At 42.9% G+C, this 131,204-nt stretch overlaps 5 protein-coding genes and 2 long non-coding RNA genes across 7 annotated transcripts in view; 5 read left to right on the forward strand and 2 right to left on the reverse strand.

Moving 5' to 3' along the window:
- Nucleotides 1–2,825, forward strand: part of LOC112540851 (uncharacterized) — a 7,497-nt gene extending 4,672 nt beyond the window's left edge. Inside the window, exon 3 of the long non-coding RNA XR_003084907.2 lies at nucleotides 2,451–2,825. This is a non-coding gene — a long non-coding RNA (uncharacterized LOC112540851). The remainder of the gene's footprint in view (nucleotides 1–2,450) is intronic.
- A 12,844-nt stretch (nucleotides 2,826–15,669) lies between these two features.
- Nucleotides 15,670–34,056, forward strand: H2AZ2 (H2A.Z variant histone 2). The gene is made up of 5 exons (XM_088151970.1): nucleotides 15,670–15,820; nucleotides 24,253–24,330; nucleotides 26,770–26,883; nucleotides 31,144–31,273; nucleotides 32,598–34,056. The coding sequence occupies exons 1-5, from the start codon at nucleotides 15,818–15,820 to the stop codon at nucleotides 32,657–32,659; spliced, it is 387 nt and encodes a 128-aa protein (XP_088008096.1). The 5' UTR covers nucleotides 15,670–15,817; the 3' UTR covers nucleotides 32,660–34,056.
- Nucleotides 34,057–34,534: 478 nt separating this feature from the next.
- LOC103051973 (heparan sulfate glucosamine 3-O-sulfotransferase 1-like) lies at nucleotides 34,535–37,682 on the reverse strand. Its single transcript, XM_007429990.4, has 2 exons — nucleotides 37,200–37,682; nucleotides 34,535–36,386 (listed from the first exon to the last, which is right to left on the reverse strand). The coding sequence occupies exon 2, from the start codon at nucleotides 36,106–36,108 to the stop codon at nucleotides 35,221–35,223; it is 888 nt and encodes a 295-aa protein (XP_007430052.2). The 5' UTR covers nucleotides 36,109–36,386; nucleotides 37,200–37,682; the 3' UTR covers nucleotides 34,535–35,220.
- On the forward strand, nucleotides 37,577–66,519 carry LOC148214403 (uncharacterized). Its single transcript, XR_015798133.1, has 3 exons — nucleotides 37,577–37,698; nucleotides 39,313–39,474; nucleotides 65,866–66,519. It is a non-coding gene; the product is annotated as an uncharacterized LOC148214403 (long non-coding RNA).
- Nucleotides 51,019–69,826, reverse strand: POLM (DNA polymerase mu). Its single transcript, XM_088151969.1, has 12 exons — nucleotides 69,615–69,826; nucleotides 68,314–68,551; nucleotides 67,258–67,444; nucleotides 65,506–65,604; nucleotides 64,704–64,874; nucleotides 63,080–63,151; nucleotides 60,585–60,705; nucleotides 59,350–59,482; nucleotides 57,448–57,550; nucleotides 55,644–55,931; nucleotides 53,158–53,241; nucleotides 51,019–52,453 (listed from the first exon to the last, which is right to left on the reverse strand). Exons 2-12 carry the CDS (start codon nucleotides 68,502–68,504, stop codon nucleotides 52,367–52,369), a joined length of 1,536 nt encoding a protein of 511 aa, XP_088008095.1. The 5' UTR covers nucleotides 68,505–68,551; nucleotides 69,615–69,826; the 3' UTR covers nucleotides 51,019–52,366.
- A 51-nt stretch (nucleotides 69,827–69,877) lies between these two features.
- Nucleotides 69,878–94,026, forward strand: LOC103051498 (N-acetylglucosamine-6-sulfatase-like). Its single transcript, XM_007429988.3, has 13 exons — nucleotides 69,878–70,352; nucleotides 78,589–78,648; nucleotides 79,317–79,520; nucleotides 79,614–79,679; nucleotides 81,138–81,236; nucleotides 82,846–83,010; nucleotides 84,779–84,861; nucleotides 85,475–85,593; nucleotides 86,337–86,440; nucleotides 87,229–87,330; nucleotides 88,321–88,431; nucleotides 91,923–92,030; nucleotides 93,648–94,026. Exons 1-13 carry the CDS (start codon nucleotides 70,155–70,157, stop codon nucleotides 93,789–93,791), a joined length of 1,563 nt encoding a protein of 520 aa, XP_007430050.2. The 5' UTR covers nucleotides 69,878–70,154; the 3' UTR covers nucleotides 93,792–94,026.
- Nucleotides 94,027–101,524: 7,498 nt separating this feature from the next.
- On the forward strand, nucleotides 101,525–119,074 carry LOC112540850 (SH2 domain-containing protein 6-like). Its single transcript, XM_088151903.1, has 12 exons — nucleotides 101,525–101,581; nucleotides 103,355–103,490; nucleotides 105,254–105,315; nucleotides 105,980–106,043; nucleotides 107,811–107,930; nucleotides 109,392–109,420; nucleotides 109,549–109,597; nucleotides 111,177–111,246; nucleotides 112,017–112,044; nucleotides 115,405–115,488; nucleotides 117,687–117,845; nucleotides 118,874–119,074. The coding sequence occupies exons 1-12, from the start codon at nucleotides 101,525–101,527 to the stop codon at nucleotides 118,988–118,990; spliced, it is 975 nt and encodes a 324-aa protein (XP_088008029.1). The 3' UTR covers nucleotides 118,991–119,074.
- Nucleotides 119,075–131,204: the final 12,130 nt, after the last annotated feature.

A 131,204-nucleotide genomic window follows, 5' to 3' on the forward strand; every position in this document is an offset into this window, starting at 1 on the left:
AGCAGATAGCGATGGAGCTGCAGCCGCGTTGAGCAAGAAACCCTGTGGCGTGCCTCCGTCAGAGGCAACTACTTCTTTTTAATTTTGGGACTCTTTCCTTCCAGGATCCATCCATCAATAAAGCAAGGGTTTACAACAGTGTTTCTCAACTTGGCCACTCTAAGATGGGTGGACTTCAACGCCCAGAATTCCCCAGCCAGCCTGGCCACTGCCGAGAATTTTAGGAATTAAAGTCCACTCATCTAGAATAGTGTTTCTCAACTTGGCCCTTTAAGATGGGTGGACTTCAACTAGTCGGAAAAGATGCTATCAAACTCCTTCTGATTTTTGGCTACTGTAGACCAGTGTTTCTCAGCCTTGGCAACTTCACGCTGTGAGGACTTCATCTCCCAGAATCCCCTGGGAGATGGGGAATTCTGGGAGTTGAAGTCCACCCATCTTAAAGTGGCCAAGTTGAGAAACACTGGTTTAAAAAATGATCCCTCTGAGTGGGGAAGAAATCAAGGAGCCAGCAAACAAGCATCAATGCACGCTTGTAGGCTTGATGGATAGTCTGCTCGGCTGGCCATGTTCTCCCCACCGGTCTTTCCAAAAATGACCTATAGCTGGGGGCTATCGTCTGGGCTTCTGGAATCCTTTTCTGGCCTTACAGGAGGTCAAAGCCTTGGGTACCCATTGCTGCTATAGCTGGCCCCCAATGATGCTCTTTCAAGGGCTCTCCCTCTCACCATTTTGCAGTCAAATATCATTTATGCAAATCCAAGAGAATGCCCATCCTGCCTTCGTCTTCAGTACCGTTTGCAAAGGCAATTCCGTCTTGTGGCTTCTATATAACAGCTGGTGCTAAATAGGTGCAAGTGTGTTCAAGCAACCAGACAACATTATTTCCCCCCATCTCCTGCTCTTCCATCAAGATCCCTCACCGTCAGCCAGGGCAGTGCACAGCTCCACGGGTGCAGAATATCCTCCTTCATTTACTTGTTTCTTGCCAGAGTTTTCCCTTCTCTTCGGCAGAGGACCTTGGCAGATCTTTTATTTCATCTTGTTGATTTGTTTATAGCAGTAAATGCCCTCCTTTTGCTAAAAGAGGCCTCCAGGCTACTTAGTGCACTTCCCACCGAAGTGCAGTCAAATTCAATAATTATAATACAAAATAGCAATAAAAAAAAATAGCCGAGAAAACAGCACTGCCAGCAGGACAGAAACCCAGATCCAATTACAGAACTGGAAAACAAGCACTTAGAAAGTTGCTAGGTAGGGCAGGGCTATCCAGATTGCAAAGAGTGCATGTCTGTTAACGTGCAAGGAATCTCTGGACACCTGAGGCAGGAGTCGAACATTGTCTCCTGTTGCACAGAAGCTTGCGGGCTTGGAAGTCTGTAGCAAGCCTGGGTGTCTGTGCAGATGGGGCAAGTGACTTAATTTGCTGGGGTGTCATGACAGAAGTGACATAATTCGTGTCATTTGCACACTGACATTGTTGTGTGTGTGACATCATTGGGGCTTGCCCTGGAGATCTATGAGAGCAGCCTTCTCCACTCATGGGGCTCTCCAGATGAGTATTTTAATTGTTAGATGTAGATCCTGCCTTTCCTTGAGGAGCTCAAAGTGACATATATGGTACTCCGTCCTACTATTTTTTTCTCCAACCCTGTGAAGTAGCTTCAGCTGAGTGACTGGCCCAGAGTCATCCAGGAAGCTCCTATGGCTCGGGAATGAGGAGATCAACCTGGATCTCCTCACTCCTAGTCTATAACACAGTGTTCCTCAACCTTGGCAACTTTAAGATGTGTGGACTTCAAATCCCAGAATTCCCCAGCCAGCCATGAGTTACCTTGTTTTCTGGTTCTCACAGACATAAACTAATCAAGCAGGTTGAGTTGGCTTGACAGAGTAAGCCATCAAAATGACCGCCCTTGTGCAACCGAATAGTGGCTGGGTGGCTGTAATTAACAGTTGGTGAGGGTGTGTGCAGAGGACACAAGAGATAATTCCTTTCGGCTCATAAAAAACTAGCAAGACAGGAAAAAGAGGTCTATTTTTCTATCTTCAAGGAGTTTTATGGAGAAGTATATCATCAGGCATCTACCTCAGCTCCAGCTTGAAGGGGTAAAGTCCTAGGAGGAATGTTACTGATAAATTCTTGGGTCTGTAGTAAGTAGATTTCTGCCCTCCTGTCTCATTTATGAATTCTTGTATGCGTATTTTTATTTATTGGGTTATTTATTAAAAATGCTATCTCTTTGCCAAGAAATAATCATGTGTATGCCCCAAAATGGTCTCCATTAACAGCTTTTACATTCTCAGACCTAAACCTTCTGACACGTATCCCTGATGCTTTAATGTCTCCTGTCTGGGCAGATACTACAGATGATATTATTATTATTATTATTATTATTATTATTATTATTATTATTATTATTATTTAGGAGACTTCTTGGTTTTTGCAGATGCTCATGTTCTTTTGAATTATGTATGATACTTGTGGCTGGGAAATGAAGACAATGGAAATGGATTACAGGCACATTTATGACTGCCAAAAAGTTGATATTACAAGATTGGATACTACACTCTCTGTCAATGATTCAACCATCTTAAGAACTTGCCTCTCTTTCTCTATCTGAACAAGCATTTTACTGCTCCAAGTCATATTTGGAAGACTATTTGAAATGGTATATATGCTAATTTATGTACATTCCTCTTCCCCTATGTAAAGTAAATTATTTACATTTACTTAATTGTTTAACATAACAACTAGTTTTGATTAGTACATTAGTTTTATGTTTTCATGGTTTGGTCACCCTCTTTCCTGATTTTCTTTGTTGTGCACACCAAATAAAATATTTTTTTTTTAAATGTACTCAACACTGTGCTAATCTGAGCAGCCCCATAGCCAACAGAAGAGAATCTCTGTAGTTCCGGGTTGAACTGTGGAGTCCTTGGGGTTCTCTGAGCTTGGTGGTTTTCTTGCAGATGTTTTGTTACCCAGCTAGGTAACATCTTCAGTGCTAGCACTGAATGTCTGCAAGAAAACAACCAAGCTCAGAGAACCCCAAGGACTCCACAGCTACATAACCATCACAACTCCGGTCTTGCTCCTCTTCTTCTTTCACCCTTTCTCTGCCAGAAACCCTTCCAAAAATGAAGATGACCGGCTGTGCCCATCAAGACCTGGTGAAGGAGAAGACTGTGGTGGAAATTGTCTTCCCTTCCCCAAACCTTGGTGGCTGTGTTTGACCAACAGTTACTGAACTGACTCATTTTATGGGTTCTCACAACACACTGAATCATAAATGAACCGAAAGGGCTGAGGTTTTATAGCATATTCAGCAAACCATGTGTGAAGCCTCCTTCAATAAGCTCCTAAACAAAGTTATAGTTGATCCAGCTTAACATAGGGGGTGAATGCATCTCTTGTGTTGACCTAGTTAAGTATGCCAAAGTCATCCTGGCTTATTTAGTTTAATCCATAAAATTGAAATTCTGGAATTAGGACACCCAAGTGAGAAGCCAGCAAAAAGTCAACATGAGGGCTTAGTCAACGAGTTGGACTGTTCATTTGTTAGACTGATCTCCTATGGTTTCCCCCAGAAACTCAAAGTGGCCTATGTAGCACTCCCATTTTTTCCCTGAGACGGAGCTTAGGCTGAGAGATCCTAACTGGGTTAGTCTACTGATGAGCTTCCACAGCTGAAAATGTGCGTGTATCGGGTTTTAGCCATAATTTCAATAGGTGATTCAGCATCGGTAGCACTTTTTCAGCCTAAGCTACCTTACGGGTGGTGATATTGTGGTGATAAACCCTGGGGAGTGCACAACTGGCCAAGGAAAGGCCACAATATTCCCTATGAAGTGTTGGGTGCCAGTGATTTGCTACTCAGACCTTCCCCTAGGCTAGGATCTTGCCTGTCTGCATCTCATTGTCTTCTGCAATCCGAGTGGCTTCCTTGAATTTCAGACTTTGCTCTTGTCCACTCACTCCCGTGAAATCACTTTAGTGCCCCAGAAGCAGATGTTTCTCCGTCTCGTATCTACTCTGGGCACCGAGTTAGGCTGACATCCGGGGAAATTTCTGCCCATCGGTTTGAAATAAGTCCTAGAAACCTATTCCACTGGCTTCTCTGGAGCTCTGGTCCTTGTTTATGGAGGAAGACTGCCATCTGGTGATGGTTCCAAGGGCTGTTGAGAAAGTGTTTTAAGCATTTGGTTTCACGTACATTGATCTGAGAATACGTAGAACTGAACACAAATTGGAATGGGATGATGGTCATTGATGGGTGTTGTCCAGAGAAGGGTTTAGAAGTTACTTAGGAGGCTGGTAGGGCATCAGGCTTTCAGCCTGGGTTCACACATCCCTGCACCCCTTCCTACAGTGAGGTTTGGATGTTGCATGCTGCCAACCAACATGGTTTATGGTTTAGCAGGATGTATAAGCCCATCTATCTGTGCTCTATTTACCAAACTAATAAAAAACACGGGTTAATGTTCTGTGTGAATCCAGCCACAGAGCTGTCCAGCTGATCCACACCTTTAGCGCCATTTCACAATATGCATTAAATCAGGAAGAATCTGGTAGCACCTTTTCACACCTTGATTAAAAGGCATAAGCTTTCATGAGCTCATTTTTATAAAAGGTATTAGTCTGAAAAAGTGCTACAAGAGTTTTTCTGGTTTTGGACTAGCAGAGACTAACACAGCTCTCCTCCACAAGTCAAAACGTGGGTCCTCTTGGCTATCCTGGTTCTTTTGGACGGAATAACCAATTGTACATCTATTCATGCTTGTCTTTTCTCTACCCAGAGGGTTATAATAAATAACCAACATTTAAAAAGTTGTAAAGCTGCTGTGGAGATCTGTGTGTCAGAGGAAGTAGTTAAGAATTATGAGCGCTATCCAATTGGCGCCTTCCTCTGTGGGTTTTTCCCTCCCTGTTTCAAATGACAGAACCAGTCCCATCACAGCCATCATCCTAAAACAGAACAAAAAGAGCATTTATTCTTAGCACAATTTGTTTTGAAATATAGTTCTACTGCCACTCTGATGCAATATCAGAGACCCTTCTGCAAGGGGCATATTTTGGCTGTTTGCATGCTACAGGCTTACCCAGGTTAAGTAGGGGGATACTGGCTAGATTTGCGTGGCATGCTCATCTTAAGAAAGAGTTAGCCTTCCTGAGTTTTTTTTCTTTTTTTTGTAATTCAGCATGTGTGAACGCAGCCCTTTGAAATGAAGGCATTCAGTAAGAAGATATATAGTGTGTTGTGCATAACCACTGCGTTATTTCCACTCTAATCCAATAAAAGCTCTCATGGAAGAGGAAGAGGATCAAATGTGGCGGGCTGAGCAACATTATCCCCAGAGGTCTTTTTTGATTTCTGCTTCTTAATCATCATCAATCCCATTTTCTGTCACTTGGAATCCAGGCACATCCATGGTAAGGGTGCATGTGCCTTATAAGTCACTGTAAAAATGGAACACATTTTGTAATTTGCGACTGTTAGGACTGAGACAAATTGCATCATTCATGTTATTTGTCCTGTGGCATAATGAGGGACATGATGTCATTGTGTCTTCTTGTAGACACTTATGGTGGAATCTATGCCCGCTTCCTGGTCTTTTCAGTTTCTTCCCAGCTAGTGATACACAAAGGTTTCTCTCAGCCTCTTTGTAAAAAGCATCCTGGAGCAAATGTGCTTCCAACAGAAGGATGAACATCTAAGAAGATGGTTGTGTTTTGTTCTCTCTTCCGCTTAGCCATGAGAAATCCAACACTCATCTTAAAGTGGCCAAGTTTGGACAGCACTGGTATAGAGGATCCCTCTCTTGCAGCTGGAGATGACTGCTTCTCCAAAAAGACAGCTTGGAGCCATTGGACCTTCCCCTAACATGGCTGGCTGGGGAATTCTGGGAGTTGAAGTCCACTCATCTTAAAGTGGCCAAGTTTGGACAACACTGCTCTATACATTCCTCACTATAGACCTCAGTTTTGGTCTTTAGGCTTCCATCTTGCTGACCAAGGCTGGTGATCAAAACAAGGAAGCTCCAGGTTAAAAGAACATGGAGAACAGAGTGCCTTAGCACCTGGATGTGCTAAGCCAGTTTTCCTCAATCTGGTGTCCTCTGGATGTGTTGCCATGGCTCCCAAAATTCCCAGCCAGGATGGTCACTGCTTGCTCAGAGTTTGGGAGTTGTGCCCTCATCCCAACTAGAGGACACCAGATTGAGAATCTTATGATAAGCCACCCCTTCCCTGAACTCCTACAGTAACTCAGAGCCCTCCAGAGTCATTTTGGAGTTGGGTAGTGTCTAAATCTAAATAAATAAATTAAACTTCTGACCACCTGTAAATACCCAGAACTTCAGGATTTTTAGTCTAGTGGTGCCAGACCACCCACCAGTGCCATGACTCCTCCTTTAGGAAGGCCACAGTGATCCTTCTGTCCCTTGTGTTTTACGTCTCAGCTTAATGCAACTTCAGAATCAGTCTTCTGGTCACTGCTTTGCTCTGTCGCAGCCCTAGATATCTCTTCCTCTTGGTGGCCTGAGAACATCTGACTCTTCTTTGTCAGGATCACATACTACAATCTACCCCCTACCATGTATTTCAACCAATCTGAAATCTTCCAGATGTGTTACAACTGACTCTATTGACAGGGGATGATGGGAGTTGTAGCTAATGCATTTGGAGGGCCTAGCTTCGGGAATATGGTTCAAAGCAGTCCATCTTTCATCTTTCTCAGCAGATTAAAGGCGTGTAGCAAACCTCCATCTCACTCCTTTTCCTTTGCCCTAGGTTTCTATCGTTCTCTTTTTGTCTGGCTTTACATGTTGGGTTAAGACAAAGTTTGCTCAATAACCTCCAGATGATCCCAGGCATACCAGAGGCAGCTATGGCACTCGGGAAGAAATGAAAGGGCTCTGAACATCCTCAAGGTGATTGGGGTAAGGAGCCCATCGGTTTAAATATTTGATGGTTGCATTCTTGCAGCCTAAACCAGTCCTTTTTCTCTACTCAGTCTCATTCAGTTTGAGGAAACACGACTGACTTACAGAATGTATTTCAAAGGAGGAAAAAATGTTGTGGAATTCTGATGGGTGAAGGTTGTGCTCTTTTAACACAAGGTGGCTGAGAGATGGACGTGAAGGTCCTGTCTTCCATTGTATCATAGCCTTTTTGGCTTCTTCCACTTCCATTCAAACTGGAGGGGAGACTTCAGGAGGGAACTCCTTTTTGGGAAGTGGAGGAGAGAGAATTTTCTAATTACTAGGGCTACTGTCACCCTCACTGCTGAGTTTTGCCATGGTGGGGCAATTACTGTATCCCAGAATTTCCCCTTTCTCGCAAATCGGGGGGAAAGGGGCATTTCTTTTTTATGCTGACAAATTTGGCGGAGAATTTTGAAAGGCTATTTGTATCCAGTTCCAGGACTTGATTGAGGCCCACAACAGGAATTAAAATCCGAGCAATTGGGCAGAGATTTTGGATCCTGGACAAAAAGAAGAAGCTGAGTCAGGCGTTTCACAGTCAAAGGGCAGCTGTCTTCCCACATGCTTTCACCACAATCTGGGATTTCCCCCCTCCCTTTTCTGTTATACCTTTCCTGCCTCCCGGACATTTTACAGCCTTCAGATGCCAGAGCAGAGAATAATGGGCAACAGGTGCCAGGATGCCTGTTGAGTGAATGTCTTGCCTGCCTGCTGCCGAATCCAGCAAGGCTGCTGCTCCTGCCAGGACTGGGCCCATCCTTGCCATGACCTTTGATGTTGGGGTGGGATGGTCACAGATGCTGGCTTTTTTCCCAGAAGGGCAGGTGCACTGTGATCCACCAAACACAGCCCGTTGTGTGAGTCCCTGGTGTGAGGTCCAGCAGGATGCGCACAAGGAACAAGGGCCAACTTACGTAGGCGAGTTTCACCAAATGGGCCCATGCCAGCTGCAAGGAAACAGTTTGGGGACAGACGGAAGTAGGCTGGGAGGGGTTGGCTTGGCCCACACATTCCCTGCCTTACTAAGTGAGCTGTTTAGGCCCTGCATTGAGGTATGCAATCAAGCTAATGATACGATGAGCCTTGGAGCACCGTGGTGATATTTTGTTTATTCTACAGCTACAGGCCTTAGAGATTCCTGGAAGAGGAAACAGCAAGGTAAACCAGTTTATATCTGAGCTATAATGGGTTGAGGCTTGGATTACTCGATACAGGCTGCAAAACGTGGGATAGCCACTAGATGGCAATAAATGGGCATCAAAGACTCTCTTTGCTTCCATCTCTGGTCATTTGAACAACTGCAGCCAGTTATAGTTGCAGTACTGAGGCTCAACCTACTTTACTTGACACACAACACATTGAGGGCTACTCAAAGATGGAGAATTCTGGGAACTATTCCGTTCCAGCGCGCCTGGGAGTATGTAGATAAGAATAACTTTATGTTGCATCTGTGAGCCCTCCCACAAATAGTGATAGTGTAGGAGGAGAGCTGTGTGAGTCTTCCTCCCCTTTTCCCCACTGATTTCATCAGTTTAGGTACTCTATACGCCTGTTGAAGTAAGCTGTACTTCATGAAAGCTTATGCCTTTTAAGAAAATGTGTGCCTGCCAACAGGGAGAAGCTTTCTTGCGACAGTTCGATATGGTTTGAGCAGAGTTGAACTAAATACTCGCAAGGGTAAATGAATTGTTGAAATTTCTAGCCCAGCATTCACATTAATTGGAATTTAATGTGAATCTTTCTGCCCTCAAATGAAAGTGTTTTAAAATTTGTGGATATTTCCTGATTTGGCAGATATTAAATTAAAAAATCTCATGAGCATTCAAATATTGTACACCGTTTATAAAATAACTTCATTGCTGGCACTTAGCATAGGACAGGAGAAACCCATAAGGCTAAGTGGGTACCTTTAGCAGTCATTAGCCATGTCATATATAATAGTAACCATGATGTTTTAACCATGGTACGTTAGGCATGCTATAATGGCTGCACTCATATATACTGCTACCCCAAAATACACTTAATTACAAATTCACCAGTCTTCCATCCATAGATATCCAAAGAGAGAGAGAGAGGGCCCACATAATGCCTGACAGGTAAAAGCAGCTCAGAGGGAAGGCTACTCTGAAGGGACACAGGCACCACAACAACCCAAGACAAAATAGCCATGGAGGGTAGTGACCATGGGCAAGGCAGGGAGAGGGCATACCCACAACAGTACAACGGCCAATAGGAGCAATGCTGTTGCCTACAGTGAAGTGAGGTGATGCAAACGGACTGCATGGCATAGCTTGTGCTGGAAGAACTTGGAAAACACTTAAGAAGCAAAACAGGAAAACATGAATGAAGTCAGCCTCCATGGTAGGTCATGGCTGATGTCATCCATTTATGAACGCTAAAGACACCTGTTAAGGCATCTCTGAGCCAACGGTTGGCATGTCATGCAAGAGACCTAAGGTTCAAGCGTTGTATGAGGGAATACAGCTGCTAGAGCTTTTCCTGACTAAGCGTGTTGGGAAAATCCAGCTACAGAATCCCTTTCGCCAGGCTGAGGATGAACTGCCTTGGCAGCATACGAGCATGTTAATTATCAAATAGCTTCCATGCTGTATCCAGTGCTGTAGGACTTAGCATCTTACTAAAATCTCCGTTTTCCCCTGGCATCTCTTTGAACGTCACCTTGACAGCTTTGGCACTGTTCTATTATTTTGGATACTGCAATAATCAAATGCCTCCCTCATTTACCTGAAGAACTGTAACTCAGTGGTGGATTCTGTTTGTGTAATGCAAAATGTTCTGATAGCTATCTGAAACAGGCATGTCCTGATATACAGATCTGAAAGACATGCCCTGATAGGTATCTGAAATCCCAGACAACTGTTACCATCCATGATAATCCTTGGATGTTTGGACCAGTGGCTTAATCAGAAATAAGACAACTGAGTTTATGTATCGTGCTAATGACACTGTACTTTTCTGACTTGGGTCTTAAATGGAAAATGTGGAATGCAGCTCTCTCTAGTGAATGATCTTGATATCTGTCTCTCCCCCCGCCACCACCTTGCCTGCTTTACATGAGGGGACTCTTAGCATTACAGTACTGAAAGTTATTACTCAGAAGATATTTGGTAATTCCTTCCTAATGTTTTGTTGCTGTATCAACATGTCCACATCTGGTTGTTCTGATTGCCACATTTGATATCACAGAGCTGGAACAAGAATAGAAGACGGCAATCAAAATGATCAAGGGGCTCAAACATCTTCCCTAGGAAAAAGGGCTAGAAAGCTTGGGGTCCTTCAGCTTGGGCAAAAAGGCATCAGGAAGGGGAGATATGTATAAATCACACAAGGCGTGGAGAAAGTGGACAGGGAGATTTTCTGCTTCTCTTCAAGCACTAAGACCAGGGGTTGAGGCTGATTGGAGGGAGATTTAAAGTAGGTAAAAGGAAATACAGGTAGTCCCCAGGTTAAGAATGAGTTCCATTCCCAAGGTCTATCCTGAAGTCAAATTTGTATGTAAGCAGGAATAGTATTATTGTATAATATTATATAAGCAGTATTGTGTAATGAAGCATTGTGTATTTTACTTGAATTGTTGTGAATTTAACTCAGATTTTGCTACAATAGGCTCCATTCTTAACTATGGGTCTGTAACTTGGGCGTTCGTAACCTGGGGACTATCTGTACTTCTTCACACAGCACATAATTAAGTTGCAGAATTTATTGTCACAAGTCTTGGTGATGGCTACTAATCTGGATGATGTGAAAAAATGGACTGGATAAATTCATTGAGGGCATTCTATCAACAGCTCTTGTCTTGAAGATTCAGTTTTACTCCAGGTCAGAGGCACATGCCTCTGAATACCAGCTGGAGGGGAACAACGGTGCGAGGGGTATAAGCCTCCATCTCCTGTACCCCAGACGGATCTGGTTGGCCACTATGAGAAACAAGACCATTGGACTAAGATGGTCCTTGGGCTGACTCAGCAGGGATGTTCATGTTTTGTTTTGGTAGTGGTGACGGTAAGAATTCTAGTTAAGAGAGGGCACTAGGTTGGGGAAGACCTCTGTATACAAATTTTTGGTACATACATACATACATGCATACATTTATTTATTTTTTAAAAATTGTATAGCCACCCATCTTTGTACAGACACCCATTTTATTTATTTAAATGATTTGTACAGCCACCCATCTTATGTAAGATAACCCTGAGCAGCTCACAACAGTAATAAAATAAAATAAATACATGAAAAGCATAAAAACTAACAAAAACAGAACATACCTAGCACCCAACACGGCGCGCGCACACACACACAGATATCACAACTGTGGAACATGCAGTGACAATATACGGTACTGAATACTGCACCTTAAAAATAAGGTACAGAAGTGAGAAAGGTGCAGAAAATACAGACTGAAATGATCAAGAGGCTGGAGCAACTTCCCTGACAGGAAAGAATACGTATTTGGGGAATTTTAGTGTTAAAGGAGAGGCAAAAAAGACCAGATGATAAGTTTATAAAGGGTAACATGGTCTGGATAAAGTGGAGGGGAATAATTTTTCCTCTCATTATACTACAATCTAGAGAAATCCAGTGAAGCTGAGTGGTGGGAAATTGAAAAAACACATGGTTATCTTTACACAATATGTTGGACTTGGCTAAAATAGGTTAATTTATGGTTCTGCACGTTACAGGACTCCAGCCATTGTCATATCACATTGTATGACACACTAATGAATACAATGGGCATGTTTTTATAAATCAGAAATTAGTGTGTATGAATACAACCATCAAGATGTATCTCTTCGCACAGGGCACAATTAAATTATGAAATCTGCTACTGCATAATTTGGAGTCTGCCCTTACTGTTGTTTACAACATTACCAGAATAGCTTAGCAACTGCAATTTTATCTCCAGCCCCATCCATCCTCAGGCTATGACTGTGCGACATATCCTGCTGTTTTGCATAGTGCGATACATTAGCCAGCCATCAGATTCAGAGAACTAAGTCAGGACAATCCATCACTATCCTGGTAGTTTTTTCTGTTGCCCTCAAAAGAGCTAAGTTTGACCAAGGATAGCTGGTATGGCAGGCTCCATCTTTGAAAAGAGATGAACAAATTAATGGGGAAAAAGGCTATTAATGGCTACTACTCATGTAATGTCATATGCTTCCCGTTAGGTACAATATATGCTTTTGGATGTAGGCTTTGAGTGCTACCAATCAAAAGGCATTGTGAATTTTCCCATTTTCATCAACCAATATTTTTGTGGTTGGATAAAATATAAGAAATTAAAAAAAATGTTACAGTGGAAGAGAAACCCTCCTCATAAAACTCCATAAATAAAGCAAACCAACTAATAAGAAAAGTCTTTGCTGCAACCATTATGGTCTTAATACTAGTTGTAAAGGACATTTCCATTTGTCCTGCATATTAGAGTCCCATTAGCATTTGATCAGCATTTAAGAGTACAGAATGCAGAAATTGCTCTTGGCCTCTTTGTTTTTGAGACTGTGAATGCACCAAAGATGTTGTGTTTTCAGTAAAACATGGCAGCGCAGTATGTGAGACACGTCTGTCCATATAGTCCAGAACTTGTATATTCCAAGGTCGGCCTTCTAATCCATTTAAATAGAGATGCCATGCGTGTGAATCTGTGCCTTTTCCTCCCCAAAGCACACACTTGTCACTAAAGCTGGATAAGCTGATGTTCTGTCTTGTAAAGCTGGCAAGATCAATGGGAAGCTGATGGTGATACTGATGGAACGAACAATGGAAATGTTTCCTTCCTAATCACCAGCACTGATAAAATATCTGAACCAACCAGGTGGTGAAAAATGTAAATGGCACCTCTCCCTTGATTCTTCCAAATAACACAGATAGAACACATTTCAGCTCTTTACTTACAAATTTTTTTCTTTATTTTATGAAAACATTCCATTCAAAATAAGCTAGTCCTGTCTGCCAGCCATTTGCAACTAGAGCTTCTCAGATATCTATTTCATTAATTCATTTTCATTTTTTTTTATTGAAATGAACATCTTCTAAGTGGCTTACAAATCTCTATTTGACATAACTGATACAATATTAGTCACTTTAGATACATATGCAATGGTATGGTATGCCCCCTCATGGCCAGGGACATTTATTGCATCTGATGGAAATTGTTCAACAAATCTGTAAATGCACAAGGAATAAAATTCAGAATTACCTTGATAGAATAAGCTAGATGATACTATGAAAACTGAATTCAGCCAAGAAAAATATAGTTTTGCATTTAAATTTAGTGAATAAACTTATGAAGTGCATGTTTAGGATGAAGGAATCCTTGGCTTGTCAAAAATATAAAAGACAAGACTGTGGTTGACCACAAGTCTTCAGTGTAAGGTAATTTTTAAAAATGCAGATGTGGCTGTATTGCTGGAACCATAGTCTCTACATAAGTAGTAATCATTTTACTAGTCTGAAGTACTCTATCCAATTTGGGGTGCTGCATTTATAGAGGATATAAGCCAATTGGAAATGATTTAAAGGTTAGCACCAAAAGAACAGAAGACAAATGTATATGCTCTTTATATACCAACAAGGTTGCCATACAGAAAGGTGCAAAGTTTTATTTTTTGCTGCCACAAGGACTAAATCTAAAGGGCTTAAGATATCAATGACAGATTTTACCTTATAATTAGTGTTAAATATGGTTTAATTATATACACAACTTCTTAGACAATCAGATTAACCTGTCTCCCCCAAGATTTCTTGTGTAATCTGAGGGCTTTATGTGGCTTCATTAAGTTGGCTATCTTGACTGCTTTATTAAGGTTCACACATCACACTAAGCCATGGTTGAAGTTAAGTAGATTTTGACGAATATACTACAATGACTGAATTCAGGAACACTCTAAGCCAAAACCTGTGGCTTAGCATTTTGTGTGAATCCAGCAAATTGTGGTTTATTCAATAAATCATAGCTAACAAAACAATGGCTTAGTGCAGTGAGTCACATCCTTGTAACTTCCAGATGTGTGGAAGTTTCTTTAAAATAGGCACATAAAATTAGACATGTAGGATTCACACATTGAGGAAAATCTTTGTATCTTAATTAAGGTTGGCAGCCCAGAATAGCTGGGTTCCTATCACATTCTAACCTATAAACCATTGTTTATGAACATTTGATTCAATTCATATGCCAAATGAAGCAAAACACATCATGGATATGTGAAGTCAGACCAAATGTGAGCTTTTTCTTTAATTTTCAATTACTGCAAACAGTTTAAAGACAATAGTCTCCTCCTCTTTCTCCAAATAGGCTAAAATATGTGGGATTTTGCCACTTTCCTGTAGCGAATCTTTGATATTTTGGAGCAAGCATTCAGGTAGTGCTTGATCAGTAGGACTGCCATATTTATAGCAGAGTGCACAGGTGTTTGTTTTTTTTTTGTCCAAAGCCCAATTTGGCTCCAATGCTCCAAAACCGGCTTCTTGCAGAACAGAAACCACTCATTTCATTGATGAAACAGAACTAATATAATTATTCCCCACGTATGTAAACCCTTTTCCCTTCTGTCACATTAACACCTGTCAGTCAGTCTAGTATGTGGTTAAGGTGCTGGCCTAGAAGCCAGAAGGCTGTGATTCTAGGCCTCCCTCAGGCATGAAACCATCCATCTGGGTGACCTTTGGCCAGTCCCTCTCTCAGCACAACCCACCTCACAGGGTTGTTGTTGTGGGGGAAAGAGGAAGCAGGAGGATTACTTGACCGAATATAAAGGCGGGATTAAAAAAAAAAAAAGTCGGCCCATCCCTTACAACCAGGGAAGCCGCCCCCGCCTCTGCAGGTCGTACGTGGTCCCGGATCCCGCCGGTGTTGCGCCTTGCCGCTTTCTCCCCTTCCAGGGAAAGAGGACACGGAACCCCGGATCTGCCCGGCGCTTCCAAGGCAGCGGGTTCAGGGAGGCGCTGGGGATGATGGGAGTTGAAGTCCAACAGCGCCGGAGGGCATCGGGGGCACGCGCGACCTCTTCAATTTTTAGGCGGGTCTCGTCCGAAGACCCCCCCCTCCCCTTCCCGGTGGACTCGGGGTGGCTTCCTTACGCGAAAAGGTCCCGAGGGGGAGGGATCGCGCGGGGCCTCCTTCCTCTCAACGTCAGATGTTTTCGCCTCAGGTTGATGGAGCCAGTTTTTGGCGGGGAAAAAGAAATGGAAGCTCCACCTCCCGAAGACGTTCGTGTCAGCGCCGGGACTGTTGTCCCCACGCGGTCATCAACTTACGGGGCGCCCCGACTGGAGCCCCCAGTGAGTCCCCTGTCCGGCGTGCGAGGGATAAAACTGTCGCCGGGCTCAGGGCTCCATTTTCTCCCCTCTTCGCGCAAACAAACAGGGGGGTAGGGAAAGTCACAATATGGGCGGGAAACTCCGCTTGCCGCCGATTGGTTCGTGGCGCCGCTATTCTGACCCTTATTGGAGCTCAGGCGTGTCACTCCAAACTTCCCTTCGGCGCGGAACAACCTCTCGTTCCGCCTCTCCCTTTCGCTCTCGCTCTGACGTGCCGTGTGCAAAGGAAAAGGGGGGGAGGTTGGTGTTGGTGGTAAAAAAACAGCCGTTAAACGGGCCGTGGGGCGGGGCTTCCGCGAGGAAGTAAGAAGCCGTAATTGGATTGGTCAAGGCGGGAGGTTCAAACTAGCATGGGCAGCCCTGATTGGCTCGGGGTGGCCGCGGCAGGCCAGGCTCCCTCCTCGCGCCCAGGCGGGTTATTGTCTCTCGACTTTCGCAGGCGGCTCTCGCGCGGAATCGGGACCGGACTTCGCAGAGGAGCGACGTAAACATGGTAAGAAGGGCGGAAAACCACGGCGCCGAGCGGGCCGGAGCGAAGCGTGAGGGGAAGCCGCCCGCTCCCGACCGGCGGGAAGCCCGTGCGGGGCTCCCAGCTCTTCCCCACGCCGGCCGTGCGGGAGGGCGCCCGGCTCCCGGGGGCCGCGAGTCGCCGGCAGCGCCGCTCTGGGGGAGCCGTCCCGGGGCCCGTTCGTTCGTTAGCCGCGGCGCCGGGACGGGACGAGCCGTCCTCTCTCGCGGGAGAGCGGGCTGCCCCGGGCGCGCGACTCGTTGGGGTGGCGAAGGGTGAAGAGGCGCCGGCGGCGGCTCCCTCTTCCGTTTGGCGAGCGGCCCGGGAAGCTCCGCCTCCCTCGTATCACGTCGCGGGGGGCCTGCCTGCCTGCCTGCCCGGCCGGCCTTCGGGCGGGGGCCAGCGCGCCCCGTGCGCCCCATCCCGGCCGGTCCCCGGAGCCGAGGGAGTCCGCGGCTTTCCTCGGGCCGCCCGTACGGGCGCCGAAGCCCCCCGCCCGGGGTGTCAGCGCCCCGCCGGAGGGCCCTGGGCACCGGTCCGGGGACGCCGCGGCCGGCGCTTCTCCGCCCTCCGCGCGTGGAGGCTCCCTAGCAACGCGGCGCCGTGGGCACGTCAAGCCTCCGCGGTTCCTTCCTCGCGCGGGGCTGAGCCGCGGGTGACGGTCCTGCCAGCGGCGGCTCTGGCTCGCGGTGACAGCCTGGCACGCTGCAGCCCCTATCTGTCGCTGCGGGAAGTGGCGCGCCGCCCGGCGCTTCCTTCCCCCCGCGCTTTGCGCAACGGGACGGCGCTGGGAGGCTGCGGAGCCTCCCCCGGCGGGCGCGGGCAGCGCCGCGGGTTTGCTCCCAAGTAATCCGGGTTAATTTGTCCGGTTTGGCTCGGTGGGATTGTCCTTTGGGTGCTTTTCGAGGACGAGGGCGGCGAGCCCATCGGCACCTGATGATGACATTGGCTGCTAGGAAAGTTTGTGCGGGGGCGGGGGGGGGGAGGCCTGTGTTCTGCTTTCTCTTCCAAGTAAGTTCCCAGGGTCGGAAAAGGCCAGGTTATCGCCGGTTTTGCAGCTGCGGTTCCACTTTCCAGCTTGAGTTTTCTCAATATGATTTTTATAAAGTACTTTCCGCTGTTCTTCAAGAAGAGGTTAGCTTTGACGGGAAGAGTCGAGATGCCCTCTCCGTTTCTGTTACTTAATGACTCGCAGCAAGGGATCATCTATGGGATCAGTGTAGATGAATATATACAATCATGCTATTCCTGTGTTATGCAAAGTGCATAAGGGGAGTGAGAAATAGTCAAATAAATTAAGGATGTGAGAAAAGATATATAGAAAAATAAATTTATACCAACATCATTAACTGTATTCTCCATAACTTTCTAAATTATCCTTGCTTCTACCACATCGCTTTATACATTGACTTTGTTCTTAAGCGAATCCATCGGCATCTGATGTTGATGACTTCTTCTCACCTCTTCCTCGCTGAGGGTCTCATCAACTCCATCCAGCCACAACTTTCTCAGTCTTATTCATTCACTCTTTATATGTTTACTTTGTAGTTTGATCCTCATACATTTGCTCTCTATGACCAAACCACCTTCATATACTTACTTTATACTGGTAGCTCATTGTTCCATATTCATTCAGCACCCATACATTCTTTTATCTCTTCTCATTTTAGCTTACACCATTTTTGTTCAACTTAACTTCCTTACAGACCCAGTTCTCAATTCCAGGTAATATGGGCACACTGTTTTTGGTTTTTGATAAATACTAATTTGTTATAGCAGGCCATGTATTACCCATTACATTTCTGCCAAGATATACACCTCTTAAACTTTCTCAAGATACCACTACCGTTGTCTTTGATACATAATTTTGAGATCACGTTCGTTGCTGCATCATATAGTCTGTCATTCATTGCGAATAATTTAGATTCTCAGTTAACAACATGCCATCATGTGCATAGAAAAGTACATGTATGTTTGTGTATGCAACCAAAACATCTCTGCTATCACCATAAGGATACCTCATACATTTATATATAAATACATTAGCCAAGGGGACATCACACATCTTCATCTTGTGCTTAATCTTTCATTAAGCATTCCATTTATTTTCACATTTGTTTTACTTCCATCATATACTGTTCTTATCGCATTCAGCAATTAGTCTTCAATTCTATTCCCATACGCAAACCTATTCACTTTATTATATGTTTTTTTCGAAAATCAACAAACATGGAGTATAGTTTCTTTCTCACATTCATACATTTCTTGAAAACCTGCTAAAGAGCAAACATTTAGCCTGCACACCCTATGCCTGGCATAAAGTTGCATTGCACTTCCCAAATTTTGTTCATTATCACCTCTTGCAATCTTGTAATTAGAATTCTAACAATTTTTTTTTCCAGGACATTTTCAAACTAATCCCCCTATAATGTTTTTATCTTTTCCTTTGTATAGAAGAACAATAACAGCATTCTTCCAGTTATCAGGCACAGATATAGTCTTCACATGTTAAAAAAGTTGCATGGGCGCTCCATAAATAAACCACTTCCACATTTAAAGATTTTTCCAATTATACCATCAACAGCTGCAGTCTTACCATTTTTCAACATTCTTACAGCATTTATGACTTTCTTTTCAACCATTTTTTCTTTGACAGTAACGTTTACAGCTTTTGGTTCAATTCCACGCTTTGACATATCACTAGCACTCCCATAAAATACAGCATTCCCCTCAGTTATCTCATTACCCACTTTCAAAATATATATTTTAATTTTTTTAGTGCAGTTACTCTGCATTTTCTGCCTCCCGTATGAGAAAATAATTCCTTTCTCTAACTACATTATTTGCAGCAATCTTTTTTCTCACTACAATATACGCTTTATACAATATCATCCTCATTTTTTTGCAACAGTCATTCTCTTTCTTGCATTTTTTTTCATCTGTAGTCCAGTTTGCTTCATTATTCCACCAAGCATCCTTTTTCATATTTCTCATTAGTATAACTCCACATACTTCTGTGGCAATTTGTAATATAATTATTTCCACTCTATTAGAAGCAGCTTCTGCATCCTCTTTCCTTATATTCACTTTCTATATATTCAGTTGTGAGATTAATCTGTATTTTTTATACAGGACACATACTTTCTTTTCATGTGGTCATTCTACTTTTTTCCAGGTCTTCTTTTTCTTCCATATCCATTTTTTCCCCAAGATCCACTCTTAACACAATGTCTCACATTCATAACTTCTCATCAACATTGTATCCTTCACTATTTTTTCAGTCTTTCATTATGAACAATCAGTGGTGCTTCTAGATTTATATTCATTTCTTTCTGCATGTACTTATGAATACACTTCTCAAACCATATACAGTATTTGAAACAAACATTTTTTTCTAATCAGATACTCACCAAAATAGTAATTATTTTAATTCATCCTTGGATTTCCAGATGGTCCAATCTGAACTCTCTTGACTTGTTCCCAACCATCCATATATGTCATTAAAACATTTTTTTTTCTCCATGAGCACACTTATTCAGAATGTTGTACACTTTTTCCAAAACTCATATTTGGTTCTTCCATTATCACCATTCACTGGAGTGCTGTGTGCAGTTATTACCAACCAGTGAACACCTATTTTCATACGCATCCACAATTTAGATGCCACTTATTTGTACTTACTGATCCATTTTAGCACTTTCATTCATAATTAATCCTATATTTTTACTTCCCATGCATTTATCAGTACCACTCTACAATATCAGGCTACCCTCATTCAAATCTATTACATCCCTCTCCTTTCTCTTAGTTTCACAGGCATACAACATATCTGTTTTTTTCTTTCATTCTTTTCATTTGTTGATTCATGCTGTTTATCATTTACTCCACTTACTTTCCAAGTCTCAATCTTCCATATGCCATGGTTGTTACTAGATAGGCCCATAGGTATTGACCTCTGCCAACTAGCATGGCTTTGGTCAATCAAGGTTTTTACCTTATGCCTTTTAGGAATATAAAGAAATAGACTAGGTTACCAGCCTAAGTTGTACCTGTACTACATGGAGCATTTTCTGCTAACAGTAAGGACAGTACTGGTCCCTTGTTGTGTATTTTAGCCAGTATGACACAAATGTGGAACAAATGCCTGTTTTATGCCAAGCATGTTCATGCTATTTTTTGGAAGCTAGGATCTTGAATCTAGAGACTATCTTGCAAAACCAATATACTGTTGCCTGCATCCCACCAAAGAGTATGCAGTGTATTGACACATGTTCATGATGTAGCTAATTTATCCAGTAATTTAAGAATATGCATGTACTTAATAGTAGAATACTCATTAGAAAGTTTGTGAGTATTTTCACAACAAACTTTCAGTCATAACTATCCCAGTAAGATGGTACTGAAATATTGACTTTTTGTACAGTTTCCCTTTATTTTCAAATAATACTGTATGTGTAATAAATTAATATATTTAAATCTTGTTTCACAAGTCAGTTTGAAGTCTTGTCATCTGCCTTGTATCTGTGCTTGAAATTACCAAAACTAGAGCGAGTTCAATAATAGTGTCACAAAAATAAACGACTTGGTAATTGCCTGTTTATATTTAGAATTAGCATTGCATATTAGAGTAATTGGGTTTAGGAGTGTATTTAGAGAGTCTGGTCTGGAATTGTAACTTATAGAATATAAGAGTATAGAGTATAGAATGCAGCAACAGTCAGTTTCATAATTGCAGTGTTAGAGCACTATTGCAAATTAATAAATTCTAACAATTACTGATATTAATAACTGATAACAATTAAGGATATTGTAGTTCAGTACTTAACTTGGGACACATTTTTACCTGCACATGAATTAAATCTTTTACCCATTAAAGCTTTTACCCATTAAAGCTTATCTGGAAGAATCAATGCAGGGAAGGCTGATTAGAGAGAACGAAAGTTGACCGACCACCTGGGTTATTTTTGAACAGTAGGATTTTTGATATAGATGTCCTCATCCAATTTAAGGAAGGATCAATCTAGATTATTGTTTAACTGAAAGAGCTGATATTTTGAGATCCATAGTCTGTCAGTTTTATTTACTTATAAACTTTTTTCCCCATCTGATGCAAAATTGTGCAGCCATAAAAAAGGGGTACTTGTAGCCTTTGGCAAATGTGAGTAATATTTGAGCATGTAACAACTGTGGGAAGTGAAAAGGGGCAATATATGAAAAAGAGTTAGGTGATGCAAGAACAACTTCAGAGAAAGTTGCAAGGTTACAGTTCCAAGCATACATGCTAGGAAATGACACCCACCCTCCAGTGAACTCTGAATTTTTTTTCCAATTAAATTGGAATGGGATTGCAAGTACTTTCTTATGAGCAGGATATTCTTATATACTGGCCTTTGGTAATGTTGGTTTGGGTGTCATTTTACTCATGTTCCAATATCTGCTAGCAGAGAGTCTTACTGTTTCAAATTTCAAAGTGAAAACCTTACAACACTGCCAGTTTTTTTCATCTGGCAGAAAGGTTTCAGATCCAAAAGAAAATGACAGTGCTGACCAAAGCCTTGCTGGCATGGGGGAGTAGGGCAAATGACAAAAACAGTACTGCAGCAGTGCAAGGCAAGCTCCCCCATTTTTATATATTTATTATGGTGTTGCATGAATAAAAAAGGTGGAATTTATGGCATGATACTCTTTTTGTCATTTTGATAATGTTGCAAATGTCTCTGATGCTGACTGCTATTCAAGCGATTCCAGTAGCCTGGGAAGAGGCAGCATATCTAGTTGATGTCTGATGTGTGAGATTATTCATTATCTTTTGATAAAATAACTATACTTGTTATTATCTAACATTAGTTTCAATCACACCTCTTTTGCATTAAGGCCATTGAAGAATAAATAGTTCCCAGTACCAAAGAAATTGTGGATAGGTATCAGAGTCCTTACTATTGTACCATGCACACTTACAGTTGTTTTTATGTTGAACACTGTATCTTTTAAAGGTTTTGTGATCTGAACCTTCTTAAAATGTATTTTACATGAGGTGTTTATGAATAATACCCAGCTAATGCATTTATATCTTATTCTTTCTCTAAAATATTCAGGATAGCATTTGGAGGACAACACTTTTACATCAATATATTCATATCCTATTTTTACATTCATGCTTCAGGATGGACTTTGTAGTTTAGCAAATTATCTTGGTTTTTTAGCATTAGAATCAAATAAAAATATGTATAATTATATCCCCTTGCTGCTGTCCATTAATTCTTAGCATTGAAATGTACAGTGGTTAATTTTCCTTAGAGAGGTATACTTTAAAGTTGACTTCAGAGAAGTAGAGATATGATCCATATCCATCATGGGTGAATCCAGTGATTAAAAATAGGACTTTGCACAATTTTAATTGTCTTTATAAATGAAACCTCTGAATGCTGTTTATCTTGTAAAAGAAACCACATTCCTGAAAGGGTGGGGGGATTTGTTTCCCTAGAAAATTAACTATGTATTCAGATTTTCTGTGTTAACATTTAACTCTTCTACCTTCACTATGAATTGTAGATCAATAACTATTATTTAATTTGGGCTTGGCGGGATGAGTAGCAATGTAGAAAAAGCAGTCAGTTTTAACTAAGCTAAAAGTGGAGGCTTTATTGTTTGTTTTTGTTAACAATGAAATAATTAGGTTTTTATCCAATAATTGTAGTAGAAGATGCTTCACTTAGCAGATCTTGGGGAGAAATCTTGGGAAAAGTATATGTGAGAGATGAAAAAAGGAAAACTTAACTGCAGGATTTTCCTGCTTGAGGAGAAGACTTGCAAAAAATATTCTGGATGTGATTAATTCCAACGTATTCTTGCACAATGCATATGTATACCATGAACTTGTCAAGGCCTGGAATGAGGATTATTATATTTGGGAGTAAAATATTTTGAAGAAAGTATATGCAGAGAATTTTAAGTGTGGGAAGATGGGTAAATATGTTTTAAATTTCCCCAAATCCAAGGCAAAGGGCATATTAGATGTTCTGCACTTGGTTGGAAGATTGGGATGCAATCCTCCATAATGCAGTACTAGACATGTATTAAATAAAAAGCCAGCATGGGCTGTTTCACTTATATGGAATAGACCAGTTGATCTGTTTATAATTCTCCTCATGAATTTATCTCTCTGCAGATATAGCCAACAGCTATCATGACCCACTGCAGGTTGTAGTGGGTCATCTATGCTTGTATGTCCACAGTAAGTAAGCAACTGGAATATAATAGTTCAACAATTTCCAATAATTATTTGCTTTTAAATACACATGTTTTTGAAAGGCATAATATCTTTGGGCCTCAAATGATGAAAACTGAACAATTTTCATTGAGGATTGGCTTTAACTCCTCTCCTATATGCATTTTATAACAGTATTATATCTAGCAGATACATTTAGAAAAAATGAGCAAAAGCTTAGTAAGAGTACGTACTTATATTAATTCAGAGGAAAAATAAGAGTAAAAATAGTAAAACTAAAACTGTAGTTTTAAGGCTTTGATATGATGTACTTGATATTTTGGTATGTATAAGATTTTGTTATAAAACAGCTGGTATTGCCCTGCTAGTTGGCAACTTCCTGAGATTTTGGCTGATCTCAGGAAGTCCAACAGGGTCAGACCTGGTTAATGTTTGCTTGGATGTAAGGAAATTTCTGGGCTGTAGGCTAGACCCGGATGAAAAACCCTCCCAGAATGATACAACAACAACAAAACAGTTTTGAATTTTGCCAAGGGGGGAAAAATGCTAGATTTGTAAGAGCTCAAGGCAATATATGCAATGCTTCCTCCTCCCATTTTTTCCACAATGACAGTCCTGTCAGGTTATGATTTATGTGATGTGAAGAGAAATCAGAGTTAACTTTATAAGGTTTCTTCCTTTTATATGTGTATGTACTATATATAGTTACTTATGCATGTATTAATGATGTGCTGTATTTTTAAATTCTGTGACTTGGTCTTGGACAATAAATAAACAAACCTGCAAGGTGGGTTGGCTGAGAGAGAGTCAACCACTCCTTGTAAGTATAAGTGTAGACCAATGTTGCAGTCCTAAAACACTTTCTTTAATTAATTGTCCCAAAATACACATGCTTACAAATATGTTCACTAAATTGGATATATGCCTAGCTTTACTTGTGGCCAATGTTTGATCTTTCTTTGTTTTTTCAAAATACTTTTGTCCTCATGTTCTCATTGTAACAGGAAAAGTCTGAAGAACGCACTTCCTTTTGAAATATTCCATCAATATTGTAAACTTGAGTTGGTAGCAGGAGAAAGGCCACGACTACATTTGAACATGCAGCATGTATTTTAAAAGTAGGAACACAGTGGGCATTCTGGGAGACATGTTAGGGTTGACCAAACTCCTGTTGTGCTTTCTGGTTTAGGCTGGAGGCAAGGCTGGCAAAGACAGTGGAAAGGCCAAGGCCAAGGCAGTATCTCGCTCACAGAGAGCTGGACTTCAGGTAAGTTTTCAGGCAACCTTTCACAGACATGTTTTATTTGTATGTGCTCATGGTCCCTGTTAAATTTGGGAACTCCAGCATTCTCTGTTTGGAGTATGGAAGCATTTATTATTTAATATTGTAATAGTTTGTCTTAACTGCTTTTTCAGTTGGAGGAACAGAATCCTGAGCATGCCTAAAAGTCTCTTGGCCTGGACAAAAGGAGGCCGGAACACCCTTGGCTAATTCATTTCCTTTCTTTCAAGAGGTTGATTGACATATAAAATTGAGCCCTATTGTGGCTTGTCTGGCTTATATTGTCTTAGCAACTTGTATTTTTAAAAATCCTGCTTGGTTTTATGTCTGAACTGAATCAGGTCTTAGAGAATACTTTTTCCAGGTGATTGGAGTGTGACTTTGCTGAACATGACAGTTCTTGCCCTTTCTTTTTAATCTGCTGTTTTTCTTATGCTCTCTGGCTATATTCTGCCAACAAGAAGTTGCCTTCGTTTGGCTATCAAATCTGGGCTGAAAAAATTCAGATGATGGTAGCATCTAGTGCAGTGTTTCTCAACCTTAGCAACTTTAAGATGAGTGGACTTCACCTCCCCATAGCTGGCTGGGGAATTCTGGGAGCTGAAGTCCACTCATCTTAAAGTTGCTAAGGTTGAGAAACACTGATCTAGTGGTGGCCCAGAATTTTGAGGGCCTGATCCTAGTCTTTGTGTATTTTTTGAGTTGACCACTAATTAAAGAGAAGATGTGCAAAGACCTTTCAGTCTTCTGACAGAGGTGGACAGCTTTAGGCCCCAGGGTTATATTTGGCTCATGGAAGCTTTAAGCGCAGTCCTCCCCCCACCCCAAGACCAGATTATAATTTTTAATACAGAAGAGAAAAAATATGCAGACTGGATCCTTCAGCATGCCATTCAAAGGCTCAGTTTGATCTTCAGCTGTGTAAAGGTTATGTGTCTCTGCCTTAAGATGCTGAGGGATGCTGAATAAAGCAAGCAGTGCTTTTCCTCTCCACCAAACAAACTTAAAGCTAGCTATTTTATGTACTGGAATGCTTGAACTAAAACACTGACCCAAAGTCATCAAAAACGGGTGATTTTCTTTAGAGAGGGGATTCCACATTCACTTATCCATGCGCTAGTGACCCAGGAGAATGAAAAATACTCCATCTCTTAAGTCTCCTCTAGAAGGATCAGATGCCAGAGGAGGAAGCCCAGATCAGACTCCTTACAACAAGGATGGGGTACTTAAAAGCAGGCCGGACTGTACTTCTTTCTGGGGGCTAAAAGCCACGGCACCTGAGGGAGAAATCTGGCTTCACTGAATTGGACGTTTAGAAGAGCTTCTCACAAGGATACTTTTTCTCTGGCAGTTGCTGCCAAGTGTAAGAAGAAGCTGCTGGGAGTGCAACTCATCATCTGTGGCTGTACTCCGTGGACTTCAGTCAGAGCCATTGCTTCTGCAGATCTTAGAAGTTCAGGATGCTGTTTTGGTCCTGACTAAAATGTAGCTGTCTCATTGGGTTCTATATACATCTTTTAACATCTCTTACCCTTATACTTGTCCTCATTCAGGAGCTCTGGGATCCTAAATTAAGTTTACCTATCGAAAATGTTACATTAATTTGCAGGAGAATCTCCCTAATTCCATATTTTAGTCTCCTTTTTTCAGAAGCTACTGTCCATTACAACATGTTTCCCTTCTCTTGCACCACTTGTTTGCTATTTATAGTTAAAGCCACAAATTTGTGAACTTCAAATAGGTTTTTGCTCTTCTAGTGACTCATAACAAAGTAGCCTTAAGGAGGAAGCTCTTCTTTCCATAAACACAGACTGGCTTCTTCTTTATAGGAATTTGGAAATTAGAGGCTGTTAATAAAAAATTACGTGTGTTTTCTGAATCATGTTCTTTCCTATAGTAAAAGCAATCTGGTTGTGTTATAAAGTAGTAGTTTTTTATACCTCATATCAGTTTTCTTAGGGATAATTTTCAGTAGTCTAGAATAGACTACTTTAGTCCAGTTAAAGTTTTTGAGCTTCATTGGAAATATCCTACAGGATCTGCTGCACTGCCTTAAGTTTGTAGGGCACAAATTAATATTTTTAAAGCTGAATTCCCATTTGACCTCATAAAAGCCAGTGCTAGTTTGCCAACATTATCAATAAATCTTATACCAGGGAACTCCAGATTTTTATACCTACCTTGAACTCTGCCAAATAAATTGTGTCACTTCCTTAATTCCACTTCCAGTCGTAGTGTATTTGTGTGCTTTGGCATTTGGTTGGCCAGTGTATAAAACAGCCACTTGCATCCTGACTATGTGTTACTCTAGGATACGCCTGGATTAAGTGCATTCTGCCTCTCTGGAAATAGGTCATAGATGTGGACTGTCAGTTAAAGCCTTTTGAAAGTGCATGGATGCTAAAAAGGTCCTTCCACTTCTAGTTCCCAGTGGGCCGTATCCACAGACACTTGAAGACTCGCACCACAAGCCACGGAAGGGTTGGTGCCACAGCTGCCGTGTACAGTGCTGCAATTCTTGAATACCTCACTGCTGAGGTAGGTGGCTGAAATACATGATTAGAACATCATCTCGGACCTCAATCGTTAATCTTCCTATGCTCTGTGCTGTAGCCTAGAGGTTTATTTCTTTTAAAGTTATGTATTAATTGGCTGGCTCAATAATGTTACCAGTACTTTAATAGCTAATATATTGTTCAGATACTGTTTTCTACCAAGTCACATTTGTGCTCAAAATAATGGCTGTTTTATTGCCCTAAGCTTATGTCAGTCTACCTTAACCCATCCTATCTATCCATAGGCAATTATTTTTTAAAATGTCACATTTTTTCTTAAGAAGTGACGATATGGGGCAACGTTCAGAATGTAATTTGTTTTAAAATGATATATTCAGAGTACTGTAAAACCTCATTCCTGAATTCTTCTGAATTAAAACTCAAGTGATAGCATTGAGCTTTTTGGTGGCTAACAGTTATAGAGAAGGACAGATATTTTCTTCTACTTTTAAATTATTACATGCAAAAAAGAAGAAATGAGTTCCAGGGGAAGATGGTGGACTGAAATCAGCTCTGTGGACAAGCGGAGCTGATGTTTGCAGCATTTTACAAGGGAGCCGAAGCAGATCGGCTTCTATGATCCTCTCTGGATCAAAGAGAGAGACACAAGATTGCCCAAGCTGTTCCTCCTTATGGATATTCCTCTTCCTCATGAAGAAATCGCAAGACAGAGATCTCCAGTGGAGGGGGGGAAACCAGGAGACAAGGGAGTTTGCCATATTGGCTCCAGTTGCAAAAGGAGCCTTTCAAAGGACACTAAGTTTGTGCACTTTCCTTGCTAACTATTTTCGGAAATTGCCTATTAACTGTTTCAAAGAAGTTAGGCATCTGCAGAGTGACAAGGCTGGAAATACCAGGTGAGTACTTTCAACTCTCAATATAAGAATATGAAGATCTATTTATATAATCTTTCAGAACTTAAACAGCAAAAAGTAAGACAAGGTTTTGGTTACAGAAAGTTTTAAGAGCTCAGAAAACATTGGAGTTTTGGACTTTGAATATTAAGACTTTAATTTTTTTTTTTTAAATAAATATGTCTGTGAGAAAGAAAAATTGTTTTTGAGATTGGAGTTACAAGACAAGCAACTTATAATGGCGTTTAGAAATATCTTTGAAGAACTGCGTCAGGAATTTGTTTCAATCATGTCAGCTATGTTGCATCTTCTTGAGAACAGTTTGTTCCCAGACGAAGATGTTACAGAATGAAATATGCAGCAAAATTTACTTGAGGAAAATATGAACAAGATTCTGAATAAGAATCTGTCACCAGATATAGAGAGAAATCTGGATGAGGTTTTAAAAATCAAGAAGGAAATAAAAATGATAATCCCAAAGAACAATTGGAATAATTTCCTTTTGTTGGATTTACAAAGGAGACAGTTTAAAGTGCTAAAGAAATTTGCAACGAGGATCAACAATAATTTGAATGAATTACATAGAAAGACTGCCCTGTATAAAAGAAAACAGGACTACAAAGTTGGTTTATTCAACCAGGGATAAAATTGGATATGTTGTTATTCCAGGTGGTTCTCTCTGGATTTATTTATATCTTAATTAGAAAATTGTGGTGTGTACTGCATTTGCTTACATTTAATATGATGTAAAAGTCTTTTCCCCTATAACTACTTTATGTAACCCTAATTTTATAGTACTTAAACTGGCTTTGCATTTAACTGTTTCTCTTTATTCAAAGTAAGGAAGTTTGGAGAATTTGTCCTTTTAAAGGAGAAATTATTTGTTATATTAAATTCTAGTCTTTTATCTGTATTAGGATACTGGGATTACTTTATGTTCGTGAAATGTGGATGTGCTTATAGTTTAGAGTAGAGATATGTAAATGTGTATTTGAATGGGATAAGTTGCTATTTGGAATGTTGTAAAGGAGAAATGGTCTCTTTTTGTCATGTTAAACTTGGATTTTTTAAAATTTTGTTTAGATTAGGATATAAGGACCATTTTGTGCCTTTTAAATGGGATTTTGTTATAGTTAAGAGTTGAGATGTGGAATGTTGAGTTTTATATACATTAATGTTAAAATCTTAAAGCTTTGTTTGGATCTTTTGCTGCTAATTAGTTTGAAGAAGACGTTACTTATTTGAATTGCCTATTGTTAAGAAATGGGTTGTGGGATGAAATGTTTTATGTTTGTTAGCTAAGAGGAGGTGAAGAGATCAGGGAATTGTTTATACTTGCCATGATGAGGGTGGGAAGTTGCTTTCTTAAGGGGAGGATGGGGTTCTTTTTTATATGTTCTTTTCTTTTTTCTTGCATTTCTTTTCTTTCTCTTTTTTTCTTCTAGTTTGTATTATCTTGTATTGTTTTATTCAAAACTTTTAATAAAATTGCTTAGCAAAAAAGGAGAAAAAGAAAAATGTCCATATAAATACAAAAGCACACAATTGTTATATAAGAAACAAAAGAAATAGTCCTACATACATAATCTTGTAATATTATACAGTTTAAATATTGGCAATTAAGCCAGGTCAGTAAGGAAAAAAGGAAGTTAAATATATAAACTAACAGAGGTGATCAGTTTATAAACAATTCTCAAAACTGGTGTCCTTCCAGCTTTGTAATATCAAACCTTTTGTGACCATAAGTCACAAAATGTGACCATAAAATAACCATTTTGCTGTCCTCCTGTTAGTGTCTAAATCATTGCTGTACAATTCAAAATAATACAAGTCTCTACAAACAAGTGAGTTTTCCAGAAGAAAATGTGACATAACTTCTAAGGGAACTACTAAAGCATGTGACTCTATCAAATCGATCAGTCTTGAATGTTGAGCACTGCATCAACAGTTAGCTGGACCCACCAACTTCTTCCCAGAAAAACATACTATATGCAAAATAAATGTTTTTGCTGGATTAAAATTTTAAATCTATATTCACATAGGTTTAAATTTTAAGGTAATATATATATTGGTAGATGGCTTGAGGATGTTCTCTCCATCTTTTAACTTTGTATATTTTTGTAAAGGCTTCTGTCATTTTTTTTATTGTGTTTTACTTGTAAGCCGCCTAGAGTCACTTATACAGTGAGATGAGCAGTGTATAAATTTGATTAATAAAATAAATAAAATAAAATGAATATATTACTTTGCACATTGATGTAGAAGTAATATTCCATTAATGTTTGTGTATTGGACATTTCAATTCTTTATACCATGTTTCTTCCTTTTCCTGAACATTTAATTTGATCTATTCTAACAGTTGTTTGTACATAACTCATACAAATTTTTTTGTGAAAACTATTTTATTGTACTCCTCTATTGTATATACTAAACCACAAATGTCATCATACAAACACCAGAACCTTTAGAAAACAAAATATTGAAGTAGAAAACCCTGTTGTATACTCTTTCCAATTAGAAGGGACTGAATAAATTCCTATTAGTGCTCCCTTATGTTTTTTGTGAAATGTTAAAAATTGTAATTCATTTAAAATATTTCTGAGGAAAAGAACATATTTAATAATAATAATAATAATAATAAAAAATAATAATAAAGTAAAGGTATTGCCGATCAGTGTCTATATTCTTCTGAACTGAACTTCAGGAAGTAAGTTTTTAATTGTCTGCAGAAGGAAATTAATATTTTCCCTATTAAAAAAGATGACCCAGATATAGATATATTTAGATTTGACACTGGCCTATATCTGCTAATATATCAATTCATGTTTTACTGCAATTATTCCAAAGATACTAGACCAATTATATACATATATCAGACTATCAGGTATTTGCTTTCAAAATCCATAAAAGGCTACCAAATCTTTACAGGTTTTTTTTCCCCAGTTTAATTAGCTTGTGGCCTTTAGACATTTGAGTTACGTGCCAAATTTTAGAAACCCATTCTCTTATCAAAACAGTTAGCTTTTCTGTAATAATCTTAACTGTGGTTGACTATTTTCCCCCTTTGAATCAGGAGTTTGTTCTGTGTAAGAACTTTGTGCAATGCCTTATTAATATTGTGGGCCTTAATGATAGATAACTGTCATATTCATATTATCAACCTTTTAGATCAGAATTATCATAAGAAAAGGGCTACCACTTGTGCAAATTTGCAACAATCATATTATACCTGTAACACAAATAGTTGTTTCTTTAAGAGGTATTAGTTCTATGCATCATTACTCTGAACTATAAAATGTATATTTTATATTTGCAAAAATTAAACTATGAAAATTAAACTCTTCAAAAAACTAGGAAACTAAAATATGCAGCTGTGTTTATTCCAACAGGTTTTGGAGTTGGCAGGCAACGCCTCCAAGGATCTTAAGGTAAAACGTATCACTCCTCGTCATTTGCAGCTTGCTATTCGTGGTGATGAGGAGTTGGATTCCCTTATTAAAGCAACCATTGCTGGTGGAGGTATGTATTGTCATAGCTTCTGGAATGATGAATTTTAACTATTTATCAAAGGGAATTCAGTAATGCCTGTGTCAGACGTTCCCAACCTTTTTGGGCCAGTGGGCATCGTTGAAATGTTGAGAATATATGACGGGTGCCTTTACTAAATGGTTGCCATGAAGGGCAAGGCACCTTTCACTCACTCACTCGTCAGAAGGCAAACTAGATTAGGGTGCTGCTCCACCAAGAGGCCTTTCATTGCATCCTTTCCCTCTCCCTCTCCCTCTCCCTCCTCTATTTCTCAGCAAGTGGGTATATTTTCAGAGACAGGATTTTTATTTTCCAAGAAAGTCTTGTTGGGCCACTGAAGTCTTAGACATAAAGCTGCTGTTAATGGCTGCTGCTTTACTTTATGGCTTGCCAGCCATCTTTTGATTTAAAAAAATTAAGCTGGGGCAAGGAGCCTGAAGCACTGAGAGAGATGTCTGAAGGCACCATGTTGGGGATTCAGGCCTCAGTTAAGCACTTCATGAACTGCTTGTCTATAATACCTTCTAAGCTGATGAATAATTTCTTCCATTCCCCTCCTTGATTTTTGATAAAGTGATAAACAATGTGATAAAAACTGTTTTTGCTGCCTGGCAGCCCAGTTTTTCCCAAAAATTTCCCATGCAAATGAATGTGATTCTAATTAGCATATTCATCTCCATATCCCTACACAGGCATTTGGGCTACATTCTTTGATGTGAAAAAAAATGAAATCTAGCCTATTTCAGGTGGAGAAAAAGAATATTTGAATGTTGGAAACAATGTTGGGCAACAATCAGTGAAATGAAACTTTTAACTTCTCAGTGTTTCAGGACAATTGCTTGAAAAGTAAACATTGTACATCTTTGAAACTGCCTGACATTACTGAAGTGAAAAATGTTGATATTAGAACATTTTCCAGCCCATCTTTTTTGTACAGGGTATTACACAATTACTTTATATACACAGCATCAGCTCTGTATTTTTCTCATTACTGATTTAATCTTGTCTTTCCCTCTTGAAATAAACTAATTTATTTAGCAGCTCTATGTTCCCAATGTTAATTTTAATAGAAGTGCAGAGCAAACATTGTGAGGTTTTTCTTGGAGAACATTTCATCTTCCATGAAAACCCTTTTAAACTGAATTATTTATTGAAGTGTGTGATAAAAAGAGTAGTGGCTGCTAGAGAACTTTAAGTTGGAATAGGCTGGGAGGAGGAAGGGAAGATGGCGACGTGTTTGTGTAAGTATTGATCAGTGTGTTAAATCTTGATATTATCATGTATATTTCTCTTAATTCTTTTATTCTCTCTGCAGGTGTAATTCCTCACATCCACAAGTCTCTGATTGGAAAGAAGGGACAGCAGAAAACTGCATAAAGAGGCGTTTTAAACAGCCCTCTTCCTCTCTGTCATTGTACTGTAATTGGGACAGAAGAAATATGGGGATATGTGGAATTTTTTTAAAAAAATAGTTAAATGGAAGAGCATAGACAATTGACTGTAGACTTAAAACATTTGTATGTTCTTTAGATTTAAAGTTTGACAAAAAGTACCTTGTTACGTGGCAGCAATTTGTGTGTTGATTGGCTAGGTTTCTCCCATGTGTTTTATACAAAAATGGAACTGATAAAACCATTTTTTACAAAACCTATTCTTGTGTGTCATTCCGGTATAAAAGGGATAAATGCAGTAAAATCCTATTGAAATGTTTAAAATAAACAGTCACACATTTTAAACTTGGGTATAGCCACATTCATGGTTAACTTTGTTTACTCTTGCTTATTAACATAGAGATCAAAGTCCAGATTTTAATGTCACTTAAAATAACTTTTATGAATTTTAACAATGCAACTTTTCTTACAATTGTTTTTGCCTACTAAAACTTTTTCTCTAAATTCCTACACTGCACAAACATGGAGATATGCAGTGTTATTATATTAGCAAAGATGCCCACCCCTGTATTTTGCTGCTCACGGCTGATAACCTTTTTGAAGTCGGTGGCTTTGCATTGAATACTGCTGTATTCTTGAACCAACCTACTTGCTTTTGTTTCAGCTATTATTTTGTTGTGTTCTGACAAATACATCATCTGTAACAAAATTCTAAACCAGCAATGCTACCGTGATTATAACTGGCAGTGTTACCACTATGATACCCTTTAAGCAAGAACTAATATTTCTTTCCACTATTAATTTTCAGAACTGCTTTACACAATACAATTGTAGGCATATTGCTGATTAAACATAATGGCAGAATGGTCTCAAATCTCCAAGTTTTTGGCTTACCTATAGCTGTTCTCAAATTAATTTGTATAAACTTTCCCTCAATTATAATTTCACTGTGGGGCAAAATTCCAGGGTTAATTAAAATTTTGATCTAAAAATTACAAGGAGTTACAGTCTTTAAAGTAGAATATTGTAAGAATTTTGGACTGAATGAGATCAAGTAGGGTTTCAGTTGTTTCCCCATTCCTATTAGTGTGGATGGCTGTTTGTTTTTTTAAGTTTATTCACTATATTCCTGTGCATTGTAATTTTAAACATTGTCCTTATTAAAATAGCTTTCAAAATGCTATATATGGTAAAAGTGAGATGAAATGATTTAGGTAAGTTAGATACAACAACCAATTTGGATATGAATTGGGACTTCAGGTTACATTTGATGATTCCATGGTAACTGATAATCTAATAAAATACTGTCCTAACAAAGGCAATATTTATATAACAAAATAGACCTTTGAATTTGGCATAGTTTGCTCATCTTTTTTTTTTTTTCAGATGTCCCTTCAGTTAACAGTGCTGTAGCAGATTAGCATTACAACAGTGGTAGTAAGAAAATTAGCATGCTCACTTTGGGCCTTTAAAAACTATAGTAGGAGTAGGTGGTGTTTCTTTTCTTAGGAATATTAATCAACATCACTCCTGTGTAACTGACAACATGGACTGATAGCTACAGAACAGACAAGGCTTCTGTTATCTAGAGGCTCAGCATTCTAGGGATTGGAACTTCCGCACCGAAGATGCTGCAACTTCCTTCTTTTGCTGATGGATTAACAGAATGTCAACAATGCTTTGCTAATGAAAGAGGCTGTTTTCTAAGAGATAATCAAATAAAAGAGAAAGGATTGATTGGAGTGAAAGGTTATTCTTGTCAGGAGGTGAAAACAACTAATTTCCAGACTGCTTTGTTCAATGCATTAACCACAGTGCAGAAAATTAATATGCTTGCTTCCAAGTTCTAAAAATATTATTTGGCCGGATTTTAGGCAGATAACAGAAATGGATGTGAATATAATGGACTACCTATAGGTTCCAGGCCTTTAGTATTTCTTTCGGGGTGCCAGTGTCTCTTGGACAGAAAGGCCACTGAGAAGAAAGGCCTGATTTCAAATTCTAATTAAATTATTTTTAGTGCCAAAAGTCTTTTACCTGGTACTCCGGAGGCCCTGCCAGTAAGAGCTGTTTGGGCTAAATAGGCAACTTAATAGCTTAGCTTAGCTTACAGCGTTGAGTGAGGAGGTAGAAAAGAGAAGCTGAATACAACTCTTGCAAGTTGTTTGTGTGTGGGAATATAGGGACATATAATTATGTCGACAACATGTTTATTTTTGCCATGGCTCATAAGATTTTCAGGAAGAAGGATCTATGTCCTATAGCCTAGACTTAGTTTTTCTTGGGTACATAACAGTAAAGAGCATAACTTCACCTGCTGTGAGATCTAGAAAAGTTAACAGTTTTGTCAAAAAGTTGCCTTGGCTCAGGTGGTTCCCCAAGGACTTCAAAACCTCCAGGGTATAAGCAACTTCGTGCTTGGCTGTTTCACTGTAAACTGATTTACCATACAGTGGTAGAGTTCAATTTCCAGCTCATTTGAGGGAAAAATAGGAAGCTTTACTGTAGAAAGTCCTCTGAATGTCCAAGTTAGCCTCAACACAAGGCTCAGCACCAGTTGAAAGTCCGTCCCACCATGGCAAAAAAGTTCTCATTGTGCTGACTGAAGTAAGTGCAGAGTTGCTCCAGTAGTAATTCGTCAATGGGGGGGTGAGGTCGCCCTTTAGATTGGTCAAGACAGTGTTGCTGCCCTTCAGCCTGGAGGCAATAGAAGCCTTTTGTTTGGTTGAAATAAAAGTTGCCTGGGCCTAAGTAAGGCTCCAGTCCCAAAAACTGCTCCACGTGTCGCATTTCTGAGAGTGGCTGCCGTATTAGGACACCTCCATCTACCACGTGAATCTGGGTTCTGGGAAAGAGCTCCAACCACCGGGCCAAGTGTAGGGCGTAAAGGCTGCGTTGCACGGCCTTGTACTTGGTGTTCAGCTCTTGGCCCCTCTTCAGGATTTGCTCCAGGGACTGGTACGGTTTCTGCCGTGCTTTGCGATTGTGGAGGATCTGGGTGTAATCGGACACCAACCTTTCCACAGGATCCCGCACAATCAAGAGGAGCTTCATGGAACTGTCCATGGCATGGATCCTCTCTGGGGCCTCTAGGGAAAAAAAATAGCCCGGTGTCTTTTCCACAGTGATTTGAGTGTGGTGGGAAATTGGCATTTGTTGGCAGTACCAATCCAATCCCTTTTGGTAATTCTCTTCCACGTTGAAGAAATGTATCTCGGAGTGAGCGGCTACAACCTGGGGATGTAAACCCAGCATCTCCAGCAAGGCCCGGGTACCCCCTTTCCTCACGCCAATAATGATGCTTTTGGGTAGCCGTTGCTTCCAATCGTCATTCGTGGCAGAGTCATTCCTTTTCCACCAGGTCTCCCAGCTTCCCTCCTCTGTATGGACTCCCCACATCTTCAGACACAGCAGCAGGAGGCAAACTCTGGCCATTTCTTAACCTCCTTTGAGTTGGGAGGCGAGTGGTAAACCGACGTGACAGAGGATTGCTCTGTAATTCTCAGTCCTTCATATCCAGCTTGCTGACAGTTCAATCCGCCCCACTTACCAGTCTTTAGCTATGAAGGGATCCTTCTGCAGAAAACTACGTTCCGTATTCACAATGGCTGCTGCCTGTTGGTATTTCACATTCTGCTCCCCAGACTCCCAGCACTGCAAATTGCCCAAAACACTTCAGCAGAAAGGCATTTGCTTGAGGAAGTTGTTGCCCCCTGAAAAAAATGGGAATAGAGAGCGGTAGTGAGGTTGGAAGGCGACTCCCATCGTTCCTCAACCCTGGCTAGAGGAAACAAGAACCAGAATTTAACAGCATTGTCGAGAATGGCCATGTTGCCTAGTTCACTAGCAAGTAGACTGAGATGACTACAGGCTCAGATTAAGAACCACCTACGTACAGGTGGATTTTGCATGCATAGGAAAGGTTAAAACGTGGATGCTAGTTAGTTGCAAAACCAGCCCGTGCAGTTAGCTTTTGGTTGAATGAGTTGGGTGAACCTCAGGAAGGCTCTGGGTAGCCAGTAAGTCAGTGTTTTTCAAACTTGGCCGCTTTAAGATGTGTGGACTTCAACTCCCAGAATTCCCCAGCCAGCATAGCTGGCTGGGGAATTCTGGGAGTTGAAGTCCACACATCTTAAAGTTGGTAAGGTTGAGAAACACTGACCTAGATGGTTACAGACAGTTAGCATTTTTCTGTCTTTGCAAAATCCTGGTGGTTATCTGGATTTTTGCAGCCCAGACATGGCATGCCTTAATTCAATAAAGTATGGATTAAGCTTGTTGTGTAAACCCAGATGCATTGTTGTTGTTGTTCAGTCGTTAAGTCGTGTCCGACTCTTTGTGACCCCATGAACCATATTGCGCCAGGCCTTCCTGTCCTAACCCAGATGCACACTTATCCCCAAACTCTGGTTCCTCTTACAGTCCATCAAATGGAGTCTCTGACAGAGAAACGGACGCCTAGAAACCTCACACTAAAAACAAAGAAACCTCACTTGTCATTGTTAAAGAGAAATTGGAAAAGATACCTGCTCTTTTCTTCCTCAGATGGCCCTTTGCTCCCTCCTGGCCCGAACACTGTTCCTCTCTTGCTGCTTTCAAGTTGTCACGTTTTCTTTTTACGCTCCAAGGCCTTCCAACATAGTTGGCTGTACTTTTTGTCCTTCAAACAAAGACAAACGGATCTCCACTTGAATGCCGCGGCTTGCCAAACTCAGGGCCAAGTCGAATTCTTTGGTCCGCGTGAATTGAGCAGAATTGCACAACTCCTCACTGCATTGCATAACGAAGCAAAACCTCAGGAAAATGCTTCATTTCACTCCTTGGGGTGGAACCTAAACCTTGCCTTCTAGCTCTCAAGTGTCTGTCCGCGTAAGCTCGGAATGATCTTCACGACAATAAAATCTAGAAAACTGATGAAGGATTCAGTTCAAACAAGCCCGTCTTGGAGCTACTTTCACGTGAAGCTGAACTACCAAGGCTGCAATCTTTACCGGAAAATGGGTAGGAGATGAGAAGGAGTTGCAGGTATCTAGTTTTTGCTTAAAAAAAAAAAAAATCCTCCTATTTTCATTGGTGGAAGACCCAAATGCCTAAGACTGTGCTCAGGAAAGGCTAGGACTGGGGAGTTACAAATTATGAATTAGCCAGAAGTTTAATATATGGTAGACTTATTATATTAAACTTCTAGCTAATATAATATATATAAAATATTCTTTTTTAGTTTGCTTTTATTTTTTTCTCTTTTTTCCCTTTGGTTTCTATTATCTTTCTTTAAATTGAAAGACTGCTTTGTTTAATTGTGTTTTTAGTGTGTTTAGCTGTTTTATCAATATTTTGTATTTAGAAAAATAAAAATAAATTAACCAGAAGGATTGATACATTGATTTTCATTTGCATAGAAAATCTCAAACCAGCCCACAATTAAAACAAAAACATAAGAAGATACAATAACTTCAATAAGTAGAAAGTTCACATGGCAACGTATTGATATCCCCACAAACGCTAAGGATGGTTGACAATACTAACGATTCAGAAGGGGGTGAAAAACACTGGAGAGAACTAAGAATTCTCTGCGATCCTCCTGTGTTTCCTTCTATAAACTATAGCCAGTTTTATTTTAAATCAGGGTTTACAAAGATAAATTTATTTTATCCTTGTAAATCAGCAGGATGCTAGATTTTGGCACTTTGCCAACGTTTATTTATTTACGGAAACAAAAAAGCAGCAGCAACTTCAAGAAAAGAGAGGGCGAGAGAGAGAGAAGTCTTGGAATTAGGGATCCGGTGCTACCTGTGGTGGTCCCTGTGCTTGCTGGCACTAGGTAACCTACCTGTGTGCTAATCACACCACCGTTTTTGCCCCAACCTCTGTGCTGATTAGTCCAGCTCTGTGCATTTCACACAAACCGAAGAATTGTACGGCGCTCCTATGGGTGCTAACCGACCTGCTTCCCCACCTGTCCCCCACACCTTTCATGGAAGCCTCACCTCCACTTCCTGTTAAATGAGACCCCAGGGGGCGGGCCAGGATTCTACTTGCGTGGATCTGCCCGCTGAAATCCCTCCCCGGGGCTCAGCCTGGCGTCACTCAGTGCCTCTGGATGCATTAAACAGTGCGGTGAACTTGGCTGCGAGCCCCCGAGGCCCCTGCCAGTTTCGCAAGCGTGCATCCACTGAGGTCCAACCACTTTCACGCCACCGCTGCTAAAAAGCTGATCGGAGGGGCTTTTGCTAAGCCAAGGGGGGGACATTGCCAAGCCCCCCATTCCCCAGTTAACCTGCCTTGCAATTCTTTCAATTTATTTAGTTTGTCTTGGGGCTCTTTTCTGATGGAGATACGAGTCCAGGTTTGGCCTTCAGCGCTACCGCAGATGGACTGAGATGGCCAAGCCCACTTTAGGTACTAGATGGGGTGGCCAAAAATCAGGAGTCTGGTAGCATCTTTTCAGATGAATAAATTTTAGTGAAAGACTGAAAAGGTGCTACCAGACTCCTCCTGATTTTTGGCTACCATTGATTAGTATGGCTCTCCTGCAATGTCTAGATGGGGTTGATGTAATTTTCTACCGCTTTCTTTCATTTGGATGGAAGTGAAAAAGCAAGCATGTCTCCCAACTTCCTCACTTCTCTCCCCATGCAGGGCCCAAGTTTTTCTCTCCTTCTCTGCCACCTTTAACATGCTCAGAACTTTTGTCTAAAGCGACAGCGTCACCTTGATCCCAGGAAGGGCCAGGGTTCAATAAGAGGAGATGAATGTTTGGCACAGAGAAAGCGGCTGGGTTCGCACAACACGGTCAGCCAGGTCAGTTAAAAACCTAGCAGCTGCATTTTCACATCATGAAAAGCTTGGTTAGTTTTAAATTTGATTTGTTTGTTTTTTTGCAGCCTGGCATTTATTTGAACCCATTTGCTTGCTTTGGGGTTCAGTGTTTTGTGTTCAGAAAAATGGGTTAATTCAGTAGCCAGGTTAAATATGTTGTGTAAACATTGCAACTAACGTGGTTCGCTTGACCTTGGTTGGATGTGCTTGGACTCAAGTACTGTGGCCTGTAAATCACGGCTTAGCCTGTCATGAAAACCTAGTTAATTGTGGCTTATGCAACAATGGTTAAGCAAATCATATTTTAGGATCTCATGTGAAAATAGCTATGCCTGGTTCAGTTCTAGGCATCACCATTCTAAAGGATCTCTAGAAAAGGAGCAGGAAACGACACTGCCTACCAGTCAAAACTGATTACAAACCAAGATTACAAGTCAGTAATGTAGGAAGCAATTGTATATAATGTCGCAATTGTATATAGTCTAGCCGGCTCACATAATTCAAAGCTGGTTCTGTTTACAGCTGCAACCCTAAATTTCTGGCAGGTATTTGTATCCTATCTTTCCACAAGACACTATTTGATAATAACACTAATATGGAAAAACATTAAAATAAGAAAATCAAATTAAAATCATTAGCAGTCATTGCAAGTGCCAAATCAGAGATCAGTTTCAACTACTTTTTGAAAGGTCGAACCTGGAAGTCAAGAAGACCATCTTACATTCTACCTTTTGGGACCAACACACTCATCAAGGCCTTTCATGGCATCAGCTCTTACTCTAATCCTGATCTGCATGGTTTGCAACCAAGGAACACCACATTTTCTGCAAGAATCCAGTTCTTTCCAGATTGTCCCTACTGACTCCATTTTGCCAGGGCTCTTGCTATCATGGCTGTAGGAACAGGATGACGATTAGTAACAGATCTTAGGGAAAAGCAGGGATCTGGGTTCACGGATGCTAATGGAACCATGGGAGAAGGCAATGACATGAAGGAGGTTGAGTTAAACCATTCATCCATCTGGCTTTTTTAGCCCTGCCTGAAGATGCAGGGATTGAATTGGGACTGGCTGTGTGTTGACACCAAGGGCTTCCCTTTCTAAGTCACGAACTGTCCTGACCATGGAACTGAAAAGCAATAGAGGCGGGGTGGCCCTTTTGCTCTGACCCCTCCTTGGAAGTTGTTTTCAAGCTTGCTTTGATCTAATGAGAAAGATCCTCCTGTGGGGAAAGTTTTCTGCTTCCTAACATTGGCTAATGACAGGGTATGGCATGTTTGGGGTCCCAGGAGCAGAGCTTGGAGGTGTGTAGACTGTTACCAGGGTAACTGGAGCAGAGATATTGCAAGGGAGGCACACGAGATATTCCTGTGTTTTCCAGGAAGGCAGGAGAAGAGATGAAAGGAGGAGGCACTTGGGAAAGGCTCAAGCAGGGCTCCCAGATTTGGGCTGCAAAAATCAGATGACCAGTAGATGGCAATAAAAGGTCATAAGAAACCAACTCCAGTGGTTGTCTCCATTTTTCCAGCCCAGATGTGGTAGGCTTAGTTTTAGAGGAAGAAAGGAATTTTCAAAGAGGGACTTGAGAGGACAAGAGGGGAGATGGAGGACCAGATATCAAGCAGGACATAAGAAGTTAAAAATGATCCAGATCCTGGTGTCTTGGGTTGGGTTGAACTGCAGGATCTCTAGGAGGCCCCATCCTCTGGATAACCACCCTGGTAACTGCGGCTAGCTGAGAAATGCTGAAAAGCAGCTGAGGACGATGAACTGTGGCTGCATTCCCATCCCCCAGAATGCCTTGGAATAATGCTGCTTCAAGATATTTGGGAAATTAATACAATGCTGGACTTAGCAATCAAGCCTGAGAACAGACACTGAGCAGTGACCTCTCCTAGGTACCCAGCAGCTGTTCAAAGATGCCAGTAGGAACTAATGTCTTCAGGCACCAGGTTGGGATGCCTGGACTAAACTTATGAAACGTTCATCTTCATGCCTCATGGTCCTTGGTCTCCCTCCCTTTCCAGCCCTGTTAGTTCCAAGGCCGTTCCAAATGCAGCTTTAAGGCTGAAGAATCTGGGGAGGTGGTGATGGAGAACAGCTAATTGCAAATTAACATTCATACTGTACACCTTTTACACCTCAATTTACCAGCTCCTAGACTATTCAAAAGGAGACTATTAAAAATAATATATACACAACCAAGTTTCATTCAGAATTTGGTTCCCATTCAGTTCTCCAAAGCAATCTTTTTGCTTTCTTTTCATTAGTAGCCAAGACATAGATTTGCCTTTTGATTCAAATTGCTGATACTATTTTGAAGCACCAGAAATCTGTAAGCAACATAGCCATCAGTGACATTATTAAAAAAAAGAAAAGAAAAATATAGGTTGGTCTCCAGCCAAGCTGAGGATTTCCAACCCCCGTTGATATAAATAACTGAGATTTACTCTTCCTCAAGAAAACTTCTTGTGAATTCTCTCAGGGACCAACAAAGCTTCCCTTATTTTTAATATTCCCACTGACTGTGCTCTGATTAATTTGCATAAAGGGGGTATCGTTAGCATTGGTCATTTAGAGTTTGCCTTTTGGGGTCACCCTACTGTCTTCAATAGCAGCTTGGTCTGTGCTTGTTGGCATGATAAGAATTCATCTCTGTTTCTGTGGCTAAAAAAGTTTAATCAGTTTAGGTCAGCATCAAGACAGAAGTACAGCTAGATCGCTGGCTGTCTTTGAAGTATCAAAATGCCTTGGGTAGCCTTGAGAGTATCTTGGACCAGAAGAAAAATAAATCCTTCAGGGTTAGAAAAACAAAACAAAACCAGTCTGCTCACTAGAAGCAAGTTCAGATATTTCAGTTACATAACGTGAAGGCAAGTGTCACTGGAGAAGCTGATGCTTGAAAAAAATGGAAGGCAATTCAAACGGAGGCCAGCAGAAAACAAGGTGGCTAGAAAGAAATGTTACCACTAATGATGCAGGTAGGAGCTTCCAAGAATTCCAAGAAGCAGCTAATGGAAGGCAATTCTAGCAACAGCATGTCCACTAGGTCATTTCAAGTTGGAAGCAACTGAACAACACCACTAAAGTCATGAGATATTGTCCGGATTCTCTGCACTGGAAGTATCTCCTAGGTTTCCTTCTTCCAGCTGTTTTCAAGAATTAAACTCAGCATCTTAATTGGCTTAATCAATCAAGGATAGGAAACTACTCTGATTACTAGGAAAACTAGAATATAGTCTTTAAAATTCTTCAACAGCACCTAAAAAACTCAGGAAGGAAGGAGACTTCTCTGTACAAAACTGGTCAATCTTCCTTTCAAATTCTTTGGATGGCTGTTGGAAACCTCAGTGAACCTTCTACTGTATTTAACAGTTTGAAGCCAAGAATAATAGAACAAGCAGGATATAAATCTTACACACCCATGTATATATTAATAATTGACATCAAGTTATTATTTATAGATCACCAGTAAGTAACCAGATGCCACTCATCAAACAAAATGAAACCTCTTATCCCTCCTGAAAGATCCTGATCTAAGCCAGCCTTTTGCAAACTGGTGCTCTCAGAAAGAATTGGACAAAGGTTCTCTTTGTTCCCAAACACAGCCAATGACCTACTGCCTAACAAGATTGGGGAGTGTTATAGACCAATATGCCAGCTCAGGAAACACTATTGTAAGAAATTAAATGGGTCACAAAAAGGATTCAAGGTAGAAGCATCAAGTCACAGAACTGGACATGGTCAGAGGACCATCTGCATCTATTGCAGCATTTAGGGATCATGGAAGATTTGATCCCTTTCTCAATGAACAGCAAAGATAATTGCTTTCCCCTCATTAGATTGCTAGAATCTCTGGTCTAAACTTAGATATGAGATTATGCAAATGTTTGACTTGTAGGGCAGAGCAGGTAATGGCCTTGATTCTCTCAGATAAGGTCTTGCATACTTCCCACCCCCAGTTCGCATCTGGCTACAGTTCTAGTCCCACCTAGGAACAAAGCCAGCTGGGTGACCTTGGGCCAGTCACTTTCTCTTAGCCCTAGGAAGGAGGCAATGGCAAACCACTTCTGAAAAACCTTGCCAAGAAAACTGCATGGATTTGTCCAGGCAGTCTCCGAGAATCAGACATGACTGAATGGATTAAAAAAAAGAAAACAGTGGGTAGATTTCCAAAACAGGTCCTGCAAAGCCTTGCCCATGTCTGAGCAAAGGGAACCATGGAGAGGAGAAGAAGACTGTATGTGGGTGGTTTCTAAAGAAGCATTTAAACCACCCAAAGGAAAGAACATGATGGATGGTAGAAACCCAGAATGAAGAGCAGCGAAAGAGGACCAGTAAAGTCCTGCTGGAAGGTGTAATTTGGGATGTACGGAGAAAGCATTTCCAGAGATACAAAGAGAAGGGAAAAAGTGCCTCCTAGAAGCAGCTAGATCTGTGCAAGAAAGAGAACAAGGGCACTGGAAAGTCAGTTATAATTTAAGAACACACGCAAAAAGAAATATTACGGACCATTATGTTTACCCAGTTTCTCACAAGAGAGTTTCCATTCCATGCCCTTCTCCCAAAAGAAAAAGTAGGGAAGATCTAGTGGGAAAAGACTGGTTCGAAATAAAAGAGTATCTCTGGAGTTCATCACATTCCATGGAGCAGGCAACGCATTTTTGCAATAAATCATCTAGAAGCAACTCCAACTTGAAAGCTCTTTCAAATTTTCATCTGAGAGGGTTTTGGACTCAAGCTGTTATGAACCCCACAATATCAGGGGCAGTGGGAGTTGTAGCCCAGCAACATCTCTAAGGTCACAAACTCCCTTTCCTTCATTTAGGAACCAAAGGGGAAATGGTTTCTGGATATATCATTATCCTCAATCAACCATATTAATTTAGACCAAAAAAAAAAAAAAATCAAACTCAAGATCAATAGTCTTGCCTTTTTTTAAAAGTGAAAACCCTCTTTCTCCCAACTTTCAATTTTTTGAGACTACTATTTACTCTGTTCCATCTCCAGTCTGGCTTGGAACTGGCAGGTCTTTTGCAAAGCAGATTTAAAAAAAAAAAGAGAAGCAAATGGTACAGTTTGCGTTAGCAATACTGAACGTTAACACTTTTGTAGTGCGTTAAAGAAGTACAGGGGCTTAATCTGCTAGCAACAAGGGGAGAAACTGAAAATCCCAGTGAACCACATTTCCTCCACAGGTCAAACAATTTCCTTATTCCCCGTCATACCCCCAGTTTATCCAAAATTCTTACCTGTCAAGTTTCTAGCAAAGAGCACCAACTAAACCACAGCTACAGGACCCACTTTGCTCTCTGTCCAGGTGTCTGTGTCTTTGTACAGTCTCTGGCCCGCCCACAAACACAAGGCAGTCTCCCAGCACTAATATTGTCCTGCCCTCTTTCCTCGGGGAAGAGAGAAATTACTGCAGTCTTCAGGGGACAGTGCGATTGAGAACAACAAACCAAACCGTGGTTTGAACAGCAAAGCAGCAGCAGGGGAAGGCAGGAGTAGAGCTATTCAGATTTGGAGCAAATCATCCACCAGGAAAAACACCCCCTATCCACAGCTGAGCTAGGATCCACTAGGATGGAGAGATGTGCAAGACTTCAAGTTCTCTAGGACGTTTTATCAGGAGAGGGGTTGCCAAAAACAAGGGATGGGGAGGAAGCCAGGATATCCACAGATGGGAGCAGGTGTCTTAGCTATGGGGTTGGCAGCAATTCCAGTTGCAGAAAGGGGTTGCCCGCTGAATGCATTTGTAAGTGGGAAGTATTATCAGAGACAGTTCATCTAACATTCAGGGGCAGCACAAGGACCATTTATCTCCGATTTTGAAAACACTTAGGACCACCGGTCTCCAATCTTCTTGCTTTGGTAATGTAGATGGGCTCCTGGTCCAGAAGAAAATGGAAATAAAGAAACTTTACTATCTTACTGGGGTGGGGTGGGGTGGGGAGGGTGTTGCGAGCATATAATGACCAAAGACTCCCCATAAACTCCTTAAACTCCTTGCTTTAAACTCCTAAAACTTTTCCAACCAGGATGCTCTCCAGATGTGTTACTTTCAGTTCCCAGAAATCTCAGCATTGGCCATGCTCAGCTGGGCGGTTCTGGGAGTCTTCCCCCCCTCTGCCCCGGAAGATGTCCATTGCTATGGTAGAGGAAAAGCAGGATATGAAGATAAATAAATAAAAGGCATAGACATAGTGACTGTGGCCACTGAATAGACAATCTAGGAACCATGGCTAATGGAATACAGAGGAAAGCTATTTCATTCAGTGTTGCTGAAAGATGTGTGTCACACACATACACTCTCCAAACCAGGCAGAAAACTGTGCTGATTTTTAAAAAAGAAATATATACAACTGAATTTGGGAGGGACGTGGTTTTTATTACAGGGCTCTAGACCTCTGCCCTTCCCTAAAAACAGCACTGACTTCATTGACTCAGCACCCAAAGTGAGGTAATTACCACATATTAATCCGTCCCTTTCTCCAAAGCTCTCCTGGTGGAACTACACACTTCTATACACCCATCTGCAAGTTAGCCCTAACTAGCAACCTTGGCCAGGAGGACTGGCTGGGAAAAACTTACTTGCCTGTCGTCATGTTGAACAAACCGAGGAATTAAGTTGACTCTGAAAGTGGGGTCACTCTCTTGGGTGGGAACCACCAGGAAATGTCCAGGCTGTAGACCAGATTGTAGTTGAAACACCAGCCCTAAAGAAGACCAGGCAAAACCACTTCTGTATTCATCTTGAAGACAACATGGAGATGTTCCCGGAGTTAGCAGGAGTCAGTTCAGTTCAGAGCTTTCACCTTCACCATCTTCTGTTGGTCGAGCACTCCACGCTCTCCTGCTGGTTCCACAAGCAGCAACAAGACTGTAGGAAGGTTTACTAAGATAACACAAAGAACATCTTTTCATGTCCTCTTCCAGTTGTATCGGAGGCAATGCCTATTGTCCCCAGCTGGTGCTTGTACCTGGTTTTTTCCCAGGATAGTTATTGAGAAAAAAAGAATGCTGTTTGAGATGTGCGTGGAATTTGGAATATATGACTGGGCATACCAGACGCATCAGATCAGAGACCCCCAAATCTTTTTATTTTTATTTGTTTATTTGTGGTCCAAGACCAAGTCACAGAATTTAAAAATGCAGCACGCCATTAATCCATGCACAAGTAACAGTACATACGTATATAGAAGGAAGAAACCCTATAAAGCTAACAATTCATTGAAGGCATCAAATGGTTTCTATAAGCTAAGGCTACCAATAAAAATGTTGCTACTGCCTTCGAAACACCTGGGTATGGATTGTTTAGTAAAAATACCTCCATCTCCTCCTGATGAGTGGAGTTGATCAGACGCATTCGTTCTGATCCCTAGCGCAAGTACAGTGGGCACTTCCAAAGCATGTGTGACACAGATTCAACCTCTAGGTTTGAGCAACTACTCAATCTTCATATGGAAGGCTGGCATATCAAACAGCTGTCCCCCTCGTAGGGAGAGCATCTATACAGGCTAGGGAGAAGATCTTTCTAAGACCTTTCTAGACCCCCAAATCATCCTTGGGGAATCTGGGTGGACAACAGAAGAAAGTTCAACCACCGTTCATAATCCCCCGACCTCAAACTCATCTTCCCAGTGGGAACCAGAAAACCCTGAATAATTAAAACACTTTGCAAATTAGTAGTACAGTGACGTAATCTGGGAACTCCCAGGAATCATTTACACTATCCACTCTTGGGGCTTTCAGATGGTTCCCAGCAGGATCCAGGCCACCTCTTTTCAAACATGCTTTGCACATCATTTGAAGGGCTCACTAATTCCCGAAAAGGCATTTAAGACATCACAGCCCAACAGAGCCACAAAGCAAAAATGTCATTTTCCTCATCATTTGTTGCTGGAGTGGAAAACTGATACTTCACAACAGAATGGAAAATGTCTTGGGTAGTAAAACAATCCTCCAGGAATTTGTCTAATTGAACGTTGTGCTGAAATCGCCTTACTGTTTCTCAATATGGAGATGCAGGCTTCTGTTTTTCTGTTGTGTTCTCAGGGCGACTGAGAACTTCTGTCAACATTTTGCCCCTTCTTAGCTTTTTCAAATCAATGGAAGGTGGCTAGATACTTGGATGGGAGGCCAGCTAATAACTTCCAGGGCTGTAGGCTAGATATAAAAGTTAAAAAAAAAAAGCAAAACAAAACAAAACTGGGGAAAAACGCTGTGGTCAATCACTTCTATTTTGGTGCAAGAAAATTATGTGGAAAGCTGATCTTGAGGAATCTCTACCTGCCCTTTGTTTGGCCCAGATAGGGGGCACCTAGGCCCTCTTGGCTGACCTCCAGGTTGGGCATGGTTAGCATTGATTAATGGATTGATTGATTGATTACATGCCATCAAGCCATTTTTGACTCTTAGCAACCACATAGATAGATTTTCTCCAGGATGATCTGTCCCCAACCTGGTCCTTCAGGTCTTCCAACAGCGTGCCCATCACTACTGTAACTGAGTCCCTCCATCTTGCTGCTGGTCGTCCTCTTCTTCTTTTTCCTTCCACCTTTCCCAGCATTAGAGCCTTTTCCAGAGGGCTGGGTCTTCGCATAGTGTGTTCAAAATAGGATAATTTGAGCCTGGTCATTTGTGCCTCGAGTGAGAACTCTGGGTTGATGTGTTTGATGATCCATCGGCTTGTCTTCTTGGCTGTCCACGGTATTCTCAGGAGTCTTCTCCAGCACCAAAGTTCAAAAGCATCAATACCCTTCCTATCCTGTTTCTTCAAAGTCCAACTTTCACTTCCATAGTGAAATCACAGGGAATCCCATGGCTTGCACGATTCTGATCTTTGTAGGCATAGACACAACATGGCATCTGAATATCTTTTCCAAGGCCTTCATGGCTGTTCTACCAAGTGCTAGTTTGTGGCGTGTTTCTTGACTGCTTCTTCCTTTACTGTTGATGGCTGATCTTAAACGTTGGATGAGACCCCACCAGGAAACCCATGATTGACTATACAGAACAAGCAACCAACAGGAAGTGAAGGAGATCCTGGTGCTTGGTATCACATACTGTTAGAAGCACCTGCGCTGGTGTTGGTTTATTTTGCAACGTTGTTCTGACCTGTTCCTCAGGGCAAAGCTTTCAGAGCCAAATGAAGAACTGGGTATTCAGTGATGCGCTCTTCGGCTGAAGCTTACCTAAGTGTATCTCCTGCCTCGCTGAACAAAACATCAGGAAGTTAATTCATGCCAAGAGAGGATTGCAGATCAATCTTACCAGCCTGGGCTAGGTGGTAAAATGACCCTCTAGAGCCATTGGCATCTCACGTTATTGAATAGGTCAGGAATGTTTTCCAGTATCATGGGACATGCTGGCTGTCAATTATTATTTTAGGGGGGAGTATAAAACTTCCTCAAACTGAGCTTAAATCCTGGTTCAGGGCAGCAAAACAGAAGTGAGTTGCTCCTATTTTCTTGCAGGATGCTTTTATTGATTGATTTATATTGATTTATATGGCTGCCCGTTTCACCAATGAGCCTCTGGGCGGCTAACAAGAATTAAGATATAATATAAATACAATATATATTAAGGAAAAAAAGCATTCCCATCCAATTAAGACAAAGTGGCTCCCAAACCCCCCATTCACCGATAGTGTGGGCTCCATTACTCTCCTGGCCCCCACACCTGGGAAAGCAGGCAGGTCTTCAAGGCTTTTCCAGAAAGTGAACCGAGTTGGATCTTGCTAGATGACAGTCCCTGATTGACGGGACCTGGAGCTTGTTCCTCCAGCCCAAGCTAATGGGATGGATAGAAACAATGGGAGTAAGGCAATCCCTCAAATACCCTACCTTACATCTACTCAGTCTAGCCAGCAGCTCTGAGATTTTTCTGGTGGTCTCTCATCCAAAAGCTAATCAGACTCCACCTTGCTCATCTGTTCTGATCAGCCAAGATCAGGGAGGGGGCTGGGGGCTTCTTAGTCTGTAGGACACCCAATTGGGAGACATGGAGAACATGTTTCGGTTAGAATGGCAATGTATGTTAACCATAGGCTTCTCCCTGTAGATTCAGCACGCAAAGCTGAAGGAACATCAGATATCTTGGAGAGCTCTGGGTTCAATCTGTCAACCCCCCAGGGAAGAGAACCAGCCTTGCATCATGCCCTTTATCCTCTCTGGTAGCGATAGGACAGTTGCATAAGACACAAGAGGAGGAAATAAGCAGAACTTCTTGGAGAAAAGAGAAGATCTCAAGGTCAAAAGATCTTACTGGCAATCATTCCATTTCTCAACCACTTCTTGCTTTCTTGCTCATGCCAGATTTCCTCTTTGAAACAAGGGCAGGGCAGGATCCATCTGGCCCAGTTGGAGGCTAACGTGTGAGTGCATTCCGTCTTGCATATGCATTCCAATGTTCAAAAATGATTTTAGAGAACAGTCTCATTTCTTTTAAGCCTGGTGACACCTTCTGCTCTGCTGGGTTCCAAATTAACAAAATATTATAGGTGGAGGGCCACGACTGCAACTCCTGCCACACAGGAAAAAATCAGAAGGAGCTGGGGAGCACCATTTCCAACTAACAAATTTTATTAAAAGGCATAAGCTTTTGGGAGCTGATCAGAAAAGGTGCTACCCAGCTCCTCCTGATGTTTTGCTACCATCGACTAACACGGCTCTCCTCCTGCCTTGTCCCCTAGGTTCATCCCGAGAGAGAGCAGCCAGTGCCAAATTTTACACGGCAGATGATCAAAGAGCTCTACTAGACCTTTTCTACAGATTCTTCCTCCTGGTGACTTTCATGTGCTTTCTTCCAATTCTTAAGTCAGCAGAAAAGGACACCAGCTGAGTTAGCAACAAGGCTTGCAAGTGACCCTGTCTCCTTCAGCTTTACTGTGGGACAATTTAAGGGCACGGAGTGGTGGATTTCTCTGGCTTCCCTTCCCACCCAGTATCACCAGCCCATGGAAAAAACCACCACCAGTTGCTATCCTTAATATATAGTGGAGCAAACTGGGGCAAGCGTGTGGGATGGAAGCATGAGACATTTTTCAAGTTGCCCGAGTGACAGGTCGCTCCCTCGGCATCAGCAACCTGCCATTTAGGCAATTTCCAAACATGGGTCTACCGGTCTTCTGGAAAGCCATACCTTCTCAAAAAATACTTAGCTGATGGGTTGGTGGGGCAGAGGTGGGGGGAAGCAGGTGGGAGATTGCACTGTGCACCAAGACAGCTCTCTCCTACTGTGTCCTCCATCCCATTAACTGGCCAACTTTGGGATGCAAGTTTACCAGTCTTTCAGAAAACTGGCAGATTCACGTTTGGAAATTGCCCAAGTGACAGGTGGCCAGCACTGGAAAGGTGTTGCAGGAAGCACTGAAGGCACTCCCTTTCCCATCACCCTACACCAGTGTTTCTCAACCTTGGCAACTTTGAGATGTGTGGACTTGAACTCCCAGAATTCTCCAGCCAGCAAGCTGGCTGGGGAATTCTGGGAGTTGAAGTCCACACATCTCAAAGTTGCCACAGTCGAGAAACACTGCCCTACACCTTTTGGCTGTGCCTGTGGAGGGGAAATGGGCAGAACTCTTGTTAATTTCTCCCCAGCTCCTAAAGATTTCCAGTGGTTAAGCGCTGCAAGAAAACTGGTACCAACAACCAAGAGGCTGTTTGTGGCAGGGCCCAAAAGCATTCCATGGAATATGCAAAATGACATTGGAGCAGGCAAGATTGCACCCCATCTCTAACAAATACAAACGATAAAAGCACAGCTCTCCAAAACCACCCGAGAAATAAAAACAATAGAAAATACATTCTACCCCTACCCCCGTTAGTAGAAACAACAGGAACAACACTTGGGACAAACCAGCAATGCACAGCTGGCAGAATCCATCTCCCTTTCACCATTCTATAAAAAGAAGAGTCTTTCTTTCTTAAATACAGGTTAACTGCTCTTTCAAGACTAATAAACAGGTCTAACACTCTACCGGAAGAATGATAGAGTCCTGCCCATAAGGATCTCTGAACAATGCTTGAATGATGCTCGGTCGGGCATTAGCAGGCCAATCTCTCTGCAGAAACCAGGTGTTTTTGCAGATGTCTTGCCTTGGCTAAGACTTCTCTTCCGTATCATGAGAAGCTATACCTACGAAATATGTGCCTATCGCGTAGCTATTAAAGAAGGGGCGAGCAATACAGCAGCGTTAGGCAACAGGACATCTGTGACCGCCTTAGACGGCATTATGCACCTCAGAATTATAATATTTTAAGTGAAGAATGTCAAAGATCTTGCAGGTTCATTAACCTGTGAGTCGAGTCTCAGATTTTGGTAATTCTACAGGATAGGTGACAATATATTTTTATTGCGTGCATGTGTGTGAGCTCCAACTCTGTTAGCCTTTTGCAAGACCTGGCTGTTCCCCCAGGCATTTGGGTTGCGGGGGGTGATATGAATGTTGCTACTACTGATAGTTAATAGTTAACAGCTTATCTTTGGGCATGGGGGGGTTTGTTTGGGGAGGTTTGTTTGTTTTTAATCTTGTAAACTGTCTAGAGTCACTTGTGTGAGATGGGTAGCTATATAAATGATATAAACTAAATAAAATGTCAGGAAAATAGCCATTTTTCAAAAAGCATGTGATAGTCAATGTCTACACCATGTTAAGGGAAAAATCGAAACAGAAACCAACAGAGTATGAAAAAAGTGATGTATTTCCTAACGTTCCATTCACATAGTTCAGAAGCAAATTATATATTATATCATACACAGGCACACACCCACATGAATGAAGGTTATATGAAATGTAACCTGGGTGTTCTCATTCATTTGAGCCCGTTGTGAATTCCGTAGGATGAAAAAAGTGCTTCGTGCAACAAGGGCTCAAGCATTTCTCTCTTCAGGCAGTATGTACTCCAATCCTAAATGCTGGAAAATCTCTTCCTCAGAGGCAGCGGGCAGGAAAATTTTCTGAAGAACATACATGAATGAATGAATGAATGAATGAATGAATGAATGAATGAATGAGCAAGCAAACTCCTTTTTCCTACATCCTACCCAGTGCTCAACATATTCCCTGTAGTTAAACCCACAGGAGCACCCATACATGTACAGCTGGACACACACAAGGACTTGATTCACACATTGTGCTAAACCATGGTTTGCTTAATTGTATTGGCTGGGGAACATGCTGCCATAACTCATGAGCTACAAACTGAAATGGCTGGATTTCAGAGCATGTCGAGCTAAATCTGGACTCTGCTTTCCAAGTAATCTCGCAGCTCCAAAGGGCCCAGAACTTGCCTTATGAGCTTGTGATTCCTATCTGTTACACATAGATGACACAACTACAGATACTCACTTAACAGAGAGGAATGACAAGTTCAGAGTTTTCCAAAGGAGAATCAAATATCCATATGGAAGACTGGAGGACTTATAGAGGCAGATCAGGATTAAGAACCAGGACATCTAAATGCAAAATTTCCTTGGTACTTTGGCACGAATCTGTTTAGGCAGGTCTCACAAACCTGGATCAACACCAAGAACTCTCTCAAGCTCCTTTGTGTCTTCTAATGACACCATCTGCTCTGAACTTTTGCAGAGAAAAGTGTCTATCCAAGGGTGCTAGATTCAAAGTCATTCCTCCTGAGATTCTCACCCCAGCAGCCTCTTACCTGCTCCAGGTGATAGAGCCCATGGCTGTTGAGGGTCATCTTCTTCTCATGCTTAGAGAAACGCCGGAGGTCTCGTTCAAAGTTCTGGGAAGCAGAGAGGACGATAATTAAGGAGTTATTAAGGCAAGTCATTCCCAAGTGAAGCACCAGGAAGATTCCATTTGCTAAAAGGCTCCTCTGAATGTGAAATACATATGAATGGAAGAGTTTGCCTGAAGTATCTCTGAACGATTACCTGCTCCATCCCAATCTTCTCTGAATTAATTTGGAAAGGCTGGGGGTGAGCCTGCCACTTCTCTGCATGAGAGACTACTGAACATCCCAAACTGGATGTCAACTCTGCATTGCAGAAATGCTGCTGGTGAGCAGAAATAAAGCCTCAAACAGGTCCTTCAAATATCCAGCTAGGAAAGCTTTCAAAACTAACAAGATGCTAATCAGATAATGATAGAATCAGAAGAACCCTTTTGCCTTCCTGTAACTGAAATCCATTATTCCATACACTCTGGAACAAATGAGAACAGGCCTTTTTTTACAGTTATCTGTATTCAATTTCCTTGTTTTATTGTCAGCCCAGTTCTTTAACCTATCCAGTTCACTCTGGATTTGGTTTCAATCTTCTGGAGTATCAAAGAATGAAAATGCCTAAGATTTCTTTTTCTTTATTCTTTTTCCTTCCGTAAGAGATTGTGCTGAAGCTGAGAAAAGAAGGGAAATATCTCAAAACACAAACAAGCAAAAGGTGGGAAATTCTATTACAGGCTAATCGAATAAAAGGACTCTTAATCCCTCATACAAACATTCCATGAAAAAGAGAGTCAAAATTTTCAAAGAGATCCCCGCCAGGAACTCGCTAATAAGGGAGGCCTGGAGGGTTCCTATTTCAGTTCCCAAGATTCTGCACTTTAAGCTCTAGTTCTTGGCATTAAAACTCATTCAAGAAAGTCTGTGTGAATCTTTCTTCCTGGATTGTGCTCTGCACTGGAGGGGCTTGACCCTTCCTCACAAGGGATGCAGAAGGAGCGCAGCTTCAGCTTAAAGCAAATGCTTTGCATGCAAGAGCACCTAGCATCTCCAGGTAAACTCAGAAAACACCTGTTGGAAATCCTGGATGGCATGGATGGATGGATGGACGGACGGACGGACAGACAGATAGATAATCTCCTATGTCCCTCCCAAACCATTGTCTCCTCTTTCCATGGTTTCATCAGCATCCTCAGAATGCTTTCCTCTAACCAACCTATAATTTTGCTTCAGATACAATATTCCTATATTTTTGCAGAAAATGTGGAGACTTTTTTTCCCCACTAGATTTGCAAATAGAGCTGAAGAGAAGGCAGGAGGAGGCTCCAGCGCATCACTCCCATGTTATATAATGTTCTGTCTGACAAGTTACAGGTAGACATCGACTTACAACCACAATAGGGACCAGAAAATTCGTCATTAAGCAATATGGTCATTAAGCGAGGCATCATGTGACCGCACCCAATTTTACAACATTTTTTGCTGCAGTCATTAAGTGAATCATGTGGTCATTAAGCAAATCACACAGTCATTAAGTGAATCATGCATTTCCCCATTGATTTTGCTTGCCAGAAGCTGGGTGGGAAGGTTGCAAATGGCAATCACGTGACCCTGGCATGCTGCAACAATCATAAGTGTGAGGACTGATGGTAAGTCAGCGCTGTTGTAATTTTGAACAGTTGCTAAATGAATGATCGTAAGTTGAGGACTACCTGTAATGTTGGCCATCCACTCAGGGTTTTTCCAAAAGGTGTTAAAACTCTGATTTGGCCTTTTCAACTATCAGTAACGATTCTAACAGGGTTTGTAGTTTCAAATGATTTCAAGTACTATTGTTTTTTTTATGATGAGGCACCATCTTGATAACTACCATGGAAAGACAGTATATAACTACTGTTAATACATGGAAGGTACTGTAAATACATTCCTACAGTAAGGAATAGATCCTAAAGCCTTCAGATGTTGCTATACTTTATACAAACCCAGTCAGCTGGGAGTTGTAATTCTGCAACATCTACAGGGTCCACGTTCCTCATCCCTCACCTTCTTGAGATAAGGGGAAATTGTCAGCTGCCATTTCATGAGAATACTGAGGGCTCTTGACCAGCAATGGGTGCCCTACACAAATGGTGCAATCATTACGCCCAACCCCAAGGGCAGATCTAGCTTGAGGGGTTTTTTCTGGGAAACCAGGAAAGATTTTCCTCCTATTTTCTAATTAAGAAACATCATTTACTTGACCTGTATTTTTTCATTTCTATTTGTTTTCATTTCATTTCCTCCCCACCCCAAAACTTTGGAGTCCTACTTAATCTGACATCCCGGATACCTGCATGGTTTACCTACACAGAGAACATGAAAAGCTCATTGGGGACCCTTTAACACCAGGTTTTTCCCAAGGTCACATTCGAATGAAAACAAAACCAAACTAAGTTCAAACACAGGATATCAGCCCACATTACCCTTGAGCCGGTCCAGCCAAGCAAAGCAAATGGAAACTGGCTGTAGGGGGTCTCAACCAAGTCCACCCGCACAGCTTTCCAGAGACTGGATGCTCCAGACCCCGTTGAGGCGCCCAGCTTCTGAGCCCCAGCACCGCCTTGATTGCTCCCAGCGAGGTCTCCCAGATGGAAGATGGAGAGGCAGCGTTCGAAATGGTCCATGGTGCTTGAATGGTCACTAACCCACAGCTCTTCGTCTTCGAGGGAGGGCAAACTGTTTCGGTGGGTGCTGTGATACAGCAAGAAGCCCTGCGAAAAGAGAGACCCAAAGGTCCTACGTATTGGGAGCCACACCCAAGGCTTATATGGTACTCATTCATGCACAAACCCCAGCTAAGAAAGGTTTGGGTAGGATTAAGAGTTGCCTGCTGTTCAGGAGCCCATTGGCAACCTACAATAGTGATTCTTCCCTTGAAGCCGTACCGTACATACCATTATGCTATTCCAGTGTTTCTCAACCTTGGGAACTTGAAGATGCCTGGACTTCAACTCCCCAAATTCCCCAGCCAGCATACTAGAGTGTAATACACAACTGTCACCAACCTAAAGATCCTACTTTCAGATGCATGCACAACAATCAAGGCAACATCCATTCATACTTACTGATGTAGTTTAGCATTCATAATTAAACCTATAGGTCCACTTCCCTGCTTGCATTCATCAACTCCACTCCACAGTACCAGATTATCTTCATTAGATCTATGACCTCCTTCTCTTCACAAGCACACAACATACCTATTTTGCTTCCATTCTTTTCCTTTGCTACTTCATGTTGTTGACTATTTACTCTTCCTACATTCCAAGTCTCAACCTTCATATGCCGTGGTTGTTACCAGACAGGCCCATAGGCTATCATGGCTTTGGTCAATCATAGCTTTTACCTTACAATTTTTAGACAGGTTACCAGCTTCAGTCATATTTGGGCCAAATACAGCATTTCCTGCTACGGGTTAATTGTAATTGCCCATTTTGGCTTCTGTTAGCCACTGTGCTACAAGTATAAGCAAACCCAGGCTCAGGCTATTTGCAAGTTGGGAATTTTAATCTAGAGCAGTGTTTCTCAATTTTGGTAGCCTGAAGATGCATGGACTTCAACTCCCAGAATTCCCCAGCCAGCATGCTGGCTAGGGAATTCTGGGAGTTGAAGTCCACATATCTTAAACTTGCTAAGGTTGAGAAACACTGCTATGGACGTTCAGTCAGCTGTGTGGAGAACATCATAAGCACCATGGTCTCAGGCAGAAAAATGTCTTGAGTCATCCTGGTTGGAGGATACACATGAGTCCAGCTTTGTGTGAATGAACAGATGAAGAGATGTGTCTGATCCAGCCAGGAAAATAACCACGTTCTCCATTCTTTCTCTTTCTAGAGCTTTTGCCTGCATTCTGCCAACTGTTCCTCAAAATCAATTCCAAAGAGCCCAAAACATTATTTTGCTGTCTGGGCTCTCTGCCTCTTCATTCAGAGGAAAGCAGGCAAGGATGATCTAACAGGATGCTCTGAACTTCTGCTGTGGAACTTGCAAGAATGGAGAGGTCAGAACAACACTTGGTAGTGGGCAATCCTTCTAAATAGCGGGCACTCAGGATTCATGGTTTAATTCTTTGTTTCTTTGAATACTTCTGTTTGCCCATTCCTGCACTGCAGATCTATGGCTTCAATGCAATTTTTTTTTAAAATTTACCTTCACTGCTTCCACCCACATTCGGATCTGCCTCTTTTCCCAGCTCCTCCCCTACCACCTTGCATTCCAGCCTTCACCTACCTGGCTATCCAGGATACTGATGACTCTGCACAAGAGTCCCATTTCTTGACCTTCAGAAGGGTGTGTGATGAGCAGGTCCACATCATGGCCACATGGCTTCCCTCTATTGGGGGAGGCACAACAGCAGATTTATGGCTAAGTGCCAGCATTGTTGCATAAGCCACCATTGGCTGGATTCACACAACACGTTACAATCATATTATAACATAGCACAATCTGGGAATCCAATCACTGAAAGGGCTCAAACCATGTGCAAAACTAAAATGTGGGTTTAGTGGGTAATGGAATCCAGACACCATGGTTTTTCAATCTATCGTCCTTCTACAGTGTTTCCTAGCATTGGCAAGTTCCAGATACATGGACTTCAGCGCCCAGAATTGCCCAGCTAGCACAACTATTGCTGAAATTTCAGGGAAATAAGTCCACCATTCTGGAAATTTATTTATGTATTTATGTATTTATTTATTTGTCATATTTATATGTTCACTCATCTCACAGAACGTGTCTCTGGGCGGCATACAATAAAACCATATGATAACAGTATTAAAACACACTACCATTAAAAACATTAATGTTATTATTAAAAGAGATTAAGTGAGAGCACTGGATATTAGGAACGGTGGAGCCACCTCAGCAGATCGCTGTTCCCTTGAGACCCGCAGGCCTGTTGACACGGCCAAGTTTTGAGGGATTTCTGGAAGGATGGCAGAGAAGGGGCCAATCTCACCTCGGGGGGGATGATGTTCCATTAGGTGGGTGCCACAGCAGAAAAAGCCTATCTCCTGCGTTCTACTAGATGTAACTTCTTAGTAGACGGGACTCACAACGTACCTCTTCTGCCAGATCTGATGGGACGGGCAGATGGAATCGGGAAGAGGCGGTCCCTCAAATAACCCGGCCCCGTAAAGGGCTTTAAAGGTCAGAACCAGCACATTGAATTGGACACGGAAGCAAACTGGCAACCAGTGCAGCTTGCGGAGCAGAGGTGTAACGTGTGCCATTCTGGTATAGTCCCAGGACTGGCAGGCCTAAAACCCAGAACCCCTCACTCTTGCCAGGGAACAGCTGAACCCTTGTGCTCCCCATCCAGACCCCCACAGCCTCCAGGCACCAGGATAAGACATCAACAGCATTGCTTAATTCACCAGGGGCAGAGATGTATCATTGGGTATCATCAGCATGCCCAGGTTGGAAAAGTCTGGCTTAAAACAATATATTAATCAGATCAAAGGAAAGGGAAGAAGTAAGATCTCAACACTCACTGTATATGGGCCACACAAAACAGCAACACAATGTGCTTGTCCAATCTTTATAAGCTTAAATTATGGGAGAACACCGACTCCAGAGGGTGATTTCTTAATGGATGGGTTCACAGAAAGCACTCAAGTATAGTTCATTTTAACTGTGATTTGTTACAGACAAGAATGGTTCAGGCACATCATTAAGCCATAGTCTACTTTCACTGGGTTTCACTTTGCAGGATTTGTGAACCCAGCAAATTATACCTTAGTCAACCAACCATGTTTCAGAAAGCTTGTGGTGAGTGCAGTATTTAAACTCTACCACAAGTCTAAGCTACAAATACAAGCCACTTAGGAAAACTGGTTCCAACTGAGAATTATAATTTCTGGAGGGTATTAAAATATCTTTAGATTTCTGCCACTTTCACAAAACATCCCCTGAGGTTCTTAATACCTTGATGGTCAAACCATGTTTTTGTCCGCTAGTGGTTGACATTTGTGGTCTCAGGATCTCTAGCGAAGATGTTTCCCAAGGGGAAAGCCCTTTGAAAGGGCCTATTCAGGCTCTGAACTGCACCAGGAAATCCAGAACTACCCACTTTGATTTAACTAGCCTCCATTTCACTAGGCTGTCCAGAGGTCACCATCCAAATCAATTCACCTCCGAAATCCTCCAGTCAGAGTGACCGTTGCTCCTGGTGAGATCTGCTCAACTGCCTTGCGCACCACCTGGCTGATAGCCTCAGCTTCCCAGAGCTCCACGGGGGTATTGAGGTCCTCGTAATGAAGGAGCCCTGTGGGGAAGATCAGCCCAAGTCATCAAGAGAAATCAGCGATCAAGTGATCACCAGCCCAAGTGATCAAGAAGATCAGCCCAAGCCATCAAAACCAGGGATCATCTGGATCAAGCTGTTCTACACCAAACGGACAGAAATGTAGTTTAAGGGCCAGATTCAAATCCTGACTTCTCCAAAAACACTTCTGTAAAAAGCCTGTAGAATGTAACCGATCTCCTCCAGATTTAGGTAAATTGCAGGTCCCAGAATTCCCAGCTGGCAAGACTGTTGGCTGGGAGTTGTGATACCAACTTTTTTGCATTTCCTTTCCTTCAAGCTGCAAAAACAACTGGACCCATTCTTTTCTCAGCACAATAAATTATATAAAAGCTTTTTAAGTTAAGTCTTTCAGAGCTGTTTATTAGGAAGACCTATCAGTCACAACCAAGCAAGATTTTAGAGGTGGGCATTTGACTGGCATGTCTGTGTGTGTGTGTGTGTGTGTGTGTGTGAGAGAGAGAGAGAGAGAGAGAGAGAGGCCTGCCTTGCTAAATTTGGTAGATTATTAAAGTATTAAATTTATTAGAACTATTTAAAACGCCACTTTGATCAACTGCTTCGATGCTTATGTTATTTGGAAAAAATGGTTGCTCTGTGAATCACAGGCTTTTTATGCATTAGGATGTTTTAAGCAGCCACATGAGGTCAGAGTCTTTCTAATACTTAGCTCAGTTAATCTTTCTCCTCTCTCCTATTATAAAGCGCAAGATTCAGTCTACACATATTTATGGAAAATCAAAATGGAAAGAAAGCAATTTTATATCAACTGCTAAAAATCATAGCGTTATTTTTTTAAAGGCAGTTGTGCCAGAGAAGTGAACCTTCTCAGAGCTTAATGAAATACTGAATAACTCACTACTCTTCCCCCGCTAAAAACTTTGTGGTCTGGATGTTCTCCACCCTGAGCTGAAGCAAAATCATAATCATCATATTTCCAGGATAGTTTTACCTATCAGTCCAAACCTCCAGTCTCCCATTCCGTTGCTTTAATATGGTGCCACCAAAGGGGCCTTCAAATAAAATAAATAAAAATTACTTCCCTTTTGCACAAATTACTCACCAGCTTGCTGTTCTAAGTTCAGTTTTATCTGATGCAGTTGCAAGTCAGCCAGGGTTCTGAGCCCTCTCTGGTACCACTGGCTGGCTATCTTTACCCCAACTCCGAAGATCTTCGTGAAAAGCTACGGAGCAAAACACATCCATTAAAACATCACCCTCACCTGGTCAAGCCAAAGGTCCATAATTCAACCACGTAACAGGCCAGGAACGGAGGAAGAAATTCATACTGGCTGGGCATTTTGAAAAACAAAACAAAACCATTGTTTGTTACTAGTATTTTCCTGGACTTCTCTGGTCCAGTTTCTTTATTAAAGAAAGCTAGGTTAATTATAAGACTAAAAAACAGGTTAAGATCCATTTTCAGCCCTGGATATTCACTGGGTAACTTTGGGCCAACACACCTCCCAGGGTTGTTGTGGGGCTAAAATTGGGAGAGTGAATGCTAAGCCCAGCGCCTTTCCTGCCTGGAGAAAAGCTGGGATGTCTCTCTCATGAATAAATACACGTATCTGTTAAAACATGTTAAAGAAAGCGGTATGGGAAGAACATGCAGATTAGGGAGAATTACACACAGCAGCAGAATAGATGTAGACATACACAAATGTGTACAAATTATTAAGCAGCCTTTGAGTGAAAACGATACTGAAATGGGAAGGAACTGAAAGAAGGAAAAAATGAAGTAAAATGCAATTGTGCAGATTTGCCCACCTCTAGAACAGAATGAAATTTCTTGATTGTGCTCTTTGCCAGCACCCTAGAACAGATGATTGGAACTGCAAACTTTTCATCTCTCCAGGTCTGCTAGTGTGGCACAATCTTTGATTTAGCCTCCGCAATGGGATAACTATACACTGAAGCTGTAGGTCTCAGCTCAGACATCCTAGTCTAATACCTGAAAGGCATATCTGAATGGGGTTCCGCAAGCTAACTGTAGCTAACTAAACAAGCCATAGTTTGGTGCACCTTAAATGGCACCCAGAAACCTGTGGGTTACCTGGCATTTCATATCGGTTTAGTCAATTTCATTTGTTCCTTCTGCCATAGTATTTCAGCTAGTAAAATGAGAGATGGCCAGGAACAATGCCAGTGAAACTGACTAGATTACCTGTCTGAGTGTCTGGTTCGGTCAATTCCATGCTGACCTATAGCCTATTGATGAATATTTTCTTCCTGTACTAAAACCGTTTTCAAACACGCAATCTACAGAAGTAGAGAACTGTGAACGGCTCATCAAAATGGGATTTTCTCCAAGCTGATCACGCCCCCCCCCCAACACAAACGGGCAGATTCTCTTTGACCTTGGTGGAACACTTGTGAAAAATGAAAATTATAAAAACAAAATTTGCTGTAAAGGGAACCATCAGAGAGCATTTGCTACAGTCCCCCTCAACATGCATTCAACATTTTCCTTTGAGAAGGTTGTGCCCAAGGCTTCCAAGCCAGGAAATCCAAGATATTTTGGACTTATACATTTCTATTTCTTAGATTTATATCCCAGCCTCTACAGGAACTCATGGCAGCATACACTGCATTCTCTACTTTCTCCTCCAGTAACCCTAACAGGTAGGCAAGGCCGAGCGAAAGCAACTGGCCCAGTCACCCAGTAAGCTTCCAGTGTGGAAGGTGACCTTGAATTTAGGTCTCCCTTGTTGTAGACCAACACTTTAACCCAGTGTTTCTCAACCTTGGCAGCTTTCAGACGTATGGACTTCAATCCCAGAATTCCCCAGCCAGCATGGCTGGCTGGGGAATTCTGGGAGTTGAAGTCCACACGTCTGAAAGCTGCCAAGGTTGAGAAACACTGCTTTAACTGCTAGATTTCAATTATTATTTACTGTGCTGTCTGGGGGTTATGGAAGTTGAAGATTTTAATTAAGATTTGCATGGCCACCCATCTCATCCTTGCAACTCTAGGTGGCTAACAACAAATAAAACCCCGTAAAAAACATCAAAACACATGAAAAGCCAATCACAATAACTTGAAACCACAACTCCACAGGTTCCAACTAAGATCTCTAGGTTGGGCAAGTGGATTATAGCAGCACGCTGAATCAGAAGAGAAGTGCTTAAAAACCCATAAATAATTTTCACAAAAATAAAATTCAGGGCCAGGGCCCTCTAAAGTTTTCCACCATGAAGGCCTCAACCTGTTAGGCAGATAGGTGAAGATTTGTTCTCACGGGGCATCATTTTTCTGGATTTTGCTAGATGTGGAAGACGTTCCATGAGTTATTTACGGCATCAACTATTCAGTGGCAATTGTTGTTTACTCAGTGGTTGAGATTTCAACACATATCTTGACCCTAGTACACTGAGGACTAGAAACTTACATAAGCACTCCCAAATTTAAGAAGTTAATATTCTCATGAAACCAGTTGTGCACCCAGGATTTATGCAGTACTCTGTTACAATAGTGATGCATGAAAAGCCACACCCCAAATTCAATGCTGCGTTCAACACCCAACAGTAGCCATTGGTCAAAGAGAATCATTGCACCTTCATTGTCCTGTATCTCTCAGACTGTCTGACTTGCTCCACCTCTGCAGACATGCCATCTTCCAGCATTTCCTGTTTGGAAGACACAAACAATACAGAAGTTTCCAAAGAAAGAACTGTGTTTTACCTTAGAGACAAATACATTTATGAGATGTTGTAAATCTCAGTCCACTTTTTCAGATGAACGAGATAGAATCCCAAGAAAAGTGTTTAGTGCTTTAAAAAATATACAGGTAGCCCTTGGCTTTTGACCATTTGTTTAACAACTGTTCAAAGTCACGACGGCGCTAAAAAGTGACTTATGACTGGTCCTCACACTTACAACCATCACAGTGTCCCCACGGTCATGTGACCAAAATTTAGGCACTTGGCAACTGCCATGTATTTACGATGGTTGCAGTGGCCTGGGGAGATGTGATCGCCATTTGCGACCTTCCCAGGGGGCTTCCAACAAGCAAAGTCAATGGGGGAAGCCGGATTTGCGGCAAAAAAGGTCGTAAAATTGGGCACAATTCACTTAACAACCGCATCATTTAGCAACAGAAGTTCTGGTCCCAATTGTGGTTGTAAGTTGAGGACTACCTGTATTCACAGTCTTTTTTGAGGATGGAAAGCAAAGAGGGGAGAATTTATTTATCTATCTATCCATGAAACTGGGCGGCAAACAAAATAAAAACAGAATTTCATTCAAGCCAAGTAAAGCTTCATCAAGGATCAATAAAAACACGAAACCACTACATCCATGCCAGAGTTCCCATGCCAGCATCCAGACCCCAGTGCCTGAGGGAAGGACCAAGTCTTCATGTCCTTGCCAAAGGCCAATAGAACAGGGGCTGTCTGAATTTCAGCAAATCCATCATTGCTCAAGATTTATGGTCCTGAGAAAAGAACATGCTTAAACAGTCAGCGTGTCAAGTCCACGATGTCCAACTCTCAGTTCTGAAGCATTCTCATGCAACCAGTCTTGGTTCAGACAAATACTTCTTTATTAAGAGGTACATGTAGCTTGTAAACAGAACATTGCTAAAACTAATGCCTTGGGTAAACCTCCCTCTATTTATCCCCCCTCCCCTTATTGCCTGGCATGGTGACTCCTCTTCACTGTTGTTGACCTCTCTCCTTCCTCCCCGAGCTTCTTCTGGGCTCTTTGGGCCCCAGCTGCCTGGCCGGCAATCAAGCCAGTCTAAATTGCCCATATATGGTTAAGCTGCTTCCCAACTCCCCTTACAACCATTAACAGCCACCCCCCCTCCTTAGTTACAAGTGGCAGAAACAAATCAATCCAACTCCCAACGAATCCAATACAATGGAAAACAACAACAGTTGGGTGATGCAGGTTCTGACACAGCGGGTGTCAAAGAAGAAACATTTTAAAGGAAAAGTGAAATGCAAGGCAAGAATGTTATTACGCACAAGGAGAGTTGGAACGGAAAATGATGCTAGAAGGGGTAAGACAACCTGGGGATCAGAGAATCCTCGGGTTGGAAGGGACCTTGGAGGTCTTCCAGTCCAACCCCCTGCCGGAGTCCTCATCCCATCTCGGACCAATAATTGTCCAATCTTTTCTTGAAAACCTCCAGTGACGGAGCACCCACAACTCCGGCAGGCAAGAAGATTACATTACCTGGATAATTCTCCGCGAATGCTCTCCAACGCAGGGCACGGTGTGGAGTTGCTGAATTCTCTTGACCCTCCAGGGTAGGGACTTCAGCACTGAAGCGGCTCTGGAAAAGGCCAGGCTGCGGACGTCGCTGCCACAGAACCTGGCCTCTTCTGCCATGGTTTCTAGCGCGTCCTAGCAAAAGGCCAGCAGCCACATTAACCCCTGGAGGAACCCTTGCCAAAACCAAGTCCAAACCCTCAAAAGAGGGTTCAAACCCTTAGACCTCCCAACGATCCAGCTACTCCCTGCAGCTGAAGCCCCCCCCCATTAACAATTAAAAAGGATGATGCCTGAAAACAAAATAAGGCACTTAAAAAAGACTGAAATGGAAGTATGAACAAAAAGAATCACAAAAAAAAGAGCAAGTATATTAAGTCCAAGGCCTCTTTTGAACTTAACCTGGCCTGGAATATCTGACAAACCTCTCCTATCTGAACGTACCTTACCTTAAAAAGCTAGTTCAGTCCTTCCAGTTGCATAGCAGTGAGGGCTGTACCATGTGTCCCATCAAAGGTGGAATGCGCAAGGATTCAGGAATGGGGGGGCATCAAAATACCTTGAACCCAACCAAGTCACTGTCACCAACATGTTTTACCACATTGGCATCATTGTGGTTAGGAATGGGGATCCCGTGGCTTGGTCTACGCCAGTGTTTCTCAACCTCAGCAACTTGCTGAGCTGGGGAATTCTGGGGGTTGAAGTCCACCCGTCTTCAAGTTGCTGAAGTTGAGAAACAGGGTCTACCCCAAGTGAGTCAAATTACCGTGAGTGCGGTGTTGTGGTGCAGCAGAGGAGTCCGTCTCTGGCAGATGTAGGGAGCCACCTGGCCTTTCTCTTCTAGCGGCTCTGCAGGGGCAGTCACCTGAGCCAAAGGGGACAGAGAAGATGCGTTCAGAATTTCCAAATCACCCTTCAACGAAGGCGCAATAAGAGTGTTATAAACCTCAATTTTGTGTCTCGGTTCACATTCTAGCAAAGTCTCAAAGAAATGGGGAAGGGTGCTTAGTCAACCACATGAGTGAAACAAACACGAGTTCCAAGCAGTGCCGTTAATGGAGAAAATGGCCAGATGACCAACTGTTTGTAGAAAAGAGTTCTTAATTCTTTTTCTTTTTTCTTTCAGTTTATTCCCATCACGGAAGCAGCAGTCCGCAACAAAGGAAAATATTCATCCTTTGCTTTGGAGAAGATACAGATGATGAATTCTAATTAAAAAAAGCCAGCCAGTCTATCTTTATTGAGGATATGAACCGGCACAAATAAAAGCAAAGACATTTTTAAAAAAAACACGTGGCCCATAACAGCGTCCCTTTGAGGGAGCTGGAATATAATATTTATTAGTGCCATTAAAGCACTCAGAACCAGCACCAGACGTTTATGCCTCCTAATAAAGTTTAGCACACCTTAGGTCTCTTAAAGAATGCCCCACCCCTAACAAAAAGCAGGAAACCTGGCCTTGCCCATTTCCAACCCCATTCTGTGACCATCCCCACACTCTGTCATTCTTGGATGCCAGAAATAATACTGCATTTACCCAAAAAAGAAAGGGCGGATTTTTGCCTTCCAATAATTCATTGTAAAAAAGGGGGGTTGTTTTAGATTTGTCATGAATACAGTAGGAGGACAAATGAGCTTTTCTCGTCGTCTCATCATTTCTTTTGTTGGGTGGAGGGATCGTCTTGAATTCAGGGATTCTTCCTTTTGGGTAAATATGAAAGAAGACATGCCCCATCACTGGAGGACTCAAGTTAAATTAGTGTTTCTCAACCTTGGCAGGTTGAAGATGTGTGGACTTCAACTCCCAGAATTCCCCAGCCAGCCATGCTGGCTGGGGAATTCTGGGAGTTGAAGTCCACACATCTTCAACCTGCCAAGGTTGAGAAACACTGATTTAACTGCTAGATTTCAATTATTATTTACTGTGCTGTCTGGGGGTTATGGAAGTTGAAGATTTTAATTAAGATTTGCATGGCCACCCATCTCATCCTTGCAACCCTAGCCTAGGTGGCTAACAACGAATAAAACCCTGTAAAAAAAAATACCATAACACATGAAAAGCCAATCACAATAACTTGAAACCACAACTCCACAGGTTCCAACTAAGATCCCTAGGGTGGGCAAGTGGCTTATAGCAGCACGCTGAATCAGAACAGAAGTGCTTAAAAACCCTTAAATAATTTTCACAAAAATAAAATTCAGGGCCAGGGCCCTCTAAAGTTTTCCACTATGAAGGTCTCAACCTGTTTAAGTTAGGCAGATAGGTGAAGATTTGCTCTCACTTGGCATAAAGTGTAGACCAACACTTTAACCCAGTGTTTCTCAACCTTGGCAGGTTGAAGATGTGTGGACTTCAACTCCCAGAATTCCCCAGCCAGCCATGGGAGTTGAAGTCCACACATCTTCAACCTGCCAAGGTTGAGAAACACTGGGTTAGATAAAAGACACATCGATGAAAAGCTACAGTCTTGGTCTCAAAGACAAGTTCTGAGTGCCACCTGCAGGAACCCTTTCATACCCTCAGACGGTGCCTGGGTTCAATCTCGACGGGCCGTCCAGCAGCCATGCTTTCAGTGAACCAGCTGAGGTCTAGCAGAGCTGGGCCATCTCCTACAGCTTTGGCAGGTGGCCTCCCATTCTTCTTCAGCCACTCAACCACCTCATCTCCGGAATTGCCTTCAGACACAACGTGGGTCACTTTGGCACTAGGAAAAGCGCAACGATTTAAGGAGTTGAGCGATGCAGGTTAAGGCTTAGATGAGGTTAGCGCTAAGCACCCCCTTTGCTTCAAGATGGAGGACGTCAGGAGCCCAAGGATGGCTTGGCAGATCGAGCCAGCTGGCTACCATTCTGCAGCTGTTAGGGGTGCCAGAAACTCACCACTGCAGACAACTCCCATTAAGCAGAGCCCCTGTTTAAATGTGATATCACTGAGAGGTGTACACCTTCAGAAGACATGGACTGCACACAGGGTTTTGGACTTCCACAGAAGTACCCATTTAGCTGTTAAATGAATGCATTAACTTCAGCCTTCTCCGACCGAGGCACACCCGTCCACATACCTCAGCAGCCCCGAGAGCATCTCTTGCAGTGTTCCCAATCAGCAGGGCCAAAAGGATCCAGGCTGGCAACATCCAACTCAACTTGCACAAGCGGTTGGGGCAGCCAGAACCATCTAAGTTCTTAAGAGATCCGAAGATAAATTTGCGGAGGGTGTGCAAGCAGCATGTTTTTACCCGAATAGCTAAAGGAAGAACCCCATGCTCTGAAGCACCCATCTCTGAATACCAGGTAAATATTTTTAATGGCCCCTTTTGGAGGCTTTCTGGAAACACCTGACCGGCCCCTGTTGAAAGCAGAAAGCCACCCCAGTTGGATCTTGTGAGCCCTACCTCCTTTTTGAGGAATCGAAACCCACATTTCAGCACAGCCAAGCATCTGAACTGCTGTTCGGCCTACAAGGCTTCCAAGATCGGCCAGCCGAAGCCCCACAAATCTCCACTTCAACCGATGGGGATTCCTCCTGATTTACATTTTCCCTAGCCCTTCAGCCCACTCCCATTGGAACGCCTACCTGCAGGGATCATCCACACGAAAGCCTCGGCTGCAAGCCAAGGAGGTGAGGAACGTTTTGCGGCTGGCGCCCATCCTCTTCTCAACCAGACCGAGCACCACTTCGGGGAAACGGACCAGGCACTCTGAGTGAGCGGGCCCAGCAGGCTCAGCCCGACGAGGACGCCGTTTTTTCACCGGCAGTTGGGCCATGATCAGCCCCCTGATGGACCCACTCTGCCCTCTTCAGTGAAGCCCAGCTACAGACAGGAAGGAAGGAAGGAAGGAAGGAAGGAAGGAAGGAAGGAAGGAAGGAAGGAAGGAAGGAAGGAAGGAAGGAAGGAAGGAAATAAAGAGAGAAAGAGAAAGAGAAAGAGAGAAAGAAAGAAAGAAAGAGAGAGAGAGAGAGAGAGGGAGGGAGGGAGGGAGGGAGCGAAAGAAAGAGAGAGAGAAAGAGAGAGAAAGAAAGAAAGAAAGAGAGAGAGAGAGAGAGAGAGAGAGAGAAAGAAAGAAAGAAAGAAAGAAAGAAAGAAAGAAAGAAAGAAAGAAAGAAAGAAAGAAAGAAAGAAAGAAAGAAAAAGATAGATTACTTGGTTTGCTTCATGGGAAGAATTTTCAGCTCTTTAACCCAGTGTTTCTCAACCTTGACAGCTTGAAGATAGATGTGTGGACTTGAACTCCCAGAATTCCCCAGGCAACATAGGGAATTCTGGGAGTTGAAGTCCACACATCTTTCAGCTGCCGAGCTGAGAAACGCTGCTTTTACCGCATAATTAGGCCCACATAAACCCTTCGGATAGTTATGCCCAGCACGCAAGCAAAGCGTGAGAAACAGGACACGTCAAACTAACCGCTGCAATCTTCGGCCTGGTCGTTTGTAAACACAGAAGCAACTTTCTCCCGCAAATAATCAACAGGCGGCGAGGAAAGGGATTGGGAGTCAGCCTCGCCCGCGCTGAGCCATAGCAAGCCACATTCCCAACCTTATTTTTTAAAAAAGGAGAAGAAAAGGGCCTGCCCGCCCCCACCGCCGGGCCAGGTCGATGCCCAGCCAGTTTGGGGGCAGCCTCCGTTGCCTTAACTATCCCCCGAGGTCAGTTTGGGAGGAGGAGGAGGAGGATGCTCCGGGGGGTGGGGTGGCATGCAGAACTGCAAAGCCTCCCGCTTCGGGGAGAATGCAAGGAAGGCTTCCCGGGCGGAGAAGGGGGCTCTCAGCAAGCCTCGCGCCTTCAGCAGTGAACGGTTCAGAAATGGGTCGGTGGGTGGGCGGATGGGTGGGTGGGCGGATAAACAAACAAACGAACGAACGAACGAACATCAAACCTTCTTCTGCGGTTCGCCCCCGGAAAGGAAGAGCGCGCGCCTCCCTCCCCCGAGCCGCCGAGCCAGCTTCGCGAGCGGCGCCTGCGAGAGGCTGCGCCGCCCAGCCGGGCGCGGGAGCTGGGCCAGGAGACCCCTCCAGCTGCAGCAGCTGTTCCCGCCGCGGCCCGGGGGAGGCAGCCCCGCCCCGCCCCGCCCCGCCCCTTATGCCAATACGCGCCCGGGGCGGTCCCGGGGCGCGCCCGCCTCCCCGCGTGGGTCCCTGCCCCGGGTCCATGGGCCGAAGCGGTGCGCTCGGCGTCTGCCCCGGGGCCGGGGCGCGGGGGGCTTCGGCGCGGGAGCCGGGGGTGGGCAGCCAGCGGCTCTGCGGCCCGGCCCGGCTGGGGAGGCGGCCGAAGCGCCGCGGGGGAGCCCGGAGCGGCGCTTGCCAACCTTTGTCCTCTGACGCGGAGCACAAGGGCACGGGCACTTCCTGAAAGTTGCTCTGCCCCGCTCCGCTCGGGCAGCGCTCGCAAGTTGCCTCCTCGCCGCCGCGGAGGGAGGATGGCGCCCACCCGGCCCGGGAGGGGCTTGGGGAGGCGGGGGGGGCTCCGCGGGGAGGGCGCTCTGCCCGGGCGGCTGCTGCTGCTGCTGCTGCTGCTGCTGGTTGCAGGGGGCGGAGAAGCCGGCGGGGGCGAGCGGAGACGGGCCAACATCGTCCTCCTCCTCACCGATGACCAGGACCTGGTGCTGGGGGGAATGGTAAGACTCCGGCGTGTGTCTCCAACCGGGCGCCCTCTGGAAGGGTCTCGCGCTAAGCGCCAGCCAAGGCTGCCTGCTGGCTCTGCGGGGAGTGGTCTCCGAAGGGCCAGTGGGCACAGAGGGTGAACGGCTGCTGAGGAACATGGGGCTGCGATTCTCGGGTTGCTACCAGGCGTATTTTGCCGAAGAAGGAACGCTTCCCGCTTAGCCCTGTATGGGAGGAAGGGGTGAGAAAGAGACTCAAGGTGGCCCCGCCTTGATTCTCTTGGGCAGTGTTTCTCAACTTGGCAGCTTTCAGAGGGGGGGGACTTCAACTCCCAGAATTCCCCAGCCAGGCTGGGGAATTCTGGGAGTTGAAGTCCCCCCCCCTCTGAAAGCTGCCAAGTTGAGAAACACTGCTCTGAAGTATAAGAGGGGGAGAAGGAAAATCCATCAGGCTTTTGAGATTCTGACATCCCACCCTACGACGATAAAGTTCTAGTAGTCCTTGTGGAGTCTGTTTCCTGACCTGGCCTACCTCGAAGGGGTGACCCTCCGCAATGATCATTGTTCGGGTTCTTAGCACAGCAGACCTTAGAAACCTTTCCCACCCCCTCCACAGAATGGAAACGGAGGGTAGGAACAGGTGGTCTGATAGCAGCACAAATGAATAATATTAATCAGCAGCTCGCCTGTTAATGTGATTTAAAAGTAATAAATGGTTAATGTGAGTTATTCATATTATTCGTCTAATGGCAAGGGGCGATGAAAGGGGAACTTGCTCACTGCTCAGTATGTAGAGGAGGTGCTCCAAAACATATGCATGTAAATAAAGATAAATAATGACTGTTCATGTGAATAACGAATGTTAATAAATATAGGAAGGACGTGAGCACAGCAATGTAAAGATTAGGAGAGGTGATGCAGAAGGCTGCTTGGCTTGGAAAGAATGAATAAAGGAAGGAAGGAAGGAATTCTGCAAATTAACATTTTTTTCTCACAGAAGACTGACCAATTGCTTCTTGAAAGGCTGCTGCTGAACCCCGTCGATAAACCTATTTATGATGTGGGTCCCTTTATTTCTCTGGGGGCATGTTTGTCTCATATGAACATAAAACCAAACTTGATTTCTGGTAATTAAAAGGGCAAAGCTATGTTGTTTTCTTGGCAACAATTCAGACGTGGCGTTTTAGTCCCTTCTTCCCGAATTTAAAAAAAAATTTAAATTTAAAAATTTAAAAAGCAAAAACAAACTCATTGGGGTCTGTAGCTTTGGTGGTCACCCATCTATATGTTTACCAAGTCTGACCCTGCTTAGCTTTGTAACAATCCAGCAAGTTTGGTTTGCCACTACCTGGAAGGTCAGTCTGTTCTTTTAACACTACTTTAGGACTCACAGCATACTTTTGTGTCTGTCCTGCAAAATGGCAGGAAATTAGGCCACCTCTTTTCAGCACTAACTATGCAGGTGTTCACCCCAGTTTGAGGGAAAGGAAAACAGTTCTGATCAAAAGGTCCTCTCAGGTTTTTGCTGAGAGAAGAAGCTGCAGTGTTGCTAGCAGGTTTCTGAATTACTGTATGGGGAGTTGGCACATTTGTGTCAGCTCGTGTGCTGTTGCTGGCCTGAAGAGAGAATTGTAACCACAAGGAGGAACATCTGAGAAGCCAAATCTTTTTTTTTTAATGTAGTAATTTTATTAAAAATTACGATTGCAACAATACAAACTAATACAAGCTAAAAAAAAAGGAATAAAAATAAAAAATAGAAGGTGCAGAAAAGAAAAAAATATAGAAAGAAAAAATAGAAAAGAAATAAAAAATAAGAATATAGTAAGAAAAAGAAAAGAAATGACTTCTCCCTTCATCACAACAAGTATAAATGATTTTAGTAACTTACCACCTTCAACAAATGATCTCTTCTTCTGGAATCTTCTCTCTTATCTATAAACCCTTAAAGCCTCATGATTTCAGTCCTGATGTCAGCAAAAGTCCATTAGGGATTACCAGAGATAATAACATATCTATTTTAACCTTGATCAAATAAACCAACTTTAGATTCCTTCTAACAATCTTGATCTTTAGTCCCTTCAAAAAATGTCCTAGAACTTGATTTCTTTTCATTTTTTCTTTGTCCCTTCTCACAAAATTCCTCAAAGCTTTAACAAGCGTCTTTTGTAAATCAAATGTAGGAAAATTATCCAGGTCATCCTCTTGGTTATTTGCATATCCCTTTTAATTATTAAGACCTCAGTCAGTTTCTTTTGTATGTCCAGTGTAGCATCTTTTTCCATGTCAGTCTTGTAGCCTGTCATTTTTAAATCCACTCTCAGATCAGTCTCAATCTTGTCAGTTAAAACTTGTTCCTCTTTCATAACATCTTTTAAACACAGTCTGTCTACAGAGGCAGACACTCTTAAAATTAACTTCTGAGTCCGTTGTTCAAAACTATTCTTCAGTATGTCCAATGTTAAAATATTTTGCTTCATTCTGTATTTGTAAATCAAATTTAAATGTTCTCCTTTAATTGTAATGTTTAGTTCCTTATAGTTCCCTCTAGTGTCCAATTTTTAAAGTCTTTTTTTTTTTTAAAGAATTCAAAACAAAAGCATTTTCCCATGGGAAGCGTTCTTTATAATTAATTCCAAAATCTTATCTCAAATTTATCTGGACTTTTAGTCTGTTTGTAACTTTCTCAGATCAAAGTTTTAATTACCCTTTTGCTGTTTATTCCAGAAAATTTTTTTTTTAAATCCTTAACTTGTATTTAAAACTTCTTTCACTTCCTTTCATTGAAGGAAACTCATCTGGTGTTTTCAGACTTGTTGATCCAAAGGTTCCTAAGCTGAAAAGCAGTTAATAAGCAATTTCCGAAAGTGATTAGAAAAGGAAGTATGCAAACCCAGTGTCCTTTTATAGGCACCAACTGCAGTTTGAGCAAGATGAGTATTCCTTCATCTCCCAGAACTATAAACCTGCCGGAGACCTCTCTCTTGTGGTCTCCTTGTGAGGAGCAACTGTCTGGAGTACTTGTGGGCAATCTCAAGTCCTCTCCTTGTCCAGAGAGGAATTACAAAGAGCCAGTCTCCTCACCGGCTCTTCATTCTGCCGCAATTGTCAGCTCTGCTTTTGGGGAGCCTTCTTCACTCCACCAGAAATCCATGAGAAACACTCTCTGTGTGAAAGTCCTCCAGATTTTTAGCACCAAGGGAATGTTTGGTTGAACAGCATGTGAACTGCTCTATTCACTGCTGCTTGTAGACTTTGGAAGATGATGCTTTGTAAGTCCAACAGATGAAAGAAGGAAATGTTAGTGTGGACCATGTGGGTTAGCAGAAACCACAAACAAGTGCTGTGTAGGAAGTTTCAGTTCTCTGCTGGTTTTCTCCAGTCATAAAGGATGTTTCATCTCCATGTGAAAGCACAGACCAATTTCCTGTTCTGATGAATGACCCTACCAGGCATGATAGTGAGTTGGCTTGATGGCCTCCTAGCCCACTCAAAAAATGCTGCAAATTTTCTTTTTCAGAAGAGACAGAAGAAATTGATTGAGCCTGAGGTCCATACCTTTTCCTTGCTCAGGATGTTCTTAGACTTGGAAGGGTGTGGGCCACCTCTCCAATCCATCCCCAATCATTATCCAGTTCCAGCAGATCTTTAAAGTTGCAGAAGCATGACTTTCTCTGCCAGACCATGGCCTGGCAGATACAAATGCTTGCAGGTTTAGTTTAGTTTATTATTATTGATTAGCCACTAGGCCATATCAGGATACACAATATAAAACATATATAACATAAGACATATATTAAAAATAGGATAAGAGAAACAAATTAAAATTAATATCAAAAAAGAAAGAAAAAAGATGCAAATCATATTTCTGTATCACCCCTACAATTTACTCCGATCAGATCCACATATGCAGATCTCAACTGTACTGTTTTGTTCAAATAAAGGGCTGTATTATATGTAATTTTTGAATTCTGACCGGACATTAAATATGTTGTTTTAATCTAAGGATCCCAATAGATCATTCATCTAATGTGCGGTCCAAGATACTGATCCTTCTCTTCTTTATATAGTTGACATTCAAATAATATATGTGCTATGTCTTCTATCTCTGGAGCTCTACAAATACAAGTGCGTTCATTGTAAGGGACTTGGTTAAATCTTCCATATTTAACCATTGTGTCCAACTGCTCAAATCTTGATCAAGTAAATGCTGCCCTAAGATATATGGGCATTTCTGTGTTTAAATACTTGGCAATTTGGAAGGTGCATTTATAATGGCTCATCCATTTCAGTGAGCCAACCTTACTAAGGGTGGCTGTATCTTTTTATGCTTCTATATCCAAGATTCTTTGTGTGGGAATCTTTTTCGCTTGTTCTCTGGAAACAATTGGACATGAGACAGGGAGACCACAGCTCCTAATGTCATTTGTCAGTTGTACTATCCAAGAAGTCTGTAACTGAGATTTTGTCTGTTCTAACAAACACAATTTTGGGAGTCTGTCAGTTTCCATAGCATTGATTTTGCACCCATAATTATAATTATGGTTAAAATTATAATCATAATTTTAGACAAAGAACAAATTGTGTGGGTTCCCAATTAGAGTGTACCCTACACTGAAGATGTTGAGAAAGGGAGTTTAATATTACTCATCTCTTATGCCACCTGCCTTTGCATATCAGCAACTTGAAGCAAGATCCTGTGTCTCTGCAAGATTAGTTTCTCCCCAATATCTTCTTTAACTGGAAATGTGTGTACAGACTGTACTCTCTGTGGGTTAGTTTCGGAATGTATGACTTGCTATTTGTTTCCTTAACTGATTTGGGGATATGCTTTTCTATTAAAGTCTTTAATTCATCTATTTTTTTGTGAGCATCCAGAAGCTGATGGAATATAGCAGTGACTGTTTGAGCTGTTAAGAGGCAATTTTAGCAACCAGATCCAGGTCTCCATCTAAATTCTTCCTGATATAAACACCATCCTCCCCTCTTTCTCTGAGCAGAGCCACATTTTCAGAGTAAGGGCAATCATCCACTTCCCAATCCAAAGAGGAGTAAGAATTGTTAATGGAGAAAGGAGAAGGAAAAGGAGACTGACACACTGTGTCCTTAAGCTGGTGTAGGTCCTTTATCTCTGGTGGCCTAAAAGTCATTGCAGCCTTGTCTCGTTGGGGGTTTCCTCTCGGCTGGATCTCCGGTCCGTGCCTCCTTTTAATCTTTCTTTTCAAATTCTCTTTTGTTCCTGCTTTATAATTTCGCATCCTTGATTACTGTTTGAAGTTAGGATAGCAAACTAATTACTAAAACTACTTGAATAAAACTAAATAAAAGCACTGAGATGAGAAAAGTTTCAAGAGCCCTTTACGGAGCTGTCACTCTATCACCATCTTGGATCCACCTGCTAGTTGAAATGTATCAGTACAATTTTTTGATATAACTGAAAAAGCAAACGGTTGCTGGTATCTTGCCAGTGTGAATGCCGTTTTCATCCTAGAGTATACAAAGGGGTGAGGGGGGGAGCTTCTCTGAAGACATCACAGTCGGTTTGGTAGGCTGGATTAGGCCTACCGGACATCTGGCCAGATGTTTTTCCATCCCTTTGTCTTGAAGATGCTTATTCTGGCATTTCCTTTGTTCTTGTAATATTTATATAAGAATAGATTACAGAATAATTGACTAAAAAGAAGAAGAAGGAGAAGGAGAAGAAGAAGAAGATGATGATAAAGGGACCTATAAGAATCAATGCAAAAGGGAAAGGGAGGAAATGTCTTTTTTCAAAAAAAGCCAGATCTCTTCTCAAAGTGCTCTGTGTTGGCAACTGGAGGAAGCAGAAGTCACCTGAGCTAGGAGCATAGGAGCAGTTCATGGTTGTGGCTGTGGCCTTTCTCTCTTCTGAAAGAGAAATTGTTCAAGCATGATCAAATTCATGTGACAGCCTTTGGGTATGATGCAATACCCCCAATGTAAATGAGGGCAGGATATAAAATCTGCATTTTTCGAACCACAAGAAGCCAAAACTTTTCTGGATGGTCTGCTTTCTTCTGAAAAGCATATTATGATATGCCGAGCAGCAGGCTGAGGACATCTCAGTGGGTATCCTAGTCACCCTTAAGCACTTACTCTGAGAAGGGTTAACCAGAGGAATGCGATTACTAACTTCCACAGTGTTAGTTTGCGCTGAGGGTAAATCATTTGGGGAAGAAAATCTATCTGCTTGGAAGCGCTTTCTTGTAGGGGAGAATGGTCAGTGAGAGGGGGACCCTGTAGCCCTCTGAACTTTTTGAACTGGTGTAGTTCCCACCATGCCTGGCCATTGACTAGGCTGACGGGCACTGCTAGGAATTCTAATTTAGTAACATCTGGAGGGGCACCGATTCCCCAACCTTGGAAGAGAATGAACTAAGGAGGCTAGTTTTGAGAACCTGTCTGTTCTCTAATCTGGCCTGCAGCTGCCCTATTGCCTTTGTATAGCTACACCATCCTGAGATGTTCTGAACTAACCAGGTTCAACCTTGTTTAGCTGTTCAGAAGGTCACCAGACGCTGAAGGGAGGCCAAAATAGTGATTATACAACGTTGGAAGGATGAATCAGCAGTTCATTTTGCAGCTGAAATATGCTAACACATGGTTTTGGTCAACTTCTGAATCTCTTAGAAGATTTTCAAACAACCTGATTAAATTTTTCTAGAATTATTTTGCTGTGATTCAAATGGCCAGCCCTTTTCTGTTTCTTTTCTCTTCCTCTTTTCAACTTTCATTCTTAGACTACACATTTAAGCTGCGTGTCACTATTTGTAAAACACTAACAGATGATTTTGAATTTTCTTTGCATCACTATTATGTTATCATTATTTGTTGGGTTAGCTCAGTGAAACTCCAGAAAGCCTGTATGTTTCAGAAGAATATCTGGTTATTTTGCCAAAGTTCTGTTCCCCATTTTAGAGTCAGCTAAATTTGCATGAAGAACAGTGAGAAAGGACAGACTCTTTCCTTTCTTCTCTCAAGATCCAGAACAGAAATGATTACAGCCATCCATCAAATAGCTGTACTGTAAGGCAGGGTTCCTCAGTCTTGGTGACTTGAAGATGTGTGGACTACAACTCCCAGAATTCCCCATCCAGCTAGGGAATTCTGGGAGTTGAAGTCCACACATCTTCAAGTCGCCAAGGTTGAGGAACCCTGCTGTAGGGAGTCATTAGGTCACCATTGGCAAAAGGGGCCACTTTTTGACAGAAGATCAAAGATTTCAGGAAATAAAGTTGTAATTAATACTTGCAGCAGGTTCAAAGATTGGCCTTCAAATGCAGAGGGCAATCAATATATGTGGCTTGAGATGATGGAATCAGTGTATGGGAAGATATCTATCTATCTATCTATCTATCTATCTATCTATCTATCTATCTATCTATCTATCTATCTATCTATCTATCTATCACATTTGTCACTGTCCATCTCGTTAAAAAGCAACTCTGGGTGGTTTACAGAGAAGATAAACATACAATGTAAAAGTAGTCCTAAATAAATAAGAAATACATTCCAAGAATTGATGGTAATTGGCGAGTATTAGGCTCAGGGAGCATCATCAGGGCACCAGCCACCCCCAGGATTGGGTAAGATTCTTGTCACCCCATGCTAGCTGGCACAGCCAGGTCTTTAGTCCTTTCTGGAAAGCCAGGAGGGTAGGGGCCCGCCACATCTCTGGGGGGGAGAATATTCCAAACGGTGGGGGCAATGGCAGAAAAGACTCTCCTCCTGGCCTCACCACCCAACATTCTCTTTGCTGATGGGATCCTCAACATGCTCTCTCTGCCCGACCAGGTGGGACGGGTTGATGTGACAGAGGTAAGACGGTCCCTCGGGTAGCCTGGACCCATGCCATGTAGGGCTTTAAAGGTAATAACCAACACCTTGAATTGGACCTTTATGCTCTGAAGATGCTCTGAACCTGGAGGTACAGATTACATTTCATGTCCCATGCCCTAAATGTGCCTTCCATCAGTCGATGCCTTCCAGATGAATTGGGGATTTGAGAGCGCAACTCCTTAAAAATTGGCCAAGGCCATGTCAGCTGGTGGTTCTGGGAGTGCAGTTCCAACTCATCTGTAGGGTGGCAGCGTGGAATGAAACTATGCTAGGTAGTGCCTCTTGCAAACATCTGTCCCAAGGATATAAGAGTAGAAGTTGTTCTATGGAAGGGGCTGTTTAGTAATCTTGTTTTGAAGGCTTCAACCTGACTTTTTACTTCAATTTTCAGACCCCCATGAAGAAGACCCAAATGCTGATTGGTCAGTTTGGGGCTTCCTTTGCTAATGCCGTAAGTATCCCAAAAATGTGGTTTCAGGTTTGCTATGGATAAGTGTCACCTGTGGGGGGAAGGTCACTCTCATTCAGAGCAAACCCAACTTTCTTATCTTCATGCCTACAGAAGTCTTGGAACTCTAGTCTTTCCCAAAGTAGGGTCTTCCAAATGTGTAGGCCACAGCATCCTCCCCCTATCCTGGGGAGGATAGGAATTGTAGTCTGACACCTGGGGGGGGCATGGAGCAGGGAAGGCTGATTTACAGAATAGGGTTTATTTTGCAACAGGATTGAAAAGTCCAACCAGCATCCATTCCCCAAGAGTTATTACTGTTTTTAAGACATAAGCACTTTTTTTTCCAATCAAACCTGGGAATCTAGGTCAGGTTTTTGGAACCATGGTGCAAAGCTGTTGACAAAAACATCTTTTACTTCTTTTAAGCATGCATTTAATTAACATTAAATAGAGGCATTTAGGTTTCTCTCCATTCTTCAGTTTAATAGCTTCTGCCATCTCTCACCTTGGAAATAAACTTGGTTAACCTTTAGAGGATTCTAGGTGCCTTCAAGGTGCCCAGGTTGTATCTAGGAAGAGAAGCTTGGAAAAGTTCTTGAGTTGTGCTACTTTGGAGTAGATGGTGAGTAAAAGCGATACCCCTTCCCAACTGATTTGGCTGTTTTTAGTTTGCAGTGACCCCCCTGTGCTGTCCCAGCCGCAGCAGCATCCTGACAGGCTTGTATCCCCACAACCACTTGGTGAGGAACAATTCCTTGGAGGGGAATTGCAGCAGCCCTGCCTGGCAGAAATATCAGGAACCCTTAACCTTCCCGGTTTACCTGCAGAAGCAAGGTTATCAGACCTTCTACGCTGGCAAATATCTCAATCAGGTAGAGCAAAGTGTTTCCCTCCAAACACTCTTCCTTTAGTGATTGTACAAGTCTACCTGCTGCACTTCCACCAACACTTCTCCTTTCTTACAGTATGGGATCCCCAAAGCAGGTGGTGTTCAGCACGTCCCCATGGGATGGACCTATTGGCTAGGTCTGGTGAGTAGAACAGCACATTGTTTCTTCTAAGTTTCCCCTGGAACGGAATGCTTGAGGGAAGTCCACAGGACAGATCCACCAGGGTGGATGGCTGCACCCCACAGGTGGTGTTGGACTCCAGTTCCCATCAGCCACAGCTGGCTTGGCTGATTTTTGGATTAATGAGAGCTGGAGTTCCACCACAGCTGGGAGAGCAAGTTTGCCCCCCCTCCCCCATGGAATGCTGAGCTGTGGAAAGCTAGATTTAAGTCTCTGTTCTCAAATATAAAAGTTGCTAGAAGAACCACCCATGGGCTTGAAAAGGAAGTTAGATGTGTCTTAATACTGGGATACTTTGAGGTTGGGTAGAAACATGCTGAAAATTAGATTTAGTAGCTAGCATATAAATACAGGAAGATTCCTTCTAGGTTCAAAATGGATCTATCCAGTCCAGCATTTCTGAAATCCACAACGAGATTTTTCCCATCAATTAGACTGTAATCCCATTAAGTAAAAGCTGGAGACCAGACTTGGAATTTCTACAAGCCAAGTATGTCTCCGTGGCTAAGATGTGGCTATCACATCTCCACAGTGGTTGAAGATGGAACAAGAAAGCAAAAGTAGCTGGATTAACACATTGCACTAAGCCATAGTTTCTTAACCATGCTTTGCTGACTAAGCCACAGTTGACTCAACTCACAGAGCATGTTCAGCCATAAGCCAAGGTTCACCATCTAGGAGGACTAACTTCACAAAACAGGGGAAGCCAGATCTGTATAAATTATATCACTGCCTCCCCCCATCCACCCCCAACCTTGTCCAAAGGTGGCTTGCTCTTCCCACTGGGAACGGGTGAGATCTTGGTATATATGGTTGTCCTGTCCAATGGTTTGGGGAGCCAAGCTTTTTTTTGCGGGAGGGGGGACTTTTTGGACTTCTTCAGTGGCAATCCCAGGCTGTCAGCCCTGTCCCCTTTCCAGCTCGGCTTCCCCTCCCCAGGCCTTCTATCTCCTCTAAGGGGTCCCATCTCCGAAAGATTTTGAGGACTCTGGAGGAAAACCCAAGGCAACTTTCGCCTTTCAGGGCAAGCTGCAGCCACCCCGTAATGGGGAGGGGGCCGAGCACACCCCACCCAGCCACCCCCGTATGCAAACTTCATCAGAGGAGGAGGAGGCATTCTTTCCACTCTGCCTGGATGAGCCAACCCAGTCTGAGGGCTCACCCTTTGGCACACCCTCCCCATGTTTTGCCACGACCCACAGCTTCAGAAGCCCCACTCAATTGCTTATTTATCCTGTCTATGTTATCTAATGTTTTAACATTGGCTTTATATCCATTTGTTTTAACTTGCCATTTAATCATTTTGAGTGTAATGTAAACTGCTGTGAAGTTTTTTTTAAGAGCAAGCGATGTAAAAATACTTTAAATAAAGAGATAACCCCCCCGATGTCTAACAGGCCCATGTGCCTCCTCCCACAGGTGGGCAATTCCAAGTACTACAACTACACCCTTTCAATAAATGGGCACGAGGAGAAACACGGGGACCACTATGAAGAGGACTATCTCACAGACCTCCTCGTGAGTCATACACTTCCTCCTGGGCTTCACCTCCACGGTGGTGCTGCGTACAGGTGTCTGCAGGGTCTGCTCAAAAAAGTCAAGATGGAGCCACAACGCATAAAAAATGTCATGTGCATTGCCCATAAAAAACAGGCAGAGCTTCGGTCACATCGTGGCTGCCATCTTGACTTTTTCTTAACCGTTCCCGGCAGATATCCCTGATGCCAGATCTTCAGCTGCCCTCCTAAAGAGTTAGGCTGTTCGGGTACTGGGAGGTAAACCCTTTGCTTAGGCTCAGAGTGTTCCTGTTCTGTGTCATCAGCCAATACCAGCAAGGCCCCTTTGCCCTGGGGCCACTTCCCTCCATCCGTGAAGGAGCTAGAGTGGAGAACAAATTGCTTCCAAGTCTTTGGCATTGGCATTCCACTGGCATTGGCATTTCATTGGCATAGTTCATATTGCCTAGGTCTGGAAAAAGCCATGGAAACCACCCTATTGCTCCAGATTAAAGCATCTTCAGGAGACAATCCAATGAAGAAGAGTCTACTTCCTCTCTGGATAAATGGGTTTACTATCAAAATATTCTTATTAGGAAGTGTCTCCTAACTTTTAAGCCAGGTTTGCCATTGGGTATCTTATGACCCCTCTGTGCTCCATATTCTGGGAGGACAGAAGCTAGGTTGGAGTCTTCAGTGTCCTTGAAAGTGCTATCATTTCTCCTTTAGTGATCTTTTGGCACGGCTGAGCATACATAAGGCTTTGTCATTTGTTGTGTTTCTTTGAACTGGTTGCAGTTTCTCTGAATTTTTCGTAAAAGGTAGTGTTCAGATTTGAGGTAAGGACCAGAAGAGAGTGGAAGAATTGTATCACTTTCTCTGATTTGGACACTACAATCTCTTAATGGAACCTGAAATTCTATTCACTTTTTTTAGCAGACGCTGCTGCACTGCTGGTGACTTTCAGTTAGTGATAAGCTACGACCCTGAGATCCTGTTCACATATCCTAGCACCAGGCCAGAAATACTCAGGCTGGGGACTTATTTTACCATCGCTCTTGTTTTTTGCAATTTTGCAGTTTGTTTTCAGAATAAGAGGGTGTCAGCCTTGCAAGGTTGTCCAGATAAGAAGCACACCCAGAAGTACTAGTTCTAACTTTATTGTAAGGTTACGTGAACAGAATCTTGCAAGTCTGAAAGTACCTCTCTTCCCCCTCGCCTTTACAATCCAAGAAACTAGGGAGGGCCCCTTCTGAGACCTTTGCCATGCATAAACCCTGGTCTAGGGTGACAAAAACTCAGAAGGAATCTGGTAGCATCTTTTCAGACGAACACATTTTATCGAAAAGCAGAAGCTTTCTTTTAATCAAATGTGCTCATCTGAAAAGGTGCTCTCGGATTCCTTCTTAACATTGTTCCAGTTCATGCTACTCTTAATATTCCTGCGGTGTTCACCTAGTTCATGATCCTACGATGAAGTGAGCTGCAGCTCATGAAAGCGTATGCCTTTTTAAAAAGGTGTTGGTCTGAAAAAGTACAAGCAGATTCCTTCTGATGTCCTCTGGTGGTGGTCTCTCCGCTTACGCCCTTTCCCATCTTCCGCGACCCTCCCCAATCTTTCTGTGTGGCAGACCAACCGGAGCCTGGAGTTCCTACAGAAGCTTTCGCGCCCTCCCTTTCTCATGGTATTAGCCCCGCCTGCTGCACGCTCACCCTGGACAGTGGCTCCTCTCTACAAGTCAGCCTACGGTACCCTCAAGGCACCTCGCGATGGCAGTTTCAATGTGCATGGGAAGGTGAGCACCAAAGCATTCAAGGTGGTTCATGATCTCAGTGGCAACAAAGCAGATTAAAGCAGGACTGGAGAAGACCTTTTAAAGCAGTTTTCCAGACTGGAAACTGATTCTGTGGGTGCTCCAGATTAAGGTTTAGCAGCACAACCCTTTTTTTTTGCATTTTAAGATGGAAACTGCTTACGCTTCAGGACATCTATAGCACATTTTGCTGGTCTCTTAACAGATTTTACTCTTCTACCAATTATCTTTAAACAGGATCTTTGCAGTATCATATGAGCGTGTTCTTCTGTGTTTGTGTTTAAAATTAGTTATTTATTTTAAAAGGCATGCATGCCTTATGCCATATAAATCATGATTTGTGACCTTTTTTATGATGGCCATTAAGTGAGCCACTGTGGTCGTTAAGTGAATCATGTGTTTGTTAAGCAAATCATGTGGTCATTAAATGAATTCCAGCAAAAATGTCCATTGGGGAAGCTGGATTCACTTAATGACCACATGATTTGCTTAACAATCACAGTGATTTGCTTAACGACCATAAAATGGTCATAAAATCAGGTCTGGTCATGTGACTCACTTAATGACCGCCCTGTTTAATGACCAATTTTCTGGTTCCTATTGTGGTTATTCAGCGAGGACTACCTGTATAATTGCTTGCTTTCCCCAGTCAGTTTCGGCTATGATGGGAACTTGTCCATTTCTCCCATAGTGAACTCCCTTTTCTCCAAACGATAGAGACACTTTGGAGAGACTGTTTCCACATTTTTGTTCTCCCAAGTTCTCTTTCCCAAAGGAAGGAGTTATTTGAAGTAAACTAGTTGAGGAATCATTTCCACTCCTCTGCCTTCTTTACATTAAAAAAAAAGATAACTTTTGTGCTCTTTTGGAGTGTCCCATTCAAGTGTAGGGAAACGTTGTTCTTAAAAATGAAATAAAAACAAAAGTTCTGTAAGTGGGTTGCAGCTATACAGCCATGACTGACTTGGAAGTAGTGTTGCTATCTTCATTTCTTGTAGGGGTTTGAACACAAACTAGCTTTGAAAGTAAGGACTTGTTCTGTAGGACAGAAATGTTCCAGTAGCCAGGAATGTGTAGCAAGTCATCAAAAAAAGAGGGATCCCTAACCTATTATCCAGAGAAAATTCTTCCCAGGTTGTACATTTTCCTGTCTGTTGGCAAATTGTACCATTCTGTTACCATGACCAGCTTCTTCTGCAATTAGGTGGGGGGAAGACCTTAGCAAGTGTGGCTAGATTCTAAAAGGAAGGTGGCATCGTTCAAGCTCTTTGTAAACATTTCACAAATGACAGCCTCATTTGGAATCCCTTGGTTGCTTTTTCCAAATACAAGACCAAGTCCTAATTCATGCCAAGGTTAGCAGCCTTTAAAGTGCTCACTGCCCAATCAGCCTACAAGTAAAAATGGTTAAAATACATCTCTGGGAGCTCATGAGATGTTGGCATTCTTGCCCAAAATGTCATGAGAGTCACTTGGTGAGTGGGTGGCCATCTCAATGGAATAAATAAGTAAGGCACACACTGTATGAGAGTCAACAATCTCACAAAGATTTTACCCATTTTTTAAAAAAAATATTTTTATTTACTGATGGAGTTCTAGCATGCTATTGGAAGGTATCCCTCAGGCCCCATGTTTGCGCACCCCACTTAGATTACTATATGGGGGGTCCTTTTAGAGATCCTCCCTATCTAATATTCATCCTGGAGTCATTTGGTATCTCTGGAACTTCGGGGTCTTTCTCCTTTTATAGGACAAGCATTGGCTGATAAAACAAGCGAAGACACCAATGTCAAACAGCTCCATTGAGTTCTTGGACAACGTTTATAAAGCCCGGTAAGAAAATGTTAGTTCACCATTGCCAAAAGTGTGGGAAGGGGAGCGAGGAAGGACCCTCTGAAGCCAATTCTCTTGGACTGACTTGATGAAAGGAGCACCATCCACCCATTTCTGCAAGCCACCGTTGCTTGTTACCTGTGGTTTGTTGAATTGTCCATAATTTATTGGATTCACACGTTGTCGTAAGTCATAAACTATGGCTTACAATACCGAATGGCTTTTTATATATCCCAAGAAGCCATAAAGTGCAGTTCACAAAGCCACAGTAGTTGGGTTCCCACAAGATACAAAGCCACAAAGGAACAAACCACAGGATGGCTTAGTGCGACATGTAAACCCAATCATTAGGCAGAAAATGGTTACAGTTATTTTAGCAGAACCCATTGAGTTTTTTGACCCACCATGATGACATTCCAGTTAGCTGGCGATCAGTGTACCCGACAAGGCACATGGCCACAGAAATAATGCAGGTCATTTTTATTAATAGACTGATCAACAGGAACCATGAGGTTAAGCTCTTATCATAGAAACTCGAGGGGGCTATCAGGAAAAATGAGCACGAGGCCCACCAGTGCACACAGATGTATGATGGTTTCTCCTTTATCTGCAGGTGGCAAACTCTGTTGTCAGTAGATGATATGGTAGAGAAAGTGCTGGATCAGCTGAAGTCTCTTAATTTGCTGGACAGCACATACGTATTCTATACCTCAGATCATGGTTACCACACAGGTAAGTTGAAGCAGATGTTTTCAAGAAACCTTGTGAAGGGAGAAACAGAGAGGGAGCCGTTAAAAAAATGTCCTCAGAGAATATTGGGAGTGTGTATCCTTTCTACCAGATATCTGTGCTCTGACCATTAATATTCAAAATTAGCTTTAATAATAGACCATAACTACCACAGTTAACTATCATAACAATTAAAGCAGAAAAGCAACAGAAAATATGAAGAAGCCCTACCATCAAATCAGATGCCTCAGCAAACATTCATAGTATTTTGATTCTCTCTTCAGTTAAACGAGCCACCCAGAGGGGCTTCCAGAAGTCAGTAATAGGAGGGTCCCTGTTGGGTGGCTAATTATCATAAAAAAACAAGATTCAGAAGGAAAGGAAAGAGGCATGACAGGGAGGAGAAATAAATGTAGGCACATGTTTGGGAAGGTAATAATGTATGGCTATTAAGAGGATGGAAAAGGAGGCATAGATTGATTCCATTCCAGCTTCTGAATTGATCTGGAAAAAAATAGGTTTCTCTCCATCCCTACGTGAGTTGTTTGAACCAATTTGACAATTTGATGTCTCAGTTTGATCTGGAAATTCGCTTTGGAGATTGGATTGAATTGCCTTTGAATCAAATCTCCAAACCGAATATTTGCACCTGCTGAAGAATGTTTCTTTTTTGTAGCTGCAAATCATCCATATTGAATGATATCCCCTTTCTGTCTGTTCTTCTATCTTTGGGGGGTTTTCTCCAGGTCAATTTTCACTGCCCATTGACAAGCGGCAACTTTACGAGTTTGATATCCGGGTGCCCTTGCTGGTGCGAGGCCCAGGTATTAAAGGAAATCAAACATACCTGGTAGGTTTACTTGTTCCAGGGTAAGGGTCTCAGTTGGAGGAGCTATAATGCCACAGTGTAGCACAGGCTTTGTGGAGGGCATCTTCATTTAAAATGGGGAGATGATGAGTTATGAGTTAGATGAACATAATTTATCCCTATTGAGTTGGACAAGGGAAGGACTATTGGTGGCCTCAAAGATACTTGGAGATCAGATTGTCATCTTATGGGACGTATTTTTTTTCTTTTAATCTTTGGGTCATCTAAATCTGTAGATACAGGTAGTCCCCAGTTTAAGAACGAGTTCTGTTCTCAAGGTCTGTCCTTAAGTCAAATTTGTATATACGTAAGTCAGAACAGTATTATTGTATAATACTATATAGGTTGTATTGTGTAATGAACTTGAACCATTGTGTAATTAACTTGAATTTTACTACAATAGGCTCTGTTCTTAACTATGGGTCGTCTGTAACCCAGGCGTTCTTAACCTGGGGACTCCCTGTATTACAGCTCATTGGTAGTAGGGTTGTTGTAGATACAGCTTTTATTTCTACGCTATCTGGATTTTTTTGTATGCAAAACTTAAGTCAGGTTTTGACATTCCAAAACAGAGGCTGAAAAAGGTGCTTACTGTAAATCCAAGGAGTTAGAAAGGGAACATGTCAGGGTGGAAACTATGTTTGTATCCTTCTCCCTGATGTATTAGCTTCCTACAGATGGAAGTATTTTGTTATGCATGAAGACGAGACTTGTAGGTAGGGAACCATTGCCCTGAATTGCTTTCTGAACATCTCTTCTCTTCCTCTCAGGAACCCATCCTCAATATAGATCTGGGACCTACCTTCCTGGACATTGCAGGAATCAATGCCTCTCAGACCAGCATGGACGGTGCCTCCTTTTTGCCCCTCTTGGTAATAACCTGCCTTCAACTTTGGAATAAAGCCCAATGGAAGAATCCCATTAGAAAGCTTTTCTGAGGAACAGATCAGGTTTTTTTCAGTTTGCGGTGTCTACAAAGGAGCGCTTTGCTTGGAACCTGCATGTGGCCCTTTTATGTATTGCTGAATCACATTGCAGAATGTGAACTTGAGACTCATAGGGTGTAAGCAGACCTCTAATAAATTCATGGGGCTTAAGCAGATCTCTAATAAATTCAAATAAATGAATATATCTCTGAGGGTTCTGCATGGGGAGAGACCGCTGTGCCATTCCCATACCTTTAAATATTCTTCTGTGGCTCTGTGTTTTAAACATACAATGACTGAAAACAGTTTGGAAGAGAATAGATGTACGCATGTGCACACTCACAAACACAAACTTTCATACATGCATATAGAGATACGTACAAAAAGCAGAAACTAAACAAAAACAAAAAGAAACCTATAACTTTAGAAGATGCATTCATTACTCAAAGGAGAGATCAAACCTTTCAACCTTCATATTCTAACAGACATGGAAAGGTCTTGAGTTGGAAGAGGCCATTGAGAACTTCAAGTCCAACTCTCTGATCAATGCAGGAATTCAAATGAAAACTTTTTCCCCAGATGGGTCTCCAACATCCACTTGGAATAGATGTAGAGAAGGAGGACACCTCACCTCTCCAGGGCATCTCTCAGAGCTGTGCTCAGTTCTTCTAGATGTTGGGCTTGAGCCCAAAGACTTAAAATCTAGGGTTGGACTACCTTGTGGTGCTCTAGGGGAAGGCAATGGCAGTTTCCTACTTTATTTATTTATTAAAGAATCTTTTAATCTTTCTCTCTCTCTCTTTTAGGTCGGGTGGGCAAGGAAGCCTCACAGGGCACCAAGGAAGGTGTCTGAAACATATTTAGAAGCCATGATGGAAAAAGAGAGAGGGTTTTCTATTCAGGCGTGCTTCTTGAAATGTATCTCCTTTCATGCAGGTGAACCAGACACAGAGGGCTGGGTGGCGGTCAGACTTCCTGGTGCAATACACTGGAGAAGGCTATGCAACCAAGGACCCTGACTGTCCGATCTTGGGACCAGGAGTGTCAGTAAGTATCCGTGTCTGCCTGTTTTTCCCATATTAGTCCATATTTCATTACAAAATGTTGATTCTGCTATCTGTATCCATGATGGAAGGTCAGAAGATATCTCCTTCATTTGCAGATATTTATTTTAGTTCTGAAAGCCACTCGCTGCTGCTTAATTTCGTCTGGGTAATTTTAGTTTGCTCAATTTTAATTTGTTTTGCATGTGAAGAAAACCCTTCTAGGGGAAAAAAAGAGGTAAGGTATAGTTCTGGATTAATAGGTAGCTGCAGTAGACCCCAACAAAGATGGGTAGGCAGTTCTCCAGTAAGCTAGGAGTTCCCCTACCCATCTAGCCAGCATGGCCGATGGCAAGGGATTATGGGACTTGTGATGCAAAGCTTCTGGGCAGTAGAAGCTAGACATTCTTAAAAAAAGACATTCCCTCTTTACAAGAGAAAAAATGCATCTTAGAAAAATCCTGCTGTGTCTGATCGAACCCCTGTCTGCTTTGTTGCTCTGTTCCCACAATGGCCAACCATGACTTAGGTGTACAGCAGTAGCTAATTCCCGTTCAGGTTCTCCAGCATCAGTTAGAGACATGTTGAAGACTTCCTTATTTTACATAGCTCAGGCCAGCTTTGTTAGCTGTGCGGAATCGTTGGAGGTATGCAAATCCTGAAGCTTTGCCTTCCCCCAGGTTGCTCATGCAAAAATGCCAATTTCTAAAGACCTTGCCAGATGTTGACTTTGCACAGAGACTAACGCTATTATTGCTGCCACAAAGCTGTCTAACATGGCTTTTATGGAACGGTTCATACATATTCAGGTTGATGTCTAGGGAGTGCAGGCAGAAATTCTGGTCCAAGAGAGAAAAAGCAATATGAAGCTGAACCCCCACATCTTCTGTGTGTGTGTGTGTGTGTGTACACAAACTTACATCCATTCAAATATTTGTGTATATACAAGACCTGTCCAGATTACTTGGGTCAGTTTTAATTTTTGGTGCCTGTAACGTCACAATGGATAAAGGTACCAAGCTAAAAAACAGGAGACTATGAGGTCTAGTCTTGCCTTAGACACAAAGCCAGCTGGGTGACTTTGGGCCAGTCCCTCTTTCTCAGCCCTAAGAAGGAGTAAATGGCAAACCAATTCTGAAAATCTTGCCAAGAAAACTGCAGGGACTAGTCCAGATACTCACCAGGAATCAACACTGACTCGAAGGCATCAAAAACCAAACCACCATCACATGAAATCACAGAATGGACCCAGTTCTTGCAAAAGGCCGCTGTCTTTTTGCAAGATTCATGTTCAACCCCCACTCAGTAGCATTTTTAAAAATTGATTTCATTCTGCTAAATGTATCAACAGAATGAAAAGTATAGATGCATGCAACAGTAATAATATACTTCAAAATTAATCATAGTAAAGGGAAAAAGGAAATTGTATATGCATCTTTAACGCGTAATGAACATTCTAGAGTCTTATTAATAATCTTGTTGACATCTATCCAAACTATGACAACAATAGGACAAGACAAAATGATATGAGTTCATTTCTAATTCCTGAGTTGCACCTTCAACCAAAAGATGACTGTCACCAACCTCTATTAAACATATTCTGAGCTATCCAAAGTAGACAAAATAATACATTTTATTGAATGACCTTGGCTTAGTCCAGTGTTGCTCAACCTCTGCAACTTGAATCCATGCAGACTTCAACTCCCAGAATTACCCCAGTCAGCATGCTGGCTGGGGGAATTCTGGGAGTTGAAATCCGCATTGCTTAAAGTTGCAGAGGTTGAGAAACACTGCCTTCGTCAACCTATTTTAGCTGAGGATTGTCATGAGAATATAATTGAGAAGAGAATCATGGAGGAAAGATGGAATAAAACTCTAATAAATGAACACTGTCTCTGTATTGTCGAAGGCTTTCATGGCCGGCATACGATGGCTGGTGTGGGTCTTCTGGGCTGTGTGGCTGTGTTCTTGAAGTTTTGTTTCCTAACGTTTCGCCAGCACCTGTGACCGGCATCTTCAGAGTGCAGGAGCACAGACAGGAGCAGTTCTCTCTGTGCCCAGGGTGATGTGACCCTTTTTGTGGGTATTTATAGAGATCTGGGGGGAAAGGGAGGGGGAGATTGGGTGTGTGTGGGTGGGGTTGGGTTACTGAGTGGCTGCTTGCTTTGGTGTCAGCATCTGTGTGTATCTTCCTGGGGATTAGGCAGGGTTTTTTCTTCTATTGAATCGTTAACAATTCAATAGAAGAAAAAACCCTGCCTAATCCCCAGGAAGATACACACAGATGCTGACACCAAAGCAAGCAGCCACTCAGTAACCCAACCCCACCCACACACCCCCAATCTCCCCCTCCCTTCCCCCCAGATCTCTATAAATACCCACAAAAAGGGTCACATCACCCTGGGCACAGAGAGAACTGCTCCTGTCTGTGCTCCTGCACTCTGAAGATGCCAGTCACAGGTGCTGGCGAAACGTTAGGAAACAAAACTTCAAGACCACGGCCACACAGCCCGGAAGACCCACACCAGCCATCGAACACTGTCTCATTTGACTTCTGAGAAACAGTGATGCTCTTTCACCCTCCCGAAGGGAGCGCCCATCGCCGATCACCTTTCGGTTCCTGACCACGCTGGTGCATTTGTCTATGCAAAGCAGATGTTCGTTTGGCCCTTCCCATCATTTTCCTACAGTCCAACTCAAGCCCTGACTAGCATCCGAGAAAGCTGTTGTAAGCTGCTTTCTGGCATTGTCACATTTCTGGGTTGACATGGTCTCCCACCCCTGGGCACCTTGCTCACCATTGCTTCATGGGAGGGCAGGAGTGTTGCACGTTGCTTGTGACAGAGGACAATGAAATGGATGTGCTGCAAAGGGAGGCGGAGGGGGTGAAATTTCTCCTTTCCCTCCTGCTGATTTGGGGTCTAGGAGAAAAACCAAGGGGGATCCCAGACATGGGAGTTTGGAGGTGAATTGGGCCCATGAGATGGTGGTGCTTTTGTTGATAATTGACGTGGTTCTTGGTTGCCATTATGACTATTTACTATTGTTTAACTATATCGGTGGCTTTAATCCTATGTAAGCCAATAAGAGTTGCTGTTGTGAAGTGGGGGGCCATATCAATTGATTAGATTGGTGTTTCTCAACCTTGGCAACTTTAAGAGGTTGGCTGGGGAATTCTGGGAGTTGAAGTCCACACCTCTTAAAGTTGCCAAGGCTGAGAAATACTGGATAAGATCAATAAATAAGAAATAAATCTGCTCCGGCCAGCCAGCTAGCTATGCCCTCTTTACCAACGAAGAAGCTTTGGCCCCATGTGGTTGCCAAACGGGGCGGCAGCATTCTCCTTCTCCTCCCCTTCATGTTCATTGACTCTGTTTTGATGCTGATCGGTCGACCCTCGCTAGCCTCACTTGCTCTTGGCAGAAGAATGCAAGTTCTTGCATAGATGTTCAGTTCACAAAAAGTCTCTCCCTTTCCCAACTCTGCTTTGTACAGCAATGCTTCCCTGACTGTGTGTGCGAAGATGCCTACAACAACACATACGCTTGCGTGCGCACTATGAGTGCTGTGAACATGCAGTACTGTGAGTTTGCTGATAAAGAGGTAAGCAGACATGGTTTGTCTTGCCCTCTCTAGAAATTCAAGCTGGCTGAAGAAGTTCTGGGCTAGGTCCCAAAGAGCTGGGAATTAGGCCACCAAGAATGATCATGTAGCGCTCAGAGCTTCCTGCACCAAGAGAATTCCTTTCCATGTTGATTGTGTTTGCTAGCAAACACAGCCTGGCAAGTGCTCTGGGGCATATTTTAGGGCAGGCTTCTCCAAATTTCTGAAAGTTACAGTCCCAGCAGATCTGGAAGAGGCCAGGATGGGAAAGTGGACATGGGCTGAGAGTGGTGGCAACTCTCCAGAATTTCTGAAAATATTTGCTTCCCAGCCAAGGCCTCCAATGTGTAAGAGCTCTCATCTTTTGGCCCAGAAGGCAGGGTATAGAATCATGGCCTTAAATTACAGGAAGGAGATTCCATTTTAATTTGGATTTCCATATTGATTAGGGGGTGGAACTTGATAGCTAAACGGGCCCTTCTACCTTTAGGGTTTTATTTTTGAGTACAACATGGTGACTTCTAAATATATTGGGGCTGGTGATCACTCCCCTTCCACAAGCCTCCATCCTGGAGGCAATTTGGGGGCATTTATTGGTTAGGAGTTGGAATGATAAAACCTTTAGAGTTGGAAGGGACCTCAAGGTCATCTAGTCCAACCACATCCTTAGGGTGAGATCCACCAGAGGATCTCTGACATGATCATCAAGCCTCTGTTTGAAGACCTCTGGCAAAGGAGAATTCAGTTTAATTCCCAACTCCCTTGTCCCCCCCCCCGCCCTTTATTTATATTTTAATGTTTTATTTGCAGTATTTGTAGGCTGTCCCAATTATATGGTTGTGGGCTGTACTTAAAAGCTACTTTAAAAGCCAAGATGCCTCCAGCATAGTTTTTCCCTCTAGCATTTTCTAGCAATAAGAATGAGAGGCTGCCACCGAGGGCTTTCTTTGGCATGTTACTACTTGTCTAGAAAAAAGAGAGAGTTAAGCTAAGTGTTGGTGGTGAGGACCATCCTGGAGAGCAGAAAGGTGTGTGGTGGGCTGCAATGTTCCCAGTTTATCTTCTGGAAAATGGGTGGGTTTGGCTAGATACAACAAGGAAGCTATTTTTATGGATGGGCAAACCTTCCCCTTAGCACAAAGCACCGAAAAATATGCTCTCAAAATTCCTATTCTATTTACAAGTCCACAAATTAGTATATCATTTTTGTATCCTGCTTGCCCATTAGCCAGAAAGGTTCCCCAAAGGATTTATAGATCAATAAAAAGAGACCAACCTTGCCCTCAAGCTAACAGTGCCCAAAGACCCAACTAGGAAGGTGAATAGGAGTGAGGGGCTGTAATTTTAGCTTGAAAGAAATGAGTCTTGTTTTTATGGTGACTTCAAGAAGTTCTAAGAGATGATTCTCCCAAGTTGTTTCTCCCAAGCTGATGGAGTCTTTTTCCAGGTATGAAGGGTGACCTTGTGAGGGGAAGACAATTTTGATGGTGTTGGCTTCTCAGAAAGCTGTGAGTGGCCTGGGTTTTAGTTCCTCCCCTCTGAGGCAGGATTTTGTCTTCTGTTCTTCAGGAGAGCCTGACTCCTGACCTTCGTTGCACATCCTCTTTTCTCTTGCAGAATTTTGTGGAAGTCTACAATCTGACTGCAGATCCACACCAGCTCTTTAATGTGGCCAAGAGTGTGGACCCTTCAGTGCTGGAGCAGATGAACCAAAGGCTGATAAAACTGCAAGCTTGTTCAGGCATCAGCTGCCGTTCCTGAGGATTTGAGCACTTTGACCATGACAAAGAGTCCAAGATGCCTCTCCCTTTCCTCCCGATTTAGTGGCCTGGCTTCTTCCTGTCTTTAAACTGAAGCCAATCTGGTGTTGCCTTTTAGTTCAGGATTGCTCGATCTTAAGCCCCAAGTTTGGAATTTCCTGTGCTGGAATAGGATTGGGGTAGAGCAGAAGGGAAAATATGGGTGAAGATCAGAGGCTATAACCCTTCCAAAAGACGGCCTATGAAATTCTAGTGCCTTGTCTCTCTTTTCATTGCTTATCCTGTCTCTTTGGCCAGGAAGTTGGCAATGCAGTCTCATTTCACAGTGAAGAACATAACTGACCCAATCAGTGCTGACCCTGTCCTCAATTTGGAGCTTTCCAAATGTTCTTGGACTACAACTTCCTGTAGCAACTGCTATCTTTGAGGCTACATACCCCATCTTGCTCTGCCCACCAGGTTAGGTGGGAGGTGGGGAAGATTCTCTCTGTTTAGTCATTGATTAACATGGGCTGGTTTCCCTCCATGTTCATCTCCTTCCTTTCTTGCACTGGCTGAGATCTGGAGGTTCTACAGATACCTGCAGTGATCATTGTGATTTTTTTTTTTTTAAATCCTGCCTATTTAGACACTTTGATTGGGTCCTCTCATGTAGTCCATGGGAGTTATGGGCAATTGCTTTCTACCTTCATACTGTGAAAAGAAATGGAATAAAGGGTTTGTTTATTAGAAAAGCTGGTCTTGCATTTTTGTGTCATCCATGCCATGGAGAACCAGACTCCCTGCATTACAACCACACGAAGTTGGGCTTGTACATCTCATTGAACAATAATTTGGTTACCTTGATTTAATTTGTTAAGTGAACTATCGCTTAGCACAATGTATGAATGCAGCCAAAAACTCCTTTGGTTTAGAAGTGCTGTTTTTTTATTGATTATGTGCCATCAAGTCATTGTTGACTCTTACCAACCACATAGATAGATTTTCTCCATGATGATCTGTCCCCAACCTGGTCCTTCAGGTCCTCCAATGGTGCACCCATCACCACTGTAACTGAGTCCATCCCCCTTGCTGGTGGTAGTCCTCTTCTTTTCTTTCCTTCCACCTTTCCCAGCATCACAGCCTCCTCCAGAGAGCTGGGTCTTTGCATCATGTGTCCAAAGTAGGACAATTTGAGCCTGGTCATTTTCTGGGAAAAGGGGTTCTGCAATATTTATTTTAAGCCAGAGCTAATTCTTGCTTCACTGGAGAGAGATCAGTTCCTTTGTATCCTGATTTGTCTGACACCAGTCGACACCCATATCAGAGGTCCATTTGCATGGTGTACAACTAGCAAACCTGTTACTAGGGAAGCACATGAAGGGGTAGGTTTAAGAGGCCTGAAAGGATAAAAATGGAAAATGGGGGTAACCAACTCTGAGTACAGAATTCAGGCCAACTGAAACCATCTCCAAGGGTTAAGGGCAACAGAACTTGATTTATTTGTCCAATGGCTTCCTTTCTAAGTTAGATTTCATGCACATTTCCTACATCTGGTTGCTTCAGAAATGCAAATATTATCACCTTACTAGATCACAGTTTCTTGACCCGTGCTCCATCACTTGGTCCAAAGGTCCAAGAAAAACTGCCTTCTTTTTGTAGGATTTGAATCCATTTCATTTCAGTAGCCAAACAAGTCCCTAAATGAAAAGGAGATGTTGGCCCGTTGTCCTCACACATCACATTCAGACAGTTGGCATACTGGTTCCTGGGTGGAGATTAGGATGGAAATTCAATCTAATTTAACTTATTCAATTTAGGTGCCACCCAACTCCAAACCGACTCCAGGTGATGTACAATAAAACCAACAGAATAAAAATGGAATGCATAATTATGAAAGGGAGGGAGGGAGGGAGGGAGGGAGGGAAAGAAAAAGAAAGAAAAGAAAGAAAGAAAAAGAAAGAAAGAAAGAAAGAAAGAAAAAGAAAGAAAAAAAGAGAGAAAGAAAGAAAGAAAGAAAAAGAGAAAGGGGAAGGAGGGAGGGAGGGAGGGACGAAGGAAGGAAGGAAGGAAGGAAGGAGAAAGAAAAGGGAGGGAGAGAGGAAGGAAGGAAGGGAGGGAGGGAGGGAGGGAGGAGAGAAAGAAAGAAGGAGGGAGGGAGGAAGGAAGAAAGGAAGGAAGGAGAAAGAGAAAGAAAGAAAAAGAAAGAAAAAGAAAAACTGGTGGCAGATCTGGCTAAATTCAGCCACACACAATCTGGCAGAAGCTCCAGCTGTTGTGGGGAGTTGTAGGAGGAAATACTCAAAACAACATTGGCTGGGTACACACAACATGCTAAACCTAAATCTAAGTTAAAGCAATCCCATTGCTGCATTCTCATAACAAGCTTTGTCCAAATAAAGAAATCATTTGTAAAACTCTTCAGAGAATAGCTGAACCAGAAACAACCCAACCCTAATATGCCTCTTAGCTGAAGACACCTCCCTTTCCCACCTTCCCTTTCGGTGCCCACAGAATGCCCATGCAAATGGGCAGACAAAGTCCCCGTCTCTGCAGTGCAGGAGATCCAGCTGGGCACAGAGGACCTGCTTTCCTTCAGCATGGTAAGAGATCACAATGTTATTTTCCCTCTTGATTTTCTGAGGGCGGTGGGGGGGAGGCTGATGGATAGGAAATACTCCTCAGGAAAGGGGGAAGATTTGTGGGATAACACAAGGTCTTTCTGCTGGGAAGATCCCCCAAATTAAGTCCAGCTCACCTGCTGCCTGTTGATGTGAGAATGGATCCTGGTCTGTGATGTGCTGGGGTTTAAGTGGCTGTCATGCTGAGAACAAGTCCCCATGGTTAGGTTCACACAATTCACTAAACCAGTGTTTTTCAAACTTGGCCACTTTAAGATGCGTGGACTTCAACTCCCAGAATTCCCCAGCCAGCATGCTGGCTGGGGAATTCTGGGAGTTCAAGTCCACAGATCTTAAAGTGGCCAAGTTTGAAAAACACTGCCCTAAACCAACTTCAGTAAGCTCTAGCAGTAAGCTGTAATACATTTGCATAACATACCAATCATTGTCATCTTCTTCTTCTTCTTCTTCTTCTTCTTCTTCTTCTTCTTCTTCTTCTTCTTCTTCTTCTTCTTCTTCTTCTTCTTCTTCATCATCATCATCATCATCATCATCATCATCATCATCATCATCTACATTGTATGGTTGTCCCCCCAAAAGACTTGTGTTGTGTGAACTCAGTCCCTTTAGTTAATTTCAAGTTGTTTATATGTTTCCAGCATAGGAAATCAGTTATTCAGTAATCAGGAGAAGCATCTTGTAGGACCACAATCCATATGCTTCTGGTGATATGCACTTATTGGAAAGTTTTCCTCGTTTCCTTATGCAGTGCTTCAGAGTGGGCAAAATTTTTAGCAATTTCTTAGAGAGCTGCAAAGCAAAAATGGGGGAAGCCACGTACCATAGGTGGGTTGGATTGAATCTGGGGGCTTATATTAGAGTCTTCTTGCTTTCCAACTCAAAATGGCAAGATAGACGTCCCAATAGAAGAGAAAGACAGAAGTTCTCAACTTCATGACCTGAGGGGGGCTCCCAGGATTGTAAATGACACAAATTACAATTGCAAGGTCAATTCCAGCCAAGGAAAATAGCTGGTATTATTTATGGGATTTAATATCGAGGATCTATCTGAGCTGTTCACCAAGACTACCAGATCTGGACTGCAGAACTCCTCATGACCACTAGGTAGCAGCCAAGAAGCACAGAACATTCCCATTCCTGCCATCCTGTGGCCATCTGGATTTTTGCAGCCCTGATTTGGAAGATGTATTGGTCAACCAAGTCCATCACCAACTCAGCTCTTCTAGAAACTTTCATTTTCCTGGTCATTTCAGTTTGGCTTGTACAGAAGAGGTTTCCAGTGATCAAATTCACACTGCTCTAAGACGGTTTCTTTAGTTTTAATTTGCCATGTTGTACAAACCCAGCCATTCAGATATATAAACTATAGTTTATGTCTTAGTAAGCCAAGGCATTTGTAATTTATTCTACAATTAACTTAGCACTACTTATAAATTCAACCAATAGGTTTTTTCCCCCACTCCCCTTATGGAAGGGTGCCAGATCTCCGTTGCATTTAATCATGGCTATTTTCTCCAGATGTCCTGGGCTGCCCAGGAGAACAGAAGTGATGCAGCATTAGTATATATGATAATGGGTCACAAAGGACAGATCAAAATGGTATCTAACCATCATTATAACCTACTGGTTGGAGAAGTAATCTTGTTAGAGATAAAATCATACGACACTCTACTACTCCATTCTTGGGAAATGTGTCACCTCTGATCTGACTTGTGTCATGTCTGTTATAATTCAGAACTACTGTAGGACCCTGTCTTCTATAATAGTTGGAGGGCTTATATTAGAGTCTTCTTGCTTTCCAACTCAAACTGGCAAGATAGATGTCCCAATAGAAGAGAAAGACAGAAGTTCTCAACTCAAGATTTGAATTGAATTGAAGTCCAATATATCGGGAAGACCTCAGACTGGGGACAGCTATCATGAAGCCATTTCTCTGAACTTTTCAATGGAAATCTAATGCTTTTTGTGCAATCGATTTTTGTGAAGGCTGATCATCCATGGTTGTTTTCCAAAGGTTTTTGGACTGCAACTGCCACAATCCTTTGCCATCTTGACTTAGGCTGGTTGCCTAATCCTGATATAAGTTGATCAAAACTTGACTGACAGGGACAAGGAAGACGCAATTCAACATTTTTCTAGCCAAGCTGAACAAGAAAGCAATTCTATAACCAAGAAGTCTATGCGATTGCTTTCTTTAGTGAGAGTCCCCAGATACATCTCCAGCTTTGCTAACATAAAAAGTGTTGAGTTTATTGATACTTATTCTCTGTTAGCAAGGCTGGAGACAACACCAAGTAATAAGTGGACTATGTATTTTAAAAAATATCTTTTCAACAACCACTACACCTTTACCCCAGCTGTCCTACTATAACGTGAAACTTGCATGACGTCTAATTAAGTTGGCCATTTTTACATACATGTGTGTTTTCCCGATCACTTTACAGTATCATATACTTCTGCATATTTGGGAACACCTGGGTGTGCCAAAGAGCATTAGGTAATTTTTTTGAATTAGCTCCACTTTCCCCCAAACTGTCAATGCTACTAAAGTCTGATACACGCTCCAGTGTTGATTGAGAGATCTAGGGTGCTTAAAAGTAGAGGGAGATGTTGATGTCATTTTCATTCTGATTTCTCTTTACAGAATATATTTGGGAAGAATAAGGCTCTGTGAGTAGCAGCTTCTGTGGAATTTTATGGCATAAAGTCAGACCAGGAAATAAACTGGAATAAGCTGTGGGTGTTAGAAGTGGAGTCTGGAGAAGGAGAAAGGAGAGAGAAGACAAAGACCAGAGTATCTTAGAATGCCTTTTTCAAAATCAGCTACAAGGCCACGTTCATTGATTTCACCTTCTGAGGCCAGATGTGCCTTAATTCCAATTTTAATTCTATTATAAGAAGGTTATTGGTTTCGTAGCCATATTTTGGGCTTTCAATGACCATCAGGCTACTGTGAAAGAAGATGCTGGTTCCCATCTAGTGTCCTTCATATTCTATCTGTGCATAGACTTTTAGAAATGTGCTAAAACTTTATGGAAACCAGATGAGCACAACGTCAGGTTAGAGAGCAATAGGACAGGAGAGGAGGGTGTGCTGTGCATGCCCCCCTGAGCTCTTGCAGAAAAAGCAGGATATAAATTGACCCAATAAAATAAATGTCAGGGTAATTTCTTTGCTCTTGCAAGAGAATGAGGTGGTAGCAAGGCTGCAAACTATTCTTTGTGATGGAAATAGGATTTCAGGAAGGCTCTGAATTCACTGAATTCATTCTCTGTGGTCTTTAAAGGTCTGAACTTCCACCGGCACCTCCAAAGAGACCTGGTAAGTTGTAGATTCCATCATATTGGAATGATCCTGTGATTTTTAATATTGAAGATTCAGCTTACTCATCAAATATTTGGCATCCTCCTCAGCCTACAGAAAAAAACATCTTTTTCATTAACCACCTAAGAAACCTAAAAACAAGCTTGAATCCCAGTCAACTCAACCACAGTATTTCCATAAGTGACATCACCAGGCTAGGGGGACTGTATGGGGCAAAGAACGTTGTAGCCCAGGATTTGGGGGAGTGGTGGACAGAGGAGTCTGCCAATAGAAGAGAATCTCTGTAGCTCAGGGTTGAACTGTGGAGTCCTTGGGGTTCTCTGAGCTTGGTGGTTTTCTTGCAGACATTTTGTTACCCAACTAGGTAGGGTAACTTACCTGTGCTGTAGCCCATGAGGCACTGCAGCATGGAAGATGTTACCTAGACGGGTAATGAAACGTCTGTAAGAAAACAACCAAGCTCAGAGAGTCTCAAGGACTCCAAAGGTGTCTGCAACACACATAAAAAGCAGGTGGAGCACCGTCATAGCTGCCATCTTGACTTTTTTTTTACTCTGCCCTATGGACACCAGAGGAGCGGGGAGAAGATTCCAGGAGGTTCCTCCTTCATTTCTTTGTGCAAGGGATGAGATAAAGCCAGCAATCTGAGTGGGACCCTTCCAAGCCCCCTGAAAAAGGAAGATGATCCTACTCACCAAACCCACAGGGGTTGTGGCATCTTTGTCCAGGAAGTGACAAGGGAATCTTTGACACTGCTGAGGGCTCGAATGAGTTAATTGCCTATATAAGATCAGGCCTGGAGCCTTGAGGTAGGATGCTCCACTGGAGACAGTGGCAAAGGGTCTCTTAGGGACCCTTCCTTTGGATAGTCATATTTAATCAGCTCCATGGCTTTTTCACACACACACACCCTTAACCAGGATCAGCTGGAGATGTAGCAGATGCATTCATGCCACGTTTAAGCCTGATTAGTTCAAACTTTGGGTAAGTTATTCGGAGGCTCAGCCATGTTGTGGAAACCTAAACGATTTGGTTAGTTCAGCGTTTCTCAACCTTGGCAATTTTAAGACAGGTGGACTTCAACTCCCAGAATTCCCCAGCCAGCAAAGTTGGTGCATAATAGAGGAGAGATCACATAGTGTCCTCCTTTCCATCTCTTTTCTGCTGCTTTCTTTGTAGATATAAACAAGGTTAAAACTAGAATAAGTAAAGGCTGCTCCCTTTGGGACTATCCAGGCTAATTAATTCAGGACTGTTTCCAGTAAAGCACTTTTATCTTTTTCTTTCCTTCTTTTTGTAATTAATAAAAAAATTAATAATAATAATAATAATAATAATAATAATAAATAACTGCTTCCAGTGGCTCTGGAAAGTTCTGTGCCTTTTGATATAGAGATACAGAGATAATGCAAATTGTTCCCTTTGTTTGTGATTTTCTCTTTCCCTGTTTTTGTCTGCCTTTTGTTCCGTTTTTAAGTTAACTTTTTTCCCCTGTTTCCTGATGTTTAACATGTAAACGTCCAAGGTATATTTTTTGCTAGCTGAACAGTGGCATGTGTACTTGTTCTGATCTGGATGTAGCAAATCAATCATTATTACACTCATAAACCAGCATAACAGGGTGGGGCACAGTCATTATCCAGTGAGTAAAGTAGAAAAGAGACGTAGAAAGTATAAAAGCTATCAAAATGAGAATCTGAAAGGAATTGTACATAAAAAGGAAAAAGCTAAAAGGGACGGAAAAGGTATAAAAGATATATAAGCTAAAAGATATATAAAAGCTATCAAAATGAGAATCTACAAGGAATTGTACATAAAAAGGAAAAAGCTAAAAGAGACGGAAAAGGTATAAAAGATATATAAGCTAAAAGATATATAAAAGATATCAAAATGAGAATCTACAAGGAATTGTATATAAAAAGGAAAAAGCTAAAAGAGATGTAAAAGGCATAAAAGATATATAAGCTAATATATATAAATGAGAATCTACAAGGAATTGTAAATAAATAGTAAGAAGCTAAAAGGGATGTAAAAGGTATAAAAAATATAAAGAAAAAATATAAAAGGGAGAGTCTGAAAAAAGGGGTGGGACCACTAGGTGGATATAGGGGAACATAAAAAGTTAGTATGTGCATGAAGTTACAAAGCTCCCAAATAGGACACACTGAATCTAGATCAGTGTTTCTCAACCTCAGCAACTTTAAGAGGTGTGGACTTGAACTCCCAGAATTCCCCAGCTAGCTGGCTGGGGAATTCTGGGAGTTGAAGTCCACACCTCTTAAAGTTGCTGAGGTTGAGAAACACTGATCTAGTTTGTAACGTTACGCCCGAAGCATGAGATTCAGGTCATCATGTGACAAATTTTGAACGCTGCTGCACAGAATCTAGCAATGCTGTATACTGAGGCAGGAGTTACTACCTGAAAGTAAGAGGGAGGTGTAAAATTGCCCTGTTTCCTGGATTAGGATGGAGTAGATGACACTAGCGGGAACGTCTGTAGTGTGAGCACTGGAGAAACACATGCTGTGTTGTTTCTGTGTGTCCAGAGTCGCAAGGCCAGGGCCGCTCCGCGTATCGACCTTCCAGGATGGCTGAGCAGAGGGCATGGCATTGTGCCAACATAAGGCCCTTTTGTGCCCAGGGACTTTCGAGGATCGTTAGATATGCCACGGGGGAGACGGAGTACCGGGCAGATTCATTGGCCAGCACACACTAAAGTGGAAATTACCCACAGTCATTTTCCAAGATTTTTAAGCTGCTTAATACAAAGGGAACTTCCCTGCGCTGCTGGGTTCCCGGTGCAAAGCTCCGTGTCTTCTTTCAGTTTGGCTTCGTAGCTGGTCATCACACAATTCCTCCCTGCCAGGACTGGCTTAAAACGTTTTGCTGCCCCAGTGAGAACAACTCATGCCATTAACCCCCGCTCTTTTTGTGTGTTTCAGAGATCCAGGGGGAGGCGGTAAGTAAACTGATTTCCCAAAACGCCCTCCAGCATTAAAAGAGACTCGCTTGAGTTGAGCTTGGCTCCTGGACACGTCTTCGCAGCTTTCTTGGCAACAGTACGAATGTTCTTTGCCACTGCCTCCTTCCAATATTTTTTTCCCCCTCTTAGCTTTCCAGTCTAGCAAGAGCTAGATTGATCTTCTCAATCTAACAAGCCTGAGATTTCCTAGTGGTCTCCCATCCAAGCGCTAAAAAGGTCTAGCCCTGCTTAAGTTTTGGGGAGGTAAACCAAAATCACGTTGGGGTTGCCATGCAGCCGGGCCGAGGAGCATTACTTTCTGTTCCCCACTTTAACTCCTAACACTTCCTCCTTCATTCGTGATACGTTGCTCTTTCTACATCGCAGCTTCCTGTATTTCCCCAAGGTGTAGCAAAAGAACAGGCACACCTCGCCGCTATTCCCTTCTATGCTGTGGCTGGAACATCTGCTACCAAACCGCAGCTATGCTTTTTTAAGACTCCTTAATTTCTTTCTTTCTTTTGGATCCTCTGGACAACTCTCACTTCTCCTCCCAGAGAAAAGCTGGGGGGGGGTGCTTTAATAAAGTGCAGAGTTTCCTCAGGATGGTGCTACCAGATTATTGAGCAAGGCAATCTTCTTGGGATGTTCCTTTAGGTTCACACCACCACTGCTGAAGAGGAGGAGGAAGAAGAAGAGGCTCAGTATACATATGAAGCTCCCCCAAGAGAAGAACCAATTAGGAAAATGTCTGTAGCCAAACAGCAGGAGGCTGCAGAGGGCATATACCTTGGTAAGGTGCAAAGACTAGATAAGCTTGTAAGGTCTATCATAATCATGGGAGAATCTCTTAGTTGCTGGATTTTGGTAGTCCAAATCATGATGCTAGACAAAGGATATATTTTGGGCCATGCTGGATTTTGGAAACCATTCAGGCTGTGTTTATATGTGTGTGTATACGTGTGTGTGTGTGTGTGTGTGTGTGAGAGAGAGAGAGAGAGAGAGAGAGAGAGAGAGAGAGAGAGAGTGAGAGAGAGACCTGAGCCATTGATCTAATCCTTGAGAAGCCACTTGGAATAAAGAGGCATGCAAGAAATTCTTAGTATTTTGCAATTCCCATTTGCCTTTCAGTTGCTGATCTCAAAAAGCTAAGCAGGGTTGGACCTGGTTAGGACTTGGAAGGGAGACCACTAGAAAATAACAGAGTTGGATTAGGAGAAGGCAATAGCAAAGTAATTTGGTATTGTTGCAAAAACAAAAACAAAAAACCACACAACCCTAGGTAGATACATCCATGAGGTCAGCAGGAGTCCAGCAGACTTGATGGTTTGGGGCCCTTCTCTGCCTGGTTCCTTCCCAACTCTGTTGTCCAGAACCCACACCCCCTAAGAGAACAAGCCTCCAAGGAAAGAGGTGGGTTGATGTCAGAGTCAGGCAAGGATTCTGGTACATGGGATTCTGAAAATCTGCCAGCCCAGCTCCTTCCAGGGGAGGGGGTGTTGGGATGAACCTCTTTTTGGGAATCTGCCATGTGGTCCATGAATACAGGACTTTTTAGGAGGGCAGTTGCTCTAAACTGCACTACTGGCATTCATCTGCTAAATAGCTGAGTTTCAGCAGCATGATTTGAGGCTGGTTTGGGGGAGTTTAAAGGTAGAAATCAGATGGCTAGAAATTAGAAGTCTTCCAGAGGCTGCCTGCTCCCAGTGCCATCCTTATTTTGGGGCAAAAAAAGCAAGCTTTTGAAAACTGACATTATCTCAGTGAGCTGAGGCTAATTATAATAATTTAAATAAAACAAAACTCATATTAGAAGGAACTCTTTGTCTATACTGCGGTTGTTCAGCCTGTTTCTAAGTACTACTTGTGGATCAGCAATTGCTTCAAATCCCCTGCTCTCTTTCCACATTATTTTAAAAATTAAACTGGACTGGCATTGAGTAACTCTTCAAAAATGACCAAGAGATTGATCTCTCTCTCTCTCTCTCTCTCTCTCTCTCTCTCTTTCTTTCTTTCTTTCTTTCTTTCTTTCTGCCAAGGATCACAAGTGTCAGGGCAGTGACCCAGTCACATCCCTGCAGGAGATGAACTATAAATGTTGACACTTTTTTTGCACATTTTGGAGAAGTTCTTTTCTTTAAAAAAGATTAATGTGTTAAGTAAAACAACTCTTTTCCTTGTGTTCTTACTGAAAACTGGTGGACAATCACGCCACTGGTATTTGACAGGGTAAACGTGGGAGCTTCTAGGATTGCAAAAAGGGAGGAGGGGGAATCAAGTTGGCTTGATGTCGGCTACAGCTGTTGGATGGCCCACAGATGACGAGAAAGATGCCTTCAGAAAAAGGGCAGTCTCTAATTTCAGACCCATGAATAATTTATGCACCAAGGTTGGGCTAAATAATGCATGGAGGACCTCTCCGTATCAGAGAAAGAGGTTCATGGATGGAGAAGATGGGATATGAGGAGGAGGAGGAGGAGAAGGGACAGCAGGGAAAATGATTAGTGAGGGAAAGCGGATGTCCAATACTTTCTCAGATTATTTCTCTGCCCTTAGATTGTCCAGGCCTAAGACGCTTCTCTGAGCCGAACAGCAGTTTGCATTCAAAGCCCTGCATGGTAAGAGACTCAGAGTTTGTGAAAGTGTCGATTACCATCAGTCACTCAACTACCCTCTTTTTCAGCTCTTTGGAAACCAAAGAGCTGAATCCTCTAACCTTGCATGGAATAATTTCACACAGTCCTCCCCGACTCTGCTTTTATTTTTTGCATTGTACCAGTGGAGGTTTCCTCTTTCTCCTAATACTGGAGCCATGAACTTTTTCATCTAAAGGAGGGGAAAACCAACCTGATCATGCTAAATGGATGACCTTAGTCTCCCATCTGCAGTTCCAGGACCTCAGGATCTGTCATTGTCTTGAGGGAAGGTTACAAGCAGAGCAGAGAGATTTGGGGGTGAACCCAGACATGGTTAGTGAAGTTCTAGTGCATGAATATGAGGCATAAATATTTTTGGTTGAGATTCTGCTTATTCAAGCCAAAGATCAGAAGGCAGAAAGAGACTGTGAAGGCCTTTGTGTCTTCTTTTCAAAAGCAGCTGATCACTTGCAATCTGCTGCCTGCTTTTGCTTCTATTCACATAATTTAAACTGTTAAACGGAGGTCTCTGCAGACCACAAAGGCCTTGCGCCACACCAACTGATACCACCACATCTGGAAGAGCTTCCCCAGAGTTCTCTTTCTGCACCTCGCCCTACCAAATTTCCCCTCTTATGCCTTGCAGTTGCTGACAAAGCCTGGAGCTGAAGACGGTGAGGGGACAATCAACTTCCAAGCCATTGAGGAAGGTCAGGGGAAGGGGCTGTGAGCAGTGCTACTGGAGGAATGGGCTTCTGGAGGATGGAAGATTGTGATGGAAGGACTTGCATCTTTTATGGCGGGCTACTCTAAATTTCTAACCATCGTTTCTCTTTTGGCCAGGGAAGGACACTGTTAGGTTCAGCCCAAAGAACTCCACAAGACAGTACAGATACAGTTCTGTTGCGTTTATTAGCTTCCACCTCAAGACAGAATCTAACTTCCCAAGCCAGCAAGCCACAACACTGTGAATTCCTTAGGGTGGTGCCAGTCTCATCTTCTTAAACTTCCCACGCTCCTGTTGAGGGCTAAGGAAACGCTTATCTCCCTGAGCCTGGCCTTCATAACACCATTCCATCACAGACACATTGGGGTGGGCAGGAAGATGGTTGGGCACCAAGAGAGATAATGTAGGTCTATTGGAACCTATCATGTTGACAATCTCTAAGGCATGATATCAGGCACAGTCCTTGTAGGGCATTAGATTTATTTTCAGAGAAGCCAGTGGTACTCACTCAATGTGCATACCCTTGGTTAACATAACCATGATTTATCCAATTCTCCCAATGTGGAGGTCCTAGACCAGTGTTTCTCAACCTCGGCGACTTTAAGATGCATGGACTTCAACTCCCAGAATTCCCCAGCCAGCATGGCTGGCTGGAGAATTCTGGGAGTTGAAGTCCATGCATCTTAAAGTCGCCGAGGTTGAGAAACACTGTCCTAGACTAACCCTAAGCTGTGTTCACCCAACATGCTGGGCTCTGGCAGGATTGTTGCTGGGTTTGGAATCCTATGTGCTGCCACTTTTCATGAGAGAAGAAACTGGGACACATCTGTAGGAAAGTCCAGGGCTTCTGTTTCTATACCATTCACAGGCAGCCTGTTGAGAATCCAGGACGACATGGCCAGCCTTTGGCAGCCGAACTGGTTTGGGACTCAGGCCTAAGCAGTGAATCTTGGCCTCCTTTTCTGCACAACCCATTTTCTTAGTGGTTCAGGAGTGGACAAAGCCCAGCAAACTCAAAGGGCAAAGTCATGCCATGCCACCCTCGAGTCCAGATGGGGAAATCCCATATTTGCATCCTCTGCCCATTCTAAAAAGCCAGCCTCCTCCCTGCTCCCAGGCCACACATGCTAGCTTACTTCAACAGCTTGTTTTCCTTCAATGCTAGGAATTTGTAAGCCATGCTCAGCAATCTGAAAGTGGCACCATCCAGAAAGAGACGCCTCCATTACAGAATGGCTGCCAGTTCATCTGCTGAGAAATGAGCCTCCAGGGTTGCCATCTCATTAGGATTTGTCCAGTGCAGAGAAGTGGGGACTACAATTCCCAGAAGCCTGCACTCTTCCCTTCTCCAGCTAGCAGACCAAAGTTATCTACAGGAGATCTCCTAGTTTGATAGCACGTTGATTCTCTTGGTGTTCTAATGCAGCTTTCCATTCATCTGGATAAATAGCCACTTGACTTCTCCAAGTTCTTGACCAATTGATGTCCACGAGAAATGCCCAATTTTGTTTGAGAAATACCAAAACAGAGAAGCAAAACTCCAGATCCCAGGGTGGAACCTCTTTTTAATGGATTAATAACCTCTGGGGGAAAGGAAATGGAATGGACTAATGTGGGAGAAGGACAGGACAGGATGCTAGGTTTCAGTATTTCAATATAGTGCAAATTCCACTTTTTTTCTGCTTCTGCTGAGCAGCAGCAGATTCCCCGCCACCATCCAAGTTAGGTAGCTATTTTTTTTTCTTTGCAGCGCTGAAAAAGAGAATGATGAAACCTGCCCAGCCACATTCTCTTCCTCTCGCAGCTCGCCGGGTGTCCTTGCCTGTCTTGGCCTCCTCCGGACATCAAGCAAAGGTGGCCATAAACAGTGGTATGTACGTAGAATTGCAACAAGACTGAGGTTTACTAATTGATGTTTGGCAGCCTTGCAAATTCCCAGTATTTGGAGCATATTAGACTTTTTTTTTTGGTCTCAGCAATGAAAGAGTTTTACTGAAATAAATGCTGACAATTTACAAGAAATTTGGAATAGAAAATTAGAGTCTGCTATATTAACATTACTACCGCATGTTTTTTTTAAATGTTATGCATCTTTCTTGTAACTTTAAGATGAGATTAATTCACCAAAAATTCTATTTGGGGTCTACTGGAGCCCTTGATGGACATTCCTAGGTTTGAAGATGGAACAAAGGTACTTTAAAAGGTACTTTAGCATCCATGATTCAGTTGTGTGGTCTACAATAGCTGTTCCATATTGTTTGAATATTGAATAGAACCAGGTTCGAAGAAGGGAGTTAAGATTTTGAAACCATCTTTCAAAAAATTGGAATGTATCTACAGGAAGGACACTGAATCTCTCATGTTAGGGGTGTTGCAAAGGAGGTCACTATGCGCTCTTAGGAAGACACATCAAAGGTTGGTTTTGTGAAATGTGTGTACTCTCACCCTTTGAACTAGCTCTTCATGGACACAATCAAAAACCTGGGCAATATGATTCTATGTCAAGTTCTAAACTGTTTCAAAACAGAGGCACTAAAGGCAGTTTTCCAGTTTAGGGATGCCAAGTTGTGTTGGACTGGAACACCTGTCAACCACACCTAGCATTTGTCTTGTTTTGCAATAATTGACTGGGGTTTACTAGTTGTGCCAAACAGCTGGGATAAAACCCTTCTCTCAACAGCACATACTGCATTATATCAATAAAAACTAAGAAACGTATTGTTGTTTTTTAAAGGAGTTGAGATCTCCCAGAAAGTGAAGTCTGAATCTAAATATACCACTGTACAATGAGTCCCATGTTTCTTTGGAAGCCCAAGGAGTCAAAAGTCAACCTTTGGTGCTATATCTGGAAGTACACATGCATATTCCTTGTTTTATTTATTTATTTATTATTTATTATTTAAATGTATTATAGCCGCCCAACTCCCGTGGACTCTAGGTGACATACAAAACAAAACAAAAAAATCCATAAAAACAAATAAAACCTAAAACCATAAAGACAGTCCAGACTAAAATGATATAAAAATGACACAAATGAAACAAAATAAAACAGCCCCCCAAAAAACAATACATTAACCCCAGGCCTGGGACCAAGGCCAGGTTTTAAGAGCTTTCTGGAACCTCAGGAGAGAGGGTGCTGTCCTTATTTCTGGGGAGATTCTGTTCTAGAGGATGGGGGCCATGACAGAGAAGGCACGCTTCTTCAGTCCCACAAGATGACTACATTTAATAGAGGGGACCTGGAGTGTACCCACTTTGCCAGAACATACTGGGTGGGTAGAAAGTTCTGCTTCTGAGGTGTTCATCCTTGTTCTTTGAACCTTTTTTGCAGATCCTTTCCTGGCCCCAAAAGATGAGAAGGTAACTAAGTTTGCATCAAATCACAAATTCATTCAAGCATCTGGAGCATTCTTTGCTCGTACTCTTGCAGTAACACAACCAGGTGCACCAGTTACTACCAGCCTCAAAATTTTCTCTCCCTCTTGCAGGATGAGCCTAAAGATGAACCTATCTATGTGGAATGTGAAGCCACCACAGGTGAAGCCCTTTCTTTTGATCCCTTATCTTCTATAAGGTAGCACTTCTGGGGAGCTCAATGGGAGCTCACATGCTTTGGCTACAGAAAGTTGCCAACTCATTATTCAGTGGCATATCCAATTAGAAGGAGATGAAGAGAAGAATTCTTCTCTGCTTCAGGTGATGGAAACCCGCTCTTAACTAGAGTAAATCAAAATGCTACCAGGCTAGGCTGATGAATGACCTCACCTGGTGCACAATAGCTTCCTCAACTGACCAACAGAACTTGGCTTTATTCCCTAAGATGTTGCCTTGGGACTGCAACCTTCAGTAATTCCAACCAGCATGGCCAGGACTCCTAGGAAGTGCACCCAAAATAGGAAGGGCAACAACTTTGGCAAGTCTATGGCATGGCCTTTCACTGCATGTTTTGTTTTGAATGATTCATGGAGATGGTCATCATTGGTGGGTTTCTAGGATGAGTTCTACATGGAATGAGTCACTTTACTGGTGACTTGAAGTGTGTTCCTGACAGTCCTGGATTCCAACTAAATCATAACAGCATTTTTTGCCCAACTGGTCCAGGGTGATATAGTGTTTTAGCCTTGTATCTTCCATTCTTGCTTGTTGAACTTCATTTCCACTCTTTGGGTCTGCCGTCACCTCTGAATTTGCAGACTGTGATTGTGTTTGCATTATGCACTGAACTGTGTTGTGCACATCCAGTCTGTGAGATTGGTTAGTGGTAGGTTTGGCGTGCTGTACAAACCCAGAAAATTGTGTTGAATTAATGCAGCTAAATTTACAGTGGACAAGCATGCTGAGTGAACACACCCCGTGGCTTGTACCTTCCCTTCAAATTGTACCTTCCCTTCCAAGCTAAACTTGGTTAAATTGATGATAGACATGTATGTTGAGTGATTACAGTCTACGGCTTGTACTTTCCCTTCAAACTAGGATTTGCACAATCACATTTGAAAAACTACTCTGGTTTTTATTTGTTTGTTTGTTTGCTTAATTTGTTCAATTTAGATAGCAGCCCGTCTCACCTAGGTGACTTTGGGTGGCTCACTAAGCTGAAACACAAAAAAATAGTGCCAAAAAAATAACCCAAATCATACCACAAAAACCATTAAAACACATTAAAAAGAATAGAAACTGCTTTATAAAAAACATAATCTGCGAGAGTGTAATCCAATTTGCTAACAATATAGCAATTTAGCAGGCCTCACATCACCACTACAGATCCCCAGGCAAGATGGCAAAGCCAAGTCTTCAGGCCCTTCTGGAAGGCCAAGGAAGTTGGGGCCAATCTGACCTCAGGGGGCGATGTTCAAAAGGGCAGGTGCCGCGGCAGAAAAGGCTGTCTTCCTGGGTCCTGTCAGATGACATTCTTTAGTGGATGGGACCTGTAACATGCCATTTTTTGCTGGACCTGATGGGACAGGTAGATCTAATCGGGAAGAGGCAGTTCCTTAAATAACCTGGCCCTTTTCAACCTTGACCGGGGACAAGTTGCTCCAAACTTTCCAAGAGAGGTCCTGAGCTTCCTGTAAGCCACGTTTCTCCTAGACCTGATTTCTTTTTCATTTCTTGCCAGCCGTGGTGCCCTGCAAAGGGCTTACTTCTCAAGTCCTGGAACCTCTAACCTGCCTCTTGAAGCAAGCCAAGTGAGTATGATATATCCCGAGAAAGTGGGTAGGAAAGATGGATACCCATGTTTTCCCATAAATATTCCAGACCTGAAATTACAGGCTCCATGGTTCCAAATCTGGAGACTAGATCTACCTCCTGGATGCACCTAGTCTCCAGGGCACACAAAGACTGAAGGATTGGGTTTATTCTGATGCAGAAAGTTGAGAATTATCCTAATCTGGATGTTGCATGCAGAAGCTTGGAAGCAAAGACTACTGCTTGTGGGTCATTTCTATTCATGATGGACGCAAGAGCAATTCTGGTCTAGAAATGCAGGAGTCTGTTGGGTGGACAATGGCTTGGCGAAAATATTAAGGATAATCATGCAGGTGGGGCAAGAGTTCAGACAGGGAATCAGGACCACGGAGAGCTCCAAGCAATGCTGGATTGGTGTCAGGTTGGATCCAAACATCTAAGGACAGAAAACTAAGGTCTTGCTTCAGGAAAGGCCTGCAGCAACTTGTGGGTTTAAACCAGTGTTTTTCAAACTTGGCAACTTTAATCTGTGGACTTCAACTCCTAGAATTCCCCAGCTAGCATGGTCAATTGTTTTGTGAAAAGGTGGCTGATACACACACACATATACCCTACATGGCAGCCATTTTGTAAGAGCACCCATAGCATGCTCTCAAAATTCTAAATGCGCCACTTGTCTGTGATACAACGCACCATGTAAGATCTATCTCTTACACATTATAGTATGGATTCCATGTAGTACAATCCTCTCTATTTTTCTCTCTATTAGGTCCAAAATTTCTCCACTTGGACAGCAGGTGAGTGGTAAAACATGACATAAGGAGCAGAAATCCAGCATTTGTGGGAAAAGAGGCAACTCTAGAAATGCCTGTATAATTTTTTAAGGAACTCTTCATTCATTTGTATATTTATGAGCATGGTTGAGTTGCAGAATTTGTGGTGTACCAAAGCAAGCTCAAGATAAGGCCTCGCACCCCATCATTCTGCAGATAACAAGTTGGGGAGGAAAGCTTTGCACAGGACCATCAGCTTCTTGGAAGGACCAGATAAAAGCACAATAAATAAATGAAATAAATTGGGTCCTGTAGGTGCTTAGCAACTCTTTCCAGGACCCCATTTTAAAAATATTTGCAGAAAAAGTAGGTTTGAATCAAAGCCCTGAACATCATATATACCTATATGCCTTCCTTGGCTTCATGGATCAAAGGTCATGCAGCTTTGTGCTGTGAAAAACATATCTGGGCCAGAGCTGGCTCTATCCTTGAGCAACACCCTTTCAGTGTCATCAAATAGCAAAAACACACTATTTATTTGCCTTGGTATTATTGTAACTTTACTTCTAGGGGCAGGGAGAAATTCCTATGAGGCCTTGTGAACAAAAGTAATGTGGCTGGTTTGGGTTACTATGGTCCAGTGTTTCTCAACCTTGGCAACTTTAAGATGTGTGGACTTCAACTCCCAGAATTCCCCAGCCAGCATAGCTGGCTGGCTGGGGAATTCTGGGAGTTGAAGTCCACATATCTTAAACTTGCTAAGGTTGAGAAACACTGCTATGGACGTTCAGTCAGCTGTGTGGAGAACATCATAAGCACCATGGTCTCAGGCAGAAAAATGTCTTGAGTCATCCTGGTTGGAGGATACACATGAGTCCAGCTTTGTGTGAATTAACAGATGAAGAGATGTGTCTGATCCAGCCAGGAAAATAACCATGTTCTCCATTCTTTCTCATTCCAGAGCTTTCCAGAAAACAACCCTGAGGGTAACAACCTAACAGCCTATGGCCTTGCATGGGTGGGTGGGGACAATCGGATGGTGGAGGAGAAAGATCAAAGCAAAAATCATTTTTGTAACTGCAAGAGTTGCCTTATCTGAGCAGCCCCTTCCACCACTTCTGCAGGTTTGCAGAAATATCACTGCCCAGATACATCTCCCAGATTATTCCTATTGCCCTCTTGACACAACTCATTTGTTCTGCAAATCCATGCCTTCCAGTCTGCCTGTAATGGTCTGGGGGAATGACCTAGGGAGACAGGAGGAAGAGCAGGCTAGGCCACAGTCAGATAAGAGGCAGCTGAGCCCCCAGAAGCAATGGAGGCATGGAAAACATCTCAAAAGGGACCCTCCCTAGTTTCTTGGGCTGTGAAGGTGAGCGGGGAGAGATGTCCTTTCAGACTTGCAAGATTCTGTGAATGTAACCTTACAATAAAGATATAGGACTACTTTGCAAAGTTGGCACTGTCATTGTTGAGAAAATATAAATCTATAGGTGGGGAGATGTGCAGGGAAAAGTTGTGGCCAGAAAGAAATACTTGAACCCTGAAGTGGACTGCTGAGTCCAACCCACCACTTTTTTACAAAAAAAAAAAAATCCCTATTCTACATTTCTCTCTGTTCCAGAAATGAATTGTGGTAGAACTCTCCAGGAGAAATTTCTTTACAGTACTTGCCTTTTTGAATGGACATTCAGTGACTGCTTGAAATTATTTACCATTTTTAGAAAATGCAAACAAACACCCTCATCTCCCCCTCAAATTGATAAAAATATACAATGATTTTACAAAGAAACTCAAGTGCGTAGTGATGATACAAGGAAACTCAAGGGCATAGCACTGATTATAAAAAGCTCTTGGAATCATTCCAAACAGTCACAACTTGTTGGTCCATGAAAGAAAATACAGTAAAATGCACAGCTGGGTGAAACCTTTATTAGGAACAATCAAAATGACAGAACATCATGCAAGCTTTCAAACCATTCAGAAGTCATTGGCAGTGGGTCCAGGACATGCTAGCAGGTGCATTCACCCAACAAACTGAGCTTGGTTCAGATTTCTGTGACTTAGTATACTATATAAACCTGGCCTGCTCTGTGTTAATTTATGATTCCATGCATTATATGTACCCAGAAGATGGATTTGTTGAGGAAGCATCTTAAGTATGTTGTGTAAACACAACTACTGTGTTTTGGCCATAATGCAATGAGTTTAATTATCGATTGGACAGAGGCACAATTCATGCTGTGATGCAACTCTGCGGACCCATGATATGCTGTTTTTTGTTTTTTTTTTCAGGTAGGTGCCTCAAAACGGATATCCTTCCAGAGGTGAGCATAAAGATGCTTGGCTGGGTTACTGTTCCCTTGAACGTAGAGAAAGTTAGAAAGTTGAACTTCCCTACTCCCTGGATGGTCAAACATACAGAAGGAAGGGAGATAGTGTGAAGAGCTACCACTGCAGAATAGGGATGGGCAGGCTTCAGATTTGCTGGATCTGGGTTTTTATTTTATGTTCTTACTACCATCCTAAAATCCAGCAAATGTCACACACTTTGTGCAGTCCAGGACAACCAGCTTCTACTCTGCAACCCCTTGTTCTACAACTATGGACATCTCTAGCCAAGGATCCAGTTGAGAGAGGCTAATTGACTATATTTAAAGGGACAGGAGGATAGCACTGAATTCATTTTTTATTGATTGATTAGATTTATACCCCATTTCTCCCTCCAAGCAGCAAATGTAGTCCTCCTTCCTCCAGTTCCACCCCCCAAATAACAGCCCTGTGAGATAGGGGGATTTGAGAGAAAGAGAGAGTCATCCAAAGCTAAGGATGACTTTGAACTTGGGTCTTTCTGATTTTAAGCCAGCAACATAACCACAGCTCTACACTGGCTCTTATACTGCTGTCAGTCTTGAAGAGTCAGAAATCCTGGTGGATCTGTTGCAAAGCACCCAAATCTCTATCAGTCCATTCAAACTGACCTCTTGCCTTGGGTTGTTAAAACAGCAAAAAGTTCTGCAGCTCCTAAAAGATGATGATACTTATAATGGCTTGTTAAGATTGGAAAGACCCAAGTGGGCTTTATTCAATGCATTTCACAAACGCAGGGAGAGATCTTTTAATTTCCACTTGCACTGGGTCCCCCTCCAAGAAGCAAAGAGTGGAATATACGGGGTTGCTGGGGATCTCCACCTACAACGTTGCCAGGTAGCTTCTTCTCTTGTCCTCACTCCTGCACCAAAATCTGAAACGCACGGGTTGGGATTGTGGTAGAGGTGGAAGACGATGGGGCAGAGCAGAAGAGTCAGGATGGTTTGTTCGGAAAAGGGGAGCACCCCTCATCCTGCATTTATCTGCTTCATGAGCACTGTTATGTTTCTGCAGCATCCCAATATGAAAAATGCAGCGTGGTATGCAGGTAGTTGTGACCGACGTACGGCTGAAGCGGCTCTCCTCCAATTTAATAAGGTAGTGTGGCCCTGTTTTATGGACAGGAAACAGAGCTTGTGGCCAACTTACTTTGTGGTCTGGCTGTTGCAGAATAGAGATTTCCCACCCGTTCCTCAGACCTCCATTCTGAGCATCGGGATGGGACCCAGTGAATCCAAGGACAGACTCTCTCAGAGTTCTATCGGTAATATTTATTCGAAGAATCAATCATTCGTGATTAAAAAAGGGATGGGTAACATGTATTAGAAGGAAAGGTAACATTACAAGAATTCCAGCAAGCGCTTTGCTTTCAAATGAGGCACCTTCACATAGGCGATCGAGGGCAGCGAAACCCTTGCCTGTTTTCTCATGCTCTGATGATGGAGGGGGCGAACGCTTGGCACTTATCTATATTTTTTTTACTCAGCTTTTTTGTTGAAGAATGTATCCACAGAATAAAAACAGTACAAATGTAAAGAAGAAAAAAGAAAAGTCTCCACTTTTCTTTTTTCTTCTTTACATTTGTACTGTTTTTATTCTGTGGATACATTCTTCAACGGTGATAAGTAAATAAGGAAGAAATTTTAAAAAGACAGAAAAGAAGGAAAAGTCGCTTTGTGTGAGGTGGGCGGCTATATAAATGTGGCAAATTAATAAATAAATAAAAGGAAAACGAAACAAAAGATATAAAGAAGCGGTTTCCGGTCTTCTTTACAGCAGTTATAAATGCATTTATATTTTATCCTCTCTCTCTAAAGTTATATCATGGCTCCCTTCTTTCCATATTCTACCCTTTCTAGTCATCAAACTCATAAATCACAAGTTCGTTTTTTTCCCGTTTTCAGCAAAAAGTCCATAAAAGGTTTCCAGTCGCTGACAAACATGATTGTTGTCTTGAAGCTCTCCGCTTATCTACAGGCAGTGCAGTCTGCAACTCTGTTCTTTTGGCATCTGCTGCTAAATTTTGTGGCATCTCTTACCCTCGCAGCAGCTTATCCTCAGATCAGTCAAAGAGGCCCTTCTCTACAACAGAGGCTGAAGTGGTTACCTCTTGGCAGTCTTCCTTCAATGGATTAGGGCCTTCCTACATTATCTCTTGCATCAACTCTATCTTATCAAGCAACTACTTTTTGCTTGCTTCTGTGTTTCCTTTTAAACGATTGCACTGGTCTTGACTGTTTGTCAGCCATCCGGAGTGGGGCAGAGGTAAGGGCTGAACCTGGTAAAGTGGGAAGCAGCAGATCCCAAGCCTGGAGAATGATTTCATCCACCTCCCTCCCAGCAAGAGGCCAGCCAATTATCTATTAACTCAGAGCGGAGGGAGGAAAAAGCCTGCTGTTTAAACTCTGGAGCCCAGCTATACAGTACTGTGCAGAGGTTTTAGGCAGGTGTGAAAAAATGCTGTAAAGTAAAAGCACTAGAATGGAGGGGTATATGGTTTTAGGCAAATAAAAGACATTTTTCAAATCTTGCTAAGTGACTGTTGTGTGATCAGGAGAGGTGAGGGATGTACAGCAGCCAAACCCTACAGCAGTGTTTTTCAACCTTGGCAACTTTTAGGTGTGTGGACTTCAACTCCCAGAATTCCCCAGCCAGCATGGCTGGCTGGGGAATTCTGGGAGTTGAAGTCCACACATCCAAAAGCTGCCAAGGTCAAAAAATACTGCCCTAGATGCTGCGCTTCAAGAAAGAGTATCAAAGCAAGAAATGGATGGATTCATTGCAGCATTGAAAGCACTTCCTAATTATGCTTCGTGGTTTAATTAGCAGGGAGGGACATTCCAGACTATCTATTGAATCCTCAAGTGGGGGGGGGCTTGCCCACCCTCTAAACTAGTCTTCCCCTACCTAATATGTTGGAATTCCACCTTCCAGTTTGCACAGTCAAAGCACAGGGGTTATGTTTTGTCCACCTTGGCTGGGAAATTCTGGGAGTTGTAATCCCAACACATTCCTATCCTGTCTTCAACTCCATCTGTAATTCCAACCTCTTCTCCAGCCTGGAGAAGTCCTCTTTTGAACAAAGAAAGATCTCAATGGACTGGCCTCGGAGGTTTCTCCATGGAGCCAGAAATGGCTCTTTCTTGGCCTCCCAACTCAAGCTTTCTCTGAGTCCATGAGGCAGAGAAGAAAATTCATTTGGGTTCAAAGCGCTTGAATAGACTTTCAAGCGTTTCAGTGGATTTGGAAGGCCTCCTTGACACTTTGCTCTCCTCCTCTTCGTTCCTTTCATGCAGAACAGCGCCTTCATGGTGCGGCAGAGTTCCCACCACTCTCCGAGCCAGCCCTTCACCTTGGTGGTTCTTTACAAGAATCATGTCTACAACGTTCCCATCCAGTACCGGGAGAGCAGCGGTCAGTTTGCACTTGGCAAGGACGGCAAAAGCCATGAGGAGGTGAGTGGAGGGGAGGGTTGGACCTCTAGGAGATCCAGTCCTACGTCCCATACGCAAGCTTCTGCCTCCTGACGTGGCCATCTTTGTGGCCACAAAGCAGAGTTAGCTCTGCTTAGCGTCTGGATAGGAAGCTGCTTGGTGTGGACATCCAAGGGAGAGGACCGGGGGTCAAAGGATATCACATGCACAGTGATATCATCATGCAAATGGCATGAATGATGTCATTTATGTAAGTTGCCCCCACCATTTGTCAGTGAGGTCACAATGCTTGTGACATCATCTTGGCTTGGCAGGCACATAGGCTACCTGGCAAAATCATGTAGATCATGGTTAATTTTAGTGATGGAGGAAAAGTGGGGGCTTAACACTTTTCATTGCCAGATCATGGCCTGGATCACACATTGCGGTAAGCCATGTTTTGTTTAACCAGGATTGGTTGAATAAGTCACAGTTGGCAGGCTCCACACAACATGCTAAACCCTAAACCATTTTCAAGCCAGAATGGTTCAGCCAACCCCCCCCCCCGCCCCTGCTCAAGTATGTGTAGCAGTTTGGGTGTGGGGCTGGCCCTGGGGAGGCCCATAGAAGCTCAGGGGTGCCTTGGAGCCAGGCACTCTCTCTCGGCCCAACCTGCTCCCCAGGATTCTTGTGGTGGGAATAAATCGGAGGAGGGGTACATTTTGAAGGAAAGGCAAAATCTAACAACGGCAAAAACAATGAAATAATATTCTTAGTGGTGCTACAGGTGGGATTTTGGGGGGAAACATCCAGGGTCCCACTCAGGAAGTGGCCCCAAAACACAACAGGGTAGACTCCTTGAATTTGAAGTAACCAAACTAATCTTCATAATCTCCCCCAAGATTGAAAGGGAAAATGATTAAGTGCCCCCCAAGCCAGCATTCAGCATCTGCAACAGCCCCCACTCACCTTTGCCCCACAGCTTTCCCCGATTTGAGGAAACCCAGATTCAAAAGCAGGGAAAGGGGCGAGCTGGGGACACCGATGTGGACTTATCTTTCCCTCGCCAGCTGTTCGACAGCGTTTCCAGCATCGTCCAGAAGTACTCAGAGCGCCCCCTGGTGCTGGTTGACGGCAGCACTTCTGCCAAGGAGCAAACTCGCCTGTTGTTTCCCGTGTCGCCCTGAAGGGGGCGCCTGGAGATCGGCTGTCCGGCCGCGCTGCGCGGATCCCCGGTCTCAGCTCGGCGCCCTGAGCAAAAGGTCAAGAATTCGGCGTGGGATCCTGGATTCTTTCATTCACACCCTGCTTTTCCGCACCTTTCCAGAGGCAGAAGAAAGTTGGTGTGCAAAATTCTGGCCGTGATCTCATGAACAAAATAAAAGAAAGAACTTCAGGAGTGGAAGAAGATTGGGCTTTAAGAAGGATTTCTGCTTCAAGCATCTCTTTTGCACCTTGTACAGTAATAATTATAATTCTCTTGTTGTTTTTTATAACCGTGGAAGGATGTGTGCAATTAATCATGTATGCTGCCTATGACATCTGTCTCAAACCAACTGATATGCCATTTTGGAAATGAAGGAAACCCCCTTCCAGAATTCAGTGAGGGTACTAACCCTCCAAACTCAGCCCGAAAAAAATAATGAAGAAATTAAATGGTCAGGGTTGAAACTGCCCCAAAGATGACCCAGGGGGGTGATTAGATGCAGAATAAACATTGCAAAGAGGGAGGCTGGTGGCAGAAGGTTTCAGCTGAACTCACACATCGTGGTTTGCTTAAACATGGTTTACTGAAAAATCACAATGACCAGGGTTCGCACAACTCAGTATGCCGTAGACTTTAGCCTACGTTCATCCCAAATGCTCAAGTGAAACTAAGGAAACTAGGACTGTGCAGCCAAATTCTCCTGCAGCTTTTGCAATTAGTCTTCATTCAGTCTGAGAAGAACATTTGCGGTCCGCGGTCCTTCCGAAGGAAACGAGAATGTAGGTGAAATGTTTCTTTGGTTTTTGTTTCAGATTTTGTATCCCGCCTTTCTTATTTTTATAAATACTGTAACTCAAGGAGGCGAACACACCTAATACTCCTTCCTCCTCCTATTTCCCCACAACAACAACCACCTTGTGACGTGAGTTGGCTGAGAGGGAGTGACGGGCTCAAAGTCACCCAGCTGCCTTCACGCCTAAGGCGGGACTAGAACTCGCCATCTCCTGGTTTCTAGCCTGCTGTTCCCGGGTGGAGTGTGGTCCTCTTGCACTGATTTATTGTCAAGGGGACCCAGGAGTGGGGTTACTTTCCTCTCTTCCACAGGACCATCCTCTCTCCAGGTCTGGAGATTTGGAGGTACAGAGTCTTGCACTAATCTGCACTAAACATGGTTTGCTTGACATGATTTAGTAATCTACAGTTGAATGGATTCACGTAATTTGCTTTCCGAAATGCAGGGACCAGGTTTACTCATACGATTTACAAATCACAGCTGGCTGATTTCAGGGCCAAAGGTAAGCAAAACCGAATCAATCTCATGATGGTTTATTGCAATATGTGAATCCAGTCACTGTGTAAGAAGGAACAACAATGTTTTTTTTACTCATGAGAGTAAGAAAAATAGAACTCTGATGTATTACAAAAGAAAACATCTATAAATTCCAACCATTAGAGAGGGAGATGTCTGAAACCTTAGTGGCTCTTTGCTCATGGAGGCAATTAACACCTTCAATATCTCTTGGACTTTATCTGGAACCAAGACCTCCACCAGCACCCCTGGAGATGTTCTTCTGCTGTCTCCTATTTCCAGCAAAGCCAGGACTGAATGTACCCAGGTAAACCTCTTTCTATACCAATGGCCTTGCTGCAGAGAGTTATCCAATCACGATGGTATCAGCCAAGCAATAAAGTAAAGTCAGCAGAAGGAGATAGCTGTGCAGGAAACGGTGAGTTAGCAGAAGTTCAGCCATCCGTCCTCTCACAAGAATGAATCTACCGGCACCATCAGTTGCTTCCTCCCCTACTATCTTTGCCCTTCACAGAAGGTTGGGAACAGGGCACGGATGTCCTCAGGGGGTGGTTAAAAAGAAGTCAAGATGGCGGCCACAGTGATGCACTCAAAACTCCAGCTTCCATGTGCGACATGCATACAAAATGGCAAAGCTTTGAGTGCACCGGCATGGCCACCATCTTGACTTCTTGGACCACAGCATGCAGACACCCCTGGAACAAGGGGAGCTGAACATCAGTCCCACGGGAAAGCACAGTTTGGGGAAGGCTGGATTCTGCCCTTTGCTCTGGGGAACCTAGGGCATAATGCCTCCCAACTAGCCTATCCAAGGAATGGGGTATTGGGAATACCAGCAACATCTGAAGGGTCACAGATTACCTTTAGAACGGGCAGATGGACCTACACATGTTATTTCTCAGCACCAACTCATTGGTTTAGTGAATTTCTATTCTCTTTCTACAGGGACAAATTTCACAATTTCTGTCTGTTGAGGAGCTCTCAAAGACATCTGGAATATTTTCAGATTCTCCTTTCCAATCAACGTGGTTAGGCTATGGTTCAGGGTGTTAATCCAAAAACCTCGGTTCAGAGTTTTGAATTCATCAGGCTCCTTCTGATAAGTTAAAAGGTTGTTCATTTGTTTGCGGCTTAAGGGGTGGATTGTCCTGAGAGGAACACGAAAGGCTCCAAGTTCTTGATCCAGATCTTGATCCAGGATACATTTGGCGAGCACCATAAAAAACAGAAAGAGAAAAGAGGGTAGCTAAGAGAGGAGGCCAACGGTCACCCTGACAATTTTTTCTGCTTCTTGCCAACTCAAATAAAGCTTTGCGTACCCATGACTTGGGCTGACAGGCCAGCTCAACCCAAACCGTCCTGTTGCGTTGGCAACTTCGAGAAACAAATGGGAGACGAAAAGTAGGTCAACAAGACCCAGAGAAACAAGAGCATATTTGACTGAGAAGAGACAGATTAAATTTTAATAGAAGCGTCTTTCCCCTTCCTCCTGCTGCCTCGGCCTTTGCTATTTCTTCCCAGGTTCACAAAACATTACGATGGCCCAGCATTTTAGTGCCATTTTGAATTTTGCAAAGGTCAGGAGCGCTGCCACAACGTGGCTGCAGGGAAGAGGGGAGCCTTCACTAGTGTGGCGGCCAGAGCGCCTCGCACCCAGCTGCATCATGCCGATTTCACAGAAAAGGGCGCTGGTGGTGTCAAAGGATGCCTCAAGGATGAAGGCAGGAATCATCTTTAAAATGCCTTACATCTGGGAGTTGAAGTCCACGCATCTTCAAGTTGCCAAGGTAGAGAAACACTGCTCTAGTCTATAACAATTATTTTCATGTGAGTTGTACTGGCTCTTTGTCAATGTTATACTCAACTTTGGATGAAGAAGCTAAATAATGTTATGCTTCTAATATTGCCATCCTAAATTGTAATTAACATTAATAGAATATTTTTTTCCCCTTTCTCTTTCCTATTCTCCAGTATTCTAAGCCATTTAAGTAATAGAACGTTAATGATTTTAAACATATCATACTGATATCAAGGTATGGAAACAACACAATGTACTAAGGTTTGTAACAATATAATGAAATGGGGAGGGGGGGAGAAAAAAATGAAAAAGCAAAATACTTAAAAAAAAAAAGAAAAAAGAAAAGATTACGAGAAGACAAATAAATGGTGGGGTGCTGGTGGGGTGCTACGGGGTGCTGGTGGGGTGGCCCCTCACGTCTCTTCCATACGGATGTGGGAATCCCTGATGGGTCAAGGAGGAAATGACAAAATGCTCGTTGTGATGTCATGACGCAAACTCCACCCTTTTGTACTTGTGTCATGGCATTGCACGCAAGTACGTAAGGAGCTGAGCTTCTCCCATGACATCATGATGGTGGCTTTGTCATTTTGAGGAAGCCTCCAGTTTTTGCAGACGATTCTGCCCAGGAAACTCCCTCCCAACTTTCTTCTGGCGACACGAGTGCGATTCTACCCCTTACTGTTTTTATTTTCTAATTATGCCCCTGGCTGTACGTGGAGCTCAGAAAGGTTCTTCGAAATCAAACTTCACGTTGTGCTTTGCTCTGCACCGTGTTAGCTGCTCATTTAATCGTTTTGAAGTAAAAGGATCGTAAAACGCAGTGATGCGAGGGGAGAGCTGGTGGGCACCATGGCACGCATAAGGTTGAAGATCCGGTGCCCCTCTTCCCGCCACATGCTGAACCAGGCGGCCACTGCCCCAGTCAAATCTTGCCAGTCCTTCCAGCAACGCGTAGCACACAAGCTGGGTTACAAGCCACCATATCCCCATTTGGGGAATTAAGTGCTCCTTCGGTTTCTTCCCAAATCCCTAGCAAAGGCAGGGCTTCCTGACTTCTTGTTCCCAACTGGCAAATAGGAGGCAGCTCTTCTAAACCAGTTTTTGGTGAAATTTAACCCTCTGGGGCTACTGGATGGGTCAATCGACCCCTTTTGTGTCCCCGCATCAAATAAACCCTCCCATTGTCCCAGTTTAAACGTTCCCACCTTTGTGGGATCAGAACCACATTTCTTCCCAGATGTTTGGCTCTGCCACTCTTACAGTGCACCGACCAACGGCTGGCTTGTTCGTTTTTTTTATAAACACGGAGTTGCGTCAACGGTTGGCTCCCAACTCTCTTCAACCATTTACAGGAAAGAGGTCAGCGGTGCAAAGAGACAACCTGTAGTGGGGGAGAATGGGAAGACAAAGGTCACTTGGTCAGCTACATGACCTGGCCTGTCACCTTTCCGTGACTGCTCAAACATCATGATTTCATTCCAGGAAGAGACACCACCCTTTACCTGGTAACCTTACATTGCTAAACCTCGATCCTTAGGACAGTGTTTCGCAACCTTGGCCACTTTAAGAGGTCTGGACCAACTCCCAGAATTCCCCAGCCAGCCATGCTGGCTGGGGAATTCTGGGAGTTGAAGTCCAGACCTCTTAAAGTGGCTAAGGTTGAGAAACACTGCCCTAGGAGATACGCAAGGGGTATTTTCAAGAAAATACAACCGGTGAATCAAGGGTGTCTGCAGAGGAGATAAAAAAAGTCAAGATGGTGGCTACAAGCCTGTCATTGAAGCCCCATTCCTTTTTCGTGTGTGTCCCAGGGCTTCGATCCCATGGCTCCAGCTGCCACCTTGACTTTTTTGACCCCATCCTGCCGGTCTCCCTGCAAATTTCCTTCTTACTATTTCCTCCGACACCTTTTCCCTTAGCTATTTCTAGCCAGTGTATGTAGCCAGTGGGGAGGGGAGGGGAGGATTAGCTGAATGTTTGCTCCGGGAGTCTCGGCCATCAAATCATTACTCTTATCCATCTGGCCTGCAAATTGACTTTGTTCCGTGCCACGGTGTGCAAAGAAAACCATGAAGCGGGGAATTATGATTCCTGGCCACTAGAGGATACGAAGAATTAGTCTTCCATCTCTCTTTGGTGCCCTCTAATGGCATTTCTGGTTTCTGCAGCCCACATAGTAGTCCTGGATCAGGAAAATGAGAAGAACTGTTTCTCCATCACCAACTCCATCCCAGCTGAATTTTGATGTGTCTGTTTAATCAGGAAACATCTGCGTCCCCCTGCCACAGGGGATCCGTGGCCCTGGAGCTTTTGGGCTCTATCCTGAACTTTATCCGATGCATTTAGTGGAATATGAAGCAGGACCACCCGACTGAACATGACTGGTGCGGAGGCAAGCCTGCTGCGTGTTACAACCCATTAGCAATTTGCTAAACAATCTAATTAGTCTGTTATTTTGCAGGCTGACAAAATAAGCAGGCTGCCAGCCTGGCATCCATCAGCAAGCTCCTTGCGATCTGGTTCAGGATGGTGAAGTTGTAGTTCTAACTGCCTCGGAGGGCAGCAAGTAAGAACAGGGGTGCTGCCAAAATATATGGCTGGGTTTGGTTTTCCGACTTAGGCGTAGATTCTTGCAGAGAAGGAAATATAGAGCAGCTAAGAGTCCCGATTGAAATAACAGGGACTGCACGGAGATGCGTTTCACTGCCTCCTTGCTGAGACTTGAATCTGCTTAGTGGGGTATTTTTCAAACTTGGCCACTTGAAGATGTGTGGCCTGGGGAATTCTGGGAGTTGAAGTCCACACATCTTCAAGCGGCCAAGGTTGAGAAGCACTGCAGTAGAGGTCCTTTCCTTGTGCACCAGTTCGTCACCAGATGCCTTCAACAGGAACGGAGCCAAGAGGACAAATGGCCCTACCCAACCAGATAGGCACAACAGGGAGGTTCTGCCGACAGGCCAGATTCCTCCTTGCAACAGGAAGACCACAATGCACCCTCCAGCACTCCACCCTCAATACGTCCTGCATCTTTGCTGTGAAATTATGACTCAGCAGAAAATAAGGCATGTCAGAGTAGACAGGAGGGGGCAGAGCAGGGAGGAGGTTGTACGGATTATGACTCAAGGCCAGATGTCATTGTTCACCGCAGTTTATGCTTCCAACTTATTCCTCTTCACTGCAGAACAGCCAACATTTCCTGCCCTTTTACTTCTGAGGATAGAGAGACGCCCCCCTTCAGGGACCAGTTCTCCTGGGGTGGGGGGTCAGAAGCCAGTTTGATGGTGAGCAGAACCTCAACCTGTCCTTCTTAAGCTGTCTTTCCTTTTTTTTAAAATATAATTTATTGAAGATTCTTTACATGAGTAAAAGATAAACTTGAAAACATATATAAAGGAAACTTAAGAAGAAAGATAAAAGAAAAACGTGAGAAACAATACAGATGAAGGAAGAAGAAAAGAAGAAGAAAATTAAAGAAGCGAATTCCAATCTTCTTTACAGCAGTTGCAAACAAGCTTATTATCCCTCCTCCCTTTCTAAGATTACATCAGCGTTTCTCAGCCTTGACAACTTGAAGATGTGTGGACTTCAGTTCCCAGAATTCCCCAGCCCAACAACTCTGAGTAATTTATGAAAGATTATATCCTTTCCTTCTTATCTTCATTTTGGGAGAACAGCAAGATTACTACAGATATACACACAGATGTTACTGTTATATCACGAGGATAAACTGATTTCTTGGGGCAAAAACGTTCTGCTTTTCCAGATGTGCTTCAACAGGTTAAACAGGTGCTTCTCTGTAACTTGTCAGCAGGTAAGTGCAGGGAGATCATTCTGACACCAGTGAAAGCTCTTTGTATCAATCCTATCTTTTCCTCCTGAAATGATTTTAAGGCAATCCAACGGTGGAAAACTGGGGTTAACAAAACAATATTGCAATAAATTTCTCCAGCCCTCGAGATGCCTCCCTCTTGTTTTGTTCTCAGTCGTGATCTGCTCAACCTGATCCTGTTTTTTGCACAACTAGGAGACAAGGCCCAGGCCTTTTCCCCACAGCAGCATTGAACTGTTTTCCTTGAATCAAAAGAAAGCTGAACTGGTGTCAGTTTGATTGTCCTCCCTGCCAGTCCATATTCTGCCTTCTACTCGTTCCCTTTGTCTGTTAGAAACCTCTTTGGAACAGCCAACCCCACCAAATTTTGTCCCTACATCACGGAGGCCTCACACACTCTTCCCCAAAGCCATTTCTTTTTAGCTCTGGCTTCTATGCCACTCCATATCATCCTTCGTCTTCGTACCCCCGTCACAACCCTCCTATTTTAGGATGGAGGACTGAATGGGAAGTCCCACTCCCACAACAGCACAGCTGCAAAGTTCAGCCATAGGGCACGAGTGCCAAGGCGGAGCACTCCCTTTATGGTGGTCTTTCATTTGGAAAGCCTCCCTATCACATTATGCTGAACAGGCAAATGAGATGGTTTCAGGAGCCCAGGCGTTAATCAGGACGAGCAGAAAGCCATCTCTGGAATTGAAAGAGCCCCCCTTGTTCCTCGCAAGAGAGGAGGGCAAGGGTCCAAACCATCTAGCTTCTACCCTGCAGCTGATCAGAAGCCCAGTTTAAGTCGCCCTTGTTATTCTCATCTGGGTAATTCTGATTGGCGGAACTCCCCAAGATAAGAGCTGCAGGCTACCTATGCAAATATATGCATATTGGCTATCTAGACAGCTATGTGAGGTGATGAGGTTATCTGGCAGTGTTCCTCAACCTTGGCAACTTCCAGGTACATGGACTTCAACTCCCCAAGTTTTCATCGATGGCCATGCTGGCCGTGGAATTCTGGGATTTGAAGTCTACGCACACACCTGGAAATGGTCAAGGTTGGGAAACAGAGCAGAGTCATGCAGTTGGAAGGGACATAAGATATCTTCTAGTCCAATTGCTTGTTCAGTGTGGAATCCACTACGGCATTCCTAATAGATGAACATCCAGCCTCTGCCTTTTCCGGGACTCTTCTCAAACTTCACTGGCTCCAAATTAAGTCTCACTTTCCCCTTTCCAGCAGCCAGAGAAGTTATCTTCAGGTACTCTGGTGAGCACTGCCTCAGGGCTGTAGAAAGTCTCTTTCTTATCAGATAATTTAATTGGTCTTTTGTTGCTGTTGTGATCATTTGGGTGCCCAAACAGACACATTTACTGTGAACAAGAGGATAAAAACACCTAACATTGTTTTAGGCTGTATTCATTGATTGGTTTCTTTTGTAACTTGGTACTTGGTATAAAGGTGATGATTGCCAAACGCTATTCATTTCCCTGCCCTTGAGAACAGACTGATGTGTTCCAGCAGTCAGTCTGCAGAACTGTACTTCTCCTATATGAAGAAGTATATTCCCACTTCAAAACAAAAGAGATTTTTATTCTATCGGAGATCCTAAGAGCTGGGAACACAAGCCGTCTCTAGAGCTATTCAGATATCACAAAATCCTGCAAAGACAATGACAGCATTCAGATCAGCATTTCCTAAGGCCCATAGTCATTTCTCTTCCTCTGAACGTTCAAGAAAAATTGTAACTGATTCTCTCTATTATTGAAGATATTTTGCTTTTTCTTATGTTTATCCGGCTACTTTCTTTCTTGGATTGAATGCTTTAGATGGGGAAGTTCACCTTCCCTGAAGAGCCATGGGGCACAGGGACCAATATCACTCTATTGATTAACTTTGTTAATTAGTCTTCTGATAAGCTTTAACCCACCCTTCGGGCTATTGTTAACAAGCCAAAACAAAACTATGAGCTCGCTTGTTAAGAGTTCTGTGACTGCAGGAAGAATCAATCATTCATTCCTGAACCTGAAAAAAGGTGATTCAGATCCTTTAATGGAGGATGGTCTAGAAAAAACTGCTATCCTTGGTGATATTGAGGGGGGGAAGGAGGAGGAGGAGGAGGAGGAGGAGGAGGAGGAGGAGGAGGAGGAGGAAGATGTCTAGATCAGATCAAAGGGATCAGGACCATCTTTGGAAGAGGTGCAAGCCTTTATTAGAGGCAGGTTGAGATGGTGAATGTTTGTCCATAAAGTAATCCGAGTGGAGACTAACCTGATAGCACAACTATCAAGCTATTAGCAAAATACCATTTTAATACATATGCTCTACTGCTGTTAACCCTATGACTTTTTAAAATACTGTTTAGAAGTCACCATTACTAACCATGCTACTAAAATGGTGTGCCTGTTTAATTAAAATCATTTTTTAAAAGTGCTATTATAGTCATGCTATTCCAGTTAAGTTTTTGCTAACAGCGAAGCAATTTTTTTTAAAACACAGAGATTAGTCTTCCCTCATTAGCTGCCCTCCAGATAACAAAATCCCGTCATTCAGGTGCTATTGAGAAAAGGTTGATTTACCTCAAAAAGCATTATTTAAAAGATTAAAAATAAAATCCTCCCCCCTGCCCCCAAATAATGATAAAAATGTTCTGTTTGGAGATTAGTAAAGAGGCAAAAGATTTATGCGATCTGAAGAGAAACCCCATTTGATCTCCAGCTTTTCACCTTTCTCATGAAGGAACATTTTCAAGTGTGAATTCAGCCAAGGTGATCCCTATACAGATTGGCATCTTTATTTCTTTTTCAAAACGAATATCCCTGTGTCTATATGCCAACATAATCTGCAGAGGGAAAAGAAGTGAAGCTTCAAAATTTACAGAAAGTTACATTTCTTTTATAATCAGTCTTGTCTTGTCCCCTCTTCTCATCACAGCGAATTGTTTTATTTTTTATTTGGAGTGAGAGGAATTCAGCAATTGTTGCTCATTCAGAACCATGGCTCTTGGAAAGCACAAAGTAGCTGTTGGATACTCTAGAGCAGGGTTCCTCAACCTTGGCGACTTGAAGATGTGTGGACTACAACTCCCAGAATCCCCCAGCCAGGCTGGCTGGGGGATTCTGGGAGTTGAAGTCCACACATCTTCAAGTTGCCACGGTTGAGGAACCCTGCTCTAGAAGCAATAAAGGGAGCCCTGATTGGTGGCTATCCTCTGCCAGCTTTTGACTTGCAAAAATATAAACATGCCCACTAGTATATTGCTGTGCAAATCGGCCTAGATCTAAAAAAGGAAAGGAAATGATTTGGTTGATTGGGTTTTAAGGTCCAATGTAAAGGTTTAGGGAATAGAAGGATTAGTAGCCTGGGAAGTCCCCCAGAATCCTCCAGCTGGAAGTAGCTACCTAGGCCATCAAAACCACCATGAATCATCTAAATGAAACACACTCCAACCGATGACTGTCCAGCCTCTACTTCTTCTCAACCTCAGCTGTCTGGGGAGTTCTCGGAGCTGGAGTCCACACGTCTTAAAGTCGCTGAGGTTGAGAAGAAGTAGAGGCTGGACAGTCATCGGTTGGAGCGTGTTTCATTTAGATGATTCGTGGTGGTTTTGATGGCTGGGGAATTCTGGGAGCTGGAGTCCACACGTCTTAAGGTTGCTGAGGTTGAGAAACTCTGCTCTGCTTGAACACGTCCAGTGCCACCCACCACCAGTCAAGATCATTAATTCTACAACCTATTCTTGCCATTACATTCAACCGGAATCTACCGACCTGTAAATGGATCGTTATTCTGGATCCTCTCTCGGATGAGAGTCTTCCCCCTCCTTCGTGAATTCAAATATTTCAGGTGCTATTGTATCCCATCGTTCTCACGCTATCTCAACCTGCAGGATTGACTCTCCTGGGTTTTTTTGTTTGTGTTTTCTGCCCCCCATGAAATCAGTTCCATCACGTCTGGCTTTTTCTCAAAATGTGGTCTCAGAATGAGGAGCCTTGCTTGAAGTGAGATCTGACCAGTGTAGAATAAAACAAAACTATGATTTTTTGCCTGTGTGTTTTTGAAGCCACATCTCACTGCTGAAATCAACGTCAGCCTGGGATGGACAATTCCAAAAGTTCCCCATCCAACTCCTGTTCATTTGATTTCCAACTTGGTATATTTTTGTAAAGACGTTGATCGTTTTTTATTGCTTTTTTACTTGTAAGCCACCTGCAGCCACTTACACAGTGATGGGCAGCAAATCAATTTGATTAATAAAATAAATAAACTTTGCCTTGGTTACTGCTGATGAAGATTCTCAGTCATCCAGGTGGAGTTATGTGGAGGTTGTAACCTGGGTTACTGCTGCATTTCATTCTGTTATTTTCATCCCATATCTATGAATGATCCTAATTATTTTGAAAGCTGTTTCGGTGTCCTAGGATATTAGCTATCCCACCCAATGTTCAAATACGATAAGCATGCCCTACAACGTATTGCTTGAATTATTAAAATACTGAAGTTCCTTATCTTGCAAATTAGTAAGTAAAGAAACCAATTATGGAAAGACAATGACTTAGTGGGAAAGATATTATGCTTTGCCTCTATGTAAAAGAAGCCTTGCAATCCCATTTAAAAAGGCACGAGGTTGGTTCAGGATAGGAACTTACTTACTTAGTTACTTAGTTACTTAGTTACTTATTTATTTATTAAATTTGTCCCCCCCCCATTTCCCCCCAATGGGGCACTCTGGGCGGCTTGTTCTTTTTTCTCTAGAAGTAATTGTTAGAACAATCATGGTCATTGCAAAACGTGAGAATCTCCTGGAAGGGCCCTGGAAGACAACAGGCCAAGGCTTCCTACATTCTTGAGGCTTGGTTTTGTCTAGGTTGCAAAGAAAATCGTGCCGTGAATGAGGATTTTTGCCCATCTTCCTAATGTCATTTATTTTGCAATTTCTAATAGGATTAAGTCAAGGCCATCTGCAGGAGATTTTGAAAATGACTCAACGCCCTCCGTAACGCAATCATAGAGTGGGCAGGGACTGACCGCTGGCCTCCTTTCCAGGGTCACTTCGCTGAGCATCCTTCAAGAGGGTGAGCAAAATCACCCATCACCAAGGCAACTTGCTCAGCCCTGCCGGACTTCTGGTTTTTGCAGCCGGAACAGGTGGCAACAAGGAAAGCACATTAGAGGCGGCCACCGAGGGAGGGGAGCGGATCTTAGCCGCAGATGAATCGCAGGAAGAAGAAACCGGGTATCCGAGAAGCAGATGCATTTTGAAAAC

The sequence above is a fragment of the Python bivittatus genome, unplaced genomic scaffold, assembly GCF_059951505.1.
Source record: "Python bivittatus isolate LINGU-HERP-01145 unplaced genomic scaffold, Pbiv_v1 ctg000680_np1212, whole genome shotgun sequence".
Taxonomy (NCBI): Eukaryota; Metazoa; Chordata; class Lepidosauria; order Squamata; family Pythonidae; genus Python; species Python bivittatus.

Coding starts and splice junctions, on each gene's coding strand:
- H2AZ2 (XM_088151970.1), top strand. Junction 24,331..26,769: donor CACAGAGAGCTGGACTTCAG/GTAAGTTTTCAG, acceptor TTCCACTTCTAG/TTCCCAGTGGGCCGTATCCA. Junction 26,884..31,143: donor TTGAATACCTCACTGCTGAG/GTAGGTGGCTGA, acceptor TTATTCCAACAG/GTTTTGGAGTTGGCAGGCAA.
- LOC103051973 (XM_007429990.4), bottom strand. CDS start 36,108: ATGGCCAGAGTTTGCCTCCTGCTGCTGTGTCTGAAGATGTGGGGAGTC.
- LOC112540850 (XM_088151903.1), top strand. CDS start 101,525: ATGAGAATCTACAAGGAATTGTACATAAAAAGGAAAAAGCTAAAAGAG. Junction 106,044..107,810: donor CTTCCAAGCCATTGAGGAAG/GTCAGGGGAAGG, acceptor TTTTCTTTGCAG/CGCTGAAAAAGAGAATGATG. Junction 112,045..115,404: donor TTTCTCCACTTGGACAGCAG/GTGAGTGGTAAA, acceptor ATGTTTCTGCAG/CATCCCAATATGAAAAATGC.
- LOC103051498 (XM_007429988.3), top strand. CDS start 70,155: ATGGCGCCCACCCGGCCCGGGAGGGGCTTGGGGAGGCGGGGGGGGCTC. Junction 85,594..86,336: donor AGATCATGGTTACCACACAG/GTAAGTTGAAGC, acceptor GGTTTTCTCCAG/GTCAATTTTCACTGCCCATT. Junction 92,031..93,647: donor GTGAGTTTGCTGATAAAGAG/GTAAGCAGACAT, acceptor TTTCTCTTGCAG/AATTTTGTGGAAGTCTACAA.
- POLM (XM_088151969.1), bottom strand. CDS start 68,504: ATGGCCCAACTGCCGGTGAAAAAACGGCGTCCTCGTCGGGCTGAGCCT. Junction 63,152..64,703: donor ATTCGCGGAGAATTATCCAG/GTAATGTAATCT, acceptor TCTTCCAAACAG/GAAATGCTGGAAGATGGCAT. Junction 60,706..63,079: donor AGAGATACAGGACAATGAAG/GTGCAATGATTC, acceptor TTTGCTCCGTAG/CTTTTCACGAAGATCTTCGG.